This window comes from Zingiber officinale, chromosome 7B (assembly GCF_018446385.1).
Source record: "Zingiber officinale cultivar Zhangliang chromosome 7B, Zo_v1.1, whole genome shotgun sequence".
Lineage (NCBI taxonomy): Eukaryota > Viridiplantae > Streptophyta > Magnoliopsida > Zingiberales > Zingiberaceae > Zingiber > Zingiber officinale.
In genome coordinates, this window is record NC_055999.1 from 102,545,079 (window position 1) to 102,659,956 (window position 114,878).

The 114,878-nt window shown below is 41.3% G+C and overlaps 7 protein-coding genes and 1 non-coding gene across 15 annotated transcripts; 3 read left to right on the forward strand and 5 right to left on the reverse strand.

Moving 5' to 3' along the window:
• Positions 1–56,290: 56,290 nt before the first annotated feature.
• Positions 56,291–57,632, reverse strand: LOC122006609. Its single transcript, XM_042562174.1, has 2 exons — positions 57,029–57,632; positions 56,291–56,882 (listed from the first exon to the last, which is right to left on the reverse strand). The coding sequence occupies exon 1, from the start codon at positions 57,586–57,588 to the stop codon at positions 57,046–57,048; it is 543 nt and encodes a 180-aa protein (XP_042418108.1). The 5' UTR covers positions 57,589–57,632; the 3' UTR covers positions 56,291–56,882; positions 57,029–57,045.
• Positions 57,633–58,006: 374 nt separating this feature from the next.
• On the forward strand, positions 58,007–59,294 carry LOC122006608 (transcription repressor OFP8-like). The gene has a single exon (XM_042562173.1). The coding sequence runs from the start codon at positions 58,450–58,452 to the stop codon at positions 59,059–59,061; it is 612 nt and encodes a 203-aa protein (XP_042418107.1). The 5' UTR covers positions 58,007–58,449; the 3' UTR covers positions 59,062–59,294.
• A 1,148-nt stretch (positions 59,295–60,442) lies between these two features.
• On the reverse strand, positions 60,443–61,775 carry LOC122004000 (transcription repressor OFP13-like). 2 transcript variants are annotated; one of them, XM_042558949.1, is made up of 2 exons: positions 60,815–61,775; positions 60,443–60,723 (listed from the first exon to the last, which is right to left on the reverse strand). In XM_042558949.1, exon 1 carries the CDS (start codon positions 61,670–61,672, stop codon positions 60,989–60,991), a length of 684 nt encoding a protein of 227 aa, XP_042414883.1. In that variant the 5' UTR covers positions 61,673–61,775; the 3' UTR covers positions 60,443–60,723; positions 60,815–60,988. The 2 variants fall into 2 exon arrangements, with proteins under 2 accessions (XP_042414883.1, XP_042414884.1); XM_042558950.1 differs by having other exon boundaries at positions 60,444–60,723; positions 60,832–61,775.
• A 1,742-nt stretch (positions 61,776–63,517) lies between these two features.
• LOC122004001 (protein GL2-INTERACTING REPRESSOR 2-like) lies at positions 63,518–65,369 on the reverse strand. 5 transcript variants are annotated; one of them, XM_042558954.1, is made up of 3 exons: positions 65,222–65,365; positions 64,737–65,131; positions 63,518–63,801 (listed from the first exon to the last, which is right to left on the reverse strand). In XM_042558954.1, exon 2 carries the CDS (start codon positions 65,092–65,094, stop codon positions 64,765–64,767), a length of 330 nt encoding a protein of 109 aa, XP_042414888.1. In that variant the 5' UTR covers positions 65,095–65,131; positions 65,222–65,365; the 3' UTR covers positions 63,518–63,801; positions 64,737–64,764. The 5 variants fall into 5 exon arrangements, with proteins under 5 accessions (XP_042414888.1, XP_042414887.1, XP_042414886.1 ...); XM_042558953.1 differs by lacking the exon at positions 63,518–63,801 and adding an exon at positions 63,817–64,614 and having other exon boundaries at positions 64,739–65,131; XM_042558952.1 differs by lacking the exon at positions 63,518–63,801 and having other exon boundaries at positions 64,682–65,131; positions 65,248–65,369.
• An 11,281-nt stretch (positions 65,370–76,650) lies between these two features.
• LOC122006610 lies at positions 76,651–78,094 on the forward strand. Its single transcript, XM_042562175.1, has 5 exons — positions 76,651–76,879; positions 76,959–77,063; positions 77,149–77,292; positions 77,448–77,513; positions 77,594–78,094. Exons 1-5 carry the CDS (start codon positions 76,712–76,714, stop codon positions 77,987–77,989), a joined length of 879 nt encoding a protein of 292 aa, XP_042418109.1. The 5' UTR covers positions 76,651–76,711; the 3' UTR covers positions 77,990–78,094.
• Positions 78,095–79,754: 1,660 nt separating this feature from the next.
• On the reverse strand, positions 79,755–83,786 carry LOC122006611. Of its 3 annotated transcripts, none has more exons than XM_042562178.1 (2): positions 82,967–83,786; positions 79,755–80,253 (listed from the first exon to the last, which is right to left on the reverse strand). In XM_042562178.1, exons 1-2 carry the CDS (start codon positions 83,640–83,642, stop codon positions 80,201–80,203), a joined length of 729 nt encoding a protein of 242 aa, XP_042418112.1. In that variant the 5' UTR covers positions 83,643–83,786; the 3' UTR covers positions 79,755–80,200. The 3 variants fall into 3 exon arrangements, with proteins under 3 accessions (XP_042418112.1, XP_042418113.1, XP_042418110.1); XM_042562179.1 differs by lacking the exon at positions 79,755–80,253 and adding an exon at positions 81,882–81,907 and having other exon boundaries at positions 82,967–83,785; XM_042562176.1 differs by lacking the exon at positions 79,755–80,253 and adding an exon at positions 82,004–82,215 and having other exon boundaries at positions 82,967–83,785.
• Positions 83,787–86,110: 2,324 nt separating this feature from the next.
• On the forward strand, positions 86,111–86,190 carry TRNAL-UAG. The gene has a single exon. It is a non-coding gene; the product is annotated as a tRNA-Leu (tRNA).
• Positions 86,191–100,794: 14,604 nt separating this feature from the next.
• On the reverse strand, positions 100,795–101,736 carry LOC122004002. The gene has a single exon (XM_042558956.1). The coding sequence runs from the start codon at positions 101,734–101,736 to the stop codon at positions 100,888–100,890; it is 849 nt and encodes a 282-aa protein (XP_042414890.1). The 3' UTR covers positions 100,795–100,887.
• Positions 101,737–114,878: the final 13,142 nt, after the last annotated feature.

Genomic DNA, 114,878 nt, shown 5'->3' on the forward strand with positions numbered 1-114,878 from the left:
AATAATTTTTTAAAGAGAATTAAAATTAAAATATCTACAAAAGATTAAAGAAAGAGATTAGATCTCTTTCCTTATTTGTAGATTGATGAGTTATTTTATTTTCTCTTTAAAAATTATCCACATGTTGATAAAATTAAAATTATAGAAATTTCCTTTATCAACCATGAAGAGATTTTTAAAGAGAAATTTTATTTTTAAAATTTCCGGAAACAAATTAGGAAGTTTTAATTTGTTGATTAAAACTTGTCTAATTTATTTCCTCTAGAAGTGGCCGGCCATTAGAGATTAAATTGGGAAATTTTATTTAATTTTTCTCAATTAAATCATGTCAAGGAAATTAAGGAAATTTTATTGTAATTAAATTTCCTAATTTGCCTAGGCCAAGGAATATAAAAGAAGGGGTGAGGGTGCCTTCACAAGACACAACATCTATTATTCCTCTCCCTCTTTTGTTCCTTGGTGTGGCCGGCCAACCTCTCCCTCTCTTCCTCTTGTGGTGGCCGAACCCTACCCTTCTATTGGAGCTCTTGTGGTGGCCGGATACTACTCGGAGAAGAAGAAGAAGAAGGAGAGAAAGCTAGCATCTCTTGGAGCTTGGTTAGTATTTTATTTTTCTTCCTTGGTGAAGCTTCCTCTTTGTTGGCCGAACCTAGCTAGGAGGAGAAGAAGGTGATTGGTGGTTTCTCATCTCGGAAGATCGTTACCCACACAATGTCCGAGGTTAGAAGAGGAATACGGTAGAAGATCAAGAGGTTTTTCTACAAGGTATAACTAGTAGATTTTATTTCCGCATCATGCTAGTTATTTATGGAAATAATACCAAATACAAGAGGCTTACGTTCTAGAATTTCGAATATGTTTTTTCGAAGTTGTGTTCTTTTGTTTCTTTCTTTTCCTTGTGATTTGATTGTTCTCTTTGGTTAACCTAAAGTTATTTTAGGAAATTAAATATTAGCTTTCTATTAAAGGTTTTGTCTAGTCGGTGGTGGTTGCTCCCATATCCAAGAAGGCCATGTGCCTCGCCACGTCAGTACTGGGAACCTTTTATGGAAATTAATATTTAATGGAATTAATAACTTAAGGAGACTTGGGTCGAACGTGTTAAGTTCCGCAGGAGATCCAAGTCAAAACCTAAAAGAACAAATAGATTAAGTTTTGGATCAAACGTGTTAAGTTCCGCAGGCGATCCAAAATTTAATTTAAAAGAACACATGGTAGCTAGAAAAAGGTTCAGACCTTTGTACAAAATTTTTGTACAGTGGAACCTATAGGTTTTCCGAGTAGCAACCAACACTAGGAAGGTATCTAGGGAAGTTATCCCTAGTGAATACCTAGAGCATCCAAGGAGCACCAATAGGTTTTGGGTTCCTAGGAGCATCTTCTCTACCCCTTAGATGGGTTAGAGAGTGTCAACTCAAATTGAAAGGGTAGCTAACCCAATCATGATGAAGTTGACACTCCAAGAGCATTTTCAAGGTTATTGTTAACCTTTGAAAATGACAAAGATTAATGGTTTACTCTTGGAAAGGGTAAAATGTGCCATAGGTTGAGAAATTTGATATAAGCTTGATTGGCACAAGAAATTAAGTGTAATAAAATGCCAAGTTGGGATTTTGGCACTTTATTGGGAAGTAAAAGACAAAACTAAGCCTTATTTCAAGTCGTTACTCTTTAAAAGAGTAATTTGTGCCAAAAATTGAGGAATATGTTTAATTTAAATTGGAACAAATTGGAAAAATGGAGAAAAATGTCAAAATTAGAGTTTAACATTTCTTGGGACATTTTGGGCAATCTAGGGTTTAAACCTTAAATTAGCTAAGGTTTAAGGATACTTAGATAGTTATTCTAGGTATTTCATTTATGCTAATTTGTCATGTTTTGTTTGCCCATCATATGCCATGACATCATAAGTATTTTTGCATTCATGTTTTATTATGAAAAACATAAAAATACCATGTCATGTCATACATACATCATATAGTTATAGGAAATTTTCTTTTGAAAACTATTTCTTTTTTATGTATGCCATAACATATCATGCATTATTTTAATTCCTTGAAATTTAAGGACAAATGACATTTATTAATGAATCACATCCTTGGTGGATGTTCATAACCTCAAAATGCCTAGGTAAATATGCATGATCCCTAGATTAGGGCAAAACCAAAAGTTTACATCTCACTAAGAACTATAAGGTGACTTGTATGTGTTTTAGTGCACATTAGATACAAGTGAGATGTTGGGATGATGAACAAAACTTAAGATGTTGATTTAGTGCATTCTTGTGAGTTTTAAGATCATCAAAACACATAGTTATGTGTTTTCCAATCATTAGGAAAGCTAATGTACAAGTCATGCGCATTGAGCTCAAAGAACATGGTTGGAAATTGGTTTTGAAAATGGTTTTAAAATATTTTTGGAAAACCTTGGTGAAGACTATCTTTTGATAGTACTCATCATTGAAAAGTTAGACACAAACTAGAAGAAAACACTAAACTTTTTACAAATTTTCTAGTTTGTGTCAATCTTGGAAAATATGAAGTATTTTCTTAGAAAACTATTTTTCCATGATAATATATGCCCTAAATAATGTCTACAATGATTTTCATAATTTTTAGAATTTTGTAGAATTTTCTAGGGGTTTCTGAAGTTGACTGAAATGAAATTTCAGCAATTTCAGAACTTCAATCGATCAGCCGATCGATTGAAGGGTCTCAATCGATCGGGCGATCGATTGAGAGAAAGCTTCTCGTGAACAGAAGCTTCCTGGATCGATTAGTCGATCGATCCAGACCTCCTGAATCGATCAGTGGATCGATTCAAGCAGGTTCAATCGATTGGGAATGCTGATTTTGGCTGGTAAAGCCTGATTTCAGCATTTTGGACCATCTTTAGTCTAGATAACCACTTCTAACCCCTCAAAACACATTTGTATATATTTAGGGGGAGTTTTTATGATGAAAACAAGGATGGATTGGTTAAGGAAGACTAAGTAGAGGTTTAAGTTGAGGTTTGGTTTCAATATTGAAATTTTTGAACCTCAAAACTTCTAAATTTGGGTCTCCTAAAGGTTTAGGGATTCCAAGTCATTGTTGGTGCAATGACAGAAGTTACGTGCATGTCTTTAGGGGGAGTTACTCTTTAAGGACATGAAAAATTATTTTCATACACCTTGGAAGGTGATTTTATCTTCTTTAGTGAAAATGCTCAAGGTTGAGCATGGGAATACAATGGAGAGTGGATATCTTCATTGTTTAGTGGTATATGCTCAAGGATGAGCATTTGATGAAAATAAAGGGTATGAGACCTTTATTTGAATCGTGTTGTGAACAACGAGTGAAGTTGTGAACAACGGTGAGTAACTCTTTAGGGGGAGAGTTTCTTTTTTGATGTGTGCCAATAGGGGGAGAATGTAGGATTAAGTTAGGCCTTCATTCTCATATTGGCATGAAATAAGGTCAGGTTATGAGATTAGCCTAACTTACTTACTAGTGGTATTGTTAAGTGGTATTGTCAAACATCAAAAAGGGCGAGATTGTTGGTGCAATATTCCCTAGGTCAAGGTTGACCTGGTTGACTGAGCTTGAATTGGTTCAAGCTCAAGTTTTGATGTTTGGGTTTCAATGTTTGACAATACATGGAGACGAGACATGGAGATTGCAAGTGCAATTGTTCATGTGGTGAGATTGTGAAGGAGAGTCAAGTAGGTCAGGATTGATTGGATACTTGACTGAGAAATCCTAGTGAGTGAAGCCAGGTGAAAGACCTAGTGAGTGAAGCTAGGCAGAAGGGAAATCCTGGTGAGTGAAGCCAGGTGAAAGTCCTAGTGAGTGAAGCTAGGCAGAAGAGAAATCCTGGTGAGTGAAGCCAGGTGAAAGACCTAGTGAGTGAAGCTAGGCAATATAGGAAATCCTGGTGAGTGAAGCCAGGCAGACGTGAAGTCCTAGTGAGTGAAGCCAGGCAAGGAAAATCCAGATGGATCAAGGATGATCGGACATCTGGTGTTGGGAAGTCCAAGTAGGTCAAAGGGATTGACCGAATACTTGGCACTAGGAAAATTAGATGGATCAAGGATGATCGGGCATCTGGTGTTGGGAAGTCCAAGTAGGTCAAAGGGATTGACCGGATACTTGGCACAAGGAAAATTCAGATGGATCAAGGATGATCGGACATCTGGTGTTGGGAAGTACAAGTAGGTCAAAGGGATTGACCGGATACTTGGCACGAGGAAATCTAGATGTGTCAAGGTTGACCAGACATTTGGTGGAAGTTCAAGTGGGTCAAAGGGATTGACCGGACACTTGGTGAGCGAGTTCTAGCAGGTTAAGGGTGACCGGATGCTAAGCATGATGTACCAACTAGTCATAGGTGACCGGATGTTGGTTTAGGGGGCTTTGGACTTGATTTTGGGCAAAATCAAGGAGCTGGATCGATCAGCCGATCAATTGGCTCATGCCCAATCGATCGGCCAATCGATTGGGTGAGTCCCCACGACAAGCTTCCTCCCAATCGATCAGTGGATCGATTGGGAGAGGCTCGCAATCGCACAGAACAGCGCTGGATCGATCAACCGATCGATCCAGAGCTCCCAATCGATCGGGCGATCGATTGGGAGGTGAGATTTTGCGCGATAAAGCCTAAATCGATCAACCGATCGATCCAGGCAATTCCCAAGAGCACAGAAGCGCTCTGGATCGATCGGCCGATCGATCCAAAGCCTCCCCAATCGATTGGGAGCAATCCAATCGATTGGGATCCGACCGTACGCTGGATAAAGACGTTGGCGTGCGATTTCGTCGATAGAACTTACGACTTTCTTCTCCAGCGAGCACAGATCTTCACAGAGTTTCTCCACAGATTTCTCACCGCCAGTTCTTGAAGTTCTTGGAGGTTCTTCCAAGTCAAGAGGCGGATCTACAGCAAGAAGAAGAAATCTAGGGTTAGAGTTTTCTTATGCAAACGTGTAAGCTTTTGCTTGTATTTTGTTCCCTTTCCCTTTCTTCTTGTAGTGTGAACTTGTAGGGTTTCTCCGCCTTTGGTAGTTACCATAAAGGAGTATTTTATTAGTGGAGGGTGTGTGAGTGTATAGATCCTTGGATTAGTCACCTCATCTTGAGGTGGATACCAAGTAAATCCTTTATGTTAGCGGTGTGTGGTTTGTTTCTTGTATTTCCACTGAATATCATTGAAGAAACAAGCAACGAAGAGCATGAGAAGCGCGACGAGCTATTCACCCCTCCTCTAGCTACATAATCGGTCCCAACAGAAGGTTCTTATCTATATCAATCGATTGGTTGAATCGATAGTGAGATGATATAGAGAACACTACTCTTAATCATTCCTAGTCGAGTATTAACATTCAGGAACAATGTTAATGCGATGAGACTAGCATGTAGGTCAACTCGATGACTTGATCTCACAAGTCATGGATATAGAGATATCAAGTTGACACATGGGTATGCATTGGAGAATGTATACTGAATGACCCGCCATGAGAAAGTATCATGGATCGTTATATGAGTGTCATATACTTTCTCATGTAGCTATTAGTATGACTATTAGTTCTTGGACCTGAAGTCACCATGGTTCCCTACATAATGAGTTACATACTTTGGCTTCGTCAAACGTCACCCGTAACTGGGTAGACTATAAAGACGATTACTGGGTATGTAACAAATTATACGGAGGGATGTGAGTGATGTAGATGGGATCTATCCCTCGTATATGACAGGAGTGACATCATTATTCTTGATAGAGTGAGACCACTAAGTGCATGGCCATGCCCAAATGAGTCAATATGAGATGTTGAGATCATTTGATTGAGTGAGTCTACTTGGGATTCAAGATTTAGATTGATTAGAGGATGACACGGTCTATGCCTCATATTGATCAATCTAGATGTCAAGGATAGAAGGACATTGTCATATATTGTGAAGAGTCACAATTAGCAGTCACAAGGTGATGTTGTATCTCAATATTCTTGTAACTTGGATAGTAATGATGTGTTGCTAGATACCGCTCATTACTTATGCTTCTAAATGGGTTTAGGAGCATTGCCAACGTTAGAAGAGCCTATAGGGTCACACACAAAGGGCAATTAAATGGAGATTAGGTTCATTTGATGAACCAAGAGGATTAGGTTCATGTGATGAACCAAATTAGATTAAGAGTAATCCAAAGTAAACTAATTGAGTTGGACTCAATTTGGTTCATGTGTTAAATGAGTCTAATTTGGACTTAGACTCATTGAGCAAATTTAATTCAATGAATAGAGATTCATTAAATTAATATTGGCTTGAACCAATGGTTAGATTTGATCAACCATGGGAGAGAAGTGGTCAAGTTTGACTTGACTTGAGAGGAAGATGAAAGGTCAAGTTTGACTTGACCATTGCCACATCATTTGTGAGTTGGCATTAAGTGGACTAATGATGATGTGCCACATCATCAAGGCTAGCACATGTGTGTGCCACCTCATGAGGGAGATCAAGAGTTGTAACTCTTGATATCCCATGGAGGTTTAAAAGTCTTCTTGAAGTGGCCGACCACTCTAAACTCAAGGGTGAGTTTCATTTTGTTTGGTAACCTCCTTCTTCCTCTCTACCTTTCTTCTCTCCCTCTCCTCCACCATTGTTGATCCTCTAAGGTTGCTAGCACATCTTTAGAGGTTCTCTCCATCGATTTGTTCGTGTGGTTACACATAGAGGGTTGTACACTTGACAACATTGAGATCAGGCGAACCTTGGACGAGCGGGATTTGCGAAGGGCTTCGCATCAAGGGTAATCTCCTTTTCTTTGTAGATCTAGTGTAGATCTAGGTTAGAGAAATTCATACACGTAGAAAATTTTGTTTTTATAACTTCGCACAGATCCGGTGGCATAGGATTCGGGGTTTCCGCAACGCAAAAAGCGGTTTTTACGGCCCGAAAAATCCAACAGTGGTATCAGAGCCACGTGCGAAGCGTGTACAAGTTTCTTTTATATTTTTATAAAAAAAATATCAGTTCTGTAACTTTCTATAAATTTATGATTTTTATGTATTTTATGGGTATTTTTCTTGTAGAAGCGAAGCAACAAGTGTTTGAACACTTGTAGGTTTCGACTATCGATAAATACCTTCTGAATCGGCAAAGTCTCGCCCAAAATGATTTGGGATAGCAGGCTAAGGTGATGTAGGATCGCTTAGGAACATTCGCGATGGTTATATCGCAAGTAGGGGTTCTGGCCCTAACCCCGCAAGGGGCTTTGTTCCGCGATTGCGCCCGAAAATCGCTAATCGGGACCGCCGGGAAGTTGCGACTCATAAAATCGTAAAAATATTAGAAAAATTACAGAAATTTATGGAAATCACATAATTTAGAATTATATATCATTTTGTGATGGTCATGGCCCAAAGAATCCAATTTGATTGGAAATATGTGTTGTAATTCATAATATGGCCTGCGCACCATTTTGTGTGTTTGTGCGTGTTGTACTTGATTCGCGACCTGCGCGTCGTGCCCTTCTATTTATATTCCTGTTGTAAAATAGTTTTAGACTCGAATGTAACTCGAGTTTCACTTTTTGTAATGTACAAAATGAGGCGGTGGAAGGTCAACTCGAGGAGGAGTTACGAGGAGGGTGCGAGCAACACATGGCGGTCAAAGGGAGGAGCTTGGAGAAGCTATTGACCCTAGGTTGACCAACCGATCTTCTCATTGGCTTGAGAAGATCGTAGTAGGGCCATGACTAATCATAAAATTTAATTAATTGCTTGTGTGTGTGTATGTGATGCATGCTAGATTAGTAATTAATTAGTGTCTTAACGATTAGATTCGATCTAAATCGCGTACTTGATACACATCGTCGATTAGATTAGATCTCAATCACGTCGACTCGAAATGCCTACCATGTCGTGATACCCATCACTACCTCGATCACATGTTGTTGTTGAATCTGCCAAAGCAGAGCAACGCATATTATCTTGGTAGGGTGCGAAGGGACAATCTTGGTCCCGCCTATCAACGCATGAGTGAGTACAACTCAATTAGATTGAGTAACTAGTTAACTCAATTGGATCGAGTTTAACTATAGGCATTTTCCAATGGTTGGTAGATAGGTCAAAATCACGTTTATATTAATTCTTGGGCAATTTAGCAAAAGCTAACTCAAGTTTTAATATATATGCTGATATTGATCCTATAAACAAGAGTTGCATAGAGATGTAATTGGTAATTAGTTACCTACTAATCATACTAAGTCTTGGGCGATTTAGCCAAAGCTAACTCAAGGCGAAGTATGATGTGGATCTTGTTCCGCACGAATTATAGTTGGTTAGAATCTAGTAGGTGTGGTTTGATCACATCCATGACTTGATTGTACAAAAGTTCTATAATTCAGTGGGAGCATCATTTAGTTAAAGGCCTAATTAAATGATTAATAGAATATGATATTTATTTTCTGCATTTTTTTGTTATAGATTGTCATGTCGTCAAACACGAACTCCTTCTCCCTGCGTTCTGTCCTCGATAAGGACAAGCTCAATAGAGTTAACTTCCTGGACTGGTAAAGGAACCTGAGAATTGTTCTCACACAGGAACGAAAACTATACGTCCTGGAGCAGCCCATTCCTGAGGCACCTCTTGCCACTACCACGCGAGCTGACCGTGATGCTTACAAGAAGCATCAAGATGACGCATTAGATGTGTCCTGTCTCATGCTCGCGACCATGAACTCTGAGCTTCAGAAGCAACACGAGTTGATGGAAGCTTATGATATGGTTGAACATCTTCGTCAACTATATCAAGGACAAGTTAGGCACGAGAGATTCGAGATCTCTAAGGCACTGTTTCAGTGCAAGATGCAAGACGGGACTCCCGTAGGTCCATATGTACTCAAGATGATTGGGTACATAGAAAACCTACAAAGGTTGGGATTTCCCCTTGGCCAAAAGCTGGTCACTGATTTGGTCTTGCAATCCTTGCCAGAGAGCTACAGTCAATTCGTCATGAACTACAACATGAATGAAATTGACAAGTCACTGCCTAAGCTTCTGAGTATGTTGAGAACTGCTGAGATCAACCTTAAGAAGGTTAAGCCCAACTCCATTTTGATGGTGCAAAAGGGCAAAGGCAAGGGCAAGCCTAAAGGTAAGGGAAAGTCCCAAGCCAAGGGAAAAGGCAAGACACTGAAACCCAAAGGAGGGGTTGCCAAGGATGCTACATGCTTCCACTGCGGTCAGACCAGACACTGGAAGAGGAACTGCAAAGTGTACCTGGAAGATCTTAAGAAGAAGAGAAGTGAGACTTCCACTTCAGGTATGTATGTTATAGAAGTCAATCTATCTATTTCTTCATCATGGGTATTAGATACCGGATGTGCTTCTCACATTTGTACTAATGTGCAGGCGCTGAGAAATAGCAGGGTATTGACGAAGGGCGAGGTGGACCTACGAGTAGGCAATGGAGCACAGGTTGCTACTGTTGTTGTAGGAACTTATTCTCTATCTCTGCCCTCTGGGCTTGTACTAAAATTGGATGATTGTTGTTATGTGCCTGCTTTGACTAAGAACATTATATCAGTTTCTTGTTTAGACAAGAAGGACTTTTCATTTATAATAAAGAACAAATGTTGTTCAGTTTATTTAAATGATATGTTCTATTATAGTGCACCTATGATGAACAGACTCTATATTCTAGACCTTGAGAACCCTATCTATAACATAAGTACCATGGAGGTTCAAGTCAAATGACATGAACCAAACCTATTTCTGGCACTGTCGCTTAGGTCATATAAATGACAAATATCCCAACTCCATAAAGATAGTTTGCTGGACTCATTTGATTTTGAATCTTATGAGACATGCGAGTCATGCCTACTGGGCAAGATGACCAAGACTCCCTTTAGTGGACACAGCGAGAAAGCGACTGACTTGTTAGGACTTATACATAGTGATGTATGTGGCCCTTTCAATGTCGCTGCCAAGGGTGGTTATAGGTACTTCATTACATTTACTGATGACTTCAGTAGATATGGTTATGTGTATCTGATGACACATAAGTCAGAATCCTTTGAAAAGTTCAAAGCATTCAAGAATGAAGTACAAACTCAGCTTGACAAGAGTATTAAGATACTTCGATCAGATCGAGGTGGTGAATACCTTAGCCATGAGTTTCGTGACTATCTAGCTGAGTGTGAGATTCTATCTCAACTCACTCCTCCTGAAACACTACAATGGAATGATGTATCTGAAAGGAGGAATCGTACCTTATTAGATATGGTACGGTCTATGATGAGTCACACAGATCTTCCCATGTATCTTTGGGGCTATGCTCTAGACACAGCAGCCTTTATTCTCAACCAAGTTCCATCTAAGGCTATAATAAAGACACCATATAGGATATGGACTGGGAGAGATGTCCAGGTGTCTTTTATGAGGATTTGGGGTTGTGAGGCTTACGTTCGACGTCAAGTCTCAGATAAACTGGGACCCAAATCCGATAAGTGCTATTTTATTGGATATTCCAAGGAAACGAAGGGATATTACTTCTACATTCCCAGTCAACACAAGATAGTTGTGGCTAAGACTGGGGTATTTTTAGAAAGGGATTTTGTTTCTAGAAAGACTAGTGGGAGTACGTTCGATCTTGAAGAAGTTCAAGATGTGGACCATAGCACTGAAGCCTCGATGGAAGTTGAACTGGAACCACAAAGTGTTGTGGATGATGTTGTTCCACAAAGAGTTGAGGAACAACAACCGCACTACAAAAAAAACACCCATATAGGGGCGGTTTTTTTTACTTTTAAGAGTGGTTTTCAACCACTCTTGCACTTTTACCAACGGTTTGAAAACCACTCCTCTTGTTGTCGTCCCTATATCCTATAGGAGCGATTTTCGTAACCATTGGTAAAAGTTGAATAACCGCTCCTATTATACTTTATAGGTACGGTTTGAAATCGATCTTACATATTGTACGTATAACAACGGTTTCAAACCACTTCTATAGCTATAAATATAGGAGCAGTTCAAACCACTCTTAAACTCTTTAGGTGTTAGAATGGTTTAAAACTGCCTCTATATGTCATAGATATAAGAGTGATTTTGAAACACTATTAATGCTAGACATTAAGGAGAGATTTTAAACTGCTCCTATATGTAGGTATAGGAGCACATCAAAATGCTATTAAAGCTTAAAATTTAGGAACAGTTCAAACTGCTCTAAAACATGTTGGATGTAAGAACAATTTCAAACCGCTCTTATACGCCATATATGTAAAAGCGATTTCAAGATGCAATTGATGCTAATAATTTAGAAGCAAGTTCAAACCACTCTTAAATATGATGGGTATAAGAGCACTTCAAACGTTGTTAAAGAGCACTTTTGAAACGTTATTGATTCTTGAAATTTAAGAGTAATTTCAAACCACACCTAAATGCCATGAGTATAAGAGCACTTTAAAACATTGTTAAAACTAAAATTTAGAAACATTTCAAACCACTCTAGCTTTAAAACCTATTAGATGTATAAACAATTTTCAACTAGAACCCAACAGGTATAAAAATAATTTTCAACTCATTATAGAAGAAAATCTTATTGTATATTCTTCAAAGATCTCTACTCAAATACATCTTACAAACTTGATAAGATAAGTCCAAATCAAATTCTCCATATGCTATTTTCAAATTAAAAGTTACATCAAGTTAAGAAACTTTCATCCTCCAAAATATTTTCAACATTTGCAATATTGTTCGATTTCTGGCTCCAATTGTTGCAAGAACATTCAATTTCTTTATTGTGATTGATGACTTCTCGTGTTGTTTCCCTGCCTTATAGAGCCAAGATCTACACATTTCCTCAGAGTTATTCATGTCCCAGTAATCATTTTTTGAAAATTCTCAATATACCTCAGATTGGAGCTTCTTGTTGTGCTGTTTTAGGGTCTCATTCTGTGATATGAAGGCATCAAATCGGGTCTTGAGCAGCTCATAATTTATCTCCAACTGCTTGGTCTTCCACCTGGCCCTCCTGTTCTAGAACCAAATAGCCACCTGCCTTAGATGCAGCCCAAGCACGGCAGCCAACTGCAATTTCCTCTCTGACTCCAGTTTGTTTCCCTACAAATCGAAGCTCCTTTCTAATGCCCTCACCTATTTCGTGATCACCGCCTCTTCTTCTCCTGCTTGCATGTCGTCATCAGAGAGCTCATCCTCGGCCATTGCAATGTCGTGTATGTCATCACTTGCATTACCGATCCTGGCACAACAAGGACATGGATCTTTTCTCCCACACGGGATAGAGCAGTGGAGTCGCAGCTGCAGCAAGATTAATTGCTAGTGATTGAGTTAAAATTTGAAGGAGAAAGCAAGGCTCGCTAGTGAGGTCTTGTAAGTTGTGGCATGGAGGCATGGCTGGTGCAGGGAGTTGTCGGTGTTCAACTTCATGGGGGCGGTTGGAATTGTAGCATCTGCTTCATCTGCTCTTGAAGTCCTACGCGATCTCACGCACAAGGCGTTGGAACGACAACTTTCGAATCAGCAACTCCATGTTATTCTGGTACTTTCTGATCTCTCCCTCAGCGCCACCGTGCTCGGAAAGAAGCAGTGTCGCTTCTTTACGCCGTCAGCCGCTAGAGCCGACTTCCTCGACGCCTTGCCGCTAGTAGACTTCACGCCATCTACTTAGTAGAAGAATGATTAGGGTTAGATGCAATGAAAATTGGCGTGCATCTATAGAACAATGCAAGATTATGATGAAAAGAGGGTGTGTGTTTAATTAGGAAAGACATGGGCGTGCATTTAATTAGGAGAGAATAATGGGGCGTGTAATGATGAAAAGAGGTGGCATTTAAATTGAATAGAAACATATTTTGATGCAATTTTCAACCATTGGATGGATTTAATCCAAAGGTAAATAATATCAAAATTACAATGATCCATGACACTTGTCTTATCCAATACATGATTGCCACATAGATAGATTGTTTGATAATTTCTTTTGATCCTTATTAATATTTGGATATTTTAATTATTACAATTTAATAGGCCTCCTTCCTTTTAAAAAAAGGTAATTTTAATAGGTTGATTGTCGTCAGCTCCATGATTGATGGGAGAATTCATTAAGCATTAAATAATAATAAAATTATTATCATAATAACTTATTCAAATATCATTAATAATAAATTTGATAGCTTTCCAACAACGCATCCCAATCGCATCCCAATAAGTGTACATCACAAACTTCTCTAACATCACAAAACTCTCCTAAATACATAATAATTAAATAATAAAAACCTTGATATTTAATATTTCAATCCACAAAATTAATATATAATATTATTAAACAATTATCCTCCAAAACAATAACAAGAATACTCTAATTACTACACAACAACAACAACCAAGCCTTTTCCCACTAGGTGGGGTCGGCTGTGTGAATCCTTTTACGCCATTGAGCTCTATCTCCTATTATATCATCATCTATATTTAAATAAATTTTATCTTGTTTTATTGTTGCTAACCAAGTCTTTTTTTGTCTTCCTTTTCCTCGTTTGATATGCATGTTTATCATAGTTTCACATCGCCTAACTAGAGCATTTATTAGTCGTCTAAGTACATGTCCGTACCATCTTAAACGTGTCTCTCGGAGTTTTTCCTCAATAGATGCAACTCCGACTTTCTCTCTAATGCTCTCATTTCTTATTTTGTCCATCTTCGTATGCCCACAATCCACCTTAACATCCTCATCTCTGCAACTCTCATCTTCTGCTCGTGTGCTCGAGTCATAGCCCAACATTCAGCTCCATATAACATAGCAGGTCTAACTGCGGTTTTATAGAACTTACCTTTAAGTTTAAGAGGTACTTTATGGTCACACAAAACACTCGACGCTCCCCTCCATTTCACCCATCCTGCTTGTATTCTATGTAAGACATCTCTCTCAATCCCTCCACCATTTTATAAAAATGATCCTAAATATTTAAATCGCTCAGTTCCAGACGACTCATCCTCTCCTATCTTAACAATTGTTTCATTACTTCTAATATTGCTAAACTTAAATTCCATATATTCTGTCTTTAATCTACTAAGCTTAAAATCTTTCCCTTCTAGTGTTTCCCTCCAAGATTCTAGCTTAGCATTTACTCCTTCACGTGTCTCATCTACCAAAATAATATCATCTGCAAACAACATGCATCACAGTACTGTGTCTTGAATGTGCGCAGTGAGTTCATCCATAATTAGTGTAAAAAGATAGGGACTTAGAGCTGATCCTTGATGTAACCTTATCTTTATTGGAAATGTTTCAGTTACTCCGCCTGAAGTCTTTACTCTGGTCGTTACATCCTCATACATATCCTTAATTAGTTCAATATATGTTACGCTAGCACCTCTCTTTTCTAAAATTCGCCATATAATTTCTCTTGAGACTCTATCATACGCTTTTTCTAAGTCAATGAATACCATGTGTAGATCTTGTTTTTGCTCCCGATATTTTTCAATTAATTGTCTAAGAAGATGTATAACTTCTATTGTCGACCTTCCAGGCATGAATCCAAATTGATTTTTTGTCACTGTGGTCTCCTTCCTTAATCTTTTTTCTATTACTTTTTCCCAAAGTTTCATAGTATGACTCATTAGTTTAATACCCCTATAGTTTGCACAATTTTGTACGTCTCCCTTATTCTTATATAAGGGAACTAGAGTACTTATCCTCCATTGATCAGACATTTTTTTCGTTTTCAATATCATGTTAAATAATTTTGTAAGTCATTCAATACCTTGTTTCCCTAAGCACTTCCATACCTCTATCGGAATATCATCTGGTCCAACGGCTTTTCCATTGTGCATCTCATTTAAAGTTTGTTTTACTTCTGAAGTTTGAATTCTACGATAAAAATTAAAATTTCGATGCTCATTTGACCTAATTAAATTACCCAAGTTAAGTGGTCTCCTAAACCTTCATTAAAAAGTTGATGAAAATACCTCTTCCACCGCTTTTTTATTTCTCCATCGCTTACTAATACTCTATTACATTCATCTTTAATACATTTTATTTGGCTAAGATCTCTTGTTTTTCTTTCTCTCACTTTAGCTATTCTATAAATGTCTCTTTCCCCTTCTTTTGTATCCAATTTTTTATATAACCGTTCAAAAGTTTCATTTTTTGCTTCACTCACCACTTTCTTAGCTTCTTTCTTGGCTATTGTATATTTTTTAAAGTTTTCCTCATTCTTACAAATATATAATTCCTTATAAGCTATTTGTTTTTCCTTCACTTTCTCTTGTACTTTCTCATTCCACCACCAAGATTCTTTACTTAGAGGTGCATGCCCCTTTGACTCACCGAGGACACTCTTAGCTACTATTTTTAACTTTGATACCATCTTATCCCATGTTGTATTAGAGTCATCATATATTTCACCTAATGCTTGTACTTCTACCTTCTCCTTAAATATATGTTGCTTCCCATCCTTTAACTTTCACCACTTAATTCTAGGAATTGTATATATTTTCTTTCTATTGATACTATGTTTAAGGCGTATATCCAACACTACTACCCTATGTTGGGTAGTTAAGCTTTCTCTAGGGATGACTTTGCAATCTTTACAAATCTTTCTATCCTTCTTCCTAACCATAAGAAAGTCAATTTGTGATTTATTATTCTCACTTTTGAATGCGACTAAGTGTTCTTCTCTTTTCTTAAAAAATGTATTAGCTAATATAAGGTCATATGCTATCGCAAAATTTAATATAGTTTTCCCTTCCTCATTCCTCGTTCCAAACCCATAACTCCCATGTACTCTCTCATATTCCTCATTTTTCACTCCGACATGCCCATTTAGATCACCTTCTATTAAAATCCTTTCATTTGGTGAAATATTTTGTAATATTTCATCTAAGTCCTCCCAAAACCTTGATTTGGTAGCTTCATCTAATCCTACTTGTGGTGCATATACGCTAATTATGTTCATAGTTTCTTTCGCCACTATTATCTTAAGGGCTATAATTCTATCCCCTTTTCTAACTACTCCTACAACTTCATCCTTTAACAAACTATCTACAATAATACCCACTCCATTTCTTGCTTTACTCTTTCCAGTGTATCATAACTTAAAACCTGAGTTCTCTATCATCTTTGCCTTCTCACCTGTCCATTTTGTCTCTTGTACACACAATATATTAATTTTTCTCCTAATCATCATATCTACTATCTCCATTGATTTACCAGTGAGAGTTCCTATGTTCCATGTTCCAAATCTTATATTATTAGTTTTCCTATCATATTTGTTCTTATCTAACCTATGGTGTGAGAACTCTTGCCTATTTAACACTACACCCAAGTTCTCATGAAGATGTAACGGTCCTTGCTGAGACGTTACAGTCGGACCCTGTAACGCGAACTCTTGCATATTTATCACTACACCCGAGTTCTGAAGATATAGCGGTCCTTGCCGAGACGTTACAGTCGGACCCTGCAACGCGTTCCTTCCAGGGAACAACCTAACATTAGCACAATAGTTTAATGGATTCATTCATGAAATATTTGCCATAGTTTGACACCGTCTGACAACCTAACGCAACCCTCCTCCTTTATCCGGGCTTGGGACCGGCCATGACCGGTCATCATGGGCAGAGTTAATACTCTAATTACTAATATTAAATAAATAAAATTATTTCAAATTCAATATATAATTAAAAGTACTAACATGAGACAAATATTTTTTTTCAAAATTCTATATTTTTATCTGACTTTGATAATAGAGGAGATCTGTGATCACTTTCATATGTATTTGATGGAGGACTTGTATACCGTCGCATAATATCTAGATTCGTTTGGCAAATGACTTGTCGATGTACCAATGTTATTTTCATTATTTGTAAATGGTTCTTCATGTATCCTAAATGCGTCGCATAACATTTCTTGCACCACCAGGTTATGGTTATCTTCGTCATTGTTCTCCCTAGATGAAGCATGAAGCACACTACACATACTGTCACGAGATTGCACCATCGGTTTTTCTCCATGAAAATCCCAAATATGATAATCTTGTAACATACCATATATGGTTAGATGTTCATGCATTGTCGGGCAATCATGATTTGATGAATTTATGCATTTGCGACAAGGACATGGTTTCTTCACTTCATCAACCGAGTCAACAAAAGCAAAACGTAGAAAGTTTAGGATTCCCACCCGATACCCAAGACTAGCACAGGGCCAGTCCATCCATTCCTTCTTCATTATATGATCTGTTCGATTATTTTTTGAAACATTAGTACCTATATATTAATTAAAAGAGCAAACATGTTATACATTACGTTGGTGAATAATTAAATACTATAATTTAACATATGAAATACTTAACATAACTACCTCAAAACAATGGCAATAGGATTAATCTTATTATTTACCGTATCTATTTTGTAATAGAAAAAAATAATGAACACAAATACCTCAAAACAATGGCAATAGGATTAATCTTATTATTTGTCGACAGTTCCATGATTGATGGTAGAATTCATTAAGCATTAAATAATAATAAAAATATCATCATAATAACTCATTCAAATATCATTAATAATAAACCTGGTAGCTTTCCAACAACGCATCCCAATAAGTGTACATCACAAACTTCTCTAACATCACAAAACTCCCCTAAATGCATAATGATTAAATAATAAAAACCTTGATATTTAATATTTCAATCCACAAAATTAATATATAATATTATTAACCAATTATCCTCCAAAACAATAGCAAGAATACTCCAATTGCTAATATAAAATAAATAAAATTATTTCAAATTCAATATATAATTAAAAGTACTAACATGAGACAAATATTTTTTTTTTCAAAATTCTATCTAATTTTATCTGACTCTGATAATGGAGGAGATCTGCGATCACTTTCATGTGTATTTGATGGAGGACTTGTATACTGCCGCATAATATCTCCCAAGATAGTTGTCATCTAAAAAATAAATTTAATTTACTATATCATGCTTCTATATAAGTATTTTTTGAACACTAGTATTCAATATGTCACTACCTGTGTAGGCAATAATTCAGGCCCATGAGATCCCCCAGCAGTTCCAGATATCATACTTTGGATGACATTGGTAAAATTTTGAATCTGATGTTCATGCATCTGCCTCATCTGCTCCATTTCTGCCTTCCTCTGTGCTTCCATTACTTTCATTTTTTCTTCCATTTCTCGCAACTTATCAGTAACTTCAGAAGTAGGAAGGTTACCATGTCTAAAAATTGTTCTTTGATTACACTGCTCTGGGAAAACTTGGCTAGGTAATACACCAGCTCCTAGACATCGAACTCGACCGGAATGCTCTGACCCAAATACCTCACTGAATCAAAAATATATAATTAATATTGTACAATATATAGTAATTTTAATAAAAATGAAATTCTAAATGGATACCGAAATGCATCCTCGTGCACTTCTGTTGTTTGTGTTCCCTCATGCTTGTCCTGGAGATGACGCTGCACAACTTTATTTAATTCATCCTGACATAAAAAATTTGTTAATAAAATAAATAGCATATTGAAAAGTTATTTTGAAAAGTAAAAATAATTATTACCTCTACTCGTATTGCTTCATCATCAACAAGAGCACCTCCTTTCTTTTTACTTTGTCGACTTAGATGAAATATTTCAATGCGAGTTGGTTTTCTACCATTTTCCTGAATCTAAACATAGAAAAAATCATTTTGGATTAAATATGCAAGTAATAATAGCTCAATGCTATATACATTGATATCAACATAACAAACTGAACAAATGCTTACAAATTTGTATTCCAATGAGGGAATATTTGTTCCTCCTTGTGCATGAATTCCTCGTTTTTACTCCCATTTTCTCGATTTATTTTTTATGTCCTCTGAAAAAAAATTACATCAGACTTATGCATAACAATATATAAAAATTAATCAATACAAGAACTACCTCATTAGACTTCCAGTAACGATATATGTTTCCCAAACATCTGATGTGAGATTATGGGGAATGGGACGGATACACATAAGTTCATTTAATGGAATATTTGGATCATAAGAAGTAGCCTTAATTTCAACCTTCCATTGCCTCCATGAACCTCCCATCATTTGCATCACCCTAGCTCTATGTTGATCGGGGATATCAAAACGTGCCTGTAAACATTAAATAAATTATGATAATAATGTTTTAAATTCAATATTGAAATATGACATTTATCAACTTACTGTTACTTGTCTCCATGCATCATCCAAACAACTCTTCGTCATTTTTCTCCAATCCAAAAAACCAAGGGGCAACACATTTCCATTTTGAGCAATGGTGCCGACAAAGTTAGCAAGCGTTGGTTGCATTTCGTCGTATGGTTGACCTCTTTCATTAAATTTTACTATTAGACGGTCACCGATTTGTAAAGCATGAACATCCTTCATAACAGTTTTTCCACGTTTCTTTTGTTAGCTTTGGGTTGAAGGCATGATCTCGTTTTGACCTGAAAAGATGCAACATAATTTTTTTTTGGAGTTATAAACATAATTAACAATTCAAATCAAAAAAAATATTGTTTACCTTCCTCATTAGGCTCCTCATTCTGTTGTGATTCCAGATCATCATTTTGTGTTTCCAATAGTGAATTTGATACTGTGTCTTGTGATTCAAGTTCATTTCCGGATCCTCTATTATTTGATTCATCTCTTCCAGATCGTCCTCTTATATTTCGAATCAACTTTCGCATTCTTTTATTTGCCATATTCAATACTAACCTATTCTCATCAAACAAAATCATAGAAATATATATTAAGTTACATAACAAAAGAAAAAAATCTTTTTATTAACAAGTCAATTGCCAAACTACAAATATAAACACATGTTGCCACATTGGTGAATTAGAAGCCACTGGATTTGGACGCACCCATGTATATATCAGCTTCAATAAGATATATAAAGAAGGTTAAATTCATGACATGCCATCTCAAAATATGATTTACCAAAATGAAAATAAATACAAAATTCAACAAAAAATTTCATCATCAGTTTCATTGTTCACAACAGTCATACCATCAACTATTGTGCCCTCTACATCAGTTCTAGTCAATTCAATATCTACTCCATTTATATCACCTAATAGAGATTGTATACTAGAAAAATTATTATCAACGAAATGCATTGTATCAATATCATCTTCATTGCCCATATTGTTATATCTCTTGGTGTGTGATGAGGGACACAACACCAGTCCTCTTCTTTTGGATCATGGACATAATAAACCATTTGAGCTTGTGAAGCTAGAATAAAAGATTCATGCTCTTCACGTTCTCCGGTATGTATTAAGCGTGAAAAATTCACCATTATAAATCCTAAAGGATCAATTTTCACTCCAGAAGTAGTGTTAACCCAATCACATCGAAAAAGAACAATTCTTCCACGACCGTCGTAATCAAGTGAGATGACATCAGTTAATCTACCATAGTAGGTTGTCTCATGATCATCATTATCATGCATCGATTGTAACATGACCCCACTATTCTGCACTTTTTTGTTCTGTTCAGATTCCACTGTGAGAAATGCAACACCATTTATGTTGAATCCATGATAACTAAATGCTACAGAATTTGGACCATGCGAAAGCGCCCTTAGATCTAAGTCATCAATTTGTTCATTCATTCGATCAACCTGTAAAATGCATATAACATACAATTATAATTAGGCATAAATCTATAAAAAAAAAAAATAATCAGACTATTCATCATGAACCTGTAATATACATATAATTTCTAGCATAGTACTCACTCGTCTTGCAAACCATTCTGCGAATTGCATCCGTACCATATCATCCAATTCGGAATTAGTTGGACGACGACCATATCTACAACGTCTCTTAAATTCGTTTTTAAATTCTCTATTTAATGTTAACATTAACCGCTAGAAACTTTCATTATTGATAAAATAGTGAAACAAAATTATATTTAAAAAATGATACTTACTCACGATAAGGAAGCAATTCTTACAGTTGGCAAGGATGTAACTATGAGCTTGAGTTAGAGTTTTGTTGTCCAAAGTAACTAGCTGACGCCCTTTTGTAGGTCGTCCCACTTGTGGAAACATTGGTAATGAAGGAAACTCAACATCTGGTGTCTCCTGGTGTCCAAAGTAGCTGACGCCCTTTTCTTTCCAACTGGCATAAAACCAATACAATTCCTTCTTCAGCCTTTTGTAATTCATCTTCTCGCAATGACTTTGCACACACTGCCTTAAAATATTCACATAAAAGAATCAATGGTGCAATTATTTTTTTTTGACAACACACGTCGAAGAGCAATCCGAAGGAATTGTTCCATTATGACATGACAGTCATGACTTTTCAGACCCATAATCTTACAACGCCCAACATCCACACACTTTGAAATATTAGATGACAAACCATCAGGGACACGAATATCTTTCAACACTGAACAAAATACTTTCTTTTCAGCTTTGCTCATACAATAACATGCAGGTGGAAAATACTCTGTATCATTTGGTTGTATCCGTGGCCATAATTGTTTCATAATGCCTAATATTTTCAAATCCCTACGTGCAACAGCATTATCTTTACTCTTGGCCGAATCATCTAGAAGTGTTGCAAGAATATTATCACAGACATTTTTCTCAATGTGCATAGGATCTAAATTATGTCTGATCAAATTAAACTCCCAGTATGGTAGGTCAAAAAATATGCTTCTTTTTCTCCACATTTGTTCAATGGAACCTGTTTTTACTCCTACAACTTGTTTTGATGCAATACTATTACCATACACCACATTCTTGTTTCGAGTCATTAAAAGAACTTCGGTCCCAGACAAGGGCGTTAAATCTAATTCACGTTGCTCTACCATGCCATAACTAGCCATTGTTCTAATTTCTGCATCTAGAGGTAAGAAGCGACGATGCCCTCTAAACGACCATTTCCTGCCATGCTTCAAATACAATGCATCTGTCTGATCAGCACATGTTGGACATGCATTCTTGGCATATATGTTCCATCCAGATAAACATCCCAAACCAGGAAAATCACTGATTGTCCAAAGCAACGCAGCCCGTAGTTGAAACATTTCTTTGTTGCAAGCATCATACGTAGGAATACCATTTCCCCACAAATCTTTTAGTTCAATCAATAAGGGTTGCAAGTACACATCAATATCATTTCCAGGCGCTTTTGGACCTGGAATTAAGGTAGATAAAATAATTGAATGAGATTTCATGGATTCCCAAGGTGGCAAATTGTAAGGCATCAAGACAATCGGCCAAGTACTGTGTGAAGTGTTTTGGTTTTTAAATGGATTAAATCCATCAGAAGCAAGACCCAACCGCACGTTTCTAGGATCAGATGCAAATTCATGGCGGCGTTCATCAAATGCCTTCCATGCTAAAGAACCAGCTGGATGCCTCAAATTTCCATCCACAACCCGTTTCTTTGAATGCCACTGCATACTTTCAGATGTCTTAGATGACATAAACAATCATTGTAATCTTGGTTTTAATGGAAAATACCAAAAAACCTTGGCAGGAGTTTTTAATAGAATATGTTTTTTTTGGCCTTTTCGTGAATTCTTGGATTGTTTCTGCAAGTTCTTCCATCTCGAAAGATTACACACTTTGCAAACTTGTTCTTTCTCTTTTCCCCCCCCCCCCCCCCCAATAAATCATGCAATCATTTGGACAAGAATGAATTTTTTCATAATTAAGTCCTAACTTGGATATTAATTTCTTTGCCTCATAAAATGAATTGGCACCTGTGCCTCAGATGGAAGAGCTCGGCGTAGAAAGTTCAATAATGCTGTGAAGGACTTATCACTCCATTTCCCACTCACTTTCAATTGAAATAACTCAACAAGAAATGTCCATTTAGAAAACTCAGTGCATCCGGTGTATAATGGTTGTTTCCCTTCTTCTACCAATCGATAGAAATCTTCCACACAAGATTCATTCGGCAAATGACTTGTCGATGTACCAATATTATTTTCATTATTTGTAAATGGTTCTTCATGCATCCCAAATGTGTCGCATAACATTTCTTGCACCACCGGGTTATGGTTATCTTCGTCATTGTTCTCCCTAGATGAAGCATGAAGCACACTACAGATGCTGTCACGAGATTGCACCATCGGTTTTTCTCCATAAAAATCCCAAATATGATAATCTTATAACGTACCATATATGGTCAGATGTTCATGCATTGTCGGGTGATCATGATTTGATGAATTTATGCATTTGCGACAAGGACATGGTTTCTTCACTTCATCATCCGAGTCAACAAAAGCAAAACGTAGAAAGTTTAGGATTCCCACCCGATACCTAAGCTAGCACGGGGCCAGTCCATCCATTCCTTCTTCATTATATGATATGCTCAATTATTTTTAGAAACATTAGTACCTATATATTAATTAAAAGAGCAAACATGTTATACATGGTTAGTTGGTGAATAATTAAATACTGTAATTTAACATATGAAATATTTAACATAACTACCTCAAAACAATGGCAATAGGATTAATCTTATTATTTACCATATCAATTTGTAATAGAAAAAAATAATGAACACAAATACCTCAAAACAATGGCAATATGATTAATCTTATTATTTAACGTATCTATTTTGAAATAGAAAAAAATAATGAACACAAATATCTCAAAACAATGGCAAATAGGATTAATCTTACTATTTACTGTATGTATTTTGTAATAGAAAAAAAAAATGAACACAAATACCTCAAAACAATGGCAATAGGATTAATCTTACTATTTACCGTATGTATTTTGAAATAGAAAAAATAATGAACACAAATACCTCAAAACAATCAAAGAGAGATGAATGGAGAAAAAAACGTGAGAAGGGAAAAAAACCAGGGATTGGTGGATGTGGTCGGCTAGTGTCCGGCAACCAATGAAAATTCCGTCAGTTCTTGGTGGCGACAGCGGAGGAGATGCGTTGTTGGTTGCTCACGGAAGATTATACAAAACAGCGGCTGATAGCAGCAGGATGTGATTGCATGATTTCTTCGACAGGACAACACCAACGAGTGCACCCACAAATTAAGGAGAGGAAGAAAGGGAGAAAGGCAAAGGCAACGACAACAAGTAGAGCGTCACGCGGAAGAATAACTAGCAGAATAGGTGTAGAGTTAATTAAAACTTATATTTTAATTAATTAAAATTTGGCATTAAAATCAATCAACTCAGTAATGCTAATTCTACGCTGGTATAATTAAAATTAAAATTATATGTTTCCTATAATATATGATGTACAAATAGAAAATACTATAAAATTTAATAAATTTGAAACACGGTGTAATTTTAATAAATTTCGAGAAAATATTATTTTTTCATCTAAGTAAAAATAGAAAAGAGCATAAAACACCCATAAAATTAAATGATCATATAAAACTTTGTATTTTAAAATTTTAAGCAAAACACCTCTCTCTTTTTATTTGCATTGCGCTTTGTATATTAAAATAATATTTTTAGTCATATATGGTTATAGGTGCATGGTCAAATTTTTTATTTAAGTACTCTTATTAAAAAAATTAAAATTAAAATTTGAAAAATAAAAAGTCAAATTTAAATTTTTCTTATTTTTAATAAGTTTTTATTAAGAAATTTATTTAAATTTTAATTTTATCCTGGAAATAAAGAATCATAAAAATTTTAAGTTAGCAATGATCACATGGTTAAACTGATTCTATTGAATAAATAAATGAGTATTTTAGGATATTGTTATAAGAAATAAGGTATTTAGAGGGAGTAAGGTTATGCTACCTAACTCTCATGCCTGACTCCAGTGCCCGACTTGTGTGGGGCATCCGGACGTCCGAATGTATGTGAGTGGTTTGTAAATTGCTCTTAGACGTTAGATCAATATAAATAGTTATTAGTACCGTTTGACACAGAATCGCTGCCAGAAGTATCCAAAATTAACAGTTTCAATATGGTTTCTAATAGTTGTATTAATAAGAGTCGTTTCTATTAGCAATTTATGCAAATTAGCTCTAAAACTATGCAATAGATGCAGTTTAAAAACTAATTCTAAACCCTTAGAGCAATAGAAGCAGTTTATAATAACACTTTACACAAGCTTCTGTTCTAAGAATCCAATATGAGCGGCTTGAAAATTGCTCCTAGAAGTTAGAGCAATAGGAACGGTTAGTAGCGGCGTTTGACTTAGAACCGCTACTAAAGGTAGCTAATATCAGCAATTTTAAGATTCCTTTTAATAGTTGTATCATTAAGAGCGGTTTATAGTAACAGTTTTTTCAAATCGATGCTAAAGCTATGCAGTAAGAGTGGTTTCATAATTGTTCTTAAAAGGTCAGGTAATAGAAGCGGTTTTGTTTAAACTGATTCAGTTGGTCAATTTTCAAGAGCGGTATTAAAACCACTCCTAAACAACTGCTCCTATTCGTAGGTCTGATAGGGTACGTCGTCAACCTGAGAGATACTCATTTCTCTTGTCTGACCATGATGACGTTGTGCTCATTAAGGATGAGCCTACCTCCTATCAGGAAGCTGTGATGAGACCAGATTCTGAGTCATGGCTAGAAGTCATGAGATCCGAGATGGAATCCATGTACACCAACCAAGTATGGACTTTGGTTGATTCACCTGAAGGGGTTAAACCCATTGGGTGTAAGTGGGTCTTTAAGAGAAAGACTGACATGGATGGACTTATTTATAAGGGTCTCTTGGTAGCTAAAGGTTTCAAGCAAATTCATGGTATTGACTATGATGAAATCTTTTCTCCAGTAGCGATGTTTAAGTCCATTTGGATCATGCTTGCTATTGCAGCATACCACGATTATGAGATCTAGAAGATGGATGTCAAAACCACGTTTCTGAATGGAAACTTGCTCGAGGATGTGTACATGACACAATCTAAGGGTTTTGTAGATCCACAGCATACCGGCAGAGTATGCAAGCTGCATAGGTTCATTTATGGACTAAAGCAAGCTTCTCGGAGCTGGAATCTTCGATTCGATAATGCGATCAAACAGTTTGGTTTCACCAAGAATGAAGATGAACCTTGTGTCTACAAGAAGGTTGTAGGGAGTACAGTTATCTTCCTTGTATTGTATGTGGATGACATACTACTCATTGGGAAAGACATCCCTTTGCTGCAGTCTGTCAAGACTTGGCTAGGGACTTGTTTCTCAATGAAGGACTTAGGTGAAGCATCCCGCATTCTAGGCATACAGATCTATAGAGATAGATCTACGAGATTGCTTGGCCTAAGTTAGAGTACATACATTGACAAGGTATTACTTCGGTTTGCCATGCAGAACTCCAAGAAGGGATTTCTGTCGATGTCACATGGTGTGAGTCTTTCGAAGACTCAAAGTCCTTCTTCTAGAGAGGAGAGAGACCACATGGATCAGATCCCTTATGCTTCAGCCATAGGATCTATCATGTACGTCATGCTATGTACTCGTCCTGATGTCTCGTATGCTTTGAGTATGACGAGCAGATACCAGTCAGATCCAGGTGAAAGTCACTGGATAGCAGTCAAGAATATTCTTAAGTACTTGAGAAGGACTAAAGAATATTTCTTGATATATGGAGGCGATGACGAGCTAGCTGTAAAGGGTTACAGTGATGCTAGCTTCCAAACTGATCAGGATGATTATCGATCGCAATCTGGGTTCGTGTTTTGCATAAATGGTGGTGTTGTGAGCTGGAAGAGTTTGAAGCAGGACACAGTTGCTGATTTTACAACAGAAGCTGAGTATATTGCTACATCAGAAGCAGAAAAGGAGGCAGTTTGGATCCGCAAGTTCATTACTGAGCTTGGGGTGGTTCCTAGCATTGCTGATCCCATAGATCTCTATTGTGACAACAATGGAGCAATAGCACAGGCTAAGGAACCTCGCTCACACCAGCGGACCAAACACATACTACGACGCTTCCATCCCATTCGAGAGATCATCGATAGAGGAGATGTGAAGATTTGCAGAGTACCCACTGAGGCTAACATCGCAGATCCTTTGACCAAGGCTTTGGCACAGAGAAAGCATGAAGGTCACACTAGGTCATTGGGCCTTAGAGCCTATACTGATTGACACTAGTGCTAGTGAGAGATTGTTAGTTAGAGCCCTAGAGTCAATCATTTGATGATTGTTGTATGGACTTGTTGTATCATATTCTTATGTATATATAAAGGCATTTGTTTATGATTATTATACTTACTTGTATTGGTGCCAAATAACTAAGTATAATAGCGTCCTTGAGTAGAAGGTTCTTATCTATATCAATCGATTGGTTGAATCGATAGTGAGATGATATAGAGAACATTACTCTTAATCATTCCTAGTCAAATATTAACATTCAGGGATAATGTTAATGCGATAAAACTAGTATGTAGGTCAACTCGATGACTTGATCTCACAAGTCATGGATATAGAGATATCAAGTTGACACATGGGTATGCATTGGAGAATGTATACTGAATGACCCGCCATGAGAAAGTATCATGGATCGTTATATGAGTGTCATATACTTTCTCATGTGGCTATTAGTATGAATATTAGTCCTTGGACCTAAAGTCACCATAGTTCCCTACATAATGAGTTACATACTTTGGCTTCGTCAAACGTCACCCGTAACTGGGTGGACTATAAAGGTGTTTACTGGGTATGTAACAAATTATGCGGAGGGATGTGAGTGATGTAGATGGGATCTACCCCTCCTATATGACGGGAGTGACATCATTATTCTTGATAGAGTGAGACCACTAAGTGTATGGTCATGCCCAAATGAGTCAATATGAGATGTTGAGGTTATTTGATTGAGTGAGTCTACTTGGGATTCAAGATTTAGATTGATTAGAGGATGACACGGTCTATGCCTCATATTGATCAATCTAGATGTCAAGGATAGAAGGACATTGTCATATATTGTGAAGAGTCACAATTAGTAGTCACAAGGTGATGTTGGATCTCAACATTCTTGTAACTTGGGTAGTAATGATGTGTTGCTAGATACCGCTCATTACTTATGCTTCTAAATGGGTTTAGGAGCATTTCCAACGTTAGAAGAACCTATAGGGTCACACACAAAGGGAAATTAGATGGAGATTAGGTTCATTTGATGAACCAAGAGGATTAGGTTCATGTGATGAACCAAATTGAATTAAGAGTAATCCAAAGTAAACTAATTGAGTTGGACTCAATTTGGTTTATGTGTTAAATGAGTCTAATTTGGACTTAGACTCATTGAGCCAATTTAATTCAATGAATAGAGATTCATTAAATTAAAATTCACTTGAACCAATGGTTAGATTTGATCAACCATGGGAGAGAAGTGGTCAAGTTTGACTTGACTTGAGAGGAAAATGAAAGGTCAAGTTTGACTTGACCATTGTCACCTCATTTGTGAGTTGACATTAAGTGGACTAATGATGATATGTCACATCATCAAGGCTAGCACATGTGTGTGCCACCTCATGAGGGAGATCAAGAGTTGTGACTCTTGATATCCCATGGAGGTTTAAAAGCCTTCTTGAAGTGGCCGACCACTTTAAACTCAAGGGTGAGTTTCATTTTGTTTGGTAACCTCCTTCTTCTTCCTCTCTACCTTTCTTCTCTCCCTCTCCTCCACCATTGCTGATCCTCTAAGGTTGCTAGCACATCTTTAGAGGTTCTCTCCATCGATTTGTTCGTGTGAATACACATTGAGGGTTGTACACTTGACAACCTTGAAATCCGGCGAACCTTGGACGAGCGGGATTTGCGAAGGGCTTCGCATCAAGGGTAATATCCTTTTCTTTGTAGATCTAGGTTAGAGAAACTCGTACACGTAGAAAATTTTGTTTTTATAACTTCGCACGGATCCGATGGCATGGGATTCGGGGTTTCCACAACGTAAAAAGCGGTTTTTGCAGCCCGAAAATCCCAACAGTTATGGGTTTGGAACGAGGAATGAGGAAGGGAAAACTATATTAGATTTTTGTGATAACATATGACCTTATATTAGCTAATATGTTTTTTTAAGAAAAGAGAAGAACACTTAGTCACATTCAAAAGTGGGAATAATAAATCGCAAATTGACTTTCTTATGGTTAGGAAGAAGGATAAAAAGATTTGTAAAGATTGCAAAGTCATCCCTGGAGAAAGCTTAACTACCCAACATAGGGTAGTAGTGTTGACATACGCCTCAAACATAGTATCAATAGAAAAAAATATATATACAATTCCTAGAATTAAGTGGTGAAAGTTAAAGGATGGGAAGCAAAATATATTTAAGGAGAAGGTAAAGTACAAGCATTAGGTGAAATATACGATGACTCTAATACAACATGGGATAAGATGGTATCAAAGTTGAAAATAGTAGCTAAGAGTGTGTACTCGGTGAGTCAAAGGGGCATGCACCATTAAGTAAAGAATCTTTGTGGTGGAATGAGAAAATACAAGAGAAAGTAAAGGAAAAATGAATAACTTATAAGGAATTATATATTTGTAAGAACGAGTAAAACTTAAAAAAATATACAATAGCCAAGAAAGAAGCTAAGAAAGTAGTGAGTGAAACAAAAAATGAAACTTTTGAACGGTTATATCAAAACTTGGATACAAAAGAAGGGGAAAGAGACATTTATAGAATAGCTAAAGTGAGAGAAAGGAAAACAAGAGATATTAGCTAAATAAAATGTATTAAAGATGAATGTAATAGTGTATTAGTAAACGATGGAGAAATAAAAGAGTGGTGGAAGAGGTATTTTCATCAACTTTTTAATGAAGGTTTAAGTGACCAACTTAACTTAGATAATTTAATTAGGTCAAATGAGCATATAAATTTTAATTTTTATCGTATAATTCAAATTTTAGAAGTAAACCAAACTTTAAATGAGATGCACAATGGAAAAGTCGTTGGACCAGATGATATTCTGATAGAGGTATGAAAGTGCTTAGGGAAACAAGATATTGAATGACTTACAAAATTATTTAACATGATATTGAAAATGAAAAAAATGTCTGATCAATGGAAGATAAGTACTCTAGTTCCCTTATATAAGAACAAGGGAGACATACAAAATTGTGCAAACTATAGGGGTATTAAATTAATGCGTCATACTATGAAACTTTAGGAAAAAGTAATAGAAAAAAGATTAAGGAAGAAGACCACAGTGACAGAAAATCAATTTGGGTTCATGCCTGGAAGGTCGACAATAGAAGTTATAAATCTTCTTAGACAATTAATTGAAAAATATCGAGAGCAAAAACAAGATCTACACATGGTATTTGATCCGGTGGTAAGAGCCCGGGACCCCCTAACAAGGGGTCAACGCCCCGTGGAGGTCAAAGGAGGGGTCAATGCCCCGTGGAGGTCAAAGGGCCAGGTGGTCCGTCGAAGAAGGGTGAGCCGACCGGACTCATGAGAAAAGGGCAGGCCGATCGGTCTGCCAGTAAACATCTGATAGTAAAAGGCGCCCTGACAGGGATCGGGGTTCCGACGCTCAATGAAACAGTAAATAATGACCGAGCGGAAGGCCTAAGAGAAGGCAGGACGTAATGGGTGCCGCCCAGCCGGCGTAGGGAATTAGGGCCGTCCGGACGGCGCTCTTCGTCTAGTCGGCCGGACGGACGTCCTGGCCGGCGGTGGGTAAATTGGGACAGGAACATCTGCTGACAGCCGTCAAGTCGTATGGCTAGGCCATACTCCTAGTCTGACAACGGGGTGTCCTGTTGCAGTATGGCGTCAGGTAAGCTTTCTGACAAACCCATACCGAGGTATGGGCTGCGGACACGTACGCGCCTCGGTGGGCGTGTAGAAGCTCTTTCACCGCTCTATATAAAGAGCCGCAGACTTCGCCGGAGGTACGCGTTCTACAAGCTTTGGAGCTACTTTTTCCACCACTTGCTTACCTGACTTGAGCGTCGGAGGGTCACCGCCGGGAACCCCTTCCCGGCCCGACTTCTGTGCAGATTCGCCGAAGTTTCGTGAGACTATCCGGAGATCTACATCAGCAACCCGGAGAGCGTTACGTGCCCAGCGTTCGTTGATTCAGCATTCGGACAGGATCAATTTGGCGCCGTCTGTGGGAACGCTCCTGCATCCGATCGGAAACAATGGACGAGGCTGGACGACAACACATGGTGACGCTTTCAAACGAGGAACTCGACGCTCTGATCGAGATAAGGGCCGCCAAGCTCGTGGAACAAAAACAGAAAGCAACAGCCGAGCGACCGGACCAGCAAGCAACATCAGCGTCTGGTGGTCGAGCGGAAGCACCACCGGCCACCGTTGCATTTCATCGAGCCCTGTTCCGCACCCCTGAAGCCGTACCAGCTCATAGAGATAGGGGATCTTCTTCGGATGAAATGCCTAGACGAGATGACAGAAAGGGGAAAGCCCCCCGAGCGGACGCATCACCCGAGAGGATTAATCGCCAATTTTCAGAGGCTATTCTGCGAGATCCTCTGCCGAAGCACTACGTGCCTCCAACGATCGGCGAGTATAATGGGACAACCGACCCAGATGATCATCTGGGTAAGTTCGATAACACAGCTACTCTCCATCAATACACAGATGGAGTAAAGTGCCGAGTTTTTCTTACCACTCTCTCGGGATCGGCTCAACGGTGGTTTCGGAGGTTGCCGGACGGATCCATCACAAGCTTCAAGGACTTCCGAACGGCCTTCCTCCACCATTTTGCAAGCAGCCGACGCTACCAGAAAACGAGAGTGAGCCTGTTCGCCATCAAGCAAGAAGCCCGTGAATCGCTCTGAGCTTACATCCAGCGGTTCAACAAAGTGGCAATGGATATTCCAACGGCCACTTCGGAAACCATGATGAACGCCTTCACACAAGGCCTAGTGGATGGGGATTTTTTCCGATCACTCATCCGAAAGCCGCCCGAGATTACGATCACATGCTACACCGCTAACGAATACATCAACGTGGAAGAATCGCATGCGGCCAGGAAAAAAGAAACTCCAACCGAGCGGGCTCCCCTGCCACGCCGCTCATCACCGCCTAGAGGACCAAGGGTCGAAGCAATCCGATCCCCACGCCAGGTCCCATGTGCAAGAGCCCCGCCCAAGCCAAAGAAGAGATGGACCCCGATGTTGCTCCTTCCACCGGACGGATACGCACAACACAAGGGATTGTCGAAGTCTTCCTTCGTGACTCATCCCGTGCCTCGGAATGCCGGACGACGGTCTCCCTCGGTCGACAGGCGACAGAGAACTCATGAAGCCGATCGGACGCGAACTGATAGGCCACAGCAACAGACTCCCGATCGGCATCGTTCTCCAAGGCGGGAGAATCGCCGAGCGTCCAGAGAACGGTCTCGACCGTCCGCCGGAAGAGGAAAATAGAAGCAATACTTCCGAGGTGAGATCAGCTGGCGGGCCGACGGGAGGAGACTCCAACCGAGCTAGAAAGGCGAGCGTCCGCCAGCTCCAGATTCATGCGATCGGTTGTAGCCAAGAACGAAGTTTCGGCCCGGACTTGGAAGGAGTTGAAGTACCCCACGATGACGCTCATCAAAGCGGTAATAGCCAATTATACTATTCATCACGTATTTGTTGAGCTCAGTCAACATCATATTCAAGAAGGCGTTCGATCAGCTGCAAATTGATCGAGCCGAGCTGTTACCCATGACAACTCCGCTCTACGGGTTTACGGGTAACGAAGTTCAGCCGGTCGGACAGATCCGGCTGGCTACCTCACTGGGAGAAGAGCCGCTCAGGAGGACAAGGACAATAAACTTCGTGGTGGTCGACTCTCCCTCGTCCTACAACGTCATTTTGGGACGACCGGCGCTCAGCGAATTCCGAGCGGTCGTCTCAACCTTCCATCAGAAGATCAAGTTCCCCGTGGAGGACAAAGTGGGAGAAGTACGGGGAGATCAGCTAGCAGCTCGGCGATGCTACATCGAGATGGTCCGAGCAGAAGCCAATTCCGCTCGGAAGGCGCCCCGGATCGAGGTAAACGCCATCACTGAAAAGCCACCCTCTTTAATTTATGAAGAAAAAGAGGAAGTGCAGATTCACCCAACCCGATCGGAGGCCACGACTTTTATTGCGTCCGATCTAGAGGAGAAGCAGAAAGAGGAGCTGATCCAATGCCTCCGAAGAAATCATGATGTCTTCGTCTGGTCGACACATGAGCTGCCCGGAATTTCGCCGAGCATAGCGCAGCACGAGTTGCATGTCCGACCGGACGCTCGGCCGGTAAAGCAGAGAAAAAGAGCGCCGAGTAGAATGCCATCATCCGGGCGGAGGTGGAGAAGCTTCTGGAAGCCGGCCATATACGCGAAGTGCAATTCCCGAGCTGGCTGGCGAACGTAGTATTAGTCTCCAAGCCGGACAACAAATGGAGAGTATGCATAGATTTCAGGGATCTCAACAAAGCTTGCCCGAAAGACTTTTATCCCCTGCCCCGGATAGATCAGCTGGTGGACTCTACGGCCGGCTGCGAATTAATATGTATGCTCGACGCTTACCAAGGCTATCATCAAGTGCCGCTCGCCCGTGAAGATCAAGAAAAAGTCAGCTTCGTCACGGCCGATGGCACCTATTGCTATAATGTGATGTCGTTCGGATTGAAGAATGCGGGAGCCACATATCAGCGCTTGATGAATAAAGTATTCAGAGAGCAGATTGGATGAAATCTGGAAGTGTATGTGGACGACATTCTCATCAAATCCTTCCGAGCGGCCAATCTCTTCAAAGACATGGAGGAAACCTTCCGAACACTGCGCAAATATGGAGTCAAGCTAAATCCCCAGAAGTGCTTGTTCGGAGCGAAAGGAGGGTGTTTTCTGGGGTACATAGTGACCGAGCGGGGAATCGAAGCAAATCCCAGCAAGGTGAAAGCTCTCCAAGACATGCCGCCTCCAAGAAATACAAGGGAAGTGCAGCGTTTGACCGGTCGGATAACTGCTTTGTCCAGATTCATCTCCAAAACCGCCGACCGGAGCCTCCCTTTCTTCAAAATCTTGCGCAAGGCCACTAAGTTTCACTGGGATGAAGAATGCGACCAGGTGTTCGAAGACTTGAAGGCATATCTGAACTCCCTCCCGGTATTGGCCAAGCCGACCGCGGGTGAGCCACTTTATATGTACTTGTCTTCAACCGAGCACGCAGTCGGCTCGGCTTTAGTGAGGGCGAGCGGAGAAGAGCCTGTGTATTTCCTTAGTCACATTTTAAAAGATGCTGAATCTCGCTACACTGGGCTCGAGAAGCTGGCTTTCGCTCTGGTCCTTGCTGTGCCTTCGTCCATACTTCCTGGCGCATACCATCATTGTCAAAACAAATAGCCCGCTCGGTCGTGTGTTACTAAACCCAGAAGCGTCCGGGCGGCTCATCAAGTGGACAACAGAGTTAAGTGAATTCGACATCCAATACCATCCCCGCTCGGCGATCAAAGTGCAATCCTTGGCCGATTTTGTGACTGAGGTGCAAAGGTCGGAGCCGGAAGCTATGTGAAGAATATATGTGGATGGGTCGTCCACTCGGCTCGGAAGCAGGATTGGAATATTGTTGCTCTCCTCTCAAGAAGAAAAGATGCACTTATCCGTCCGGCTGGATTATAAAGCTACCAACAATGAAGCAGAGTATGAGGCCCTCATAGCTGGCTTACAGGCTGCCCGGCATGTGGAAGCCGGTCGGGTAACGCTCCACTCGGATTCGCAGCTGGCCGCTCAGCAGCTCTCTGGTACCTTCCAAATCAATGGTGCTCGGCTCAAGCTCTACGCTGAAGCCTTCGAGAAGCTCAAAGCCGATTTTAGAGAAGTTATTGTCCAGAAGATACCCAGAGCAGAAAATCAAGCAGCTGATGAGTTAGCCAAACTCGCGAGCTCAATAACGCCGGTCGCCATTCTGTAGCCAATTGAAAAAGTACTGTTGGTGGTGCACGTCAACCGGATGGAAGGCCTCACATTTCCAAGCGATTGGCGGACACCCATCATAGAGTTCCTCCGCTCGGGCGCCACACCATCCAATGAGTATGAAGCCCAGCTGCTAAGGAGGAGAGCCGGTCGGTTCACACTCATCGGCGATCAGCTTTACAAAAAGGCTTTCTCACGCCCGTTGTTGAAATGCGTGAGCTCGGAGGACTCGGCTTACATCCTCCAAGAAGTACATCAAGGATCGTGCGGAGGACATCCGGGCGGACGAGCACTAGCTAAGAAGATCCTGCTAGCTGGATACTTTTGGCCGACTTTACAAGCAGACGCCGCTCGGACCGTGTCGACGTGCCTTTCATGCCAGAAGTACCATAACTTCAACCACCGACCGGCAGAGGAAATGAAGGTATCAACAGTTTCATGTCCGTTCGATCAATGGGGAATGGATATTGTTGGTCTATTTCCGATGGCGACCGGGCAGCGGAAATTTTTGCTAGTGGCGGTTGATTATTTTTCCAAGTGGGTGGAGACCGAGCCGCTAGCCAAGATCACCGAACAGATGGTCAAAAAATTTATCTGGCAACACATCATCTGTCGGTTCGGCATCCCTCGCCGATTGGTTTCCGACAACGGGCGGCAGTTCACAGGGAAGATGCTAGAGGATTGGTGCAAAAGCTACGGCATCGAGCAACACTTCACGTCCGTGGCTTATCCCCAGAGCAACGGTCAAGCCGAAGTAGCCAATCGGGAAATTCTTCGCATTCTACGCACTCGGCTCGACCATTTGGGAGGGAGTTGGGTAGATGAAGTGTCGGGCGTCTTATGGGTCATCCGAACGGCTCCAAAGGAAGGGACGGGCGTCATGCCTTTCCACCTGGTGTATGGCGGCGAAGCGGTCATTCCTGTTGAAGTTGGAGTCGAATCCGCTCGGATCCAAAGCTATGATGAGGGCAACGCCGAGCGGAGGGACATGGAGCTGGATCTGGTCGAAGAAGAAAGAGCCAAGGCGTCCGTCCGGCTGATGGCATACCGGCAACGGATGAAGCAAAATTACAACCGCCGCGTAATCCCCAGATCATTCCAGGTCGGTGATCTTGTCTGGAAGAAAGTCAAGCCGGCGACGCAAACCGGAGGCACCATGGGCGGCCCTTTAAGGTGATTGAAAAGCTCCGGCGCATATTATTTGGAGGATGAAGACGGTGGCAGCTGGATCGACCGTGGAGTGCAAATCATCTCCAACCTTATCGAGGATGAAAGGTGCACGAATGTAACTCATTTTGTGTATATGCTAGTCGCCGTGTCCTTGTAATGCAGAAGCGAAATTAATTCAAAGGATGGCCAAGGGTTCCGCCGATCGGCAGATCGGGTTAGCGAAAGACCGTCGAGCTCGACGTTAAATATCGAGAGACGAGCCGCCTATAAACGTCCGAAGCGGAAGACCGCCGAGCTCCGACGTAAATCGAGACGAGGCGGCGTCTATAAACGCTCCGAGAGGAAGACCGCCGAGCTCCGACGTTAAATATCGAGACGAGCCGGCGTCAATATCGAGAGACGAGCCGAGCTCGACGTTAAATATCGAGACGAGCCGACGTCTAGAAACGCTCGAGAGACGAGCCGAGCTCGACGTTAAATATCGAGACGAGCCGGTGTCTAAACGTCCGAGCGGAAGACCGCCGAGCTCCGACGTTAAATATCGAGACGAGTCGGCGTCTATAACCGTCCGAGCCGAAGACCGCCGAGCTCCAACGTTAAATATCGAGAGACGAGCCGGCGTCTATAAACGTCCGAGCGGAAGACCGTCGAGCTCCGACGTTAAATATCGAGAGACGAGCCGGCGTCTATAAACGTCTGAGCGGAAGACCGTCGAGCTCCGACGTTAAATATCGAGAGACGAGACGGCGTCTATAAACGTCCGAGCGGAAGGCCGTCGAGCTCCGACGTTAAATATCGAGAGACGAGCCGGCGTCTATAAACGTCCTAGCGGAAGACCGTCGAGCTACGACGTTAAATATCGAGAGACGAGCCGGCGTCTATAAACGTCCGAGCGGAAGGCCGTCGAGCTCCGACGTTAAATATCGAGAGACGAGCCGGCGTCTATAAACGTCCGAGCGGAAGAGCCATCCATGTAATATATTCTGGCAGTAAGAAGTCGATCGACGACAAAGCTCGTTCTTTAAGACCCCTGAGCAGCCGAGCGGCTCGCATAGCAAAATCTGTGGAAAACCCCTTTGAGGTAAGGCGCAAAGCAAAAGATGGTTAATTAGAATTAAAGACGTGAGCACGTGAACGAGTGACATTCGCGCGCCGAGAGGCTGCGCAATCGCATGGAGAAAGAAAAAGGTCTTGCCAAAACAAAATTTGCAAGGAAGGGAAGATGATCTATTTACGCCAAGCACTGGGCAAACGAAAAAAGTTACAACAAAAAATAAGTTTGGCCGAGCGGCGAAGATACAAAAAAAAAAAGTTGGTAAAAAACCCTCCTCACGCATCAAATTCAAAAAGAGCATCAGGAATGGCGCCCATCACGGTTGCCAGGTCCTCTGATGGGATGGTCAGCTCGGCGGGAAGGTGGCCTTTGGTCTTCAAGTAATCCACAGCCGCCTTAATCGCCTCTTCGAAAGTGAGGGAAATTTTGTCGGTAAATTTCTCTCCGAATTCGTCCGAGCGGACAAACGCCTTCCTCACTTCGTCAGAACGAGCCGACTCCCCGTCCTGATACTCTTTAAGCGTGGCCTGGGCAGCATCATTGGCAGCCTGGAGATCCTTTAAATCCCCTTCGAATTTGAGCAAATCAGCCGAGCGGCTCTCCTTCTCGGTGGTCAGAAGAGCATCCAGATCCTTGATGCGTTGCTCCAGCCCCCTGATCTCCACCTTCATTCGGTCCATGTCATCGATGGCCTGGCGCTTCCGAGTGGTCGCCGTCTTGATCTCCTTATCTCGTTGTTTGACCATCGCTTCGAGCCGAACGACCTTGCTCGCCAGATCGGAAGCTCGTTTCCGTTCGGCTTCCAGTAATTTTTTGGCCTTCTCCAGAGCGGCCGTCGACTGTCGGCTGTCTCCCGCGGCCTTGAGTTTTTTCAATTCATCCTCCAGCTCGGCCAACCGATTGCTAACGGCAATCTGCTCCACCCAGTTCTACGAGCAAAAGTGAACAGGTTAAAAACTTAATTCAAATACACGAACAGAGAAAAAGAGCATACCCCGGTGGCTTGTTGAAGGTTGCTGTCGCCGAGCTGCCCGGGAGTCATCGCTTTTATTCGGCGCCGAGCGTCCTCCCAAGCTTTTGCAAGAGGGCTCGTCAAGGTGATCTGCTGCTCGGGGACCACTGGCCGATCAGCAGCAGCCATGTATTCCTCTTAGGGGAGGCGCAGGACGGTTTTAATTAAATTCGGGCCACTCGGCTCGCTCTGAGAAGCATCGGCCTTACCGGATGGCCCACCGGTGGACGAGGCAGGAAGCTCGCCCAAACACCTGATACGGCGCAGAGTTCTTGAAGGGCTGGACGGCGGCACCTCAGAGCTTGCCCTCAGAGAGCCATGTGGGGTCGGGGTACTCTCTAGGGAAACCGTCCCGGACAACACCGGAGCATCCGCGCCCCGCTCGGGCTGTGGCTCATCAAGTGGAGTTGAGGCAGATGCGGATTCCGGTCGTCGGCGCTTCCGAGTGAGTAGCGGAACATCATCGGCCGAACGACCCTCCACCTCGGCTTGGGTAGAAGGTTCTGCGCCGCTCGTTGCCTCGTCGTGAGAGGTAGTAGCTGCCAAGGCTTCAGGGACATCCTGTGTCCCTTCGCCTGATTCGCCGGTCGGATCAGCTGGATCAAGGCCCCGCTCGGCGACCTCCTTGTTCTTCACCGCCTCAATCTGAGCGGCTTTCAATTTGAGCTTCTCGGTCGCCTTAGCACGCCACATAACTTCAGCTGCAGAAACAAAGATTAAATCAATTAGAACAAAAGAAAAAGGAGGGATGAGAATCGCTTACTCATGCTGCAGGGCAGATCGGCTGGGGTAGAAGACAGGCCGAATATGTGCATTACTCCCGGGAGGAGCAGCTTGTCAATATGATAGCGTTGACCGACCAGCCGTTCGGCTGCATGAAGGTATGCCGCGTCGCCTCTAAATTTGCCGAGCTCCGGTTGCGCCGACATCGCCGTCTGCCACTTGGTACGAAAAGTTGGCAGCTCGGGAAAACACACATAAAAAAAGTGCTCCTTCCAATGTTTGTTGGAGCTCGGCATGTTATCGAAGAAGACGAAACCTATCCTAGACTGGAAAACAAAGGTGCCCCACTCGGCTTGCTTGTTCAGTTTAAAAAGGACTATCACTCCGCTCAGCAGCCTAATGGAGTTAGGGACTACCTGGCCGAGCGGAATGCGAAAATAATTGCAGACTTGTAAGAAGAACTTGTGAGGTGGAAAACGCAGTCCGGCCAAAAATTGGTCTCGGAAGAAAAGAACGGTGCCGGGCGGCGGTTCATATGGCCGATCGGCCGGTGTGGCTAACACTATGTGATGGTCAGGAGGAATATCATAGGTTCGAGTGAGGCGCAAGGCGTCCTCCTCATCGAACCAACTTTCCATGGTCGAATACCAAAGACCAGGAGCACCGCCGGTCGACTGTGAGGTACTGGTCATGGTATAAGGCCAGGGATGGACGCGTGATGGAAGAAAGGAGAAATAAAGCTAGGAAAGAGTGCGGGATGATAAAAGAAATAGCTAATAGAGAGAAGAAAGGAGAGGCAGCAAGGAAAAGGAAGCCTTACGGGCAAGGGAGATGATCGGAAGAAGCTGTAGGGTCGCCGGAGAGCCGGAACGCAAGGTCGCCGGAGAAGAAAGGAGCAGCGAAACGTTGGGAGGAGATGAGGCCGAAATGCGGCGGAAAGCGAAAATCGGAGCTTTATAAGGGCGGCCGCTATTAATTTCAGCCGTCTGATCCAGGTCGCCGATATTGAGGTCGTCATCTAGCCGCTCATTTCAAACGGCGGCTGTCCCATCGGAAGTGACGCCACCGTCATACGCTGACAAACGCACGATCACCACGTGTCAGCAGGATACTGGCCGCATTTAATGAGCTCCCCTTACCGTGCGAAGCGCACGTGATGGGTAGTAGGGGAAAGCATCGGACATGGATTCCAAGAGAACACAAGGCACGGACAAGATACCGCCGAACGGATGAGTATCCCTATTCCTGGCTGAGCGGCCTAATGCAATGATCATTGCTCAGTCAGATCGGCAGTCCAGTCAGTCGGACTTCGCCTCCTTCGACTAGACTCGAGAGGAAGGCAAGTGATCCGGTGGTAAGAGCCCGTGACCCCCTAACGAGGGGTCAACGCCCCGTGGAGGTTAAAGGAGGGGTCAACGCCCCGTGGAGGTCAAAGGGCCAGGTGGTCCGTCGAAGAAGGGTGAGCCGACCGGACTCATGAGAAAAGGGCAGGCCGATCGGTCTGCCAGTAAACATCTGATAGTAAAAGGCGCCCTAACAGGGATCGGGGTTCCGACGCTCAATGAAACAGTAAATAATGACCGAGCGGAAGGCCTAAGAGAAGGCAGGACGTAATGGGTGCCGCCCGGCCGGCGCAGGGAATTAGGGCCGTCCGGACGGCACTCTTCGTCTAGCCGGCCGGACGGACGTCCTGGCCGGCGGTGGGTAAATAGGGACAGGAACATCTGCTGACAGCCGTCAAGTCGTATGGCTAGGCCATACTCCTAGTCTGACAACGGGGTGTCCTGTTGTCCCATCGAAGGCGCGATGGGACTGTTGTAGTATGGCGTCAGGTAAGCTTTCTGACAAACCCATACCGAGGTATGGGCTGCGGACACGTACGTGCCTCGGTGGGCGTGTAGAAGCTCTTTCACCGCTCTATATAAAGAGCCGCAGACTTCGCCGGAGGTACGCGTTCTACAAGCTTTGGAGCTACTTTTTCCACCACTTGCTTACCTGACTTGAGCGTCGGAGGGTCACCGCCAGGAACCCCTTCCCGGCCCGACTTCTGTGCAAGTTCGCCGGAGTTTCGTGAGACTAGCCGGAGATCTACATCAGCAACCCGGAGAGCGCCACGTGCCCAGCGTCCGTTGATTCAGCATTCGGACAGGATCAGTATTCATTGACTTATAAAAAACTTATGATAGAGTCCCAAGAGAAATTATATGGAGAATTTTAGAAAAGAGAGGTGTTAGCGTAACATATATTGAACTAATTAAGGATATGTATGAGGATGTAACGACCAGAGTAAAGACTTTAAGCGGAGTAACTGAAGCATTTTCCAATAAAGATAAGGTTACATCAAGGATCAGCCCTAAGTCCCTATCTTTTTACACTAATTATGGACGAACTCACTGCGCACATTCAAGACACAGTACCGTGGTGTATGTTGTTTGCAGATGATATTATTTTGGTAGATAAGACATTTGAAGGAGTAAATGCTAAGCTAGAATCTTAGAGGGAAACACTAGAATGGAAAGATTTTAAGCTTAGTAGATTAAAGACAGAATATATGGAATTTAAGTTTAGCAATATTAGAAGTAATGAAACAATTGTTAAGATAGGAGAGGACGAGTTGCCCGAACCCGAGAGATTTAAATATTTATGATCATTTTTACAAAATGATTGAGGGATTGAGAGAGATGTCTTACATAGAATACAAGCAGGATGGGTGAAATGGAGGGGAGCGTTGAGTGTTTTATGTGAGCGTAAAGTACCTCTTAAACTTAAAGGTAAGTTCTATAAAACCGTAGTTAGACCTGCTATATTATATGGAGCTGAATGTTGGGTTATGACTCGAGCACATGAGCAGAAGATAAGAGTTGCAGAGATGAGGATGTTAAGGTGGATGTGTGGACATACGAAGATGGACAAAATAAGAAATGAGAGCATTAGAGAGAAAGTCGGAGTTGCATCTATTGAGGAAAAACTCCGAGAGACACGTTTAAGATGGTACGGGCATGTACTTAGACGACCAATAAATGCTTCAGTTAAGCGATGTGAAACTATGATAAACATGCATATCAAACGAGGAAGATAAAAAAAACTTGGTTAGTAACAATAAAACAAGATAAAATTTATTTAAATATAGATGATGATATAATAGGAGATAGAGCTCAATGGCGTAAAAGGATTCATACAGCCGACCCCACCTAGTGGGAAAAGGCTTGGTTGTTGTTGTTGTTAGAATTGGTGAAATAACCCTTTTGACAAAATCTGTCATAATATTTTTATTATTATTATTTTATTTTTTTTAAATTGATGAAACACCTTTATTTTCTATCTCCCACACTATTTACCCCAAGACAAAGTCTTGGAAATTGCTTCTCATCTATAATTTTTGTCAGTATTCCAATGTTTCATCAAAAAGAACGGAGCATCTTCGAATCACCACCATATGAGATGTACAAGACACGAATTCAATCTGTGAAGGATGCAGATGGAAAATTTCATCCTTATGAACGACTTTGATAGTGGCATGGCACTGAGGTGATCAACCCAAAACACAGAAGCAAACCAAAAGGTAATAAAATTAATTTCAAACTTGTTACCTAACAAAATTACAAGCAAGATAGGAAAGGTCAAAGATGCTCGCGAGTTTTGGACTCGCCTAACCAAGCTTCATGAGGAGCCAGTGAAGGTAGAGGAGCAAATCAAAAGTGAATCCAGACTCGATTCAAATCAAACGGAGAATCCAACTGAATTAGGGGATGCGCTTAGAGTTCGTATAATGTATCAAAATATCTCTGTTAGTAGTAATTTAAATAATCTGCATGATAAGTTAGAGAAATATGAAATTATCCCAAATAGGGTCTATGATAACCTAGATTTACATGATTCAAATTTAAAACTACAAAATAATCTAGATTCTAATCAAGTCAATAAAGATTTTAATCAAATCAACATTAATCTTGACTTGGTCAAACAGAACATTGACCAAATCAATTCAAGTAAATTAATTAATTCAAATATTAAGGTAAATTCAAAACTTAAAAATGAAGAAATAGATCTTGATAAAATTAATAAATATCTTGATAAAATATTTAATAATCTAGATAATATCCATCTAGAGAATCCTATCCAAAACCAAGATAATTTAATTAATAAAAAATTAAATCTTAAAGATAAAAATATAGATAAAACTAATCTAATAAATTAAAACTTAAAAGACAAAGAAAATATAAGGATAAAATCAAACACATTGATAAAAATCAAAACTAAATTTAACAAATTCGAAATTAAGTATTAAAGATAACATCCTAAACAAAGATAATATACTAAATTCAAAATTAATAATTAATAAAAATTTAAGCATTAAAAATAATCTCTTAAAGAAAGATAATTCAATTAACTTAATAAAATAAAATTTGAAAGAAAATTTAAATATTAAGTATACTCCTTTAAAGAAGGACAATTTAACCAATTTAATTAATTCAAAATTAAAAATGTAAATTCAACCTAAACTACAATTAATTAAACCTTAACTAAAACTTAATTAAACTTAAAGAAAGGGTTCCTAAAGCTTGAAGAATCAAACCAAATCCACATAAAACTAAAAATTCAATAATTCAGGAGGAGGCTCTAAATTAGCTGACGCCTCCAAAATAATTATTTACTCGGCTGGGTAATTAGGATTAGTCAAAAAGGGATAAAAGTTTAACTTAATCAACGGTACTGGTAAAGTTTTGGATATTAGTAGGTTAGGGAAACTCTGTTTATGCATGTCTATGAAGATATGATTTCGACTAGATATATTTGGCTTAGTGGAACTAACTGAAGCTACCCTTACGAATCCTAACTGGTTAGACCAGAGTTTTGTTATTAAGTTTAGTGGATAAGAACTATTTGGAAAACCTCGAAGACATGATTACTCTAATGATGTCCAGGTGACTCATCATAACCCAGAAGTTTATCTGAAGAATGTTTATTTGTTGAATCTAAAGCTAAACTTGAATCTAATACAAAATTAAACACAACCCTAAAATTCAACCTAAGCTCATCTCACAAAATTATAGGACAACCTGATTGAAAACATAGATCAGGTGAGATGACTAAGGATCATAAATTAAAATTAAATTAAAATTAAATCAAATTAAATTAAATTAAATCAAATTTAAATTAAATCAAATTAAATAAAACTAAATCAAATCAAATTAAATAAAAATAAATTAAATAAATTTCAATAAAATAAAATAAAATCAAATTAAATTAAACTAAACTAAATCAAATTTAAATTAAATTAAATTAAATTAAATAAAAATAAATCAAATTTAAATTAAATTAAATTTAAATTAAATTAAATTTAAATTAAATTAAATTTAATTAAATTTAAATAAAATTAAATTAAATTAAAATTAAAATCAATTAAATTAATTAAATTAAATACGGATTAAATTAATTTAAATTAAATTAAATATTAATATTAATATTAATTTAAACCCAAAATCAAAATTGAATTAAACATATTTTAATTAACGTATCATATATAATTTATTTTTAAAAAAATTATTTTAAAAATTATTATTGTAAAAATCTTTTAAAAATTATTTTTAAAAATATTTTAAAAAATCCCATTTAAAAATAATTTTTAAAAAATATTTTACAAATCTTTAAATATATATATATATAATTTTAAAAATTCTTTTACAAATCTTTTTAAAAAGTCTTTTTAAAATTCTTTTAAAACCCCTTAAAAAAAAATACTTAACTTAAAACTTAAATCTTCATTAGCAAATGATCAAAATTCAATTAACTTAAACTTCAAACTCAATTAAGCAATTACTAAGTAAATAATTAAAATTTAATTGTTTAGACTAACCTTATTTAAGATTTAACTTAACTTGATTAGTACCCTAATTTAATCAAATTAGAACATTAACTTTACTCTAATGCACTTTAACTCAAACTTGAATTTACAAGTTAATTAATGCTTAACCTTTATTTAACTTAATCAACTTTAATTTTTAATAAAAAATCTTAACTTTACTTCAATTAAATCATAATTTATATTAATCAAAGATTGACTCAAATTGAACCTTAACTGGTTTACTAATTTTAGCAAATTTAACTCTGAATTAATTCAAACTTACAACTTAGTTAATCATAACTTAACTTTAATAAATTTTTTTTGTTAAGTTAAGTTTAATCAAAACTTAAAATTAAAACAAATACTTTCATTCATTAATAAATTAACTCAATCAGTTAATATGAAATGTAAGTTGTTTTAATCAAATAAGTAGTAAATTATTGAATTGAGACAAGTAAAAGTTAATCAAATTATTGATAATGATTAACTATGATTGAATTAATAACAAATTATTTTATTTAACCTAAAACTTAATTTTAACTTAATACACCAAAATCTAAGGTTATTTTTTTATGATTAATTAAACTTAAGTGAACAATCATAATAACGTGTAAATAATATATTTGATGAACATTTGTGTTACGAATAGTAAATTCCCTAGACACTAAGATAAAAATCCTTGTTGCTAACAAAGATAATTAGAAGGTGCTAGGTTAAGGGGAAGTTAGGGCCTTGAAAGTGTGCTCAATTTAATATATCCAAATTCTAGTACAATTTAAAGGGGAGTGTTTGTTGGTGCAACCTTAGGTCAAGGTTGACCTGGTTGACCCGACTCGAGGTGACTTGACTCGAGTTGTATTTTGATGTTTGACTTGGGAAGATTGTCGGTGCAACCTTAGGTCAAGGTTGACCTAGTTGAGTTGCATGTTGATGTTTGACACTCGTGAGAGAGTTCTATTCTTGATGTTTGACAAGAATAGGTGTTTGGGAGATTGTAGGTGCAACCTTAGGTCAAGGTTGACCTGGTTGACCTGATTCGGGAAAAGTCCAAGCAGGGAGCTTGGCCCGCGAAAAGTCCAAGTATGGAGACTTGGCACTGGAAAAGTCCAAGCAGGAACTTGGCACGCGAGAAGTCCAAGTGTGGAGACTTGGCACGGGAAAAGTCCAAGTATGGAGACTTGGCACTGGAAAAGTCCAAGTATGGAGACTTGGCACGAGAAGTCCAAGTAGGGAGCTTGGCACGAGGAAAAGACCTAACTGGGATGTTAGGCAGTAGAAGTCCGTGAGTGAAACCAGGGAAAGTCCTAACTGGATGTTAGGCGTATGGAAAAGTCCGTGAGTGAAGTCGCAGGAAGTCCTAATCGATGTTAGGCAATTGGAAAGTCCCGTGAGTGAAGCCGGAGAAAGTCCTAACTGGATGTTAGGCGGTGGAAATCGTGAGTGAAGCTGTGGAAAGTCCCGTTAGTGAAGCCGTGCAGGGAAAATCCAGATAGATCAAGGATGATCGGACATCCGGTGTCGAGGAAAGTCCAAGTAGGTCGAGGGATTGACCGGACACTTGGCGAGGAATTCTAGCAGTCAAGGGAGTGACCGATGTTAGGGATGAAGTACCAATAGGTCAAGGTTGACCGGATATTGGTTTGAAAGGTTTGGGACTTGGTTTGGGCAAAATTGCTCTCGATCGGCCGCATCGATCATACGTTAGGTATCCGATCGGTCCGTGACCGATCGATAACAAATGTAAGGATGGGCTTACCGATCGGGGGACCGATCGATGAGTCGATCGGTCCCCGGACCGATCAGACGCTGATCGGTCCGAGGACCGATCAGATTCCACACAGAAGCTTCTGAAGACTTCTGATCGGTCCGGGACCGATCAGACAGGCCTGATCGGTCCTCGCGATCGATCGTAGTGCATCGATCAGCCGATCGGTCCAGTCACGTTGCGTAGCAACGGCTAGTTTCTTCTTCTTCGCAGTATAAAGGGGTCGAGGGCCGCCGCGAGGATCTCCTTCTTCCTTCCGTGCTGCTGTGCTTGAGCTTTGTTGAGCTCCTCCTTGTCGAAGCTTTGCGTGAGCTTCATTCCACGACTGGATCAGCTGCTGCTGAGTTGCTTGTTGCATCCGTCCGTGAAGTTGCTACTTCATCCGGGACTCCAGTCGACGAGAAGGCAAGCTACTGTGTTTACATTCCTGTTGTATTTTGTTCTTGCTATTCTCTTGTACTCTTAGCTTGCTGTTGCAAGTGATTGTGGCGAGGTTTCTCCACCCACAAGGAGTTTGATTTAGCCGGTTTTCCGGGGACTCATCCACCGACGGATTGATAGGCTTCGTCCACCTTACGGACACGCCGAGGAGTAGGAGTTTCATCTCCGAACCTCGTTACATCCTTGCGTAGAGGTTTGATTTCTTCTCCTGTTTTCTTTCTGCATTTAGTTTCCGCTGCGCTAACCCTAGTTTGTAGAAAGAAACGCGAGCAATTGGGGTCGGCTATTCACACCCCCCTCTCTAGCCGTACGAAGAGATCCTAACAATCGTAAGTATCACAAAATAAATTTTGGTCAGAACTCTAAAGGTAGATGGATCTACTCGGAGAAGATGTCATCATTCCACCCTTCTACGAATGCGGTGACTTCGCGTATTGGAAGGTAAGGATGAAGTACTTTCTTATGACTAACATAATGAATTGGTTTTGTGTACAAGAAGGTTTTATTCCTCCGGTGGATAAGGAAGGAAAACCACTTGAGAAGAAGGAGTGGACAAGAGAACAAATTCACAAATCCGAAATCAACGAAGAGGTAACGAGAATAATTGAATTTTCATTGCCTACTAACATCTTGTGTAAGATAGGTTACAACAATGCCAAGGAATTATGGGATAACTTGGCCAAGTACCATGAGGAGAGCTCCACTTCAAGCCATGAAGAGGAGCCTAGTGAGCCAAGTAGCTCACATCATGGAGGGAGCGAATTGGGAGTTGAGGGCTACTCAATATCCAAGGAAGAAGAGGAGGAGAGTTCCTCTTGTTCAAGATCGGAGCAAGAAAAAGATTCTACCTCCGGAAGAGATGAAGAAGAAAGCTCATCTCCATCCACAAACCTAGGTAACTCAAACACTTTAATTTCGAGCAAATTACATATATTATGCTTTGAGTGTAGGGAGTATGGACATTACAAGAGCAAATGTCCAAAGAGAGTTAGGAAGACTCCACCGGCGCCTAAGGTCAAGGAAGCCGGAGGCCCGATACGCAAAGGCAAGGAGCACGTGGTGTGCTTCCAATGCAAGCGAAGGGGACACTATAGGAGCCAATGTCCGAGGGGGAGGCAACCTCACAAGGACAAGAAACCAAGCACATCAATAGGGGGGGCTAAGGCAAACCCTAAGGTAATCTCTAAGGTAATCTCTAAGGTTCATTATTGCAATTCTAATAAAACTCATGCTAGTAGTTTTGTTGCAATTGTTAATAATGATAAGCATGTTAACTTTAGGAACCAATACATGTGCTTAGGAGCTAAACATGTTAGCCTAGGTAAGGATAACACTAGAAATACCAACCCTAGGATTAACGCTTCTAAAGTTAAGGAAAACCTAGGTAGAAATCCCAAGAAGACTAGACACATGCCTAGGAATATCTCAAGAGAAAATGACAAATTAACACTTGAGGTATTAGAGAGGGAAAATCAAGTCTTGAGGTCAAGACTTGATAATTTAGAAAAGACTCTTAAAAACATGGAGAAGTCATCTCTAGGGTTTAAGAGTCAAAAATCCAAGTCCAAGGACAAGAAAGGTTTGGGTCACAAACCTAAGTCCCAAGTGGTCAAGCCCACTTATCATAGTGTTCCATTCGATTATGGAACAAAACCTAGGGCTAGGAAGACCACCACCAAGGTCACAAGGGGAGTCACCCCTAGAGTTGATCTTGATGAGTCCCAAATGACCAAGGCTTCAAAGCCTAAGAGGGTCATTAGGAGGGTTGCTAGGGAAGTCATCCCTAGTGAATATTTAGTGAACCCAATGAGCTCACATAGATATTGGGTTCCTAGGAGCATCTTCTCTACCCCATAAATGGGTTAGAGAGTGTCAACTCCGATTAGAAGGGTAGTTAACCCAACTTTGAGGAAATTGACACTCAAGGAACATTTTCAAGGTTTTGAGAACTTTTGAAAATGAAATGGAATTATCATTTACTCCTTTGAAGAGTTAAATGTGCCTAAAGATTGAAATTTTCATTTTTAATCTCAATTGGCACAATTTGGGAAAATCTAGAGAACTCTCGAGGAAAAATGAAACATGCCAAGTTTTGAGGATAAATTTGATCTTTAAGTGGCATGAATTAATCTAGAGTTCAAGAAGTGTCAAAATTAGGATTTTGGCATTTTAGGGCAATCAAGGGTTAAATTTTAGGTTAGCAAAATGGTTAAGGATACTTAGATAGGTAATCTAGGTATATTTATTTATGCTAAATCTTGCCATGATTGTTTGCCCTCACATGTCATGACATCATGTTTAGTTTTATTATCATTTGAAATGTCATGATAATGCTTAGGCTAGTTTATATGTCATGCTTTATTTAAGTTTTCAAACTTTATGCCATGACATCATGACATTGACACATGTTTTTACTTATGATATCATTATATGCCATGTCATCATCTCTTGCATTATAATCAATGAAATTGATTTAAGGACAAACATATAATTTGATATTGAGATCAAATTGGTGTTTAGAAAATGCATGAGAACTTAGCCTAAGTTGACCTTAATCCATATCTCACATCAAATTGACTTGAATGTGGTTTGATACACCTTAGATGTGTGTGAGATATTAGGATCATGAGTTAGGATCAAGGTGCATAGTCCTTGTACCTAGATGACCCTAATTCAAGAAATTAAGGATCATAGGGAAAGCTTGTGTACAAGTCATGTACATCTAGCTCTAAGATTATGGTCCTAAATTCAAATGGTTTTAAAAGCATTTTAAAATTGATTTGAAAAACCTTGATGAAGCTTTCCTAGTGATAGCATTCATCATTGAACATTGTGATACAAAGTTGAGTTAAACTTGAACTATTTCAAAGTTTTTGAACTTTGTATCAAGATTTGAAAATGGAAGTTATTTTCATCGAAAATTATTTTTCCATGATAGTGTATGTTATGAGGAATGTATCCTCAAAATTTTACAATTTTTAAAATTTTCTGTGATTTTCTAGAGGTTTCTGAATTTCGGGAGAAGAAATCAGAAATCTGATATCAGACTTGTGGACCGATCAGGAGGTTGCCTGATCGGACCAGGGGATGCTGGATCGGTCACTGTGACCGATCTAGGGAATCCCTGATCGGTCTGGTGACCGATCAGGGCGTGCCAACTTGCCTGATTTCAGTCTGTTGTCTGAAATTTCAGCTGTGGGAGTTGAGTTTCGGGTTTCTAAAGGTTTGAAACTCTCCAAGACATTGTTGGTGCAATGGTCAAGGGGGAATTGACCTTTAGGGGGAGTTTTTAACTAATTGTCAAGGGGGAGTTGACTTTGAGAGGGAGTTTTGTTTACTCCTTAAAGATTTTTGAGGATTAGTGACATAGGATTGTCACTAAGTTGATTGTTGAGTTTAGTATCAAGGGGGAAATTAAGAGTTTCAATGAAAGGTATGGGACTTTCATTAGGAGGAAACTCTTGACCTTGATTCTCTCTTTTTGATGTGTGTCAAAAAGGGGAGAGTGTTCATTGGAGAATTATTGGAGAACCCAAGTTAGGTTATCGGGTTAACCTAAGCTAGGGGAAGAATGTCAAGGAATGTTCGAGGAATAACATTTGAATTCTTTTGATGTGTGTCAAAAGGGGAGAATTATTGGAGAACCCAAGTTAGGTTATCGGGTTAACCTAAGGGGAGAATGTCCAGAGAATGTTCAAGGAAAGAACATTGGACATTGGAAGATGGTTGGAAAACCTAAGTTAGGTTATCGGGTTAACCTAACTTGATTATGGGTTTTGTCAAACATCAAAAAGGGGGAGATTGTTGGTGCAACCTTAGGTCAAGGTTGACCTGGTTGACCCGACTCGAGGTGACTTGACTCGAGTTGTATTTTGATGTTTGACTTGGGAAGATTGTCGGTGCAACCTTAGGTCAAGGTTGACCTAGTTGAGTTGCATGTTGATGTTTGACACTCGTGAGAGAGTTCTATTCTTGATGTTTGACAAGAATAGGTGTTTGGGAGATTGTAGGTGCAACCTTAGGTCAAGGTTGACCTGGTTGACCTGATTCGGGAAAAGTCCAAGCAGGGAGCTTGGCCCGCGAAAAGTCCAAGTATGGAGACTTGGCACTGGAAAAGTCCAAGCAGGAGCTTGGCACGCGAGAAGTCCAAGTGTGGAGACTTGGCACGGGAAAAGTCCAAGTATGGAGACTTGGCACTGGAAAAGTCCAAGTATGGAGACTTGGCACGGAGAAGTCCAAGTAGGGAGCTTGGCACGAGGAAAAGACCTAACTGGGATGTTAGGCAGGTAGAAAGTCCTGGTGAGTGAAACCAGGCAGTGGGAAAGTCCTAACTGGGATGTTAGGCAGTGTGGAAAAGTCCTGGTGAGTGAAGTCAGGCAGTGGGAAGTCCTAACTGGGATGTTAGGCAGTTGGAAAGTCCTGGTGAGTGAAGTCAGGCAGTGAGAAAGTCCTAACTGGGATGTTAGGCAGTGTGGAAATCCTGGTGAGTGAAGCCAGGTGGAGGGAGTGACCAGATGCTAGGGATGAAGTACCAATAGGTCAAGGTTGACCGGATATTGGTTTGGAAGGTTTGGGACTTGGTTTGGGCAAAAACCAAGCTCTGGATCGGTCTGCAGATCCAGAGGTGTCCCGATCGGTCCGGTGACCGATCGATAACAAATGAAGGTTGTGGGCTTACCGACGGTCCGGGGACCGATACATTGGCACGCTATCGGACCGTCACTGGATCGGTCACCAGACCGATCCACAGCACTCTGGATCGGTCCTGGGACCGATCCAGCCCTCCCTGGATCGGTCCCGCGACCGATCCAGACACTGATCACAGGGATTTCTGATTTTTCCTCTCCCGAAATTCAGCAACCCCTAGTCACTTCGCAGTAAAAGGGGTCGAGGGCTGCTGCTGCGAGGATCTCCTTCTTCTTCCTTCCTGTTGAGAAGTGCTTGAGCTTTGTTGAGCTCCTCCTTGTCGAAGCTTCGCGTGAGCTTCATTCCACGACTGGATCAGCTGCTGCTGAGTTGCTTGTTGCATCTGTCCGTGAAGTTGCTACTTCATCCGGGACCCCAGTTGACGAGAAGGCAAGCTACTGTGTTTACATTCCTGTTGTATTTTGTTCTTGCTATTCTCTTGTACTCTTAGCTTGCTGTTGCAAGTGATTGTGGCGAGGTTTCTCCACCCACAAGGAGTTTGATTTAGCCGGTTTTCCGGGGACTCATCCACCGACGGATTGATAGGCTTCGTCCACCTTACGGACACGCCGAGGAGTAGGAGTTTCATCTCCGAACCTCGTTACATCCTTGCGTAGAGGTTTGATTTCTTCTCCTGTTTTCTTTCTGCATTTAGTTTCCGCTGCGCTAACCCTAGTTTGTAGAAAGAAACGCGAGCAATTGGGGTCGGCTATTCACACCCCCCTCTCTAGCCTCCGTACGAAGGATCCTAACAGTGTTAACTTAAGGGGGAGAAAGAGTTCAATTATTTTAAAAATATGTTCAAACATTGATGTGAAAAAAAAAACAAATTTTTTTTTTTGCAACTTGCGCAAAATTATTTGCTTTCAGAAAGTTTTTGAAAATTCAAATCATTTTTTTTGAAAAAAAAATTCTTCCACTTTGAAAATCTTTCTTAAATCTTTTCTGTAAAATTACCTTGAATTTCTTTTCAAACTTACATTGAAAATATTTTCTAGAAAATTTTCATTCAAAATTATTTTGAAAAATATTTTTACTTTATTCTAAAATACATTTTGACAATATTTTCAAAATTAATTTATTGAATTTCTTTGAAACATCGATTTGAAAAAACTCTTCTAAAATTTGCCTAAAAATACATAACATGCTTTGTTGAATCTTATTTGAAAAATATAAAATGTTTCAAAACTAATTTTCTTCTCTTTGAAAATATTTTTCAAAATTATTGCAAAGCTTCAAATTTTGAAAATCTAAAGAGACTAATTTTTTTTTAAAAAAAATACAAAATTACTTTCAAAATGGATAACTTAGAAAGTGTTTTTGAAAAATGCTTTAAACTAACTTTGAAAGATGTTTTTGACCACCTTAGAAAGGTTTCATTCTTGCAAAACTTATTTTCAATTTTCCTTAAAAATTTTCATGTTTAAAGCATCTTAGAAAGATTTTCTAAGTTCAAATTCCTGCCTAAAGTATTTTGAACCGTTAATATTATAATATTCTTTAAACTCCCCCGATAATACTGAAATTTCTTTGTTGCCAAATATTCATTATATTTTTACTTAGCAGTTATTTACTCATGTTTTTTGAAGAATGTCAAAGGAGGGGGGTTGGGGTTTAAGTTAGAAAACAAAGAAAAATTAAAAAAAACTTAACCCTAAACATGATCAAGAGAAGAAAACCAATTATCTCAATTCTTGTTTCTCTTAATCATTCCTTGTGCTTGCTTTGTATATTTTTTTATAACCCAGGTTGTTATTGCATCAAAAAGGAGAAGATTGTTGGTGTAGTTTGCACTAACGGTCTAACTAAGATTTTGATGAATGACAAAGTAAGTTAAGTTAGATATTGTTGTGATCTAACCACATTACCAAATGTGTAGGAGCTAACCAGATAGGTCAACGGGCCCGACCGGATATCTTATACGAAGTCCAGATAGGTCGACGGGCTAATCGAATATCTGGCAAGAAGTCCAGATAGGTTGATGGGTCGATCGGATATCTGGCAAGAAGTCCAGATAGGTCAACGGGCCGATCGAATATCTGGCAAGAAGTCTAGATATGTTGACAGGCCGACCAGATATCTGGCAGGAAGTTCGGTTAGGTCTGCGGACTAGACAACTGGCAAATTGGTAAGTAAAGGTAAGTCACTAGTGGAGAGTGACTAAGTGAGGATGCATCCCGATTGAGGGGACAGTATGCGTCGATCTAGGTTAGGTCCATAACTCATCCCTAATCTGAGACCTTGACTAGTTCCTGGTCCTAGGAGGACAGGAACTAATTACTACTCATTATTATAACTGTGCTAACTTTATTTTAAAGTGTATATGTTTTAGTTTTAGTCTAACATCTTTTTTGCAGGACAAAAGAGAAAAAAAAAAAACTTTCGGATGAATAGTATCCGAAGGCGCCCTCAATGCTGATGGAAGGCACATTCGCATTGTTCATGAAAGGTGCCTTCAAAGGCTTTGGAAGGCACTTTCCGCATGATGAACTTTGGACTTTGTCGCGGATAAGAGCCGGGACGATCATGGTCAAATTTCTCGGGTTAGAGGCACCTTTAATGGCTATGGAAGGCGCCCTCCAAGCCCTTTATAAGTATGCTTGCACAAAGCTTCACAAACTACATTCATACGAGCTTCTACGCATCCAAAAAGGCTTTTCGACTGCTACGACTCTGTTGCGAAGCTGCTAGACCCGACTACTGCTCCGAAGAATTTAGATCGCGACCGGTAGACTAAAACACGAACTCGTTTACATTAAAAGTGTTGGTAACGAAATTATTTACCTGTACTTAATTACTGTAAAAGAACAAGTGCAGTATGTTGCACTTGTTCCATCTTTCTGTACTCGATTTTCTCTTCCGGAGGTATTGGAAGAGGTTTTTTAGTGGATTACCTATCGATAGATTCACGGGACTTGGGACTTGGAGTAGGAGTCATCAAAGGCTCAAAACCAAGTAAACCACCTGTGTTTTTCTGTACGTGTCATTTTACTTTTTGTGCATGTTTTCCGCTATGCATACTCGTGTTTTTTCAAATGATAAAACAAGTTTTTGAAAATCACGTGTTTCCCCCCCCCCCCCCCCCCCTCTCACGTGCGTATCGATCCAACAGGAAGTTCAAGTGAAGGAACGGTGACGGTCAAAGGGCCACCCTTGGGTAGAGTTTAACCTCTCATCTAGTACTAAGATCCCCAATTCAAGGACGGTCAGTCTAAGGACCAGTCTGGCCTAAGGGTCAATGATTCCAATCTTAGCGAGATATTACTTCAGTGATTAGGGACCAGCCCTCAGTTCTAAGGACGCCCAACCGAAAAGTTGTTTTGGTCCCTTAGGACTTAGTGCTCCATTCTCTAAAAGACGAGTAGCCCTGTATACGGCAAGACGACCGTAAAACTATCAGGGCTCAAGGGATCCTAAGAACCGGACGGTATTTCACTCAGATCTCCAGACTCCCACAATATATTTGAGCAATCCTAAAAATCGAACGGTATTTCAATCAGATCTCCAGACTCCCAGCATATATTTGAGCGACCCTACAAACCGAATGGTATTTCACTCAAATATCTAGACTTCCAGCATATATTTGAGTGATTCTAAAAATCGAATGGTATTTCACTCAGATCTTCAGGCTTCCAGCATATATTTGAGTGATTCTAAAAACTGAACGGTATTTCACTGAGATCTCCAGACTCTCAACATATATTTGAGCAACTCTAAGAATCGGACTGTATTTTACTCAGATCTCCAGACTCCCAGCATATATTTCAGCGACCCTAAGGACGGGGTGGTATCTTATTTAGACCTCCAACATTACCACACATGTATATCAGAGTAGTGAAAAGTGCAAAAAGTCGGCCAACTTTATAAAACTCAACGTTCTATTCATTACTCACCCGAGCAGACCAATGCCCGCCCGAGATATGCTCAGGGAAACAATATTGTCAGAGAATCCTAACAACTTGTTTGAGAATAACAATCGTCTGTCAGAGAATATTCTTCTAAAATAAGGTAAGTTTAGAAAACCTTACTCGGATTCGATCATGCATCTCATCAGCCGACACATTATGACCGCATATTCCTTCAACCATCTCATTAATGGCGTCAGTTACAAAAAGAGTACACACAGGTAGCGGAAGATTCCTCGAACTGGTCATACACCTTCCAGGATGCATATACTCCATTGCTCAATAACTCCTGATACCCGATATTCTCTGACATCTCATAATTGCAGAGGTTATAGAGGTGATATATAAATAAGGGGTCATCTCCGATGACAAGGTACACATACTTCATTACACTAAGCATGCATTCTATTGTTCATTACTATTATTCTACTCCCCGCCTAGGTAATACACTAACTTAAGCGTCAGACGACCTTCGTCAAAAACCCTTTTTATGATTTTTTGTGCTGACGTTTTGTTAGTTCGTTTGAGTGTGTGCAGCTAGTTTAGCATATTAGCCAAGAGTCTTCAAATCAACCTAGAATTAGTCTTCGGTCGATCAACATCAGAACCACTTATCTAGCACACCGCCTCCAACTCTGGATCTTCATCACACTCCTAAGTATCTTCATGGTTTTAGAGTTTGTTTACTTATACAAACTTTGTTACGTAGCTGCAAGTGAAGGCGCCTGACTGAGCGGTTCATTAAATTGCCGCCTTGGTTTTATTTCAGATCTTAAACTCTGCCGTCCTCCTCTTCATTAATGGAAAAAACAAAAAGACACCACACAAGTTTCCCAGGGGAAGAAGGATGCAGAACAAGTGAGTGAGGTGGTGACATTGATGAAGGCCGTGGGGTGGTCCGATGTCTGGCCGCATAGATCGGCACCACCTACGTACGTAGCTTAATTACCTTAATGGCTAGCACCAGAACATCAATGCAGCCACATGTTTGTCTGCTTCACTTTTCCTCCCAAAAGACATGGCCTGAGCTAGCTTTTGAGGTCTCCTCAAGACAGGACAAATTTCAGCAGCAGGACAGGACAGATTCTTGTCAGTATATTTACCAGATGCGAGTATTGTATGCGGTTGATTGATGTTTGGTCGTAGGTATTATTCATTCATGGTTGGTGCCAACCAAGTACATCTTTGGGTTCATGGTTGGTGCAGAACAGTTACGATCTGAAGCTTTTCTGGTTGGATTATTGATGAACCAACAAATGCCATTTCAGGTGCTAGCTAGGAAAGAAGATGAAGGAGCACATACGAAGTAAAGGCAAAGGGTGAACTGTAAAAGAAACAGACAAACTCATGAAAAACTTGGAAAGAAAAAGTGATCTGGTGCCACTGCAAAGCAGAATGGAGAAGAGCTTCAAAGATTTTGGATGACGAGCTTCAATTAGTCTGTACAAGAGTTTACAAGGAATTATTATTTTTTTTTTTGATGAGATATATAAAATTAGAAACATGTCTTTTTTTTATCCAGCATATTAAAAAAAAATCACAGAAAACGGTAGCTCGTCATAGATGTTTGGTACGGGCGTGCGTACATTCGAGGATATGCGACTCATGGGAACTCTAACTTTCGGTGGGCCCCGCTGGGCGCGGGATCTACGGCCTCCGCCGTTTCAGGCGGAGGCGACGGCGACGGCGATTCGAACCGCAGCGACGCGCACGGCGTCTCGAATGGCGTCGTCTCCTGCGCTTCGTCGTCTCCGCCCTCCTCCTCCTCCTCCTCCTCAGGCTCCTCTTCCTTGATGGTGTAGAGAGCCCTCGAGGGGCCCAAGCACACGGCGGACCAACGAGCCAGGTCGCTCTCTTCTTCCTCCTCCTCCTCCTTCGGCTCCGCCTTAGTCGTCTTCGCGTGAGAAGGGACGACCGCAGAGGCAGGCTCGACGCGGGATCGGCGCTTGGAGTTGAGGCAGAGCGCGTGGAAGAGAAGCACCCTGTGTGTGGGCCCCGCGGAGGAGACGCCGGCGCGCTCGGGATCGGCGAAGTCGGGGTGCCTCCGCCGGCGGAAGAAGAGGTAGAGGAGCTCGGCGGTGAGTCCAAGGAGAAAGAGCGACAGGATGAGGATCAGGGCGAAACCAAGCTCGGTGAGGCCACTCATGGCCGCCGGTGGTAGATCAGCGCTAAGAAGAAAGAGAGACCAATAAAACCAAAAGGCGAGGGGCGTTGCGGAAATGTTTAAATGCAGCAGGGGAGGGGGACCGGCTGGTGCCGGTATGGCGTGGCGGACGGAAGAGAAGTGCGATGAAACGATGGCTGGATCACCTACTGAACCGGTGAAGCTGCCGTTGGTGGAGGAATCAAAGGGAGTGTGACATGTATATATAATAAATATCAATAGAATTTCCTTTTATTGGATCGACTGACCACACTTAGCCAGGCATGCCCAACTACACACTTGAGGCCCAAATCAAAGGAAGAGGATTGGGCATTTTGGACAATTCAGGCCCAACTAAGCATCCAACGGTTGGAGAAACCATTACTATATCCATCATGTGCAGTGCACGGACTCTGCCTCATACAGCATAGAAGAAGAACAAGAAGAAGAAGAAGCAGCTTGCAAGATTTTCCTCTCTTCCATCAGTATATGTATCACACGCTTCTTGTTTTCCATCCATGGCTTGGCTTTGCTTTGCTATGATGCCACTGCTGCAGCGTGGCAGTAAACAGGCAAAGCAGAGAGTCGAGGGGTTCACATGCCAACTTTCTCTGCTTCAAAGGCAATGAAGGATCCCTCACTTGTCACACCTTTCAATGCAGCTCGAGCATTTCATTATCTTTATTCCCTTCCTTTGAAGCATGCATCTCCCACTCCAAAAGCTTGTTGTCCTCCATTCCCACTTCTCTTGAAAAGTTTCGATCTGTAGGAGTCCGAAAAATTTGAGCTTTCTCCATTTCGTTCGCAATCTCGGATGCCCTGGCTCTGTAAACCCTAAAAATCCCTCCTTTTTTTGGTTTCTCCATGTCTTTCGTGCGGAGGAGGTTCGTGCTCCGTCATCCGGTGGTGGTCGACGTCGGCTGCAGCTGCCGGCGCCCAAAGCTCCTATCTTTCTTCTACTCGTCAACGAAACCCAAGTCCAGTAAGAGCCCTAGCCTCCTTTCCCCTTACGCTACTACTTCACTTTCTGAAACGCTAACGTCCACTACCACCGCCACTACTACCACAATGACCACCACTGCGACTGCTATTTCCTCCTCCCCCTCCCGCTATGGCGACTTCGTTTCCTCCCCCTCTCCGCCGTTCCGCCCGCCGGCGAGGGGGAAGAGCAAGAAGAAGGGGAAGCGCGTGGCGGCGAGGAAGGGGGTGGTGGAGGGGAGTACGGCGGTGGTGAAGGATTCCTCGGATCCGTACCTGGACTTCCGTGACTCGATGCTGCAGATGATCGTGGAGATGGAGATCTACGCGTGGGACGACCTGCGCGACCTCCTCCACCGCTTCCTCGCCCTCAACGCCGCCTGCCACCACCACCTCATCTTCCGTGCCTTCGCCGAGATCTGGAACGGCGTCTTCGCCGCCGCCTCGCCCCCGCCGCCACCCGCCTCCGCCTTCGCGACACGCCCGCGCCGCCGCTGACGCTGACCGCACGCACGCGACCTGAAAAAGAGTCAAAGAAAAGCTAAAAAAAAGTTGAGATCCTGACCCCACCTAGTGCCACGTGTATCGATCGAGCCCAGTCGGTGACTACACCGGGTGGTGATAGGATCTCAATCCCACTATCAGTGCAATGGACTGCCTTTTAATTGTATTTTCTTCTGTAATGGTAGAGATTAATGTAGGGGGTCTTAAACTTAATGAGTTTTCCTTGAAGAGAAACGTTTTGAAATTTATTGCTTTTAGTTTTTAAGCTTCTTGCGGCTAGTGCAGAATGGTCAGAAAGCCTTTAAGATCAAACAAGTACAATATCACAAACTTCCTTTGTCACCATCTCTTGCAACAATCTCCATCACTAAATAAATATTTAGGTAAGATTACTCCTTTGAAATAAGGGACAGACACCCCAATTAATGTCGTGTAACATCAATTTCCACCCCCTATGAATTAATGCGAACTCCGAAACTGTCATCCTCATGAACAGCTAAGTCACGAGGGACAGCGGTAGGCAGCAGGCCCGTGTCCGGTGGTGGTGGCGGTGGTGGCGGCTGATTCCATGGCTGACGGAGAAAGGCACCACTAGAGCTTGAAACCAATGGCCATGGCAGGCGACATTAATGGCCGCTTTTCATTACACTTGGGCTCGCCTGGAATCCTGTGAGCTTCATCATTCAACCTGTTTGATTTTTTTCTCAGTGCAGCTTGGCTCGGTTTTAAAGAACCTCCCTAAAATCCAGGCTCTTAATATTGTTTTCTATGTTACCAATTAACTGAATAGGGCTGAATATGTTGAAAAATTTAAGGTCCTAATTCAATTCGAAATAGGTATATTCGAGTTCGATTTGAAGCTCAACAAATTTAAAATTTTATGTTCGAATTCGATTCGAATTAGAGCTTGAGTTCAGTTCGGTTCGAAAGATTTGAATATGCTCACGAACTATTCGAATTATTATTCAAAAATAAATATTCAAAAAAATCAAAATTTATTTATTTAATATATATTTAATTTATATTAATAAAATATTAAAATTCATTAGTCGCTCGTGAACTATCGAACAATATAATTTGGATTCGAGTTCGGCTGAAAAAAAATTCGAACATATTCGAATTCGACTCGAATTCAATAAATTTGAATACGAATCGAATATTTTTCAAACCGACTCGAAAAACTCGTGAGCCAACTCGATTTATTTGTAGCCCTAGTGCCAAAGATGTCAGAGGAGAGTGATTCAGACGAATTAGATAGAAAGAAAAGTATTTGATGCACCATTTGGTGCAGCACCCTTTTATGTTCCTAAAAGTTGAATGAATTTTTTTCATTCATCTCACAGCTGGCTTTCGTCTCGAGCCGTGTTACATTAATTGAATGCGAAAGACTAACTCCCTTTGCATGCATCACAAGCAAACATTGAATCTAATGCAAGATTTAGAAGCTTCTCACGTTGAAACTACAGACAAGAATCTTTAGTTTTATATTTGGCTAATCTCTAAATAATTATATGGATCCATGTGCAACTAGGGCAAGCTCCATTCGCTATACCTTTTTAATATCTCGTGGACAGATCAAACAAGGGCATGGCTTCCCATGATTTAGTTTCTGACACTTCAAAGTTTCAATTTGTGAATCAGAAACTTAATTCATACCTGCAAAGTATAACACGCAGAGTCAGAGCAACAGGAAATTAATAGCTAGCATTTCATTATGACTTCGTATTATGAAAATTATGATAAATACTTTGTGACTTGCTAAACCTGACACCAAGAACAGCCAAGCAATCTCCAACTAGAGCAGTTTCATCTACTGCTATAATTGGATACGAGCGCGCTTGATTGTCTTCTCCGATCAAAAATATGGGCTTAGTTAATGAGAAAAATCTAGAAAATATACAGTGTGTGGGATTTTGTGGAGTTAAGGATATGATGATGAAGAACTTGGCTCGTTGGTAGTATCCTCCTCTGTTATTCCTTCAATCTTGAAAGAACTGGAAGAGGAGGAGGAGGACGAAATGGAGGAGGAGGAAGCATTGATGGCTACGAGCAAGTCCACGAAGGCTCCCACTATGAGTCGATGCGTCTCCTTCGTGTTCAGCCTCAGGTACCACACCAGCAGCTCCTCCAGCTGCTCCCAGTCTCGGCCGAGGCCGTGCGCCGACACCATCTCCTCCATCGACCGCCGGAAGTCACCGTACGGGTCCTCCGAATCCACCGCCAGCGCCACGCTGTCCTCGAACGGCTCCTCTGCCTCCGCCTTGGCCTCCTCCATGATCGACCTCGTGCCGCCGCCCCGGTCGAAGAAGAGCCGGTCCGACCGCCTCCGCCGCACCACCGTCTCCGACGACTCGCCCACGGCGGAGCCCGACGACGCCGTGGAGAAGCTCCACTCGTGGTCGGACGTGAAGCAGGAGTCGTTGGATTCGATATAGACCGAGTTCACCGTCTTGAACACCCCGTCGCCGGCGCCGGCGTCGCGGAAGGAAGTCGTCTTTGGGTGTTTGCAAAAATGCCAGGGAGAGGGAGGAGAGAGGCGAGCAGAGGGCCTCGGCGAGTCCCTCAGCTTGAAGAAGAGAGAGCCCAAGCCTAGCTTCTTCCCCATTAGGCTCTCGAGGCGGATGTCAAGCTCGATCTCATTAATGGAGGTCGAGGAAACTTGAGCTCCTTCTCTTTTAAAAACTTGTCATATAATTATAAACACGCATGTTCATGAAGGAGGCGAGAGAGACGCTGTTGAGTATTAAATAAGACATTGAATAGGTCCTTTTCAATCATCCTTAATCTTTGTTTACAAGTCCATACGTTCGGTGAGAACATTAATGATGCACACCATTAGTCTTCCACTAATCACAAACACTAATGACTAATGTCCTTGTCACTGTAAGAAATTATGTCAGTTTCATAAATGATGAGCAACGAAAGAAAGCCATAACAAGTTTGTATTGCTGGATTTACTGTCAACTTGTGAAGGGAAATCAAAAGTGTTGTTGTTCATCCAATTTCCCCTGCATTAATGGAGGAAGAAGGTTTTTCACTGCTATTCATGCTCCACCTTCACAGAATCACAGTTTTGGGGTCTAGTCTTGAGACCACAGCGAATTCAAGGTACATGTCACATCATGCCTCTCTTCACAGTATAGTAATGAATAAATCAGAAGATCTACTGTCATTAAATTCTAGGGGGAAGAATTTGAAAAGAGAAGAAAGAAAAGTTATTCAATATGTGTTATTGATAGTCTAAACTATTGTAATGTTCTAGCTAGATTGGACTTGTGTGGGTGTAATAACTAATCAATGAGAATAGTGTCCTCCTGTTGCCTTGTGCAGGATTCCCTGCTAAAAATCATGCGTGCCACAAGATCTCAAGTTCCATTCTGTATTTCTGAAGAAAATATATAAGAGCTCTTAAAATAACTGTGGAGAAACTAACTCCACTTAGAAAGGAATTTGCTTATTTCGAGTACTCTTCAGGCATCTTTAATCATGCTTGCTTGGAGTAGGGCTGATGCTCATTTGACCAACAGTGCTGCATTCTTTGGACCATAACAGGAGCATTTCCAAGATGTAGAAGCAGCCAAGATAGCAGTTAAGGCAGATGGGAGGACCCTTGACTTGCCTGCAAAATCCAGGTATTACGTTAGACTTAACTTTTTCTAATCAAAGTCAGTTTTGTTGTTGTTGTTGTTCTACTACAAGAAACATCTCCTCATTTCATTGATGTTCTACTGCCCATTTTCGATCAGTTTGGTTGTAAACAGACCCTTTGTATCAGCAGATCATGTTTAATATTATTTGAGTGATTAGATTTAAGATTAAGATAACCATGAATCACATACATGATCATCCATGCTCCCTGTGGCTGTCCTGCTGAAAACAAGTCCTTCACCTAATTTATTTTGTTTTCTCCTCATTTTTAATTATATATGTACATACACGATTGAATCGATCATAAATGGTGCCCTGTGCTTAGAGGGGACAGATGATGAAAAACTAAAACTCCATGGATGGGACAACTAGGCTTTGATTCTCTGTGGCATTTGGTGAGGGTGCAGGAACCTTTCCTGGAAGATTTTAGGTTCCAAGCATATTTAATTGTATCAGGATCATCATTGATCATGTGGAAAGAAAGAATAGGATTTTTAATTCATTTTCTGCACTTGTTTCTTGTTTTATTTTGGAGTCAAATTGAATGCCTCACAAGCCATTTTCTAGGATGTTTTAATTGTATAGCTTGAAACTTATGGAACAAGTGGGAAAAAAAAAGATTGAGGCTTATAACACAACAAAAATGTTTGGACAGGTCATGTCAAATCATAATGAATACCAAGCTAAATTATTGGAGATTTGTTTATTGTTTGGTTCTCCCAAATAGTATGTCTAAATGGAAAGTAGAGAAGAAAAAGATTCTTTAAAGAAAACTTTACTTTTCAATTGGGTTTGGTTTACAGGTAACCAAAATGAATCCAAACTAACAGATTGCTAATACAATCCTAACACTTTACTTTTCTGCATGAAGTAGAAAGCCATGCAGAAAGAACAATCTCGAGATTAGATAGATTGACAAAATAGGAAGTCTTCTCAAAATCCAATTAGATTATCACAGGTCTAGTATCAACTAGGAAACTCAGCACCTCCATAGCCAAAAGAGCCATGTCGGGTTTGCTCAGATTGGAACTCTGGCACCTCCTAAACTCTGCTCGCTTCCTTCTCTTGATCAATGGTGTGTTGTACCTATAAAGACATGATGATAGTGACTTGGTGAAGAAAGGAGATTCATAATACATTCATTTGTTGATCTTGAACTTGATAGTGCTAGTTGTGTTGTTGATTTGTGGCTCACACCTGAGTTCCTGTTCTTTTCCAAGTGGTTGCAGCACTGATGATACTTCTCGTGAATTACAAATGCTTATTCTTCTCACATGACAAACATTCAAGAGTGGTTGTGATTCCAATTAGTATCTACTGACCACTGAAAAACACACTGTCGCAAAAATATTTTTCTTGCTCTAGTTATTCATTTCTTATGACTGAAAGTGAATCATTAGCATGTTTATAGTATCTTTCTTCTTGTAGCATTTCAATTTCAACTAAGTTAGCTGTTTGGCTAAGAAAGTAATCAAATAATTAGCCACTGATTACTTGAATGGCCACAATCTGACCATGTAAAGTTGACATTGCACAATGAGAGGATAAGAGCATGACTTTTGTAATGCAAAAAAAGTTTTAATGCTTGTGTATACTTTGTCAACCATATCTACTTTGTCAATCATTTAAAAGTGTTTTTCAGGAAGCAAAAGAAAAGGAAAAGCATTGACAGCAAGATCATTCATGTTTTCAAAACCAATATTGGATTTCATTTGCCTTTTCTATTGTTGGTTCTTTTCTATACAGAATGGCCTCTTCAAAAGAATGTTCAGTTGAATGTTTTCTCTGTTTTTTTCCTTCTTTTTCATGATTCTGATTGCCCAATGCTCATACCAATTGATCGATCGAGTTAGAAGAAGAAGAAGAGGATGATGATGAACAAACTCTTCAAGGGGCAACCTAAACAAGTGGATTCATTCTTTTTAGGGGGTTTTTAAAGAGAGGGAAAGAACAATAAGCAAGAAAATTCAAAAAAGAAAAATTGTAATACTAGAAAAACTATAATTGAAACGAGGTGTTACACTTTTAATTAACATGATCAGGTCCACTTCATGCCCTGCGCTTGTTGCAGCTCTTAGCGGAGGCGCCGCCGGCGGCGCAGAAGTCGAAGAGGACGGGGGTGCCGCACTTGGGGCACCGGAGGTCGGCGGCGGAGAGCATCACGTACATGAGGCAGCGCGGGCACCCGCCCACCACCATCGACGCCGCCTCCCCCGGGCTCCCCTGCTCCGCCTCCGACGACAGGCACGAGCTCGGCGAAGATGCCTCCTCGTTCTCCGCCGCCCCCCTCCTCCTCGACGCTTCCCCGCGCGGCGCCGTCGGCACCAGCGACAGGTTCAGCTTCAGGTCCAGCTTCTGCCCTCCCCGGTTCCAGCTCATCTCGCCGTCGAACTAAGAATCCTCGACTGAACCCCCCCTGAATCAACAACCGCAATTCACAAAAATTAAACATCAATAAACCAAACCAAACAAAAAAAAACACCCTTTGTTTTTAGCTCGGCTCAACTGAAACCGCAATTCTCGGCGAGCAACCTCGAAAAATAACCGTGGAGGGAGATGACCGGAGCACCGCCGGAGCTACTTAATTTTGACCAACAACCCCACCGGAAACCTTTACATTTATAGGAAATATGAAGGTGCTGGGAACGAAGGGATTTTAATAATACAGCAGAAAATGGAGCGCTAGTGGAGGTCAACTGGTGGGAAAAAAACCAAAACGGATTCGACAAAACAATTAAAAAAGATTATTATTATTTTTTAAAAAAAAAAATTAAAATCGAGCATGGCAACTTCGATTTCGATATTTAATTTTTTGTTGGATTAAAAAAAAAGAAATAATAGGAATTAAAAATTAGTGGTGTAGGAATGAAACATCCGGGGACACTCTTTTTGTGAGCGTGCGGTTGACTTTGTATAATTCATAAACGCGCTAACTAATTAATTTTTTTATTAATTCTTTCTTATTTTATTTACCAAATAAAATAATAAATCAAAATAATTATATATCCTCATCGATAAATTACTTTTTGCACCGCAAAGCAACGAATTTCACGTAGTTGTTGTTTCATCAATTAATGATCACTCACTTGTATTGCCTTGTTACTTCAACTTAACAATTAATGAAACAAATTATATAATAAACTAAATAAATTAAATGACAAGGGATCTGTGAATTGGGATAAGCATTCATTAACTCTTCCAACTAAAATCCAAGCTTTCTGATCATTTCCACCTTCCCCCAGTCCCCTCTTAAACTTATAATAATATTCAAGTTGAATCCACCATGCAGCTCGATCGAGGCACAAAGGTTGACCTTGTTCTTCCACGCATCTCCAAGTCAACAGGTTTAGATTTTCCCCATGCGTGATATATGCATGCATAATTATGCTCAATCTGTAGCGTTATCCACAAACAGAAGTGTCTCGCTTTGCTTAACTTCATGGACGCTGGAACATGTATTGTTCTTTAATCATTAGGGAAAAAAAAGGCAGTCGAGTTAGGGAATAATGGCGGATTAGTGACTTTCTTAGTCATTAAACAAAGCACCACTGTAGCGTTAAGTCAAACTCTTGAGTTAAACTTTGGCTCCTTAAACTTCTCCCACCATTCCTCATGATTCGTTTCCACAGCGGTGATTAGAGTAATGATGGATATGGTTATATAGTGGATTATATTAATTGTTAATATTAGCTCTAGCTAGGAGCAATTAAGGAGCAGCATGTGGCAGCCATTATGTCTTCACAGGGTGATTAATTGGAGGATTAATGGAGGAATATATTGGGTAGAAGTTAAGCAAATGAAGTAAAGCAGATGATGGGTATGGGTTGATATATAATTAGATCATCGATCGAGGTTTATGAAATTAGGGAAGAAAGATTTAAAGCTCTGCATTGATGGGGATGAATATCAGATGAACAGGTGGCTGTCCAAGATTAATAGAACGGAGAAAATAAAGTCGTGGTTTCCCAGATTAATTTGAGCTAGTTTTTATCTCCTCCTTTAGTTCAGATCTGTTTGGTTTATCAAGAACACCATTTCAGGTCTTAGTTCTTTCGCACGTGCCCAAAGGTGGCACCAATAGAACTTCATCCTTTTTCACCAAAAATCTGATCTATCAAATATCTCATTAGAACTTCATCCTTTTTCCAGCAAGAGTTTCATCTATCAAATATCACATTCGGTCAATTATTACTAGAATCCACGTTTAACCTATCGAGTTCTTTTCAGGGAAGATTAATTACCACGGGTCCAGACTTAGCATGTCAAAGACTTTCTACTGGCTGATAGGACGAGTTATAAGTGAGCGTTGCTCTCGCGCACAATAATAAATAGCCATGGGGACCAGACCGGGCGCGTCCTTGACTCTCGATCGAATCGGACGAGTTATAAGGCAAAGAGATCGTTCGGGCGTAGCTGAGAGGACTTGTAGGGTTCCATGGCAAATAACTTGGTAGCGCCAAACAGGAGTGCAAGGATTCATACTTAGAAGATTTTTACAAGCTACACTGATAAAAGGTCGCGAGGCTACAGAACGATAAACCAGATAGCCATAAAACGTCGAGCGAGGACGCATTGAAGGATACTCAGGATATTAAATAAACCCTTATAGAAAAAGTCTAAAATCACCGAACGGGCACGCATTCATTGATACTTAAATTTTTTTTACAAAGTGTCAGGAGAGAGTACAAAAAGCTACTTAGAAATCTAAAAAGAAGGTTAGTCTATGTAGTTGAGGATGTCATCCGGGAGCGACTCGGTGAGCTTCTCCCTGTTTATAATCTTGCCAGTTAGATCTGGGGAAAGTTAGCCACCTTCCTTCAACTGCTGGAGGATTTCATCGATGCCGCAATTGAAGAGGCGAAGAGTCTGATTGGTGAGCTTCTCGTTGAAGGGGTTAGAACGAAGATAATTTACCTTGAAAACCACCAACCAATCAAGTTCCTCCTCTTGGTACTTGTTGAAAGCCACTCAAGACGCCTCCAACTCAGTCTTTAATGAAGCCAGCTCAACATCTTTAGCGTTGAGTTGGAGCTTGGCCACCACTTGATTCGCAGCTTGGCTATCTCGTTCGGATAATTATCTCATTCAGCATCTTTCAATATATGACTTAAAAAATGTACAGGCTGCTATTCGTGGTCGTTCTGCTTGACCAATGTCGAGTCGACTACATGTTCCGTGGACGATAGATATATCTAGAGAGGCTCTCCGACGCTCGGCTTAACTAGCATAGGCAAAGAGTTAAGGATACTCTTTGAGCTCTTCCAAAGCCCGATCGCACTCTGTGTCCCATTAGAATCTCATAGCTCGGCGTAGTATTTTGAAGAATGACAGACTTCGATCGGACGTCTTAGAGATGAACCTTGAAAGCGCGGTGATTCGTTCAGTCATTTGTTGAGCCTCCTTCAAATTGCGAGGTAGAGGCGTGTCTTGGAGGGACTCACCTTACATGGATTTACCTCGATCCCCCACTCGGTCACAATATACCACTTGTTGGGGTTCTCCTTGTGCCGAATAGGCACTTGTTGGAGTTCAGCTTCATTCCATAGGTTTTTAAAGTTTGGCACGTTTCCTCAATGTCCATACAGAGGTCGGCCGCTCGGAGAGATTTTATTAGTATGTCATCGACATAGACTTCCATGTTTCAGTCGATCTGCCTACGAAACACTTTATTTATTAGCCTTTGGTAGATTGCTCCGACATTCTTCAGTCCGAACGGCATGACATTGTAGCAATAGGTTCCATCGGTCGTGATGAAACTGACATTCTCTTGATCTTCTCGGGCGAGTGGCACTTTATGGTAACCCTGGTATGCATCGAGCATGCATATTAATTCGCAGCCCGCTGTGGAGTCTACCATTTGGTCTATTCGAGGCAACAGATAGAAGTCCTTCGAGCATGCCTTAAATATCAACTCCAACCCAAATAAAGGATAAAACTTATCCAATAAAAGATAAGAGTTATAGATAAGATTTGCTATTTAATTATTTGTTTTTCTAATAGATAAAGATGACGACTTGGTAAAAGATAAAATTAAATGTGTGGTCAAGAGTGTTTTTCTCATTTCATGAATAAGAATTAGAATTTCAATGGCTAGGATTTAATTTAATTGAACGGTCCAGATTGTATGAAGAGTACTATAAATACTCTACCTTGTATTTAGTTTCATTCATCAATCAAGTATCAATTTGTGAGTCAAAGTTTTTTTTTATTTTTTCTTCTTTGTCTTAGAATTGTGAGTGATCCACAAAAAGGGTGTTGTAGTGTTGTTATTGTTAGTGTAAGACAAGTAATTTATTTACTTGTTTGTTGGTCCAATTTTCAACAATTGGTATCAGAGCCAAGTTAATCCGGGATTATTCTTGGTGGAGCTATCTTAGATTGTGAGGAGTTTTATGCTTTACAAGTTTTTTAATCAAACTTGTTTGGTATAATCAAAGCTTTTCGACGTGACGGGGGACCTTCAAGTAATAGGAGGTATCAAGAAGCTCAACAACAAAAACTACAACACGTGGGCAACATGCATGGAGTCTTACCTACAAGGTCAAGATCTTTGGGAGGTTGTTGGTGGTAGTGAAGCTACGCAGCCGGCAGAAGACGACAATGGCATTTTGCGAAAATGGAAGATTAAGACAGGTAAAGCAATGTTTGCCTTAAAGATCACAATTGAAGAAGAAATGTTGGAGCACACCCGAGATGCCAAAACACCAAAGGAAGTGTGGGATATCTTTGCTACACTTTTTTCAAAGAAGAATGATACAAGATTGCAACTTTTGGAGAACGAGCTATTGTCAATAGCGCAATGTGACAAGACGATTACCCAATACTTCCACAAGGTGAAGTTGATATGTCGCGAAATTTCAGAGCTAGATCCATCAGCTCCTATTGGGGAAGCAAGGATTAAAAGAATAATTATTCATGGTTTGAGGCCAGAATATCAAGGATTTATTGCTGCTATACAAGGATGGCCAACACAACCATCGCTTCTTGAATTTGAAAATTTACTTGCAGGTCAAGAAGCTATGGCTAAGCAAATGGGAGGACTCTCACTAAAAGATGAAGAAGAAGCGCTCTACACTAACAAAAATAAAGGCAACTTCAAACGGCACATTGGTGGTTCTAAAAAGGATGGCGACAAAGGAAAAATCTATCATGGGAATGGAGGCTTTCGTCCAGGGGGAGCCTCAAAGAATTATGGTGATCGTAAAAAAATTTCAGCCGAGTGCTACAATTGTGGGAAGGTGGGCCACATGGCAAAAGATTGTTGGTCCAAGAAAAGGTTCGTTCAAAGCAACACGGCTACTTCCAATTCTAAAGAGAATAGCGAAGATGATTGGGATGCTGAAGCTTTGATGGCCTACGAAGATGACAAATCCGCGGTCCTCAGCGACGTCGAGGGCGACGATGATCCCCTCCCTATTGTCCTCCCTTCTTCCTCCGCTAGTTCTTCCTCGGCCTCGGAGCAGCGCATCCGCGACCTCCTCGCCGAGCTCGAGAAGGAACGCAACGCCAGGAAGGCCGCCGAGGGCACCTTCAGCCGCCTCAAGTCCATGGCTCATGACGCAATCCATCAGCGCGATGATGCGCTCCGCGAAAGGGACGAGGCCGTCAGGAGGCGCGACGAGGCCCTCCGCGAAAGGGACGAGGCATCGGATCCGCCGAACGCACCGCAATGGAGCTCGCCGATGCGATCCGACTCAGAGATGAGTCCATGAAGCACAAGGACTTGCTACGGTCCGAGATGGAGACTGCCGCGCAGATGCTCCTTTCCGGCATCGGCAAGATCTCCAACAAGGTCAGCGGGTACAAGAACTTCTCCGCCTCCGGTGGTCTACCGACTTCCCAGAAGTACACCGGTCTTCCCTCCGTGACCTATGGCGTTATTAAGCGAGCGCATGAGATCTCCGAGGAGCTTATGAAGCAGATTGACGCCGCCTCGAAGGCTAGGGATCAAGCCAGGGAACAGGTTGAGCAACGGAATTACGAAATTGCAATTGAAATTTCGCAGCTTGAGGCTGCAATTGTGACTCTCAAAGAAGAAGTCTCCAAGAAGAGCTCGGAGCTGCAAAACCTAGAGCATGTAGTCGCTGAGAGGGGGACACGGATCTCAGAGATCGAGAGTGAGATGTCCAAACTGACACAGCTAGTTAGTGTAATAAGTCGGTACATGCAAAATCCAATGAAGCCTCATTTGGAAGCAGTTTGACGAATACTAAGATATGTGAAGAGCACAATTGATTACGGTCTTGTGTATAAAAGAATTGGAGACTGTAAGTTAGTTGGTTACTGTGATGCTGACTATGCAGGAGATCATGACACCAGAAGGTCAACAACTGGTTACTTATTTAAGCTTGGTTCTGCAGCAAGAGACAACCAACTGTATCATTATCAAGCACTGAAGCTGGGTATCGAGCAGCAGCAATGGCAGCTCAAGAAAGCACATGGTTGATTCAACTATTAAATAACCTACATCAACCAGTTGATTATGCAGTTCCAATATATTGTGACAATCAATCGGTAATTCGTTTGGCGGAAAATCCGATCTTTCATGCAAGAACTAAACATGTTGAAGTGCACTATCATTTTATCAGAGAAAAAGTTCTCCAAGAAGAAATTGAGATGAGACAAATCAGTACAGATGATCAAGTTGCAGATTTGTTCACAAAAGGCTTGAGCGCCAACAAATTCAAAAGGTTTCGTGATCAACTCGGCATAGTACAAAGGGTTGGTGTTGAGGGGGAGTGTTAAATATCAACTCCAACCCAAATAAAGGATAAAACTTATCCAATAAAAGATAAGAGTTATAGATAAGATTTGCTATTTAATTATTTATTTTTCTAATAGATAAAGATGACGACTTGGTAAAAGATAAAATTAAATGTGTGGTCAAGAGTGTTTTTCTCATTTCATGGATAAGAATTAGAATTTCAATGGCTAGGATTTAATTTAATTGAACGGTCCAGATTGTATGAAGAGTACTATAAATACTCTACCTTGTATTTAGTTTCATTCATCAATCAAGTATCAATTTGTGAGTCAAAGTTTTTTTTTATTTTTTCTTCTTTGTCTTAGAATTGTGAGTAATCCACAAAAAGGGTGTTGTAGTGTTGTTATTGTTAGTGTAAGACAAGTAATTTATTTACTTGTTTGTTGGTCCAATTTTCAACACGGAAGTCGATGTAGACTCTCCATTTATTGCTTGGCTTGGAGACCATTACCACGTTAGCGAGCCAACTTGGGAATTTGGCTTCCTGTATATGGTCTGCCTCCAGTAATTTCTCTATCTCCGCCCGGATGATCAAATTCTGCTCTGGGCTGAAGTCTCTCTTCTTCTGTTTAACCGGTCGGGAGTCTGGTCAGACATGTAGCTTGTGTTGAGTTACGTTTGGAGAAATGCAAGATAATTCGTGCGTCGACCAAGCGAACACGTCATAGTTTCATCTGAGGCAGGCGACCAACTCTATTTTCTTCTCGATTTCTAGATCGGCGGCAATAAAGGTCGTCACCTCCGATCGGTTTGGATGGATTTGGACCTCCTCCTTTTCATCGTAGACTAGAGTAAGGCTTCTCCGTGACAACACTCACCTCCAAGCGAGGTGTCTTCCGAGCGGTCCGTGCTTCCGTTCTGACCATCTTGACATATTAACTCCAAGCGGCCAATTGATCGCCTCTGACCTCGCCCACCTTGTCCTCTACTGGGAACTTGATTTTCTGGCAGAAAGTGGATATCATCGCTTGGAACTCATTCAGCGTCGGTCGGCCCAGAATGACGTTGTAGGCTGACGGCGCATCCACCACGATGAAATTGATCCTCCGTGTCCTCTTCAGCAGCTCTTCCCCAAGCGAGACGGCCAGGCACAGTTGGCCGATCGGCAATACTTCGTTGCCGGTGAACCCGTAGAGTGGAGTCGTCATGGGCAGTAAATAGCTCCGACCAATTTGCAGCTGATCAAATGCTTTCTTAAAGAGATGTTCACCGAGCTTCTTGCGTCAACAAAGTTACGATGAACAACATAATTAACTATTACCGCTAGGATAATTAGGGCGTCGTCATGAGGGATCTCTAACCCCTCCAAATCCTTCGGACCGAAGCTGATTTCATGTCCCTTGACCTTCTCCTTGCTGCAACCGACTGTGTGAGTTTCAAGCCACCACACGTACAACTTTCTCACTCGTTTAGAATCACCGGCGGTCGACCCCCGACGATCATTCCTATTTCACCCTGGGCGTCGTTGCTCCTATTTTCTTCCTATCGAGCTGAGTGTCGTCTCCGTTCGGCCTGCTCCCGAACAGGACTTGGACTATTCCGTCGTTGAGATTAATGGTGGCGTGGTTCGACCGCTGTCTTTTTGTCTTCCCTTCACCCAGTTGATCAGCACCTATATCTCCGATCGGGCGATAGTGATTGACGATACTGCCTTCTTGGGGCCGGTCTGCTAGCCAGGTAGCAGTCCCGTGTATTATGACTCGCCGACTAATGGAAGGTGCAAAACATCGACGTCCATATTTTGCTCCTGGAGGCTTTTGGGCGTCCGACCCCAACGTGCTGCACGGCATGCATCCTATGCTCGTGTTATGATTGAGTTCCTACCGATCGAGGCCCTTTAGGAGGTTGATGGCTGCTCGGTTGACGCCGCTCGGATGTCGTCGTTGGTTCGGCGGGTGTCACCTTTTTCCTGGCCGCCTGAGCTTCTTCTACATTGATGTATTCATTGACTCTTTTTTGTATATGACCAAAGTTCTTTGGCGGCTTCCGAATGAGTGACTGGAAGAATTCTCCTTCAGTGAGCCCCTGAGTGAAAGCATTTACCAATACATTCGAGGAGACTGCTGAGATGTTCATCGTCACTTGATTGAAGCGTTGGATATATGCCCTTAAGGCCTCTCGCGACCCTTGCTTAAGTGAGAATTGATTCATGCTCGTCTTCTGGTGGCAGCAATTGCTAGCAAAGTGATGTAGGAAGGGCGCTCAAAAGTCTTTGAAACTATGGATAGAGCCGCTCGATAAACGTTTGAACCAGCGTTGTGCCAATCCAAATAACGTGGTAAGGAAGACTCGGCATTTTACCCCCGTCCTTGTATTGGTGTAGCGTGGATGCGTTGTCAAACTTGGTTAGGTGGTTGTCAGGGTCCGATCGTCTCATTATATTCCCCAATCGTCAATGAGGTATAGTCTTCGGCAGAGGGTCATTTAGAATCTCCTCTAAAAATTGTTGGTTGACCTGTTCGAGCAAGTCGTCCTTCCTGGGTTTCCTTTTTCTTGTGTTTAGAATGGGTGCCTCATCAGAGGATGATCCCCAATCTCTGTCAGCTCGGCCCCTCTCTTTTGCCAGGGTCGAAAACAACGCTTGACGTAGGGGGTCAGCGCATGAGGTTTTTCCCTATAGGCATCGATCGACCTCTTTCCATTCGAGTCCCGAATGGAAAGATGTTCCGTTCGATCTTCTTGCTCGGCCCGACGACCTTCCACAGAAGGTGCAGGCTCCTGTACTTGTCGTTCGACCAGCGCTTGTTGTTGCTGTTGCTCCAATATCTTCGTCACTTGAACCTGTATTAATGCATCGAGATCCTCTCGTGTCAGCGTCACTGTTGTGAGTTGTCCAATGTCTTCCATCTTTTTGCTCGGATGTAGGCTACGTTCCCACAAACGGTGCTAAAATGCTCATGTCCGAAGGGACGAAGCTGGAAAGTAGGGGAGGTGGTAGTTCTGCTGACGGGATAAAGACCTCGCTCTCTGCAAAACAAAACCAAAACCAGGGAAGGGGTCCCCGACGTTGGTCCTCCGATGTTCAAGTCAGAAACAAGAGAGGAGAAAAGTGAGTACTAAGGATAAAAAACTTTCTTGTCTTTCTTCATACTTAGCATGCCCTTTTTATACCTTTTCTTATGACCCTGTATTTTCCTCTATTTAATGATATTGATTACCGATAGAGGATATATTTGTATTGACTTCTTCTCGTTTAATGATAGATAGAGTGTTCTACTTGGTTTTATTTTTCCTTTATTAATTATCCGTCTTTTCCTCTTTTATATTATTACTTCATTAAATGTATAATGCCAACGCTATTGTTCGAGCTAGACGGGTGACCTGCTCGGCTCGGGCTCCCGACCCGCGTAGCTTGTTTTCCTGCAGACTGGACTAATTATATTTGTTTACTTAGATGACCGATCGAATAAGGATCTCTCCGATCAACCAATAATCTATTTTTTTTTTGGTGTTAACCGTCTTAATTTTAACCTACACTGTGATAATCAGGGGCGTAGCCACCTTAAGGAGAGGGGGTGCGACCGCCCCCTCTCACATTTTATTAAAAAATTATATATATATATATATTTGGAAGTCCTTATCGTCACTTTGAGTTGAATCATCACCATTCAATGTCGAAAACTAAAATTGATCACATATTTGAAAAGTTCATGATCTAAGTTATCCATTGATACCACTTCTACGAGGAAATATCACGATTTGAAATGTTAAGTATTGAATTTTAAAAATAAAATATATAATAATAAACGGATGAACTAAATCGTAGGGCACAAAGTAAGGAAGCTAAATTAAAATTGAATCGAGTTTGAACTAAATTCAACGGGTAGATATGATGATAAGGATTATTTTAGTTCAAATTGGAATTGATTTGAAGTTGAATTAAGACTGAACCAAGTTTAATGTTTAAATGAGTTCGAACGATTTAAAAAGAATTAGGATATTTTTAACTAAACCTTTCATTTTTTTCTCTCCCTCTTCTCCCTCTTCTCCCTATACATGTTACATCCCAATATACCGTATGCTACCTCTTCGCACATTCCTCTCTTTTATTTTTTTCTTCCTCTTCTTTCTCATTTGCTTCTTCTCCTTCTCTTTTCCAACGTTAGTAAACTTACAATTTTTTCATCTCCTCTTCTAAAGCACACGAGCTTTTTTCTTCTCCTTTCTCTTCTCCAGCAAGCAAGAAATACAACACCAGTTGCTACCCTCTTCTAACAACAAGATCAAGCAGCCATCAACCCTCCGATCTTCTTCCTCTTCTGGTATTTTTTAGGATTTTATTGGCACAGCAAAACAATCATGTTTTGTCTTACCTTGCTCTTTTTGTGTTATTATCGAGCTCACCGAAACTAGTCAAGGTTGCTAACGAAGAAAGTAAAGTTCTCCTTTTTTTTACTTCTTCCTCTCTATTTTATTTTCTCTATTTTTTCAAAAGCAATGATCTTCTAAGAGTTGTAAGTTATTCCTTTCTTGTTTCATGAATTTTTGAAAATTGCTCCTCTAATCGAAAATCCTGGCTCCACCCTGGTGATAATTAATTCTTGTTAGATAAATTCTTCGTTACTATCGCATCATATATAATTATAATTATTGTTATATCTGTGTAATAAATGTAACTTGTTAAAAAATAATTAAAAATAAAATATTATTTTAATAATAAGTATTTAAAAATATACATTCTAATAAAAAAACAGATCGTCGTTGTTTTTCCTTTTTTCACTTTTCCCACTTTTTACCTGACCTCTCCTTAGCCGGCCCGTGAGCCCCATATCATTTCAGGTCTCTACTCAATCACATCACACAGTGAAGGAATATTTTAGTATTCAGATTATAATAAAATTAAATTTTAAAAACCAAAATCGTCTAATTGTTCATGTGTACTCTTGGCTCTGCATTTACCCACGTAGCTACATTTTTGAGATTAAAATAGTAAAATTTAAAAGGGATAATAACGAGCGTGTGGTGGCTCCATATTGACCCACGCCAGCATGGAAACCCACGGTCACTCTCCACTCTCCACGTGTCCCGGGGAGGGAATCCACGTTCTGCCTAGCGGCCATCGGTGGCCCATCAAGTCGCTGGGCCGGACGCTCTCGATGCCCCACGCGTCGCCGCCGCAGGCGCTTGCCCCCTGTTCGGCTTCCTCCGAGGTGGCCAACCGCGAACAGAGCAAGAAGACAGCAACCCGATCCCATAGGGGCCGCCCAGTTCACTTCACCTCTCAGTCGAATCATGGACTCCACATCCAGCTCCGCGTCCTCTTCCCCTTCCCCTTCCCCTTCCCCGTCACGCTACGGCATAGTGGAGATGGAGCTGGACGCCGCCGTGGCCCTGGCGAACCTGGCCGGCCAGGCGGCTGCCGTCGGGACCAGCTCCCCAGCTCATGACAACCCCACTCAAGAAAGATCATCAATCTCTTAAACTTCCCTTTCTTTTCAGCTTAAATCGTTCTTAACTTGGATATTTTGTACTCCTGAAGGGTATCTGCTCTTCTTCTGCCGCCGCTGAACATTCCTCTGATATGGCCGGATCGCGTAGCCTCAGGCCATCTACCAAAAGAGGAACTAGGCAAAGCATGACACAGGTGATGGATAACTTCATCTTTACAATCCCGATGCTTTTTATGGACTGATGTGAGTTGCGTCATATATTTCGTTTGGCGAGGTCAGGCAGAGAAGGAAGAGAGGAGAATGCGCAGGGTATTGGCTAACAGGGAGTCGGCGAGGCAGACCATTCGCCGGCGTCAAGCCCTCAGAGATGAGCTCACCAAGAAGGTGGCTTATTTACGACTGGAAAACGACAGCATGAAGCTGGTAAGACACAAGCACTGCTTGCTACCCCTGCTTTTGATACAATTAAGCTTTGTCACCTCAAGGACTAACCAAAGCTTACCAAATTGCAGAGGTTGGAAAGTTGGTTTCTGCTAATTTTTCTGACCATTCTGATTGATCATTGGAATTGGTTGTAGGAAAAGGAATTGGCAACGCAAGAGTACCTTTCTCTTAGGGGCACAAATGCACTGCTAAAAGAGCAGGTCTGGTCTCTCCAAACTCTCGGAATGAACATTTGTAACCACACATATAGTGAAGATACTTTCCCTCTCCTTGTGTGTAGATTGCAATCACTGTGAGAGGTGAAATTGACATAAACAGCGCGGCCACAGAGATGGAACCATCAGATCAACAAACTGCAGCTGGATCCGTGAGGCCACTTTTTGTGCCAGCTTGTGCTTGGTTCCTTCCATTGCCTCATGAAGGTTCTACAGGAATTGGCAGCAGTAGCAGTTTGACACCATGTCAGTCAGCGGCAGAGAATGAGAAGGGACCAAGAGGCGATTTGCAGGTGAAACTGGCAACGACTGAGGACGAACAGTATCAGGATGCTGGCTCCCGTCAGATTCAGACCCCTGATGAAGTCCTTCATAAAGTGGCAACAGCAAGTGCAGCTGCAGCAGAAGCAAGGAAGAGGAGGAAGGAGCTCACCAAGCTAAAACACCATTACGCAAGGTAGAGAGAAACAGTCAATCACAGAAACCAGTTGAGTTTATTTAGGTAGCGAGTTTGTAGCAGCTGCATGTAAAATTCTAATGTCAATGAGAAAGTATCATATTTGAGATGTTTGCGTTCATAAGAATCCAACTGAATGAACTTCCAAGGAAAAAAACATTTTTTTTCCAGGCAAAGACTGAATATAGGAAATTCCTGGAGCAATTGCCTTATTTTTTAAAAAAGAAAATCGTATTTTTAAACTTTTTTTAACCGAACTTAAATCCAAATGTGCTTTGGTTACACGAAAATGCAATCGCAGGTCCAAAAAGACACGATTTTGATTCCGACGTACATTGCCTTGGAACGCAATGTGGAGATTGTTTAACTATTATTTGAAAACAATAAGTCTGAGTTGATTGATTTCTTCTAAAAAGAATTTGAGATCAGTTAAATATAGATGTTATCTCACACTCTCAGACAATATTGCAGAAGTACCCAAATCTTTGAATCAATTTTAACATCGACTAGAGTTTTTGTGGCCTCCGTGACTCTCATACTTTCAATTCCAATCAATTCAACTCGTCTAATTATCAATTTATTGGTTCTTTGAACATGATTATGCCATATTAACATTCTTTTCTCATTGAATCATCTATCAGTGCTACAAATAATGTCTCTTATGTAGTTGTTTCATGTTCTCTTGCATTTCATATCTCTGCTGCATCAATTTTTTGAATATGTGGCCACTTAACTTCTCAGGACCCTGATCTATAGTGTTTCTGATTGTATGGCAAACATACAACCCCTCTTTAATCTAAAAGACACAATGAGCTTGCAAGACTTAGAAGCTTCTTTCCATTTTAATTTACTTTTACTTCTTGAAATTATATTTCATTCATAGATTATTGATCTTATTCAAACAACACGTCACAATTATTTTACTGTTAATCTGCCTACATATTTTCCTTTTTTACTGATGAGCATAAGTGACCTTAATGCCTGATTTATCAATGAATGGCGTACAGCCCTGGTTTATATGGTTATTGGTGAAACTTATGTATAAGATAAGTGTTCGGGCCATTAGTCTGCTATAATATTAACAATGTCTGCTGCTTGTGGGTATATGTTCGTTCATACTTTTATCATGTGTGAAAAGCAGAAAAACCAATTAGAAATGTAAAAAAATCCAAAACAATCTCAAGAGTGATAAAATCTAATGTTTGGTAGGTTCTTGTGGAAAATATTCTATGTTCACTCATAGGCTTTATGAGAAAATCCACAAACAATTTCTGTGTTGACAATTGCTAGTAACTTGTGCATATTTAGAGTGTCTGTGGTCAGAAATGAGAATGAGGAACAGTTCTTCGACTTTTCTTTGAAAGTTTTGGATACATTGTATAGAATCTTAATACTTAACTGTCAGATCCTCACTTAGAAACACTCAGCTATACTTTGCTTTTATTATTTATTCACGTAAAATATTTCAACTGAGCTAACGGTTGCCTTTTTTTTTTGGCCCCTCCATTCTCATGCTGCTATGGCCATTTTCTGACATGGATATTCTATATATATATATATATATATATATATATAGTATACATGGAATCAAACCCCTAATTTCAGGGAGGGGATGGGGTTTGAACTAGGACTTGGAGACTTGGCAACAACTTCTACTTTCTAATTCAAGTTTGGACACTTGAATTATCAATAATAAATTGGTGAAGATGGTAATAGTATCTCAATGGGATTGGAACATCTTTTTACACTCCAGTAGTGCACATAAATTCCATGTGGCTTGTCTTCTCGCATCACAAAAGCGGTAATTGATCTAAACTACTTTCTTCTGCTTGCACCCACGTTCAGACCATTAGGGTGATTAAAAACGACCCATCATCATCTCCTCCTTGAATGGACAAAGATACTTTCATAGTTGGTGCCATTGGAAATTACTTGGTTTCCTTCCTCTTTGTGTTCACTTGGTGCTGGTGTTGGCCAGTTTGGCAGCATTACGACAGTGCACTTGTGGCATGTCATTTGGCATGTGTCTATATCAATCGCAATGTCGACTCTAGCCTCCTTTAAGATGCTCGAGGGCATATGCATGGAGATCTACATGGCCGCGGCCAGTGATTGACCAGTTCCTTGCCTTGCACTCTTCCTTCTCCTGTGCCACCATGGTCATTGCCTCCCTCTCCGAATCGATGTCCTCTGTAGAATCTCGTCAAATGCTTCATCAATGACCGCCACCAACAACCACCGCTGCACTACCTCTTGAGATATCCCTACCTTTCGCCGTTGCTAGAGAAGTCAGTGTATAATTTGGAACAAATCCAAAAAACATGTAAACAGAAGAATCTCATGAATCATTCATATGCCGTCTATCAAACCGAGTACATAAAACATTATACAAAGAGGTCGAGGAGCATCAGATGGAAGATTCAAGTGTAGGGCACCAGCCAAAGCAGTCATACATAGATCATTTTTTCTTAAAATCAAATTTTAACCAAACACATCACGCTCCTAGGTCATGGTATCAGGGCAGTGATGACATTTTATAGAGAAAAGGCTTGTTAATTACTGGGTTATGAATTATCATTGAAACACTTCACTATAAACTCTCTCTAGTGTGAGAATTTGTCTAATAAAAGACTGTCTGTGATGTTTTTCCTATCGACCTGACAATGATTGAACAGAGGAATAGGGATAAACTGCTGCCATCAGCTTGGCATTTACCACCAAAGCAGAGCATGGTATCTGCATTTAAATAAATGGAAAAGCAAGCCAATTGAGGGAGTGAATATGTTGAACAAGAAAGAGGAATGGTCCCATTAATTTTAATGCATGATACAATGACAGTGACCCAGCAAAAGAAAATGAATGGCTACAATAGAGGCGTAACTGCTAACTGATGACATGTTTAAACAAAGAAAGATGCCTGCACAAAACATGTGTCATGGAGAAGGGAAAATCACTCATTAAGTAATTCCTATTTGCATGCCATCATTGATTTAAAAATTATTGGAGGCCGTAGGTTTAAGTTAACAAGGAAAACTATAGCTCTTTCTTCCACCAAAGAGATAATGTTGCGTACAAAGAGTAAGAAGATATCGTACACATATGTTGCAATGATGCAGTCTTTAGTATGGAAGACTTAGCCACCTGCAGAGAACTGTGATTTCCAAGTACAAAAAAAAAAAAAAAAAGGTTATACAGCTCACTTAAGAACTTGTAATTGGTCGGAGGATTGATCCTCCACAAAATCTGTTCTGAAGAGAGAGATTGGTGAGAATAATTATTCAAATGGCAGCTATAAGCCATAGATACAAAGCTATCCTCACGATGGCAGTATATGGAATATAAACCATCAACTAGATTGAGAACGTATTGCAAATTTCTTCAAGGTTAGAACCAGTAAAACCTGGCAATTTTACATTGACACATCGTATCTAACTTTCCTAGTTACTGATACAACTGCTAACTGTACAGTGCACAACACCTTCATATTTATATCCTCATAAAAATTGAGGAATTTAGGAGCATTTTGTTACCTGCTGTAGGGCACAATAATTAATCACAATGACAGATGAAGATAAGGGAAGAACACAATAGAAAATAAGAATAGGAGAGTGAGATGCAAATAGCAGAACCATATGGTTATATAACCAAGAAGCCACAAATACAACTTCTTAAGAAGATTTCTTTGACAACTCAAGTAAAAGGCAACAAAATCCGTTTGCAGTATTACAACAAATAAAGATCAAGCCAATTAAACACTGTAATGGTTCAAAAAATTAATCTTATCTCATTTTCCCTTGAATTTCCTTGTTCTGTGCACTGATTGTATGTAAATTTGACGACAGCCTACTCTAGAAAAGCCAGGAACTTCCATAGTATACGGAAGTACAAAGGCAGGATAAACCTGAGTTCGACTAACACAGCACTGAAAAACATGATTTTTGAACATATAGAAAAATTAGACGCGAATATAAGAAACATATATTCAAAGTTATAAATGGCAAATCAGTTTGTATGGTGCTAAATACAGAGAAAAATTAGCAATTTTCTTAAGCATCACCAATTCAAACAAAAAATTATGGCATAGACAGAAGGCAAGTGGTAGAAGACAGTGGCTACCAAAATATTAGGTACAACAAAGGAAAGCAATCCATTACAGAAAAGAAAGCATTTTCTAAATTGTCCAGAGGACCTTATCTTCAAGCGTATCAGTGTCACCAGGAATCCGTCCACCTGAAAGGAGACAAAATCTGATGATTTCAGTCTTGGTTAGGTAAGTTAACATGGTTTGTTCTTGGAGTTAGAAGGAAACTAATCCTTCAAATAGATAGGCTTCTTATCCTCTCGAGTGGCATAATATCTTACAGGACAATTTCTCAGAAAACGTATGTAAAGCTTAGTAATCACCATGGACAAAAGAAATCTGCTGACAAAATCTGATGATTTCAGTCTTGGTTAGGTAAGTTAACATGGTTTGTTCTTGGAGTTAGAAGGAAACTAATCCTTCAAATAGATAGGCTTCTTATCCTCTCGAGTGGCATAATATCTTACAGGACAATTTCTCAGAAAACGTATGTAAAGCTTAGTAATCACCATGGACAAAAGAAATCTGCTAGTTAAATTCTGTGTAATCTAGCCACATTCTGTGATCTGGATCATGGAATTGCTACTCATTTCCAACTTCTGAGCCTTTAAGGAAGTATGGTGAAGCGTAGAATTTACATTTTGCAAACTTCCAAATGTTCGATAGTCAATTTAAGAATGGTGGAGATTTATTCAGAGACAATTAGATTTGTGTGGGAGATCGTTTGGCGACATCAACAATTGGTAAGAACAGAAATAAGAGGCACAATGTTATTTATTTTTACTAGATCATGTAAACATACTGGGATTCTCTCGTAACATAACATAATTACGACCGCATTACGAAAATAGACAAAATTTTAAAGCAATTAACTCTTGCTTGGAATTCAATCGAGAAAACCTGTCTTCTCGAGCACAGCATTGCGAACTCGGCGCAGATCCCTCCCTTTGAGCGTCCTCCCGACTCCCTCCAGGACGGAGAAGGTGAGCATAGGCGACCCATTCCCGGAAGCCCTCGCCACGATCTCGTGCGGCGGAAGCATCTCGTGCTCATCCCGGTCATCGTCGCCCCCCTCACCGTCGAGCTCCTCCCACCATTTTTTTACCTTGGGCACCACCGAGGTCTGAGTCGCAGGCACGTTGACTGGAGCTGACTTCTGGAAGATCTTCCCGGCAGGCATCGACCTTGAGTAATCCAATTTCGGCTTGGACATCCCGGGGATCATCAGGGCAGAAGCCACCGGAGTCGACTCCAAGCGCGCGGCGGGCGGGGAAGCAGCAAAGGAAACCTTTCGATAGAGGAAAGTGTGCGGCCTCTGATGATCCTCCGAGAGAGCGGCGAGGATGCCGGAACTCAGGCGGGAGATGCCGCGATGTCCCTTGTCGCCGAGAGGCGCGGGTCCAGGAAAGGTGGGGCGGATCGGGTCACGGGTGTTGGATTCCGAACCAAACCATAAGGCGGCGGCGTTCTCGTGGAGCTCCTCCCTCACGGCGGGTGTGTTGGGCCGCGAGGAGGCAGCAAAGAGGCCTAGGAAACGATCCGCAAGGGGGCTTCGCTGGCGGCGAAAGGTCTCCATGGCTCTCGCTCTCCGGCGTCAGAGGCGGCGTTGCTTCCTAATTGCCTTCCGGTTAAGTTCCACCACCATCAGAGAGAAAGGGGGAGAGAGAGAGAGAGAGAGAGAGAGAGAGAGCGAGGACGAAATTGGGGAGAGGGAAGACGATGCGATGAGAGGATTAAATCGGCCGGCGATCGTCCTACGTGGCGAGATGCTCATGTTCGGACCCTATGCGTGTGTTTCCCATCGCGCATTCTAAGCGTACGATACCGCATCATCTCCTTCCCGCTCAGGCATCCGAACAAATCAACGGCAGCAAACGCGCTCGCATAGAAGTTGATGCGAGGGACGTGCATTCCTCCTGGAAATCCATCTCGCGGCCATGCGGTGCCGGACTCAGGTATACATCCCGGGCCAGCGTTCTTGTTTAACCCATAACGCGTAATCATCTATTCCAATAATCGACCAAGGAAAACCAACGAAACCACAACACGTTCGTCCTTTTACCTGTACGCTGGGCGGTATAGAACACACGGCTAACATAGCTTACGTCACCCGAGAGTTTGTCTTCTAGTCGAACCCTATGGTCTCTGTACGATCATGATTCGACGGTCGTGATGTCGTAAGCAGATAAGGACGCCATCCTGCGGGACCTCGTTTGTCACTTGCATGGATTTACTCAAGCATATCAAACCAAAACCCGATAATGGTAATAATTGAGTTCGTTAAAAAAATTGGGCCGGACTCGGATCCTAGTAGGGATATGGATCCGACATTGAAATCCTCACCAACTTGGTCACTTGGGTGTTACTTAGCTTATGACAATTTAAACTCTAAATCATAGTCTCATGAGTTCTTATGAAAATCCTATTTAATTAAATAATTGAGTAGATTAGATAATAATGTAAATATAGAAGATAGTGAAGTAAATGTTTTGTAAATATATGATAGTAAGACTGGTTATATAAAATAAGATGATTTTAGTGAAATATAATGATTCCATCAACTACATAAATTCTTCTAGATTATTTAATTTTCTATTATAATTTTTATGTATATTTAAATGAATTTTTTCATAATTTTATGTATATTTGTTTTAAGCCTTATGTAAGCATCTCTATCATCCAAATTGACACCATCTCTAATCTTATCTGGATCACTAATTAATTCTCTTTGCGATGATTGCCCAAATAATTAATTGATGTTGCCATTCACCTACTACAATTACCCTACTCCAACAATTATGCTAAACCCACTCCATCTATTGCATCCGATTCTTGCTCCATAATTGCCCACTTGTTTAAGCCAACCCAACACTAATTACCTTAACTATCATCTTAATTAATTATCATAACTAGTTGATTTATTTTATCAAATAAGAACCATAAATACAATATTTAAATCATCCACTGTGTTCTAATGATGAATAGCATCATCTCTGTCATGTATTAACGTGCATGTTGAATGGTTACCGATTCTAACCAGTAAAGGAACAGGCACAAAAGCACAAAAGCACAAACCAATGCCCCCCGGAGTGCGCAACTATGGGATATTGGATTTTTAAGTTGTCCATCGTGAGTGCTTCCCAATTTATTCTAACGACCGGTGTGAAATTTCCTTAGGGCCGAACTGATTGCCCAGATTCACTTTTATCCGGTTCAACAATTTTTTTATATATATAAAAGCACAGCAAATTAGTATATAAAGAATGCTTGGGAACACAAACACTATGCAGGACTAAGCATGGCCCAACTTATAATTAACAAGTGTATTTAAATACTTGAAAATTTTCAAAAGTATTAATTTGGAAAATATTGGAAGAATGATTCAAATATAATGTTACAGCACTATCAGCCAATTAATTGTCCTGACAGCAACATCTCAACTACTAGCTAGTACTGAGATGAAACAGTCATTACTGATTAATCATTACTGATTAATCATGTTGAGATTAGAGGATGATTCATGATCATTTCATATAGTGTCCATGGTCAATAAGAACATCCTAAAGACACTTGTATTAGTTAGTTAAGAAGAGTGATTATTTTGGGATGACTTGAGCATTAATTAATCTAATTGAAGGAAAGAAAAGGATTAGTGATTTTGTCAAACTCTTAATATCACTAGAATAAATTTGGCAGTTAAGTGATGATCAACAGTGACATGCCGTGCCAGTTGATGATAGAACAAAGGGGCGTTTTTGTTGTTGGAGTGTTGCATTCATTAAAGAGAGAAAGAAGAAGTCAAGAGAGAAGAGAAGAACGAATAAAAAAAAAGAGAAAGGAGGAATTCTTTGTTTTGTTACTTTAAATGTTAATAGTTATTTGCCTTATGGTGTTTAATTGTGTTTTGCCTACTAAAAATATAAGCAAATGATGCTCTTTCACGGCTAATCATGGTGTTGCAATAATTTAATGATGTAATTGAAATTTGAAATTTGTGTATAATAAACGTTAAATATTATTCTTCACCAACAAAATTCATGTTGTGACAGTTTGGCCGAGTGGTCTAAGGCGCCAGATTTAGGCTCTGGTCCGAAAGGGCGTGGGTTCAAATCCCACAGCTGTCAATTTTTTCCTCCCCAAATTAACCACTTAATTTCCTTGCTAGTCCCATCAATGAGAAAATGGGCTTGTGGGCTTGGCCCAATTAGATGGTTTATCCCTTGTACACGAAACTCAGTGAGGAGATAAATTGTGCTATTTTATTAGACGGACTATCATCCTCATTGACGCCAATTAAATACTTTTTGTTAATCACAGAGCCAATGTTTAAGAGCAGATTTTATAAAAATAAATTAAAATAAAATAAAAATTCCCAAGGATTTTTATTCCTCTATAGATATATTAAACCGGCAATTTACCCAAAGGAATTTTTGAATTTACCAAAAAAAACATATTACTTTAGCATTTACCAAATGACGCACCTTTTTAAGTGGTCTTTCTATTCTACTCTCCTGACAAATTTAATTGATTTCCTTTTTCTTTTCTTTGTCATTTCTCTCTCTTCTCTTTCCTACTATGCATGCAACGTATCTTCTCTTTCCTTTTCTTTTTTATCTTCTTTTTGTTTGTTTTTCAATTTTTTTTCTCAAACATAGTATAAGAGATCAAACCCACAATGGGCCTGATATCTCTCTATATCAGACCCAATGTGGGCCTGATATAAAGGTATATCAGGCCTAACAACAGGGGAAATTTTTTTTAAAATTTTTCAACACATCTGGTCCACAACTAGAAATGTCGAAAATAACAATGGAGAACATATTTAGACTACTTACAATTTTAGAAATCTACAGGATCTGAAATGATCGCAATCTGAGGTGTTTAAGTCGATCAGTTGGTTTTGACCGAAACTCACTGATTGACCTAGAGAGCTCCGATTGCACCCATTTCAGTTCCTGTGGATTTCTAAAATTGCAAGGAGTCCAAATATGCTCTCCATTATTATTTTTGGCATTCCTAGTGGTGGACCAAAGGTTTTGAAAAACCTAAATCTGTCGTTCTTTTTTTTCCTTTTTCTTTTCTTTTTCGTTATTAGGCCTGATCTGAAGAGATATCAATCACAACTAGAAATGTCGAAAAAAAAGAACGACAGATTTAGATTTTTCAAAACCTTTGGTCCACCACTAGGAATGTCAAAAATAATAATGGAGAGCATATTTGGACTCCTTGCAATTTTAGAAATCCACAGGAACTGAAATGAGTGCAATTGGAGTTTTCTAGGTCCATCAATGGGTTTCGGTCAAAACTCACTGATAGACCTAGAGAGCTCCGATCGGACTCATTTCAGTTTATGTGGATTTCTAATATTGCAAGGAGTTAAAATATGCTATTTATTATTTATTTCAACTTTTAAAAGATGTTAAAATATAATAAGAAAAAATCAGCAAAATAATCCCTATACATTGTAGGTTTTTCAAAACCTCTGGTCCACCACTAGGAATACAAAAAATAACAATGGAGAGCATATTTGAACTCCTTGCAAAATTAGAAATCCACAGAAACTAAAATGGGTGCAATCGGAGCTCTCTAGGTCTAAATCTCTCTTCTTTTTTTTTTGTTATTAGGCCTGATATGAAGAGATATCAAGACCACATTGGGCCTGATATCTCTTCATATCAGGCCCAATGTGGGCCTGATATCTCCCCATATTAGGCCCAACGTGGGCCTGATATGGGAGATATCAGGCCTAATAACAAAACAAATATAAAAAAAGAGAGATTTAGGTTTTTCAAAACCTTTGATCTACCACTAGGAATACCGAAAATAATGAGGAGCATATTTGGACTCCTTGTAATTTTAAATCCACGGGAACTGAAATGGGTGCAATCGAAGCTCTCTAGGTCCATCAGTGGGTTTCGGTCAAAATCCACTGATGGACTTAGAGAGCTCTGTTGGTGCAATCATGCCCTGAAAGTTTCAATGTATTGACAATTATTTAAGTTTAGGTTAATACGATGGATTTAACATGCATTGTGAGTTTGCAGGAGGAGTTTCTTGCAGGTCGGAAGACCAGATGCAAGAGAAGTCCAAGAAGGTCGAGGAGGACTGGATTCTTGGCAAAAGGAAGTTCTTGCAGGTCAGAAGACCAGATGCAAGGCAAGAGAAGTCCAAGAAGGTCGGGGACCGGATTCTTGGCAAGAGAAGCTCCTGCAAGTCAGAAAAATGGATGTGTGTTAAGCCCACTGTGCTTGTAAATCGATTCAGACATAACTGTAAGGTAGAATGTCTCTGAATCGATTAGCCGATCGATTGAAGGGAAGTCAATCGATCGACCGATCGATCAGTAAGGTTCTGTGCAAAGCACAGAATCGTCCTGAGTTGATCAGCCGATCGATTTAAGGTATTGAATCGATCGGCCGATCGATCGGTGAACGATCTGTGCGAAGCACAGATTCCTCCTGAATCGATCGGCCGATCGATCAGTGAACGATCTGTGCGAAGCACAGATTCCTCCTGAATCGATCAGCCGATCGATCAGTGAACGATCTGTGCGAAGCACAGATTCCTCCTGAATCGATCAGCCGATCGATTCAAGGTATTGAATCGATCGGCTGATCAATTCAAATAGGCTCTGCGATTCTACGATGAAGCACTGCACGTCTGAATCGATCAAGGCAAAATCCCAATCGATTAAGGTTCAAATCAGATGATCTACGCCGTTGATCTTAACGTGACAACACTCAACGGATACCTTTGAATCGATTGAAATATAAGCCCAATCGATTCATGGCGACGGCTACGTGAGAAACGGCTAGTTTTCTCGACGTTTAAAAGCGTGGAAGCAAAAAAAAAACTGATTATCCATAAACAAAATACTGTTCCATTGCTCTCAAAGGTTTTTAGAAATCCTTCAAGTGATCAAGATTTGAAAAGTGTTCAAGCGCTCCTCTCCGCCACTTTCTGAAGTCCCACTTGCAAAGAAGAAGCCGTTTAAAGTTTGTGATCCTTCTTCTCTTCTTCTTTGTAGTGTTTGTGATCTTTACTTTGGAGAGAGAGAGTTGTAATCTTGTAAGGTTTCTCCACCTTCGGTGTGATTCCGAGAATGAGGGTTTTGATAGTGGAAGAGTGGTGAGTAGTGTGGATCCTTGGACTAGTCACCTCCTTGAGGAGGTGGATACCAAGTAAATACAAGAGTTAGTATTGCCTTCAAGTGTCCGCTGCGAAAGAGTAAATTGATCAAGAAAACGAAGTGAGCCATTCCCCCCCTCTAGCTCAACCGATCCTAACAAGTGGTATCAGAGCGTTGATTTGCTTTTGAGGATTCATCGCCAAGAAAGCACAAGTTAAAGAGCTACAAGATGTCATTGAAGGAGGGACATAGTACTTCACGACCACCATTTTATGAAGGTAGTAATTTTGCTTATTGGAAGAGCCGCATGGAACACTATCTCATGACCAAAATTGACATGTGGTTCTCAATCACGGAGGGATTCACAGCGCCAACCGAAAATGGAAGAATGCTTGAATCATCAAGGTGGACCGTTGAACAAAAAATGAAGGCTCAAGCAAATGCAAAGGCGATTGTGACTCTTCAATGTGGATTAAGCTCGGAACAACTCAACAAGGTTGGACCTTTCAAGAGTGCCAAGGATTTATGGCACAAGCTCATTGAGCTAAATGAAGGCACCAAGGATTCAAGAATTGCAAAGAGAGACCTCTTAATAAATCAACTTCAAAATTTCACAATGAAGGATGGAGAAACGGTAAGTTCACTACATGGGAGGTTCAAGGAACTCTTAAACGGTCTTCATTCAGTTGGAGAGAGTGTAGAGAACCAAGATCTCATAAGGTATGCTCTGAAATCTTTCCCAAGAAACTATTATGGTCATCCATGGTGGATGCCTATAAGGTATCAAGAGATTTGTCAATAGTAAAGTTGGATGAATTATTTTGTGAACTTGAATTGCATGAGCAAGCTAACACAAGCCACAAAGAGAAAGGTATAGCCTTGGTTGCAGGTGAAAAGAGCAAAAAGAAGCACAAGAAAAAGAAAAAGGAGAAGAAGGAGTCATCTTCAGAATATGAGCAAGATAGTGATAGTGACAGTGATGAAGAGCTATCTTCTAGTGAAATGGCGAACTTTGTTCGAAGAATGATGAGGCATTCAAGGAAGTTTAACAAAAAGGATGTTAAGAAGATTTTCAATGATGAAAAGAAAAAAAGGTAAATCTCTTGTGGATTCTAAGACTAAGACTGATGTAATTTACTATGAATGCAAGAAAAAGGGGCACTACAAAACGGAGTGTCCAAAGTTGAAGAAGCAAGAGGAAAAGATCAAGAAAAAGAAGAAGGCTTTGAAAGCCACTTGGGACGACTCATCATCAAGCTCATCGGGAGAAGATGAAAGGAAGAGCTCAAAGCACATGGCTCTCATGGCCTTAAGTCATGTTGAAGATAGTGAAAATAAAGATAGTCATGGAGAGGATGTGGAGTCATCAAGTGAGTCATCATCTAGTGATGATGAGGTAATTTCTCCCAAGCTTGATAAGATGTATGCCATCATTGCATGCTTAACTAATGCACTAGCTAAATCAAAAGGGAAGGTTAAAAAATTGCAAAATGAATGTAAATCACTTAAAAATGAAATTGTGCCATGTGAAATTTGCATGCTTCATGAAAATGACAAAGATGATTTTGATGATCTTAAAAAGGAAAATGTATCGTTGAAATCACAAGTTGATGATCTTAGAAGTGCTCTAGAAAAATTTACTTCAAGCTCAAAATACTTTGACATGATTCTAGGCGCTCAAAGAGGTGTGCACAACAAAGCGGGACTAGGTTTTAAATCACAAGATAAGGAAGTCAAATTCATGTCTCTAATTAGTAGAAATCATGCTTCAAGGGTTAAGTTCGTTCAAGCTTGGATACCCAAGCAATTTGTTATTGATGCTACCGGACCCAAGGTTTGGGTACCAAAACATTTGGTTTATCGTGTTTAAACAGGCATGCACCAAGGGGGAGCATCCAACAACATGGTTCGTAGATAGTAGATGTTCTAAGCATATGACGGGGGATTTTTCAAAATTTTCATCTTTTAGACTCAAAAGTAAAGGTACCGGTTCTTTTGGTAATAGTGGTGAATTAAAAGTTATAGGAATTTGAGATATTAGAATTTTGGAAAAATTTGTAATAAAAAATGTGTTATTAGTGAAAGACATGGTCTTTAATCTTTTAAGTGTTAGTCAACTATGTGATTCGGGTTATGGAGTTGAGTTCAACTCATCTCAATGTCTAATCAAGCATAGTGAACTAAACACCAATATTCTCATAGGCCATAGAAGAGAAAATATTTATCAAGTTGAACTATTTGGTACTACTAATGTGTTTGCTAAGTGTCTCATGTTCAAAGAAGAGGAGACGTGGCTTTGACACCGGAGACTTGCTCACGCCAACATGAGGAATATCAAAAACCTTTCAAAGAAGGAGTTGGTGCAAGGATTGCCAAAGTTGAAGTTTCAAAAAGACAAAATATGTTATGCATGTCAAATGGGTAAGCAAACCAAAGCTACTCATAAAGGTAAAAACGTTGTAAGTACCTCAAATGCTTTGGAGCTCATTCACATGGATTTATTTGATAGTAGTAGATATATTTCTTTAAATGGTAGTAGATATTGTTTTGTGATTGTGGATGATTACACTAGATATACTTGGGTGTTTTTCTTGAAACATAAGGATCAAACTCTAGATACCTTGATTGCTTTTTGTAATAGAGTAGAAAATGAAAAGACTCATAAGATAAACAAGATAAGAAGTGATCATGGAGGTGAGTTTGAAAATGATAGATTCACAAATTTCTGTATAGAAAAAGGCTATAAACATGAATTTTCCACCCCTAGGGCTCCTCAACAAAATGGAGTTGTTGAGAGGAAAAATAGGATTTTGCAAGAGGCCGCTCGGAGCATGTTAAATGAATATTCACTTCATAGTTTCCTATGGGCCGAAGCAATTAATACGACATGTTATGTGCAAAATCGAACATTAATACATAGGTTTCTAGGAAAAACACCTCATGAGTTGTGGTTTGGTAAACCACCTACAATTAAGCATCTTAGAGTGTTTGGGTGTAAGGTCTATATTCTAAACACCAAAGATCACTTGGGAAAGTTTTCCGCTAAGGCGGATGAGGGGATCTTTGTAGGTTACTCAAGTCATAGCAAGGCGTATCGAATTTACAACAAAAGATCAAAATTAGTTGAAGAATCACTAAATGTTGTCTTTGAAGAAAATCCTTCTTTGAACTCTATAAGAACAAACGATGAAGAAATACGTTTTGAGTTAGAGAAATTAACACTGGATGGAGTAGATCATCAAGGAGAAGAAAATCAAGAAAGTGATGGTGAGAAAAATGAATCTTTGCCACTTGAACCCGAAATTATAATAAATCAAGACCTACTAGGACTCATGTAAATCATCCCTTAGATCAAGTAGTAGGAGACATCACTCAAGGAGTGAGAACTCGATCTTACTTTAGAAATGAAGGAAGCCAAGTCGCTTTGATATCTCAAATAGAACCAAAAACCATTGATGATGCCTTGTTTGATCCCGATTGGATTTTAGCAATGCAAGATGAACTATCTCAATTTGAGAGGAGTCAAGTTTGAGATTTAGTTCCTAGGCCTACAAACAAATCGATTATTGATACAAAATGGGTCTTTAGAAACAAACTTGATGATAAGGGATAGTTGTGAGAAACAAAGCTAGATTGGTTGCTAGGGGTTTCAATCAAGTAGAAGGGTTAGACTATGATGAAACTTATGCATCCGTAGTTAAGATTGGAGTCAATTAGGATGATGTTGGCATTTGCCGCCCACAAGGGGTTCATATTGTACCAAATGGATGTAAAATCAACGTTTTTGAATGGTGTTATAAAAGAAGAAATATATGTTGAGCAACCATCAGGGTTTGAAAATTTGGAGTGTCCAAATCATGTATATAAACTTAAAAAAGCCTTATATGGGCTAAAACAAGCTCCCCGGGCTTGGTTTGAACGATTGTCAACATTTCTAGTATCAAAAGGGTTTCATAGAGGAAAAATTGATCCCACTTTATTCTTGAAAAATAGTGGTAATGATATGTTTGTGGCCCAAGTATATGTAGATGACATTATTTGTGGTTCTACAAATAAAGATTATTTAAATAAATTCATTAATCACATGGAGAGTGAATTTGAAATGAGTTTGGTTGGTGAATTGACATTTTTCTTAGGGTTACAAATTAAGTAAACAAAAGAAGGCATTTACATTCATCAATCTAAATATGTCAAAGAGCTATTTAAGAAATTTGGAATGGAAAATGCAAAGGAAATATCTACTCCCATGGCCACTAGTACTAAATTGGATAAAGATGTTGAGGGGAAAGAAGTTGACTCCAAGGTGTATCGTAGTGCTATAGGGAGTCTTCTCTATCTTACGGCTAGTAGATCCGACATACTTTTTGCCGTAGGTATATGTGCACGGTATCAATCTTGTGCCAAGGAGTCACATTTGAGTGTCGTTAAACGAATTCTTCGTTATCTCAAGGGGACTCAAAATGTTGGTCTTTGGTATCCTAGAACCGAAACTTTTGACCTAGTGGGCTATACCGATTCCGATTATGCCGGATGCAAATTGGATCGTAAAAGTACTAGTGGTAGTTGTCAATTTCTAGGATCTTCTTTAGTAAGTTGGTCAAGTAGAAAACAACATTGTGTAGCTCTCTCCACAACCGAAGCGGAATATATTGCCATGGGAGAGTGTGTATCACAATTATTGTGGATGACTCATACTCTAGAGCACTATAAACTTACCTATAACAATGTTCAAGTTCTTTGTGATAATGTGAGTACAATCAACTTGACCAAAAATCTCGTTCATCATTCAAGAACGAAACACATAGAGGTTAAACATCATTTTATTCGTGATCATGTAACTCGAGGTGATATCATTTTAAATTATGTTGGATCAAAATCAAACTTAGCTGATATCTTCACTAAACCTCTTCCCGAAGTTGAATTTAGCTTTCTTAGAAGGGAATTGGGAATGAGTTGTATTGATTAAATCACATCCTCCATGATCACTTTACAAGTAAAGCACTTTAGGCTTTTCTTCACCTTAAGTTTTGCCCCTCACAAAAACATAGGATTGTCCTCTTAATGTGATTTAGATGGGGGTGAGAGGTTAGGGACATTTATCTTGGTCATAATGCTTGTTATGATGCATTATTTTGGTAAAGAAAAATGGTTTTCATATGAAATATTCATTTGTCCAATTATAGGGAAAGCAAGTGTACAAATCATGTGCACTTTGCCCTACGATTATGATTGGAAATTTTCAAATTACAATATGTATAAAACTCGTTTTTAAAATCCTGGTTGACATGTGTGATTGGATGCGAGATATCATTGAACAATTAGTTAAGGACCTACTCAAATTATTGAAGATTTCAACAATCTTCGATTTTGTGTAAGTTTTCACTAAGACGAGTTAATTTTTGTTAAACTTTATTTTTCGTTGATAATATGAGACATATATAGTGTCTACACAAAGTTTCATGATTTTTAGAGGAGTGTACAATTATTTGTGCATTTCCAAAACTTGGATCTGAAAAGCTTTTCAAAAGTGCAGTAATATCAGACTTCCCAATTGATCGGTGGATCGATTGGGAGGCTCGTATTTCACTTCAGAAAGCATCTGAATCGATCAATGGATCGATTCAGAGAAGGTGAATCGATCAATGGATCGATTGGGACGCCCTTTCGATTTTCACAGAAGGCATTTTAATCGATCAACGGATCGATTCATCCCGTTTGAATCGATCGTTGGATCGATTGAGACGCATCTCCCAATTTTCACAGAAGCTTCGTGAATCGATCGACCGATCGATTCACCTACTCTCAATCGATTGGTCGATCGATTGGGGATTTAAAACTCGTCTTAAAACCCGATTACCCTAGTTTGTCTCTCACTCCACCTCATTTTCTCTCCCGACGCTTTTCGTGCCCTAGCTCTGAGGCGATTTCCCCAGTGACTCTCCTGCCTGCATCGGTCGGTCTCTCCGGCGGTTTTTCTCCGGCGAAGGGCGCTCTTCAACCTTCCTCCAGCTTCCTTTTTCCTCTCTCGACGACCAAGGCAGCCCCTTTTTCTTCTTCTCTGTGTCGCTCGCACACAATGCGAACTCAAAACACTAAGTACTGTCTTTACTTCTTTCTCATTTTTCTTTGGTTCTTGCTCCTGTACTTGAACTAATCCACTTATGTCTTGTGTGCTTTTGTGTATTGTTTTGCATTATCCCTCATGTATTGCATTACCTGCACTGTCCTTGCATTTTTGCATATCTTTCGCTACATCTTTCTGTTGCACTGCAAAATCGTGTGCCACCTCTTGTTCTTTTCATCTCCTATCCCACAGAAAGAAACAAAAAGTTTGCGAAGGATCGTCCGTACCTCCATCACATCCTCAACCTCCTACTGATCCGAGATTCTCCAATGCTGCTATGCAGCAAGCCTTTAGCAAACACACCTTCAAACTCATAACTCCTAGATCTGTTGATTTTCAATACTATAGAACGTCTTGTTTTGATACCTATAACCGATTCAAACACTATAAACTTGACTCATTGTTAACCTATGAGAGGGATGTTAATGTAAGTCTTGTCTCCAAATTTTATAATAATTTGCACACTTCTGATGGTGTAAATTATCGCACTCGCGTTGCGAAACGGAGCTTGGACTTCTCCTATGAGATCCTTCAATCTTTTCTAGGCTGTCTAGCATCCAACAATGACCTTGTTTTTTATCCTACTCTACCTGATGAGTTGCCTCCACCTTTTGAGCATCTTAGCATTGCATCCATGCATCAGTTTCTTTTTGGGATGGGTCAAATGCTCAAATCACTAAGTTTTCTTCACTTGAGTTATCGGCTGAGAATGGCGCCTTGTTTAAAGTGATCATTAACTGCCTTTTCCCCATTGTTTCTCGTGCCTTAGCCGCTCTGAGACCCCCTAACATGTTTTCCCTATATGTCATTCGTCATTCCCTTGACATCAACATCGCTCTGAACATTTTTCATTACATCATTCATTTTACCCAGCCAGTGTAGCAGACGGTCCACATGCCTTTCGGGCATCTTATCACAGACTGGCTGGAGTCCCAGAAGATAGATGTCTCTCAGGGACGGCTGGAGCACATGACTGTTGCTTATTCTCGGATTTCTTCCCGCTCCTTCACGAAGACGGGCTTAGTTGGTGGTCCAGCGGGAGTTCGATGGCGCGATGGACGTGCTTTTGGTGAGGGACCCAGGGCTCGCCGCAGGGGGGATGCACAGACATTGGTTCCTGCGGCGGATGATGCTGAGGAGGATATCCTCGAGCCAGCTTCTCCGACATTCGAGGAGACTGTCGACACTCGCCTGGAGGAGCTGACCATGGAGGTAGCCAACCTGCGTATCACGATGGAGACCATGGTCCATCGATAGACTTCGATGCAGGTGACTATGGATACATTAGTGGATTTAGTGAGCTCCTGGGTGGCGGTCATCCGTCTCAGTCTGTTCCATCCACAACTCCCATTCCCCATGCTGAGGATGCTGTTGGTGCTGACTCTGCGGCGGTTCCTGCTCCAGCTACTACGTCTGCTCCTCCTGCTGCTGCTGCTGATCCCCCTCCTTCGGGCGATGATCTTATTGAGTTTTATGTCCCTTTCTAACGTGTTATTATCCGTTATATGGATGGTTGTTATGGAGTCCCTCTGTGAACTCTATTTTATTTTGGATATATGCTATGCTACTTGTTCTACCTTTTATTTTGTTTCTACGATCACCGTTGTTATATTATGTTGATATCTATGTGTTTTAGGGGGAGTACCCCTTGGACTGATTGTGTTTTGTTTAGTGCACATTTTGAGGGGGAGTTTGTTTTTTTTTTTATATTTGACAAAGAGGGAGATATATGTTGAAGTTCATGCTTAATCAAATTTAAATTGAAATTTAAGTTTACTTGCTTACTGCTTATGCTTAATTCAGATGATTTTCAGCGTAGTTGCAATCATTATTTATCATTGTATTATTATGGTATGTTGGAAATTAGCCTAAACTTAAATAGATTGTCAAACATCAAAAAGGAGGAGATTGTTGGTGCAATCATGCCCTGAAAGTTTCAATGTATTGACAATTATTTAAGTTTAGGTTAATACGTTGGATTTAACATGCATTGTGAGTTTGTAGGAGGAGTTTCTTGCAGGTCGGAAGACCAGATGCAAGAGAAGTCCAAGAAGGTCGAGGAGGACTGGATTCTTGGCAAAAGGAAGTTTCTTGCTGGTCGGAAGACCAGATGCAAGAGAAGTCCAAGAAGGTCGAGGAGGACTGGATTCTTGGCAAAAGGAAGTTCCTGTAGGTCAGAAGATCAGATGCAAGGCAAGAGAAGTCCAAGAAGGTCGGGGACCGGATTCTTGACAAGAGAAGCTCTTGCAAGTCAGAAGAATGGATGTGTGTTAAGCCCACTGTGTTTGTAAATCGATTCAGACATAACTGTGAGGCAGAATGCCTTTGAATCGATCAGCCGATCGATTGAAGGGAAGTCAATCGATCGGCCGATCGATCAGTAAGGTTCTGTGCAAAGCACAGAATCGTCCTGAGTCGATCAACCGATCGATCGGTGAACGATCTGTGCGAAGCACGGATTCCTCCTGAATCGATCAACCGATCGATTCAAGGTATTGAATCGATCGGCCGATCGATTGGTGAACGATCTGTGCGAAGCACAGATTCCTCCTGAATCGATCAGCCGATCGATTCAAGGTATTGAATCGATCGGCCGATCGATTCAAATAGGCTCTGCGATTCTGCGATGAAGCACTGCACGTCTGAATCGATCAAGGCAAAATCCCAATCGATTAAGGTTCAAATCAGATGATCTACGCCGTTGATCTTAACGTGACAGCACTCAACGGATACCTTTGAATCGATTGAAATACAAGCCCAATCAATTCATGGCGACGGCTACGTGAGAAACGGCTAGTTTTCTCGACGTTTAAAAGCGTGGAAGCAAAAGAAAAACTGATTATCCATAAACAAAATACTGTTTCATTGCTCTCAAAGGTTTTCAGAAATCCTTCAAGTGATCAAGATTTGAAAAGTGTTCAAGCTCTCATCTCCGCCACTTTTTGAAGTCTCACTTGCAAAGAAGAAGTCGGTTAAAGTTTGTGATCCTTCTTCTCTTCTTCTTTGTAGTGTTTATGATCTTTACTTTGGAGAGGGAGAGTTGTAATCTTGTAAGGTTTCTCCACCTTCGGTGTGATTCCGAGAATGAGGGTTTTGATAGTGGAAGAGTGGTGAGTGGTGTGGATCCTTGGACTAGTCACCTCCTTGAGGAGGTGGATACCAAGTAAATACAAGAGTTAGCATTGCCTTCAAGTGTCCGCTGTGAAAGAGTAAATTGATCAAGAAAACGAAGTGAGTCATTCACCCCCCCTCTAGCTCAACCGATCCTAACAAACTCCGATTGCACCCATTTTAGTTTCTGTGAAATTCTAATGTTGCAAGGAGTTACAATATGCTATCTATTATTTATTCTAACTTCTAAAAGATGTTAAAATATAATAAGAAATAATCAGTAAAATATTCCTCAAATGTTTTAGGTTTTTCAAAACCTCTGGTCTACTACTAGAAATGCCGAAAATAATAATGAAGAACATATTTGGACTCCTTGCAATTTTAGAAATCCACAGAAACTGAAATGGGTGCAATCAGAGCTCTCTAGGTCCATCAGTGGGTTTTGACCGAAATCTACTAATGGACCTAGAGAGCTCTGATTGCATTTATTTCAATTCTTGTGAATTTCTAAAATTGTAAGGAGCTCAAATATGCTTTTCATTATTATTTTCAGCATTCCTAGTAGTGGACTAGAGGTTTTGAAAAACCTAATATGGGGAATGTTTTACTGATGATTTCTTATTATATTTTAACATCTTTAATTTTAGAAGTTAAAATAAATAATAGATAGCATGTTTTAACTCCTTGAAACATTAGAATTCCACAGAAACTGAAATGAGTGCAATCGGAGCTCTCTAGGTCCATTAGTGAGTTTTGACTGAAACCCACTAATGGACCTAGAGAGCTCTGATTGCACCCATTTCAGTTCCTGTGCATTTCTAAAATTGCAAGGAGTCCAAATATGCTCTTCATTATTATTTTCGGCATTCCTAGTGGTGGACCAGAGGTTTTGAAAAACCTAAATCTCTCTTTCTTCTTTTTTTATTTTTATTTTTTCCCTTTTTTTTGTTATTAGGCCTGATATCTCCCATATCAGGTCCACGTTGGGCTTGATATGGGGAGATATCAGGCCTAATAACAAAAAAAAAAAAAGAAAAAAAGAAAGAAAGAAAGAGAGATTTAGACCTAGAGAGCTCCGATTGCACTTATTTCAATTTATGTAGATTTCTAATTTTGCAAGAAGTTCAAATATGCTCTCCATTATTATTTTTGGCATTCTTAGTGGTGGACCAAAGGTTTTGAAAAACCTAAAATGTATAGGGATTATTTTGCTGATTCTTTTTTATTATATTTTAACATCTTTTAGAAGTTGAAATAAATAATAGATAGCATATTTTAACTCCTTGGAATATTAAAAATCCACAGAAACTGAAATAGGTGCAATCGGAGCTCTCTAGGTCCATCAGTGAGTTTTGACTGTAACCCACTTATGGACCTAGAGAGCTCCGATTGCACCCATTTCAGTTCCTGTGGATTTCTAAATTGCAAGGAGTCCAAATATGCTCTTCATTATTATTTTCGACATTCCTAGTGATGATCAGAGGTTTTGAAAAATCTAAATATCTCTTTTTATTTATTTATTTTTTTTGTTATTAGGCCTGATATCTCCCATATCAGGCCCACGTTGGGCCTGATATGAATAGATATCAGGCCCACGTTGGGTCTGATATCTCTTCATATTAGGCCTAATAACAAAAAAAAAAAAGAACGACAGATTTAGGTTTTTCAAAACCTCTGGTCCACCATTAGGAATGTCAAAAATAATAATGGAGAGTATATTTGGACTCCTTGCAATTTTAGAAATCCACATGAACTGAAATGAGTGTAATCGGAGCTCTCTAGGTTCATTAGTGAGTTTCGGTCAAAACCCACTGATCGACTTAGAGAACTCAGATTGCAATCATTTTAGATCCTGTAGATTTCTAAAATTGCAAGGAGTCTAAATATGCTCTCCATTGATATTTTCAACATTTCTAGTAGTAGACCAGAGGTGTTGAAAAATCTAAATCTCTTTTTTTTTTTTTCGTTTTTGTTTTTTTCCTTGTTGTTAGGTCTGATATCTCTCCATATCGGGCTCACATTGGGCCTAATATGGAGAGATATCATGTCCAACGTAGGTTTGATCTCTTATAACATGTTTGAAAAATAAATTAAAAAAAAAAATCAAAGAGAAGATAAAAAAAAGAAGAAGGAACATGCAGAGTAAGAAAGAGAAGGGAGAGAAATGACAAAGAAAAAAAAATGAAATCAATTAAATTTGTCAGGAGGATAGAATAGAAAAATCACTATAAAAAAGTGCACCATTTAATAAATACTAAAGTAATATACTTCTTTTGATAAATTCACAAATTTAAGTACATGTTTTTGTAAATTGTCGATATATTAATGTTTAAATCAATAGGAATATCCTAATAAACGATTGACTTCTAACTATTTATATATTCTTGTTACGTAATATAATGTTAAAAAATACACCCAATTTGGTAATATTTAAAGGAAGATTTAGTTGATGCCAACTCAAACACGGTCAAAGTCAAACACTAGATCGGAGACGAGGCCGGCGGTTTCTCCCTTCGGCCATGTTTCAGGCGAGGATCCCAACGACCTTCGAAGGGCCCACTCCGCCGCCTCCCTGTGTAACGGCTGGACGCCCTCTTCGTGGCCCTCCGGGACAACCGTGGCGAAGTCCAACGGCCGCCGCCTTGACGAAAACCGATTCATCGCCGCCAGCTGCGGCGGCTCCATCACCGCGTCCGCCTTCGTCACCGTCGTCCCCTCCTCACCGGCGCCGCCGTCTGGATCCTCCCGGCAGAATGAGACCGTCGCCCCCGCGCTCGACCAGCACCCTGCAGAATCGCTTGATTGCCGGTTCTGCCGGCCCCTCTCCCTCTCGGATCGAACTTTTCCGAAGCAGGAAACCTTGGGCGAACCGGGTTCTTCCCCGGGAACCGACGATCTACGGTCTCGCTCTCCCGGGGGTTTATAAGGGAAGAAGGGTGCGACGGTGGAGCGGCGGCTGCTCTGTCCGAGGGGGTCGGATTGACACTGAATCTTGGCCGGGAGGCCGATGACGGGGGGCTTCGGCTGGCGGTTACCGGAGAAACGTTTGGAGGCGGAGGTGGGCTTGAGGTTGCCGTGCTGCCGCTGCTGCGCCTTCGCCTTGGGGTTGGTGCTCCCCTTGGTAGAGTCATCCCGCTCGTAGACGACGTCGAGGTCGGCCCATTCGAAGTCGCCGACAGGGACTACGACCGAATCCGGCGGGAGTTCAGGATCGACCGGCGCCGGCGAATTCTCGGGCTCGCATCCGACTCTTGCGTCTCCGCCGGCGAGGCCGCACACCATGAATTCAGGGTCGAGCTGCGGCATTTTCCGACGCAGAGAAGGCGAGGCCGCATCGGAGACAACTGGAGCGGGAATTAATATCTAAGCTAAAGGGTGTTTTGGTAATTTAATTTTTTTAATTTAAAATTTTCTGTATTTTTTAAATATCAAAAATTTAGAAACCGATTTAAAGAGTTTGGTTTCTGGACGGCACAAGCGGTGGATTCGGTCCGTCGTTTACTTGAATGTCTCTCCTTTAATGACTCCAATAACTCATGCCCTTTGACTTAGTTCAGAAAGTCAACTTTCACCCAAAAAAAAAAAAATTGTCAATGCTCCTAAAACATTAAATATGGTTGACTTTGTCGAAGCTAACCTCGTCAATATGATCGACTCAATGGATCCACTGCAGCTCTGCTTCTGAGAATTTCTGAAGAATTAAAATGTTCAGAAACGGTCGTGCTCATATTTTTGATGGAGTAGAAAATTCCATGGATCTGATCATCCAACTGCTGTTGAGCTTGTCACCCAAAAAAGTCAAGAACAGCTGCATGCCTGCATGAGATGATGTGACATATAGAACGCTTCAAACAATTACATGCTCAGCGTAATATTTAGAATTTAATCCGTGAGAATAAAATTTTTTACATTTATTTTTTTATTGATATGTATTAATAAAAATTATATGTAATAATAAAATACTTTGTATTCAAATTATAGTTGGATAGATTTTGATCATTTAAATTTATCCAAAAAAAACAAATAGCTTCTCATATTTTGGGCCATTTGGCATGCACATATGTTGAGTTTGCATTCAAGTCATGATTCATTCTGTTGATTAAATTTACACTAATTGTCATAAACTTATTTCTTTCGATTCTTAGGAGTCTATATTAAAAAAAAAAAAAAAAAAAAAAGAATCGCATTATTACATTCTTGTATTACCATAAGAATCACCTTCTCTAAATTAAGATAATTATAAGAATATCTAAAGTATTGAAGGGCAATAATTAAAAGGGTGTCGTTCCTAGCCTTGGTAATGATATAGTGGTAAGTACACATTGAAGCTCTCCATGCACCTAAGATTTAAAATTCAAGGAAAAAATTTGTCTCCTAAGTTTAAACCATTAAATTTATCTTCGATGAAATTTTTTTGTAGAATTGAACCAATTACCTTTACCTTTAGGAGTAGACGGATAGTAATACCTAAATATATGTATTATTAAATAAAAAATATCAAAGGGGCGTCTTATTTTTTTTATTTTTTATTTTTATCAAAAATGCATCCCTCCCACTATCTTTCTCTACAAAATAACATAGTTGCCCTCAAATATATTGTTTGATTAGTTTTCAGTAATCAATTTTGATTTTTGGGTATCTCAATATCAAGTTTAAACCATAAATTGTTTGAGCAGATTTTGATATATTCAACAACATTCACATTGTAATAGTTATGAAACTAATAGTTATAATTTCTACTCCAACATATACTTAACATGTTTAAAAATATTCATGTGGTAAGAGTTATGATTTTGTAGCTGTCACAATAGTGATTTGACATGTTCACCTGACATTCACATTTAGGGGTGAGCGTTCAGTTAATTCGATCCATAAATTAGCCGAATTAATCGAAAACCGATTTAGTGTTGACTAACCGAATCAAATCAAAGTTTTACTAAAACTGAATTAACCGAATCGGTTATTTCGGTTAACACCGAATTAACTAAATTTATTTAAAATAACAATAATAAGAATTTATATAAAATTAATATCAAATTAACCGAATGCTCACCCCTATTTACATTGCAGTAACTATGAAATCGTAGCTGTTACAATTCAAACTCGTCTTATTCAACAACATCCATATTGTTCTAGATATAACTTAAACTTGTCCTATTAAACAATATTCACATTGTAACAGTAATAATTTCGTAACTATTACAACACAGACTTATCATATTTGTACAATTGACCAATTGATTCAAGATTCAATGCCTATGACAGAAAATAATAATGTACTTAAGGACAGTTATATCATTTTACACAAGACTAGTGAGGTGAAGTGCTCTTTTAATTAAAAAAATAAAAGAGAGACATATATGTGCCTGCGCCTTATGTATAACAAAAAATAATAATGTACTTAAGGATAGTTATATCATTTTATATGGGGGACATCTTTGTAAGTTTTATTTTTTTGAAACTTATTGATCATGCCCGATAGTCGAGGTGACGGAAGCTGGGGATGTGGCGCTCCGGTTGACCATATGTTGGCTCCTCGAGACCCTGCAACCACAGATGCGTCAGTACCGAGCTAGGGAAGGGGTCCCGACGATGATACTCTGACGCTCAAGTCAGTTACCGGCGATGTGTGGAAGCATAGCAAAGTAGCGAATAGTAGCAGCAACAGTAGATTATCGCATACCTCTGCTGCAGTTTGGACCCCCCCTTTATATAGGGCTCCTGTAGCACGCGTGCATGCTTCCCAAGGTATGCACGTTTCTCGAAGCTTTCCCTGAAAAGATGTATCAGTAAAGTATCCCTGACACAATACCTTAACGAGCCGAGCATATCTCTGAAGTGACAGTGGAAGCATCTGCAGTACGATCTTTTGTCTGAACCAGCCGCCGACCATGTCGCCTGTCAGCGACATATGCTCCCAAAAAGATAATATCCAGCTAGCAGTGTCTTTTACTGGGGCGAGCGGGATAGCCGCTTGGCTCGGATGAGTGTGTTATCTGGCCGAGTGGAGAGGCCGCTCGATCGACGCTTCAGCTGTCTTGAGAAAGCCGCTCGGCTGCCCTTCTATTTCTGCATAGCTCAGTCGCAAATCCTCTTTGTTCTTGTAGCTCTATATAAGGTCGAGCAAGGAAGCCGCTCAGCGTGCCCTTGCGGATACCTAGTAGTCTTTCTGAGCGTCGAAAGCTCGGAACCTTGCCGAGCTGTTATGATGTCGGATCGAGTCTTCCTTATCCCGATCGGGCGAGCGTGCTACCCGATCAGTTGGTGTTATAGGGGCGTTTGACCACCTTGAGTCTAACCTCCACCATGGCACCAACCTCCACCATGGCGACGGGGTGGGGCCTCCCCCCTTATCACCGCATCACAAACCTCTCCTTCAAGTCTAGTCGAAGGAGACTGCAACCCGACTAATTGGACCAGTGTGCGCCAATTTCTTCCCGATCGGCCTTCATTATTGTATAGACTCTGGTCAAGATGTACTTGATCCTCACCAATCGACCTTCTAAAAGTAGTCGCTCGGGCAAGCATCATGCTTCTTTGATCCGATCGGAAGAACAAAGATTTATCCTTGTAGAATTTTTCCTTTGGCTGCCTTAGGCGAGTGGGGGCTTGGTTGACGTCACCCGAATATCTTGGAATTCATGTAAATCCTTTTTCATTAAGATAGAGCGGGTTCCCACGCCGCTCTTAATTGTCGCTTGGTGATAGCGCGCCACGTGTCAGGCCCGCAGCCGCCACACGCCTGACGTGACAGGCATTGATGGCGACGTTTGGCGATTTAAATTCAACGGTCGGATCTTCGCATAGGTTTTCGCAACCTAGATCGGACGGCTCCGGTCAGCCGAGCCCTGGGTATATGAGCTCGCCGCCTCATCGCCTTCTTCACCTTCGTGCTCTTGTACTTGTGTTCTCCGGCGATTCTGTGCGCTTTCTCCGGCGGCCTTCTGCGCATTGTCGGCCACTTCTCCGTTTCTGCTTCAATGATCCTCATCTCGTAAGCTTCCTTCTCTTATTCTCTTTCGGTCTCTGGTATCTCCTTGTTCCTGGTGTCCTTCCAGTGATCTTTTTACTTCTTCGTTCGCATTTCCTCCACTATTTTTGCTTTCTGTCGCAATGGCGAGCTCTTCTCAGCCGTCGGGCCCTCCTCCTAGGCTCTGGTACACCACCACGGAGAGCAGGTTCGATTGGGGCGACGCTAAGAGCCTTAAGAACACTTTTGAGATTCCTCCTGATCACGAGATCATTTTAGCTTCCTCATCTGATCGGCCAAATGAACCATCAACCGACACCATCTGTCTGTTCCGGGATTAATTTATGGCCGGTCTCCGCTTCCCTATCCATCCCTCCATCATCGTAGTCTGTAATTATTTTTATGTTCCCCTTCCGCAACTTGTGCCGAACTCCTTTCGCCTTCTGTGTGGCGTCATTGCGTTGTTCCGGCTGCACAACATCCCTTTGACTCCTCGAGCCTTCCACTACTTCTATTACCTCAAACAGTCCGAACTAGGTACCTTTCTGTTTCAGTCTCGGATTGGGCTGGTGTTTTTTTTTGACAAAATGTCGACTTCCAATAAACATTGGAAGGAATATTTCTCTTTTGTACGCCTCCCCGAACAACCAAGCTTCCGGACCCACTGGTAGGTCGGTCTACCACCTCAACCCGACCTGAAGAAATACAAGAGTCGCTTGGACTACCTTCACGCCGCATCTATGCTAGGCGGCCAGAAGTATGACATCTACAAGTTACTACTTGAGGATGTGTTGTACATCTTCGGCCTGAGTTCGATCCGTATTGGGCTCCCGACCAGCTTAGGTAAGAGGTTTCGTGTATGTTTTTCATTTGATTCTAACTGATTTTTCTGCTTCTTTTGCAGCTGAAGTCATGCTGCGTGCCCGGATGTCCGGCCTTGCGAAGTTTCAGAATGCCGAGATCGAGGCGGTTGCCATTGAGGAATTGGTGAACCACGGCTTACAACCGGTCGGCTCTCAAGATGAGAGCGCAACGAATCCAACCCTAGCGAGTGGGGGGGGGGGGGGGGGGGGCAGCTAGCCAAGCCCCCAGTGTCGAGGTTGCTGGCGGCTCGAAGCAACCATCCGAACAGGTGCCCATCGTCCGCTCGAAGAGTTCGGATTCCTCCGGTGAGTCGTTGCTAAGGCGTAAAAGGCGGTGAACAGAGTCTTCGCGCTCTGCTACCTCGGCGGTGGGATCTGTCGAAAGGGTCGAGGTCGGCACCTCAAATCCCTTCGCGATTCCTGAGACTACGCCCGAGATATCCTTCGACTGGACTCCTTTAGTGGCCGAGCTGTCGCAGGAGCCTATCGTTGCGGAGCCCTTGGCTTCCATGCTGCCATTGCGGCTATCGAGGGTTCGGCGATCGGCCATCCTCCCGGCATCTGCGTCCTGACCAATCGGCCCAGCAACCTCGGCCCACTCGTCTCCAAGCGACCGACGATCCATCACGGCGATCCTTCACCTGCCAACAGAGGAGTACAGCGAGCCGAGCGCCCGGTCGAGCACTCCTGAGCACCAAGTCATTATACGGGGTCCGCTCGCCCAAGTCTAGGAAGAAGCCTGAGCCCGAGCGACAGTGATGCCCCCAGGCGCGCTTGCCAACAACCATACCCAAATGACAATTGGGGTAAGCTCCTTGTGATTACCTTTCCTCCGATCGACTCTAATCCTTTTACCTGTTTGTAGTATTGGGTGGAGAGCCTGGCCATGTGCCATAAGCTAGCTCATCTGGAGGATGAGTTCCGGAAGCTCCAAGTTTCCAGCAGCCAACCTGTCATCGTTCCAAGGGAGATGGCCAAGATGAAGGCCGACCTGGAGAAGGCGACCAAGCTCCTGGATGTCGAACAGGCTAAAACCTCCGGCTAGGAGGAGATGCTGGGCCGACTCAAGAAGCAGGTCAGAACTTTTGACAAGAAGATTGAGTCGACCACTGCTAGGAAGAACCGGGCCATCAAGGACCTGGAACTGAAGAATAAGGAGGTCAGAGATCTCGCCAGCAAGCTCAAAGAGGCTGAAGATTTTATGGTGACCGAGCGAGCGAGCAGGTCGGCGTGGGAAACTGAGCTTCAGGGCCAGCTCTCCGCTAAGGATACAACACTGAAGTTGGCCCATGATGAGCTAAAGAAGGTGAAGACCGAGCTGGAGGGCTCTCGAGAGGTGATTAAGATTTGTCAGGATGTCGAGCCGAGTCGGTTTGCAATACTGAGACAGAACTACATCCGCTCAAACGCCTTCAATGATAAAGTCGTCGCCCGTTATCTTCGGGTCCCCGACCTCGCAATAGATGAGACGATCAACCAGCTCAAGGCAGGCGTCCACCTTCCCGAGACCTTAAAGGGCAGCGTTATCAGTCAGGATAAGATGACCGGGTCGTTACCCGACGACGCTCTAGACTACATTGAGTGAGGCTAAGCACCGTAATTTTTTGAATCTTAATGTAAGCTCGCCCGTTCGGCTAAGATTTTGTTTTTATCCTGCAACTGTAATCTTGAAATTTTTGATTTTAATATATGCACACCCGTTCGGTGAAGCATTTCCTTTCACAGCCTTTCTTATCTTCGACTGTAAATGCCCCCGATCTCGTGTCTGCAACTAACTGCTTGACCCTAGGGGCGGGCTCGGATTTAAGATCGCCCCTCGACCGTTAGTGAGGACATGCATTTAACACCACCGTTGTACGATTTAGTGAAGAATGTCGCACCCGATTGGACTCTAATCTGACCTCAACGGGGACGACCGCTTCTCCACCGTACATCAGGTGGAATGGTGTCAGACATGTCCCTTCCTTCGGCATCGTGCGGAGGGCCCATAGCACGCTCGGGAGCTCATCGACCTAATTGCCTCCCATATGGTCGAGCCGAGCGCGCAAGACTCAGAGGATTTACCAATTGGTGACTTCTTCTTGCCTATTGCTCTGCAGATAGGCCACGGAAGTGAAGGCTTGCTGATACCATATCCTTCGCACCACTCCCTGAGCCTCTGACCGGCGAATTGTCTTCCATTATCCGAGACGAGCTGGCAAGGAATGCCGAATCGGCAGATGATGTTCTGCCATACGAACTTCATGACCATCTACTTGGTTATCTTGGCTAGGGGCTCGGCTTCGACCCATTTGGAGAAGTAGTCCACTGCGATGAGCAGGAACTTCCGCTGACCGGTTGCCATAGGGAAAGGTCCCACGATATCCATGCTCCACTGATCGAACGGGCACACTACCGTGGACGCTTTCATTTTCTCAGTTGGTCGGTGTGGCATGTTGTGGTATTTCTAGCAAGATAAACAGGTGGTCATCATCCGAACGACATCCTCCTAGAGGGTTGGCCAGAATTATCCGGCCAACATTATTTTCTGGGCCAACGCGCGGCCACCCGGGTGACCCTCGCAAGCGCCTTGGTGTACCTTCTTCAGGATGTAATCGATGTCTTCTGGTCCGACACATTTGAGTAGGGGTTGGGCGAAGGCCTTCTTATAGAGCTGGTCGCCGATCAGGGTGAACCAACCGACTCTCTTCTTTATCAGCTGAGCATCCTCCGGATCAATAGACATACTTCCCGAACGCAAGAATTCTGTTAAGTCCGTCCTCCAGTCATTTGGAAAGGTGATTCCTTTCATACGGTCGTTTTGGGCTACCAGCGATATTTGCTCGATCGGTTGACCTATGATTATTGGCAACAACGAACTAACTAACTTGCCAAACTTATCTGCAACCCGATTTTTCGCTTGGGGGATCTTCTGTACGACAACCTCCTGAAAGTTGGACTTCAGCTTTTCAAAGGCCTCTGCGTAGAGCTTGAGTCGGATGTTGCTTATCTCGAACGCTCCGGACAGCTGCTGAGCGGCCAATTGAGAATTCGAGTGGATCAAGACTTTGACTGCCTCATACTCGGCTTCGTTGTTGGTGGCCCTGTAGTCTAGCAGAACGACCAACTGCATTCGATCTTCTTGCGGGGAGATGAGTAGTATGCCGATGTCGCTCCCTTATCGAGTGGAAGAACCATCCACATATATCCTCCACACAACTTCTGGCTCCGGGCTCTGTACCTCGGTGACGAAATCCACCAAGGATTGTGCTTTAATGGCAGTTCGGGGTTGATATTAGATGTCAAACTTGCTGAGCTCCGTTGTCCATTTGATCTGCCGTCCGGATGCCTCCGGATTGAGAAGTACTCTCCCCAAGGGACTGTTGGTCATCACGATTATAGAGTGAGCGAGGAAGTATGGGTGAAGCCTGTTGGAGGATCGGTGGCCGGCTTGAAGGGGGGTTGGATAGACGGCGCCTCCAAACACTCGCTTCCTACGTATTCGTTAGTGCGCAAGCGGAAATACAAATACTAATAACGAATACAAAAGCTAATGACAAAGAAAAGAACAAGCAAACCAATGCACGTCGATGTAACGTGGTTCGGAGATGATGCTCCTACTCCACGGCTGTCCGTAAGGTGGACGATCCCGATCCTTCGGTGGATTAGCCCCCGGCAAACTCCGGCTACTCAAGCAACTCCTTGTGGGTGGAGAAACCTCACCACAACACCAACCAAGAACACTTGGACACAAGAGACCTTGAGCACTTTGGTGACTACTAATTAGGCTTTAACCAAGTCTAATTTCGTCGCCTTGGCCGGCCATACCAAGCTCCTTCTTATAGAGCTTAGAACAAATCAGAACCTGATTTGCCCGTTACCAGTCGACTGGTCCTTGCACCAGTCGACTGGTGCCAGCCCAACGGCTATCTCAACGGCTCTACTACAGTGCATCAGTCGACTGGTCCATACACCAGTCGACTGCTACAGTACGCTACAGTAACTGCTACAGTACGCTACAGTAACTGCTACAGTTCGCTACAGTACTGCTACAGTGCCGCTACAGTAAAACCCTAAAACTAGGATTTTACTCCGAGTACAATCTCTCATGCACTCGTACCCTCACGACTCATTTGACTCTTCTTTGCAGCCTTGACCTCTTGCCTTCAAGCCTACTTCCTTTGGCTCTCGTCCCTCGGATGCATCCAAGCCCGCGGCTTGTCTCCAATGCCATCCTTCGCGTATACCTCGAAGTCGCTTCCCTCGGCCATTGTCCTTGCTGCTTTGTCCATGGTCCCTCGGATGCTCCATCCTTCACCGGACCCGAAGCCGTCAACCTGAGTCACATGTGTCACCTGCAGTCCTGCACAACTCAAGTACACATATCAAATAACAAGGGTAAACCTAACTTAAACCCTTTGCCCAAACACCAAAACACATGGTCCCACGAACCATTGGGATTGCTCCAACAAAGCCTTCGAGCAGCGAGTACTAAAGCATAAGTCAACTTCTCAAAACCAGTGTAGCGAAACTCAGCATCTTTTAATATGTGACTTAAAAAGTACACCGGTTGTTCCTCGCCGCTCTACCTAACTAATGTCGAGCCGACCGCATGCTCTGTAGACGACAGGTAGATCCAGAGCGGCTCGCCAACACATGGCTTGGCTAGGACAGGCAGGGAGTTGAGGTATTCTTTGAGTTCTTCGAATGCCTTGTCGCACTTCTCATCCCACTGAAATTTTATCGCTCGGCGTAGTATTTTGAAGAATGGCAAGCTCCGATCGCTGTCTTGGAGATGAATCTGGATAGCGATGTGATCTGACCGGTCAATCGCTAGGCCTCCATCAGGTTGCGAGGCGGGGGCATATCTTGCAATGTTTTTACTTTGATTAGGTTCGCCTAGATGCCCCGCACAGTTACGATGTAGCCAAGGAAGCACCCACTCTTTGTGCCGAACAGACATTTACTTGGGTTCAGCTTTACCCCATAAGTCCTGAGTGTCCGATAGGTCTCCTCAATATCTGTACATAGGTCAGCAGCTCGGAGGGATTTTATCAGGATATCATCTACGTATACCTTCATGTTACGGTCGATCTGCTGTCGGAATATTTTATTCATCAATCTTTGATAAGTGGCCCCGGTATTCTTGAGTCCGAATGGTGTGACGTTATAGCTGTACGTTCTGTCGGCCGTAATGAAGCTAATATTTTCTTGATCTTCGCGGGCGAGCGACACTTGATGATAATCTTGGTAGGCATCCAACATGCATATCAACTCACATCCAGCAGTGGAGTCCACCATCTGGTCGATTCGAGGCAACGGGTAGAAGTCCTTCGGGCACGCTTTGTTCAGGTCATGGAAGTCAATGCAGACTCGCCACTTGTTGCCCGGTTTAGAGACGAGGACAACGTTGGCGAGCCAGCTAGGAAATTGAACTTCCCTCACGTGTCCGGCTTACAACAGCTTTTCTACCTCCGCCCGGATGATCAGGTTCTGCTTGACATTGAAATCCCTTTTTCGCTGCTTTATCGGACGAGCGTCTCGGACATATAGCTCAGGCTGAGCTATGCTTGGAGAGATGCTGGGAAGCTCTTGCATTGACCATGCAAACACATCATGGTTTTGTTGGAGACAGGCGATCAACTCCACCTTCTGCTTGGCTCCCAGATCCGCAGCTATGAAAGTAGTTGCCTCCGCTCGGCAAGGATGGATTTGTACTTCGTCTTTCTCTTCATAGACTAGGGCATGAGGTTTCTCAATAACAGTATTTACCTCTAGTCGTGAAGTCTTCCGGGCGGACCTAGCTTCGATTTTGACCATCTCGATGTAGCAGCGTCGAGCGACTAGTTGATCGCCCCTAACCTCTCTTACCTGGTCATCTACCGAGAACTTGATCTTTTGGCAGTAGATAGAGACTACTATCCAAAACTCATTGAGGGTCGGTCGGCCTAGAATGACGTTATAAGCTGAGGGGGCGCCCACCATGATGAAGTTCGTGGTTCGGGTCCTCCTGAGCGATTCTCCTCAGAGTAAAATGGCCAATCTTGTTTGGCCGATCGACAATACTTCATTGCCGGTGAACCCGTACAGCGGGGTCATCATAGGCAACAGCTCGACCCGATCGATTTGCAGCTGATTGAACGCTTTCTTGAAAATGATGTTCACCGAGCTCCCTGTGTCAATAAAGATACGGTAAATGGTATAATTAGTGATCACCGCACGGATGATCAAGACGTCGTCATGAGGGATCTCGACTCCCTCCAAGTCTCAGGGTCTGAAATTGATCTTGGACCCGCTCGCCTTCTCCTGGCTACATCCCACTGCATGTATCTTCAGTCGTCGCGCGTACGACTTCCGGGCTCGATTGGAATCGCCGCTGGTCAGACCTCCGGCGATGATGTTTATTTCTCCCCGGGCGGCATTGCTTTGATTCTCTTCCTCCCGAGTGGAGGGCCTACTTCAGTCGTCCCGACCCCCGGCGGGCTCCACATGCTCTCTTCACTGGTGTTGTCGCTCGGGCGATCTTCCCGCGTCTCATTGCCCAACGGATTGATGTCTATGCAGCCGATTGGGAGAGAGGGATCAACGACAATAGTTTCGTTGAGTCGGTCGACTAATGATGGGCGTCAATCCTCAACAATCGCGTGTGTTGTGCGACGCGAACGAGTGGAAAGCGCGAAACATAGGTGCCCATACCTTGCCCTTGGATGCTTTTGGCCGGTCGGAAGCGACATGCTGCACGACATGCGTCCTTGTCTCATGTGGTCGCCCTCCTTCGGCTTTTGGCCCTTTAGGCGGCTGGTGGTTGCTCATCGGTCGGTGTTCGGTCGGCGCCGAGTGTTCGGCTAGCGTCTCCTTCCTTCTAGCCGCTTGGGCTTCCTCCACATTGATGTACTCGTAGACCTTTTTGAGCATGTGATCATATTCTCTGGGCGGCTTCCTTATGAGCGATCGAAAAAAGTCTCCCTCGACGGACCCTTGAGTGAATGCATTCATCATGGTCTCGGATGAGACTGAAGGGATATCCATGGCCACCTGATTGAAGTGTTGAATATAGGCTCATAGAGCTTCTCTCGACCCTTGCTTCAAGGAAAATAGGCTGATGCTTGTCTTTTGATAGCGTCTGCTGCTCGCGAAATAGTGTAAGAAGGTCATTCGGAAATCTTTGAAGCTTCGTATGGATCTGTTCGACAGCCTTCTGAACCAGCGTTGCGCTGAACCGGAAAGCGTGGTGAGGAAGACTCGACATTTTACTCCATCCGTGTATTGGTGGAGTGTGGCTTCGTTATCGAACCTATCCAGATGATCATCTGGATTGGTCGAACCGTTGTAGGACCCGATTGCCAGCGGGGTGTAGTACTTAGGGAGATGATCCCGCAATATGTCCTCGGAGAACTGGCAGTTCATCCGCTCGGGAGAAGTGTTGCCCCGAGGCGCCTTGCCCTTTTGTTAGTTAGAGCCCTAGAGCCAATCATATGATGATTATTGTATGGACTCATTGTATCATATTCCTATATATATAAAGGCTTTTGTTTTGGTTATTATACTTACTTGTATTGGTGTCAAATAACTACGTATAATAGCGTCCTTGAGTAGAAGGTTCTTACCTATATCAATCGATTGGTTGAATCGATAGTGAGATGATATAGGGAACGCTACTTTTAATCATTCCTAGTCAAGTATTAACATTCAGGGACAATGTTAATGCGATGAGACTAGCATGTAGGTCAACTCGATGACTTGATCTCACAAGTCATGGATATAGAGATACCAAGTTGACACATGGGTATGCATTGGAGAATGTATACTGAATGACCCGCCATGAGAAAGTATCATGGATCGTTATATGAGTGTCATATACTTTCTCATGTGGCTATTAGTATGACTATTAGAAGTCACTATGGTTCCCTACATAAGGAGTTACATACTTTGACTTCGTCAAACGTCACCCGTAACTGGGTGGACTATAAAGGAGATTACTGGGTATGTAACAAATTATGCGAAGGGATGTGAGTGATGTAGATGAGATCTATCCCTCCTATATGACGGGAGTGACATCATTATTCTTGATAAAGTGAGACCACTAAATGCATTGTCATGCCCAAATGAGTCAATATGAGATGTTGAGCTCATTTGATTGAGTGAGTCTACTTGGGATTCAAGATTTAGATTGATTAGAGGATGACACAGTTTATGCCTCAAATTGATCAATCTAGATGTCAAGGATAGAAGGACACTTGTCATATATTGTGAGGGGTCACAATTAGTAGTCACAAGGTGATGTTGGATCTCAACATTCTTGTAACTTGGATAGTAATGATGTGTTGCTAGATACCGCTCATTACTTATGCTTCTAAATGGGTTTAGGAGCATTGCCAACGTTACAAGAACCTATAGGGTCACACACAAAGGGCAATTAGATGGAGATTAGGTTCATTTGATGTACCTAGAGGATTAGGTTCATATGATGAACCAAATTGGATTAAGAGTAATCCAAAATAACTAATTGAGTTGGACTCAATTTGGTTCATGTGTTAAATGAGTCTAATTTGGACTTAGACTCATTGAGCCAATTTAATTCAATGAATAGAGATTCATTAAATTAAAATTGACTTGAACCAATAGTTAGATTTGAT

What these genes read in the sequence shown, in the direction of transcription:
- LOC122004001 (XM_042558954.1), bottom strand. Translation starts at nt 65,094, where the DNA reads ATGAGCTGGAACCGGGGAGGGCAGAAGCTGGACCTGAAGCTGAACCTG.
- LOC122004002 (XM_042558956.1), bottom strand. Translation starts at nt 101,736, where the DNA reads ATGCCGCAGCTCGACCCTGAATTCATGGTGTGCGGCCTCGCCGGCGGA.
- LOC122006611 (XM_042562176.1), bottom strand. Translation starts at nt 83,642, where the DNA reads ATGGAGACCTTTCGCCGCCAGCGAAGCCCCCTTGCGGATCGTTTCCTA. An exon ending in TGCTGTGCTCGAGAAGACAG is followed by an intron (nt 82,216 to 82,966) that starts GTTTTCTCGATT and finishes GTCTCCTTTCAG; the next exon opens with GTGGACGGATTCCTGGTGAC.
- LOC122006610 (XM_042562175.1), top strand. Translation starts at nt 76,712, where the DNA reads ATGGACTCCACATCCAGCTCCGCGTCCTCTTCCCCTTCCCCTTCCCCT. An exon ending in CTCATGACAACCCCACTCAA is followed by an intron (nt 76,880 to 76,958) that starts GAAAGATCATCA and finishes GTACTCCTGAAG; the next exon opens with GGTATCTGCTCTTCTTCTGC. An exon ending in CTAGGCAAAGCATGACACAG is followed by an intron (nt 77,064 to 77,148) that starts GTGATGGATAAC and finishes TGGCGAGGTCAG; the next exon opens with GCAGAGAAGGAAGAGAGGAG.
- LOC122006608 (XM_042562173.1), top strand. Translation starts at nt 58,450, where the DNA reads ATGTCTTTCGTGCGGAGGAGGTTCGTGCTCCGTCATCCGGTGGTGGTC.
- LOC122006609 (XM_042562174.1), bottom strand. Translation starts at nt 57,588, where the DNA reads ATGAGTGGCCTCACCGAGCTTGGTTTCGCCCTGATCCTCATCCTGTCG.
- LOC122004000 (XM_042558949.1), bottom strand. Translation starts at nt 61,672, where the DNA reads ATGGGGAAGAAGCTAGGCTTGGGCTCTCTCTTCTTCAAGCTGAGGGAC.